The sequence below is a fragment of the Miniopterus schreibersii genome (assembly GCF_964146895.1).
Source record: "Miniopterus schreibersii genome assembly, chromosome: 3".
Classification (NCBI taxonomy): domain Eukaryota; kingdom Metazoa; phylum Chordata; class Mammalia; order Chiroptera; family Miniopteridae; genus Miniopterus; species Miniopterus schreibersii.
Window position 1 is genome coordinate 58,403,180 of NC_138103.1, and position 144,179 is coordinate 58,547,358.

A 144,179-nucleotide genomic window follows, 5' to 3' on the forward strand; every position below is an offset into this window, starting at 1 on the left:
TTTCTAATAAAACTCTTGAAGCATGTGGGACTCCAACTTTCCCTCTTCTTTACACATCTGTAAATAAAGCGCATAAAAGAAGAGCACAACAGGATAAATCAACATAAATTTGAAATCCACTGCAGCATATTAAATGGCGCAGTCTCAGTCAAAGAGAGGCTGACCCCACGGCTTCGTGCAGTTTGAAGCTAATTGTTTTCGTCAGGATGGGAACGTCTGGAAGTCCATGGCTGTATCCCACCAGTAAGGCTCCAGTAACTGAGCTGGCCCACAGAGAATGGGCCCACTTTGTAGCGACACAGCGGGCTCAGACACCACCTATTCTGCTCTCCAAACTGTCATGCATAACAACTTTATTGTGCTAAATTGAACTTGAAAGCAACCAAAGGCTATGAGAAGGAGAGGCTATGAGAAAAGCGTGCTGTCAGCCTTGGCAAAGGCTGACCTGGAAAGTAGGCTCAGAGACAGGGGAATAAAAGACCAGGCCCCATGAACACAGCATATTGTTTCATTTTAAAGTATGATTCCCATACCAGAGAAAGTAGCAAATGTGATGTAAATTTATTTAAATAGATTCGACCGCTTAAAAGTTTGCCAGCCGCTCTTATCCAACTTTCCCAGCTCTCTGATTCGTTACTTACAGTGGGAATATAATGACATATAGTCATCATTGTAACAGCTTCTTTGCAGGGGCACAATGATGATTAATAGCCAGCAGCAAATTTTCACATGGGCTCTGAAGCACTATGGCATTAAGCAGCCAAACAGTCCCAAATCCCCCTTTTCTGTTCCACTGAAAAGTCCCCTCCTTGTACCTTACAGATAGGAACAAAGCCTATCTTAATTCCAATCAGCTTTTCCTCATTCAAAGGGAACTTCTCTTTTTCATAATTGATTCATGTGCATTTTTTAGTGTTTCACTGAGCTGAAGCCACTTTTCTCCTTTTCTCTGTTCTGCCCCCACGCTCGCACCCCTCTTTTTTTTGAGGGGGTGAGGATTGGGAAACATTGCAACAACAGCAACAACAACAAAAAAATGGTGTTTTTTTCTTCCCCAAATATTTGCCAAATAGATTTCCCAATTAGTATTCATTTGTGCTTTACAGTTAAAGGAATTAAGACAAAAATTAACTCCTGGATTTCATCTTTGTTTTTTGTTTTTTGTTTTTAGTTAGTAAAAAAGTATGAGCTCACTGAAGTAACTGTGGTGGGAGCACCCAAGGATGCCCTGATTCACTGGGGGAGTGTGCAGAGCTCTTGTTCCCATGAGAGACTCACGGCTGGAACAAGGACAGAGTCGGTTGCTCTGGACAGATTCTTTTATCGGCTCTGTGCTGGTAGCCATCAAAAAAGGAAAAAGTGACCAAAGCAGAAGGCAGCAAATGAGAGCCTCCTAACCTGCTCGAGCTTTCCTAAGTATCATTTTTCCCTGTAGTCATCTCACATTATAATTAGTAGCAGAAGCTCCTGTGCTATTTGTAGAAGTGCCTTCTCCCATCTGCACCTTCCACCTCCTATGATGACACAAGCGACATAAAACAGGACTGTCGTGGAAAGGGATTTTTACATGTCAACTCGTTTGAGTTGCTATGACAATAGAATGGCCACAAAGTGCAGAGTTTTAGTAACTATGCTTTGCATATTTGTTTACAGTCTTTACAATCCTGCCCTCATTTGTACATCTAAGTAGGGTGACCAGACACCCCTGTTTGCTCAAGACACACTCATTTCTACCTATTGTCCTTACATAATTATTAATAGTGCTCTCTGTCACTCTTAATTTGATGTGAGCAACTTGCAAACTCATAACTTTTGCTATTAAAACTGTCTCAACTTCCTTTTACAAAGCAAAAGGGTGGGTTATCTTTTACCCAGGCGGCTGATTTGCCCTGCTGCATTTTAGGAGGAAGAATCTGATGTGCAAACCCTGCTGTTGAGGTAGCATCACTAAATTTTGTCTCTCCCACTTTTAAGAGGTCAGCTGACCCTATACATCTTCTTTGATATGTGGCAGAAAGGAGGTCACTTGCTGAAATGAAAGACACATTGCAAACAAGATTTTAAGTGTGACGCTCTCCTTTAGCTGGGTCATGATTCTCACTGTGAATCAGAGCAACACACTTTACTGGTCAGATAAAAATGTTATGCCATGTCTTTGATAATGACCTTTCTCTTGCTTTAGTGTCTTCAAATGGTTAAATGAAGAGTGTGTCAAGTTGATAGGAAGGATTCTGTTTTTCCTTTTCACTGTAGTTCTGACATCTCCTCATAAAAGGCAGTGTATGAAAGTGACATCATATATCTATATTGTATTTTTCTTCCAAAAATCTCATACAGGCGAGTATATTAACATCTTTGGGTTATAGAACCAAAGTGTCTCAGCAAGTGTTACAAATCCATAGGACAATGTCCCCAAAGTCTGCATTTTGTATTTGAATTTCAGAGTTAACTGTGTATTATCATCTTTAGGCAAAGATTACAGTTTACATTCAATATTATTTATTATTAGTTTTAGGTGTACAGCATAGTGGTTAGACAATCATATACCTTAGAAAGTGTTCCCCCTGATATTTCCAGTACCCACCTGGCACGATGCATAGTTATTAAAATTTTATTGACTATATGATGTACTTTACATCCCCATAACTATTTTGTAACTACCAATCTGTACTTCTCAATTCCTTCACCTTTTTACCCAGTCCCCCAAACTCCTTTCCTTCTGGCAACCATTGGTCTGTTCCCTCCCTGTATCTATGAGTCTGAGACAGAATTTTTAAATGCAATGAACTTGGGTACTCTCAGGTTGCCCTGAGGTTCTTTCATGAATTGCTAGGGACACACTTTCTCTCATCTTTAAAATGCTGTAAATCACTTTTCTTAAGGTAGAAAAATCTTTATACAAACTATGTAAGCTGAGGCCCACTGTCATTACACAGGAAGACCTAACTCCTTTCCTACCATAGTCTAATTCTGCCTAGATGCCCAAGATATTTTCTTTAGTGCATATACTATCCTGGCTCTAATCCAAATCCAGCTAAACAAATATGTCATACCAATGGTGATTATTTTTTATTACATGATAAAATAATAAGATCTCTTAATTGATTTCTATTCTGTTCCTTGATATATTCAAGCTTTTTAGGTCTTTACTCTGCTTTTCCAAAATTTTATCTCCTCTTTTTACTTTCAAACAAAATTCTAGTTTCTTTTCTAGGTATCATGAAAAAATAGGCTCAGAGAATATAAGCATATTTCCATGAGATGAGTCATAGTTGGTCTAAATCCTTCCTCATAATTCTATTCTGCCTTACCAGGGACTGGGTTAGAGATGGGCATGTGACTCACCACACTAAGACATCATAATCAAATTGCTCAAAAGTAGTGACAAAGAAAAAAATCTTAAGAGTTGCCAGAAAAAAGAGCATATTGTATAAAGGAAAAAAAGTAAGGATGACAATAGATTTCTTGTTAAAAATAATGCAAGTTAGCAATGAAGCAACATCTTTACAGTTTAAAAGACACAAAAAAAATCTGTCAGCCTAAAATTCTATACCCAGCAAAAATAACTTTCAAAGATAAAAGTGTTTATACAAAATAACCCACAGACTCACACTATAAAAAATGTTAAATTTCTTAAGGAAGAAAGAAAGTGAGACCACATGAAAATAAAAAGCACTGAAAATGGCTATTTCATGAAAAAAAATTTTCTTATTTAGATCTCTTTTAAATATAATTGACCTGACAATTTATTTGTATATGCTATATAAAGAACTCTCAAACTCAACAGTAAAAATAAAAATCCAATTAGAAAAGGTGCAAAAGATGTAAACGGACGTTTCACTGAAGAAGGTATACAGATGACAAATAAGCAGAAGAAAAGATGTTCAACATCATTAGAAAAATGCAAATTAAAACCACAATGAGCATATCTATCAGAATGACTAAAATAAAAAAAATAGTGAAGATACAGAGAAACTAGGTTGTTCATTCACTGCTGGTGGGAATATAAAATGGTACAGTCACTCTGAAATGTTTTCCAGAGTGCCGTACTATTTTATCACAGTTTTTAAAAAAATTAAACATACACTTACCATACAACCCAGCAATCATACTCCTGGGAATTTATTGCAGGGCAATGAGAATGTACATGCATGCCCAAACCTGTACACAAATATTCATAGCAGCCTTATTTGTAATAACCCCAAACTGGGAACAACTCTAATACCTATAACATCTGAATAAAACAAACTATGGGATATCCATTCAAGGGAATAACTACTGATATACATGACAACACTGTTGTGAACTATTGAGATATACAACATGGGTGAATCTCAAAACAATTGTGCTGAGGGGAAGAAGCCAGACAAAGAGTACATTTTATAGGATTCAATTTATATAAAATTCAGAAAATGGAAATTAATTAGTAGTGACAGAAATCCAATTAGTCGTTGCCTGGGATTGGGAAGAAGATCAGGAAAGGAGTGGTTACCAAAGGGTATGAGAACGCTTTTAGGAGTATTGGGTAAGTTCATTATGTTGGCTGTACTGATCGTTTTATTGGTTTATACATTCGTCAAAATAAATCAAATAGTTTACTTCAGTTTACTTCATGTAAATTATTCTTAAATTATCCTTTAAATTAAAAAAAAAGTAAAACAATAGAGATGGAGTTATTTCCCTCCCCTTTGAGACTGCCTTAACTAAGAGGGTATGGCAGACTTCATGTTGTGTGGTCTCTGAGATTAGATAAGGAAAGTCCACGCAGCTTCTCCCAGTTTACTTTAGGACACTTTCCTAGGATACTTACTGAGCCACCCTGTAAGAAGTATGATTACCGTGGGTCCCCTTTGCAGGAGAGACTTTGTGGTGAGGCCATATGGAAAAGTTCTGAGACTCTGAGCAGATAAAAACTCCCAGACAGCCTCCCTCAGACAGTTGTCTGAGCTTTGGCTGTCATCTGATCGCAACTTCATAAGAGAGATCTCTAACCAGAACCATCCAGCTGAATGATGAGGAATAATAAAAGAATGTTGTTGCTTTATGCCACTAAGTTTTGGGATGATTTGTTGTACAACAATGAATGACTGGAATGCCACCTACTCTGTATTTTTTCGTGTTAATGGTATAACTTTCATTCTTTTCGGGAAAGACTATTTTGAGTTAAGAAATGAGTACATGTGATTTGTGTTTTATATGTTTTTATGACTTTCCATATAAAGAGATTTACAAATCAGAAAAAATTATTTGTCATTGTATATGTCCTAGTTTTAGTTTAGAAAAAATAGAGAAACCTTATCTATGGATTCAGAACACTACTAGTGTCAGTCTAAAACCTTCAAATTTAGTTAAAATCAATCAATCAGCAAACTACAGAATGTTGGATATTGTGGAGGATACAAAAGATATCGGGCTTGCCATATCCCCCAAGGATTCATCACCCAGGTGGTGAAACAAGGCCCATTTGCAGCAAGATATGGTAGAATGTTTTCATGAAAGAGGAAGAATTTGAGCTATTAATGATGAATTGTGAATATCAAAGTCATTTGAAAGATTTTGAATAACTTTATTATGTCTCAAAGGAAAATTTATTGTGCATGATTAGCCTATTAATGTTAAACATCAGGAAATACAACCTGAGTACTCTTATTTGCTAATCAGGCCATTTCCCTCCCACAATTTATCCACCTTTCTTCAACTCAGGATTATTCCTGAGTGTATATTTTTCAAGCATTTTGTCTGCTTTAATTTGAAATAATCTTAGCAATGGGACAGTTGTAATCCAGTTAATGTGAGGATGAACAGAGGTGCTGCTTAATGCAATTATCTTGAAAGGTGATAGACTTGCTCTAAATAGTAGCTAATAACATTAACCTGTGTTAGATCTTGAAAACAATTTTGAATGTTTTTGCGTTCAGCATTTATAGAGTGGAAAATATCTGACTTTCTACTCAGGTAATGCATAACCATTGCAAGAAGCAAGGACCAGAAATAAAAGTGAGGGCCCCAAAACCTATGGCTTGGTGGCCACATGAAGTATATCTCTGTTTTGAAACCCGTTATGCGCTGTGCAACATATTTTAAGAGTTTGGGTCTAGTAATCTGAGTGTTCCAGTGGTGTGTTGGAGCCTACCTGTATTGGCTTACATGAGCCCGTTGTTATCATCTCTTACCAATTCCATATAAGTGACATCATATTGGAAGCTTGAAACCAGCCAAAGTGGGAGTCTTTACACCACAGAAATGGCAAATGCTACATGTCAGGTTTCTCAGTTTACCCCTGTTTGTCCCACTCCAGAACAGATTGTTAACATTTATTAGCACAACCCTAGATATACTTCCAAGTCCTTTGATGCAAATTGATTTCAGTAGTTTTCTCTGATTTGGAACTGGATTGAAAGGTGGTGAACTGTATTTGTAGGTGGGGCCAAAGCCAAATTGGGGTGGTGTGGTGGTGGTAAGAATGAGTTCTTGGGAAGGAAAAGAAGCAGGTAATCAGTTTTCCAGATAGTATTTGTCACAGATATACATACAGGGTGTCCCAAAAAATGTATACACGCTTTGAATAATTATTAATTCCAATGGGTTAAATCTGAAAAGACAGTAACATCAATTGAGCTATCAGTTGTTTAACTGTGTGTACATTTTTGGGGGACACCCTGTATATTTCCAGCTTGGGCCAATCCTTGTGGGACAAAAAGCTGACTTCCTGACTTCTCCAAGAGAAGAAAGAGGGAAATAATGGCTTGTGAGGAACTGCGAGTTTTCAGTACCACCTGCCCCCAGAGTACAACAAAAGCAAATCTAAAGCTTGTCTAAGGGAAGAGCTGCTCAGATGAGCGGTCTGGCCATCAAGATCCCAAAGGCCTGCACGTCAAAATTACAACTAAACTACAGAATAACCATCATTCAGAACCCCCTGAAATCTCGCTGAATGGAAGTCCTACAACTAAGACTATAAAAAAGAAGACACATCAGGACTGGTAGGAGGGGCAGACACAAGGAAAAGCTGGTCTCACAACCATGTGTGATGGATAAAAATCAGGAGGGATATCTCTACTGTAGAGGTCCCCTCTGAGGAGCAAGGGGTTCCAGCTCCACACTTGGCCCCCTAGCCCAGGGTTCCAGTGCCAGAAAGAGAAGTCTCCCAAATTCTGGCTGTATAAACCAGCAGGGATTGAGGCTGAGAGAGACAGAGGGCTGCTGGAGTCCCAGGCAGTTCTTCTTAAAGGGCCTGTACATGGACATACTGAGATTCACTTGCTCTGAGCTCCAGCACTGGGGAAGCAGCTCAAAAGGCACCAGGGACATACCGGGAAAAACTGAAGTGTCTGGCATCAGGGCGAGAGCTGGAGGGGCAACTTTCTGCCAGATAGAAGTGCTGGCAGAGGCCATTGTTCCTTTACTGAGCCCTCCCCACATAGAGCCAGCAAGCAAATGTCATGTCTGAGTCTCCATCAACCTGGCTATCACTGTTTGCCCCATCCTGGTGATTCCCTGAAACTCTGTCCTACCCAACTTGTGGGCCCACCTAAGGTTTCCAGTGACTATTCCATAAGAATGGCTTATCTTGGCTCATGTTTCACATTGTTCTAAAATCTCTCAAACAAGCAGTGTTGGGCCTCTGCGTGCCCTGTACTTCTCACTTAGTGGCCCCAATCTTGACACTAGCAGAAGCCAACCTTGGTTTGCATCTTGTCCTCTCCTGGGTACCTCCAAGCCCAATACCAGCAGCAGACATCTGCAGATCACTTTTTAGCTCATGCCACGTGGCCCCAAGCAGAGTATAAGCAGTGGCTGATGTTTACCTCAACCTCCCAGAAGGACACACAGCCAGCACAACCAGAGGACAGCATACCATGTAGAAGCACCACCAAATCACCCCCACAAGTGACATACTCAAGGGGTGGACCCAGTAGCCACCAGAGCACCAGTGAAGTAAGTTCTCCTCTGTGGGATGAGCTCCTGCACAGCTGACCCTCCACATTGGTCACAGCCAGTCCTTTCAGCCAATTGATCTGGGGATTAATTGCTCCCATTGATGTGCCAATAGCAATCAAGGCTCAACTACAACAGGAGGGCATACATAGCCCACACAGGGGGGCACACCTGGAGTTCCCAACTTGGATGATTGGGGATGCTGTGCCACTGGACCCTACAGAACACCTACTACATAAGGTCACACTTTCAAGCCCAGGAGATATAGCAGCTCTACCTAATACATAGAAACAAACACAAGGAGGCTGCAAAATTGAGGAGACAAAGAAACATGTTCCAAATGAAAGAGTAGAAAAAAACTCCAAAAAAAGAAATAAACAAAATTGAAACAAGCAATGCATTAGAATCTTGAATTCAAAACACTTATTATAAGGATGCTCAATGAACTTAGGGGAAGAGTAGATAAACTTAGAGAGAACTTCAACATCATAAAAAAAAAGACATGGAGACCATAGAAAGAACCAGTCAGAAATTAAGAATATGCTAACTGAAATGAAGAATAAGGAAGCAAAAAAAAAAAAGACCCCAATCAGAACAGCAAAAAAAAAAAGGATCCAGCCTGGCCAGCGGTTGAGCGTCGACCGAGGATCCAGGCGATGGGGGTTCGATTCCTGGTCAGGGCACATGCCTGGGTTGTGGGCTCAATCAATGACTCTCTCATCATTGATGTTCCTGTCTCTCTCTCTCCCTCTCCTTTCCTCTCCCTGAAATCAATAAAGATATATTTAAAAAAGAAAAGAAAAAAAAAAAAAAAGAATCCAAAAATGTGAGGATAGTGTAAGGAGCCACTGCGATAACTTCAAGCATACCAACATTTGCATCATGGGAGTGCCGGAAGGAGAAGAGATAGATCAAGAAGTTGTGGAAAAACATGTACTCAAATCATGCCTGTGGTAAGCCAGGGTAGGAGAAGCACTATCCGCCAGCTTGTGAGGTGTTATAATACTGCCTGCTAGGAAAGAAGTAGCCTCTATAGTACATCCAGACCCATGAAGAGTGACATATGATTGAGAGAAAGAATTTAAGCTGGCATGCTTACAAAATTTGATGTCATGGTTTAAGAAAAAATACTTTGTAGGAGAATTAGACTGAAAGAAAATGCACAATTTGGGGGGGGGGGGGGACTTGCTGTCTGAGTATTTCTCTAGGAGGGGGATTGGGATTTGGGGTTTTGAAAGTAGATTTGAGCCATGATCAGAGATAAGCACCTGTAAATGCAAAATCCATTGATGCCTGTTGTATTAAAAGAGAGTTCTCCAACTCTCTTTTAATTAAGCCCTCATTAATCTTCCCCATCTCTGTTCCAAGGTCCTACTTGGATAAACATGTCTGTTGAAATCTACTTACCTGTATAGTCTTTAAATTGAAACCATATCAATGGGTTACAAATCTTGATCATGAAAGTATATACAGTGCAGTAACATGTGTACAAGAGGAGGTATGCAGTTTACAAACCTTTAGGTATAGTTTTCCAGTTGATGGGCCCAGCGGACAGCATTAGTCCTCCATATCTGCATATTTCCAAGTGGAGCTTCTCTGGGCGATTGCCTGCTGATACGTGCTGCTTCCCTACCCCTCAGCACTATTTCCTGTTCTCATTGGCATTTGTAACTCCCAGGGTTGTATTACTTTATGGATTTCATTCATGTGCCATTTACCTTTTTTCCATATAATTAAGCCCAAAATTACATTAGAGCTTACTCAAGATGCTTTCCACTTGGATAAATCATCCATCATGGCTTCTCCAGTCAGTCACCATCTAGCATTCGCAACATTCTGCATGTTGCTTAGCTTTATTAGTTGTCTTCTCTGCCAGTCCTTGGGAGGATGAGGCTTACCCGGGGAATTACAATAAGAAAAATGTGCAGTAGTTGATTTTTGTTTTCTTTTAATATTTCAACTTGAATGTTTTTCCAGTGTCTCCTGCCACCTCCCCCCCAAAAATAATGTTATCTTCTTATCCTATACTGGTCAACACGACCATTTTGGAAATCAGTAAGATGGAAATATTGCCACTAATATTTGGCTAAGTTTTAATAAATAAAGAAATATGGAAATCATTTTCTTATATATTGCACCTCTATGAAAAGTTCAAGTTTTAAAATTCAGGTAGATAACAGTTCTATTAGTTATGTCCAAGTTATTTTTTTTCTTTTTGAAACTTGTCTAAATTGTGGTAAATGTGGGAGCATTTGTTTACTGATATATCCTCATTAACTAGAATGTTATCTGACATATTTATGGGGAGGCACTCCATAAATATTTGTTAAATGAATGTTAATAAAATTACTAACAAACAATAAATTTATCCTCAGATAACAAAAATTTCATGAATATAGAAGCCTTGTCTATATTGTCTACTGATGTCTATTACTTAGCAAAGTGCTTTGACAATATAGTATGTGCTCAATAAGTGAGTCTTATCCAATATTCCAGTAGAAATCACCCAATTACAGCATGTCTGTCAATCTTAAATGAGCTCCCTAGCAATTTATATGGTCAGTTATCTGAATCACTGTCATTGTTTCTCCAAATATTCCAGTGTATTCAATATTTAAGGAAAGGTGCGCAATGTGTGTTTTGTGGCTTCAAGGGGATTTTAGAAGTAGGTTTGAACCATGATCAGAGATAAGTACTTATAAATGCAAAAAGCAACTGACCTTCAACTTTGGAGTACTTAAGTTTGAAGTCATAATTTTGTCAATGCAAAGACTCTTAATCAATCTTTTAAAATTAGTTATTTTCTTATTACAGAGTAGTACTTATTTATAGAAAATGTTATTTTTTTATTACAAAAAACTTACAAATCAGTAATAAATAAAAAGAAAATAAAAGCCACTCACATTCTTACCACTCAAAATAGCCAATGATAAAATGTTACCTATCTTTCCAATTTTATATGTGATGCACATATTTATAGATATTACTGTATGCATGTAATTTTGACACGTTTATTCCCCAATTAATTTGAATTGAACATTTTGCATTGTTTTAGATATTCTTTATGGAAGTATTTTAATGTTCTGGAATTCTCTTTCCCCTGGTCATTGCATGACATATTCTTATTTTTCAGATCTCATCTTTTTCATTTCCCCCTGAGTGGCTGCCTTGACTACTGTAGCAAGTGGCTACCATTCCCCACCCCCAACTTTTCCCTACATATGATCCTCCTTGAAGCATGGAATGTGTCTTTATCTGTTAATGTATTACCAGTGCCTAACTAAAGTCTTACACTTAGTTAAATATTTTTTAAAAAATGAATACATAATTGAATGAATGAAAAGATAAAGAAAAGTTCATTGATAAATTTACCATAGTGATTTAATGTTCCTATTTTCACATAAGTGTATATCTCTTTTATTATAATAAACATCACTTTAATATATTTCTCTGGATAAATCCTTGTGCACACCCATGATTATTTTCTTAGTTTATATTCATAGAAGTAAAATTGCTGGGTCTAAGGATAACTAAAATGTTAAGATTTTTAATACTTATTTTTAATACTGTATTAGCAGAAAGTTTGTGACAATGTACATACTTATCATCAATATTTCAAAATGCCCCTTTATTTAAGTCAGAAATCAATTCTTGTCATTTTAAAACACTATCATTAGCTGAGAAACATCTCATTGTAAATAAGCTTTCTTTGATTGTTAGGTATATTTAATATATTATTATTTAAGTATACAATTATTTCTATATGCTTCTTGGTCATTGTTGTTTCTTCTTTTCTTTTTTTGAATTGTCAGTTAATGTATTTTGCCAATTTAATATTTTAGTTGAGTTCATTACACACTAAAAAATTATTTAATTTCTTATTCATTTTGCAAATGTTTTCCATAGTTCATAAGGTCTCCATCACTTTTGTTTATTGTATTAACATTTTTATATGATGTAACTCTAAACTATACACAAAAAAGTAGCAACACCAGACACATAGAATTCACTTCGTCATCAGCCAGCTTCAACAAGTACTAACTCGTGACTAACCTGGTTTTAATTCCTTTCGCTCAATTCCCCTGCTTAATCTCTACCCAACCCTTGATTATGTTGAAGGCAATCCCATACTTTGTATCATTTAATCTGTAAATATTTTAGTATGTATCTCTAAAAGACAAAGTCTCTCCTTTTGCAGCAGTCTCAAAACTAAAGCTATAGCTTATGATATAAAATAGAGAAAATTTTGATTTTTATGTAACTGTAATCTTTTCCTTAATGATTTTTGCTTTTATCGTTATTCTTAGAAAAGCTTTCCTAACTTTATAATATTACAAGAATTCACTTATTTTGTTATAGGATTTTAATACACAGACTTTGTAGAAAGTTTTGAAAATACAGATGAATAAAAATAGAGTTGAATCTCATAAACTCATACATATCACTCTCAATATTATAGTATAGAATAATTTTCTCGCAATACTTGAAAATTTATTTTTACAAAATTAAACTATATTATTTTGTAACTTGATACTTAATTTATTATAAATGCCATTCCATGTCAAGAAATATTAACTGATGTTATACAGGTGTAAAACTAGATTATAATTTATTTTACTTAATGCCTTAATGCTGGATATTTAAATGGAGTAAAACCTTTTCACAATGTAATTAATTAAACAAATATATTTGGTTCTGAAGATACAGAGGTGAGAAACACACACACACACACACACACACACACACAATGCAGGTTCCTGTCCAGTGTATGCCTTAATGTAGTCATGAATATTTTCATTCAAATAATTTTGTACCATTTTTTAATTGTTTCCTTTGGGTAAATTTCTAAAAGTGAAAAATCCTTTTTAAAAAGTGATTTTTATAGATACTGTTAAATTTTCCTACAGAAGTATTGTGACATCGTACATTTCTATTTGCTCTATACTAGTGTTAATACTGGGTATCATTGCTCTTTTCAATCTCTGGTAATCTGATAGGTGGAAAATGATTTTTATTGTTTTATTTAGTATTTCATTTATTACTATTACTGGTGACATTAACTACTTATTTATATGCTTATTGGGTCTTTGTACTTCTTTTGTGAATTACCTGTTTGTGTTCTTTGTACATTTTTTTGTCGTTGAGGTGTCTGCCTTCTCATCTTTTACAATTTTGTTTTAAAATTTAAACACTATGCATCACAACAATTGTTACATGTAGAAGTCATGTGTGCAAAACTACTAAAAACTTTTGGTTAAGTAAAATGATTGTAAGCCCTTAAATTTGAAGTCCTCTACGGTAATAGTATCAATCCAATTTGGCGACTTTCCTAAATTGCTCAACAGGGCCTACATAAATGTTCTTATATGGGAAGACTCAACCTAAGGCACCAGTCCATGAGTAGGTCAAATGCTTCTTTAGAAGTAAATGTAAAACAGTTATAATTTTCTGGTGAAAGAAAGAAAAAATAAGCCTTTAGTGGTTGTGGAATTGCTAATGGGTTATAGAGTCTTCTGGTTCAAAAATGGTAGTACTGGCAATGATAAAAAGTCTTTGCTATCTGCCAGCTGTTTGGTTATACAAAATTATATTGAAAACTCAAAATAATTCTTAATTTGAGTGTAACAAAAGTCACCAATGCAATTAGCACCCTTGTGGGCAATCTCAAGAGAAAAGCTAGGGGTTGAATTACTGTGGAGTATAAAATACATTCTCACCTATGAGACAAATTGGCATGGAAACATAGACCTCCTTAGATTAGACTCTCTTTAGTTGGTGAATAGGGAACTGATTTCAATTTCTAGGACCATTAATCTCCTACCTTTTATGGGTAGTAAATTATCTTTAAATTAAAACAAACAAACGGTCTACCTGTCAGACTGTGTGTGAGAATAAGCACAGGCTGCCAACAACTTGTAATTAGGGCCTCTAACCTGATCTACTTAAATGGCTTTGACAAGGAGAGCAACATAAAACCAATTTTCATTTTCAAAGAGGAAAATAACTTTTAATCAAAAATTTGAAAAAATGACATACTTTCAAATTGAGCTTCTTTAACCACAACATTTTTATACATAAGTTGAATGATATCTCTATGCTCACACCACATTTTTTGTTGCTTTCATTTGTATTTTTGTTTTAATGTCTCATACCCCAGTTAGGAGTAGTGGTTTGAAGGTAAAAGCACTATCAATCTTGATTTTCAGCACAAGTGGGGTCAGTAGCACCACATGCAAAATCATATTATCAACTTTAATGAGCAATGTCCTGAGAATGTTCTGCTTGCCCCCTACCCAGCATGCTCTGGTGGAAAGGATCTTTAACCTATGGGAAGCCACCAACCAAAAGTTGCTAATGTGAAAGAGTGGCAGAAATTATTTTTATTATTTTGGAAAACGAGATTTATTATTGTTGCTTTGACTTTGCAGAGGATGGTCATTTAAATTTTTCTCGTGCTGTCATTTTAAAAATTAAGGAACTAAACGAAGACTAGGGTAGGGAGTCAGATAAGATCATTTATGTAACACGTACTGGGATGAAAAACTTACCTTAATAAGTTCGGGTCACATAGCACAAAATTCCAGAATTACTCTGGCTGCAGGTACAACTGGATTTAGGGATCAAAGTGATTTCATTAAGATTCTATTTCTCTTTTCCAGGCTTTTCTCTTCTTTTAGGTGTATTCACAAGCAGCCTCGACCTTATTGCCTTTCAAAACTCTTGGCCTTTGCTCTGAAAAGACTGGCTTAATTTAGATGCCCATTATTGAGTCAACATTGTGGTTAGGGAAATGTTTTACTGAACCTGGGCCATGGGTTCCAGTCACAGAATCGGAGGCTGGAGCCCCTCCCACTCTACATGGAACAGGAGCAGGGGAAAGGAGAATACACGAATCAGTGGGTGTAGGGGAATCAATGCTGCAGGGTCAAACCCACACTGCAGTCTGGGGGTGTAGAATTTTCCACGGCTGAGTTCTTGTTCTTTTGCATGTTGGGTGCTCCTCAAACAACCAGACATAGCCATAAGAATAAATTTACTCAAGCTTTCTTGTCACGAACCCACAAAGGAGGAGTCAGAGATACAGTGGCTATGCTAAAAGATGAGTCTAAGAGACATGACATCAGGAAAGAATTTCACATTTATCGATGATGTTGTCTAGATCACCTTAATGTGCATCCTCTATCCAAGAAGGTCATCCTCTTGCCCTAGTGCACAGTTTGGGGAGGGATGCACGTGGAGGGATGCATGAGGGAGGAAGGGGACACCTCCTAGCCAGCAAGATCAGTGGAGTCAAGATTGGATCAACAGAGTGACAGATGTTGTAGTCAGGATGCCCTTGCATCCAGAAAATCTTGTTTTATACCGTCTTCGGAGAAAGACAAATACATAAAACAGGTGAAGGCAGACATGCTGTGGTTGATGGGGAGGTGTGGGGCCCAGAACTCCACCAGCTCAATCACCCCTCCTCATCTTCACCTCCTAACAGCCTGGAAAAGAGCACCAAAGAAATCCCAGTGAGTGTCTAGAAGAGTTTGAAAATGTGTTGCCATTCTCTGCTTTTCAATAGAAGAAACTAAATCCAAAAGCCTGAGTTTTCCAGTCATTGAAGTGGCTGGTGGGAGCCCTAGGAACTCCAAGTGTCTTTGTTCTATGCCAAACTGCCCGACTAATCCCCTACTTAAAATACCTGAGGAGGAAAAGAAGAATCTGAAATGTTGAGATATCCATCCTAAAAATGACCCCTAAAGCTGTGTACATGGACAGGAGAAAATTCACAGCCTGCACCTCAACATCACCAAGCAGTTCTGGAAACTTCATTGTCCACAGGACTGCTTTAGCCATTTGCATCAAGCCCCAGACATAAGCATGGAGATAAGACATGGTCTAAAAAAAGAAGATTTTGGAGGGGAGTTAAGGTACTCGGAGTTGGGTTTTGGGGGGTGGGGGAACCAATGCAGTAACTCTCATTGAATTGTAGGTGGAGAGAAGGAACAAAGTTCAACCTAGACTTCTTGGTATTTCCAACACTAGGTAGAACCTGCTAAGAAAATGTATTCGACATAAAAATTTAAAAACAAATTTCCTATTCAGGTTATTTTTATAACGAAAAGAACAAAGAAATGAGGAGAGCCTATAATAGTATGTGTCTTCAGACTGGAGAGGCTAAGGCTAAGAGCTGAAGCTCATGAAATCACGAAGGATTTAGACAGAGTGCACATAGATTTTACACTAAATCCAAACATGTGAAAAACAGGTGCGAACTCTTAAAGCTTGAATCAGGTAAACTTAAGACTGATAAAAGTGATACCAGTACACCTTTTCTGGTTGTAGTTTGACTAAAATATTTTGAGAAAGTGCCCAAGTTTTATGGCACTTGTGATATGTTCTCATTTTCCACTTTTATACGAATGTCCCTGTTTTATGCTCACAGAACAAACAGAATTGTGATTTGGATCCCTCAACTAGCATAGGTGATTTAAGGTACTTGGGCAATTAGGATGATTTCTTTGGAAATTTGGGAGCACGCTAGTCCTGTTGCTGTCCTCTACACCATGCTCAGTTATCTGGAGAGGCATTGACCCCTATATAAAATGTTTCCAGGAGCTGATGACTTTCAGAGCTAATCCTTGTAAATTCTTATTCAATCCTTCTGATTATGCCAGGAAGAAAACCTGTTTGGTGTTAATATATCTTTAACACCTCACACTTGCTAGTATCCTTTTTAACAGAGAAAGAAGTTCAGTTATCAATTGAATCTATGACAAACCTGGGGTAGGTTTGACAAGCCTCAGTGGAAGAACAGTTAGTCCTGTTAGAGGACAGGATCTTTGCAGCAGTAGGTCTGCAACCCCTAAATCCAACCAAGGTGTTTCCTGTGTTAGTTTACTCAAAAGGTAATGTGTACATGGAAATGTGTATCATGAAAACCTAAAATATAGGCTTCAAGAAAGATTAATCTAAATTCACAGAAGTCAGAAAAATATCAAGAGGTCTCAGGGTGTATCCCTAACCTTTGAGTTTCACATGATAGAAGACCACTATCACATGACATGCCCCTTTATGCTCCAGGAAGAGACGGGATATTGGATGGACCATGGCTCAGACCCACTACACTAATTCTTGTGCTTTTAAGTAAAATCCTCTGTTTCTTTGAAAAGACCTTATTTAAATTGCAGATGAAGCTGGTCTGGGGAAAGGTGTCCCTAAAGGGAAAGGAGCCTAAGTGCCCATGTTAGTACTATCTTACTGTGTGCACAGGCTAAATCTAATGCAGATTGAACTAATCTAAAGTTCAACATCTGTTTCATTCAAAGTGGAACATTTGAAATTCAATGCAAAGAAGGACTTTCAAGCCTGGCTTTTATTCTGAACAACTAATTGCAGTAGTCAGTTTCCAGTTTTTGAGTCCATAAAGCTTCTTAACTAGCCCCAATACAAGTCCCATAAAATAGCATTACAATTTGATTAATGTTTTATAGGTTTCACTCTTCTTTAAAAAAAACAAAACACACACACAAAACAATTTTATAATTTTATAAAATGTTGAATTTAGTAATGTTGAATATCAGTAATATTGAAAACCATGGTTAAGGGCCCGTACTTTGGAGCTGGATAGATATGGGATAGAATTTCACATCTGCTACTGAGTGACTTTGGGCAAATTGTTTAGCTTAAGTTTCAGATTCTTTTTTCTTTTAAGTAGGGATATAAATAATATTTATCACACAGGTAGCATTAATGAACTAATGTTTGTTGGGGGTTAAAATACTTTAAGTAAGCTCTTAGCACAATACCTGGCAGAGTAAGGAGTCAAGGATATTAACTACAATTCATCATCATCATAGTAGTAGCTCTATTCAGCACTGGCCTTTTGATTTAATAGCTTTGTTTCTAGAACACAAGCAGGTTAAACACATGTTTAAAAAAAATCTTGATATTTTCAAACATACAAATATTTGAAACAATAAATATAAGAAAAGTAAAGAAGTAAAAGCAAATAATTTTTATTTTTCTGGAAAATTTTATTTTTCAACATCCTCAACAATGGCAGCATGTTCTTGTTAGTCTCTATTTACTCACATTTCCTGTGACACCGTCTTTAGCTACTTCTGCTCTGGGCTGTGTCCCATTCCCCATGTCCCTAAGAAGTAGGATGTTTAGAACCGGAGGGCCAAAGCTCTGTAGTTTGCACAAGTTCAACTGAGTCTGAATTCAAACTGCTTCTCACACTCACTTGATTACATCATACTGGTCCTCAAAACTGAGAGGACTCACCATTTTTGGAAATTATTGTGGCCTATTTAAGAAAGGAAAATGAACTTGAAGAAAAATGCTGAAAATAATGAAAGAATAGGAGCATATTTTGGTTTTCTAGAATCAGTAAATTTTTTTGTAAGCAGTGTTCCTAAAGTCATGTCCAGAAGAGATATATACAATCATAATATGCCAATATTTATTTAATATATATTAGTTAATATTATAATTAATAGGAAAAAATAGCATAGTGATAATTAATTATTGACATTTATTTAATATTTATATTACTATATATTTTAATATATACAAATTTTCTTTCTAGCTAAAGAATTATCATAATGCTACCAAAGACACACCATTTTTATTAAATTTCCAATCAATATTTACTTGGGAAAATATCTTTTTATAATGGCATACTAAACCTTTAAAAAAAAAAAAAAACTAGCTCAAACCCCAAACTGTGTGGGAAAAAAGTCCTGTTCTGGAATTCTGTGTATGATGCTGGGATTAGGCAAGCAGCTGATGGCTTGATCAGTCAGGGGCTAACCTGAAAACTGCTGAGTTCCTGGATGTGAGCCAAAGGTTGCCCTTGGGGTTGAGATAAGCCATTTAATCTCCTGACTGAAACAACTAGTCTAGAGATTGAATTTCTCTGGCACAGTACTTGTCAGGGAGGTTGTGGAGTGACTACATTCTAATTTTGCCCACTGTGTCCTGGGATTGCAAAGGTGTTTTGGGCAAGAGTATATCATAGTTGCTATAAACTTAACTAATCCAGCTGCCAAGAGGTTATATAAGGTGGGGTGTTGGGTTTACATAACTTTTTTTTTAGGCCAGTTCCCAGTCACCAAAGGAGAGAAAACAGCTGCATAATAGCTTTAGCTTGTTTTATTCATGTGTAAGGATGTAATAAGGAATCTGTAAGCTGGTATTAGCTCTGCTTCTGATCCTCTGAGAGGTTCTTCTGGCTATGAGGATCCTTAAAAGTTGTTGAGAGAGTCATTTGGGACTGCTCTATGCTGATGACTCTGAATTGGAAGACACGTACGAAATGAAAAGACTTTCTAAAGAGCCAGCACAAAACAAAGGCAGTCATTGGACACCGAACAGAAATTTGACACAAAATTCTACCATTATCTGATATTTTGATATAAGAAATGCTAAAATAGGTTAAACATCAAAATGGTTGTTGCAGAGGCCTTGAAGTCTTCAGAGCAACCATCTCCTAGAGAGAACTGAAGACTCTAACCTACAATTGAGACCTGCTCCATTTGATACTTGTACCATATCCCTTTCAGTATTGAGCCTCTGCTTCATTTAAGGTATTTTGGGCTAAAAAGATGAACAAAATCAGCCCCCTTTACATTCTAGTACAGATGATGATATCACATAAGAAAAGAATATTACCCAGAAAAAGATAAACAGCCACCCTTACATAGTTTCTTGGAAATCGAGATTGCAGCTGAAATAACTGAAGGACTCGGGACCTGTTTAGGAATCTGTCTTCCTTCACCTTCCTACTTACGCTGCATATTCCCCACTCATCTGCACCTACAGCTACTACTTATGTTCTATGAACACCAACGTTTTTCTCTCTATTCCTATTTTCCCTCATGCTCTACTAGCCAAATGCATACCGATTTTTTTAAACAAAAATGTCTCATAGGAACTTTGATCAGAACCACTCTCTTATCTTCCAAACATGCTCTTTGGATACGACCCACTTGAGTCAGCTCGATGGGATTCCGCCCAGCACCAGCCTAACTCTGGACATCCTCTGGGCTTAGGGGGACGTAGAACCGTGATACAGACCCCATAGACTCAGCCAGAGGATCTCGGGAACTAAACGGCTTCTGGGTTGCCCCATATTGTACAGAAATGTCAGAGCTTTTATCCTTGGGGTGGTCCTGGACTGTGCATCTCCATGTCTGTTATACCTGTCTTTCTGTTTCCTTTGCAACCGCCTTATTTTTAGGTTTTTAAAATTTTTTTATTTGAACTTTTTCAGAAATTTTCTGTTTCCCTTCCCCTCTTCTACCTACCCTTTAATATAAAATAAATTCATGTCACTCCACTGCTTAAAATTTTCCAGGAACTCCTCATCACCTGCAGGATAACGTCCTGACTTCATAGTGTGACTTACAAGGAACTTCATGAGTTCAGACCTATCTACTTTTTCATGCTTGTTGCCGACAACTCCTCCCAGATCAATCCTGCATGCCACAAATATGGAACTCCCTGCAGTTCCCTAAATGTCCCACATTCTTCTATTCCCTTTATCTGGAAAGTCCTTTTCTGACCTAATCTGTCCACTGAATTCATTCTAATCATTCCTTAAGAACCAACTCAAGTTCCTTTCCTTAAAAATGCCTCCCCCAATGTTTCTAGACAAAATTAAGCACTTTCATTTCTGTGGGATCTCATCATGAGCATTAATTATTTGGGTTTTTTTATTTGTCTAAATCTCTAGGATGTGAAAACTCAAAGGGCCAGTAACATGCTTGTGCATGTATATTATAGATACAAAAACTCATCTTGTATTTCCTATGCTTAGCACAATTCCTGGCTCAAAAACATATGTTTGAGAATGTGAAAGAAAGAAAGGGAGAAATCCCTTTCTATACTAACTATAAACTGTATTCTAATCAACACCTATAATTACTTCATTAAGGTTTTCATGAACACTATAGCTAATTATTTTGTCAACATAACATTAGGATTTTGTGAAATTTACTCCTGATATTCTTTGGCGTCTGTGTGATTTTTGCACTTCTATTAAGATAATCACATGTTCATAATTATCAATCACAACTGTTTGATCAGTGGTAAAATAGACCTGCCAGGTAGGGCCCAGAACAGAGAACCCAAACAGACTGTTAGGGTAAGCTCCCAGGAGAAGCGCTAGGAGTAGATATTCAGAAGCGTTTGGGACAGTGGGGCAGTCATTGTGAGACTGACCCACAAGTAGCCAAGAAATGTAGATGTCAGCAGGCGATTGGGATAGGGCATTGGGGGAGGAAGAGGAAAGGGCTGGTTTATGGCTGCTGGTGGGAAAGGAGGAGTGATTCAGGAGGACAGGATGAAGGCTTCTTTCTGGAGACCCAGCCATATGTAGTGGACACTCAGTCACAGCAACTGGCATTCGGGGGCAGCTGACAAACCTTGGAAGGCCTGGCATGAGGGGCACGTCAGAGTAGCAGCTTGGTAGGTGCCAGGGCTGAAGCAGAGAACCAAACAGAAGATTGGTCATCAGGATGGAGACCCAGGGTGCCAGGACAGGGCTGTGCGGCAGACGCCTGGCCACTGTGAAAAGAGGAGTTCACTGAGAAAAGGAGAAGGACCGTCACAGCCGGCTGGCAGCAGTGTTGGCTCATTGCAGAGGCGCTGATGTAGCCTTGGTTGTCTCCTCGGGTACAGCCCTGGGAGCTGTTTGGGAAGGCTTGAAGCTATAGCTTGTGAGAATTACCCTCAATACTGGAGAGATAATGGACAATAAATCCAACGTCCTTTTAGTCAGGGTTCTGGGGGATATATAGTGTCAAAAGTTTCCTCCACTGGTAACCGTTAGTTATCAAGAAATGCCTGAACGCCTAGTTAAAGAATTTATTTTGTGACTGCAATGAAAAATAATTCCTCAAATTGCCCCATCCTTACCGTGCTTTGACCTGTACACTCCCTACAATTCAGGAGAGTGAAGAAAGAAACAGTGGAAGAGAGAATGTGTTTAAAAATACACATTTAACCTGTTGGGCAAACCAAGCCCAAGGGGAAAGGGCCGCAGCCAGAAGGCAGGAGGAGGACCGGCGGACCCCTAAGGGAGAGGAAAAGCACCTTCTGTCCAACACAAAAGCAAAACGTGGAGCTGTGGTGACGTCGTTTTATGTTCACAGCTAGGCCATAACTGGACGGCTGCGTTTCTAGTGCCGGGAGCTCAGGACAGGCTGAGAGGGGGGCGACAGAAGTCTCCCTGGACGTGCGCTCATCCCTCTGGGGACCGTGGAGCCCAGGATGTGCTCAGGAGGAGCGGGCGCAGCTCGGGCAGGAAGGGAGGGGTCCCTGGCCATCTCGGGCACTGGTGTAGTAACTGCTTGTGCTTGTCTCCTAGGGTAGGAATTATTCTTACTTTCGTGGGATGGCTCTGTGACGTGCCCTCTTTCCCAGGATCCCCTCTTTTGAATGTGGCCGGTTTGTGTGGATTTGGGGGAGACCGTCTCATGACAGCTGGAGAGGGAGGAAGCAGCAGCCACTCTGCAGGCCGCACACGCCTCCTTCCAGGCACTCGGTCAAGTACTCGTTCAGGTGCTGCAGCCAAGGTGTTTTCCAGGTGTCATTCAAGTCCCAAATCAGTTGATTTTAAGTTAATCAAAAGGGAGAATACCCTGGGTGGTCCTGACTCAATCAGATGGAAACCCCTTAAAGAGGGACTGGCCATCCTTCGGGTGTTGAGACTTCAGGTGCCAGAGAGGAGGGAAAACTAAAATAGTTCTACATTGGCCTTGTTGAAATGAAGCAACAGGTGGGCTTACAGTTGCTCGCCTTCTTCCCCAACCCTTGTTCAGTTTCTCAAACTCCCAAGCCAGGCGTGTGTCCAGCTCCACAGTAAGGGGCCCCCGATTCTGCACAATACCCTTGTCACCAAGGTCAGAGGCAACGAGAGGCAACAAGTTTTAGTCGATGCCTGCTGGCTTCCAGCCTGTTTGTGATCTCTCGTGCCTGTCTGTGTACTTTGGGCTCCAGCATTTGACAGGGATACAGCCTTGCAGAGATTCTTAGCCAGGAATTCCCCATAATAAATACACACACATATGTACACACACACAAATATGCATATATATTTATGTGTATGTATATATATTAAAAATATAAAATACATATAAATATGCCTACTGGTCTGTTTCTCTGGTTGAATCTTGACTGATACAATACCTTATTTTTGTCTTATTTTGTATATCACTTTACAGTTTCCTAAGCAGCTCTATATTATATTACAGCATAGATTTAAAAACTGGGGCCCAGAAAAACTAAGTGACCTAACCAGAGCCACACAGCCAGTAGGTGACCTAATCAGGACTTGAACTAATGCTCATGCTCCCTCACCTGACAGCACTGCTTGTAACGGCAATGTGTCTGCAGTGCTTACAAAAAAAGAATCTTATAAAAGTACAATAAAATTTTGTGGGAGGTAGAAAAAAACATACTGCACTTTGGGTTGAAGTAGTAACTTCTCCTTTTATAAGCCAAAAAATTATGTAGAACTCCATATTTTGGGATTGAAGTTTGTATTTAATTCTGATACTTATAAAGAAATGAGAGAAAAAACACTACAGAGAACTCAGTGAAGGATTTGCTATTTAAAATTATTAAAGTTCTTGAGGTGGGAGTGGAGTGGTTAGGAAAGTCTGGGTGAGGAGGGATCTTAAAGAAGTAACCGATATTTGACGTCAAAGATTAAAACAATGTAATAGGAATTGGGCATTCTGTATCTCATGTATTGTTTAGCTATAACAGTTTTAATTTAAATTAATCAGCAGTGGGTATATATCCCAAATTGGTCACCCTCTAGAAATATTTAATTTCCTTACTAATGAAAGTCAGTATTGAAAAGGTTATATATATATATATATACACACAAATATTTTCCCCTGTGAACAACAGTAGGTATAGAATCCTGGAATAAAGGGACAATTTTCACAATAACAGTAATTTTTAAATTAAAGGACAAAAGGTTTAAAAAGATGTGATTGGTGTCAAGTATCAATGCTAACACTTCATTGCTTTCTTCTCTCCCGGCCTTCTGCAAACTGGGTAAGCACATTCCGTGTGCAGTGGGAATACGATGCAATCCTGCTCTAGTCAGTCTTAGTTTGGACCACTAATTGCAGGACAGTTTCCCTGGCTGTGGTGGGTGGTGTGGGAGGAGGGCCGGCGAGGAGGGAGCATCTCACTCAAGCAGGACCAAAGCAGGTCCTCCCCCAGGAAATCTTATGCCTGCATCTAAGGTAGAGAGCTATTTTTTCCCTGATAGCGAAGCTCAGGGCGGGGGGGGGGGGGGGGGGGGGGGTTGATAGTGTCTGCACCATGCCTTCAGAGTGTGGAGAAAAGTCTGCAGTAGGAGAGAATAAAGCTATAATGCAGAGATGAAGGACAAGAGCCAGTGAAGAGGGGGACCTGGTAGTTCCAGTGGGTGGTTCCACCTGTCTCTGAGGCCCTGCTCCTTTTGGAGTACTATAAATTGCATTTCAAAAAGCCACCAAAGAGCCCTGGGCAGCAGGCCCCTCTCTCCCCCCCCCTTCCTTATTGCATTCTAATATGCAAAGTTGGGTCAGAGTTATGTCTGCTCAGGGGTTGGGCCAGAACTTGCATCTCTGTGGCCTGCAAAGACTTAGATGGAATGGGACAGTCCTGGTGATTAATCCTTATGCAAAATGGGTGGGACCACAAGAACTGGAAGTGAGAACTAATGTGTACTTGCTGTAAAGTTCAACATGTCCTTTCTTGAAGAGGAAGGGCAAAAACTGGGGGGGGGGGATAATAAAAGGAGAAAGTATTTTGAGAAAAATTTTAATGGCTCCTATTAGTTTGTAGTTGTGGGACTTGGATTTAATTTGAATCAGTATACTCTCAGAGGGCATCTGTAAGCATTTAGAAAAGGCTGGTTAATTCGCAGCTTTTGTGTGAAGGCAGAAAGATGTACTGTAACATATGATGCGGATCACTTTAGAGTAATTGAACCATGGCTTTTGCATGCTTTCGATCCTAAGCTTATCTCTATCTGAAGCCTGTAGAAAGTCTTTTCCCATTTACATAACAGGGCCAGAGATTATTACAACTAAAATTAGATCCACGAATTGCTATGCACAGTGCTTTGTAGCATAATCAAATTATGATAAAATAGCTTTTATTTCTTTATAGCTACATAATATAGTTAGGTTCTTTAGTAATTTGTTTAGAAGGAGTAGCAGTGCTATCTTATTATATTAAAGCATCACTGATTTTTGGCCAAATCGACAACCTTGCTTGCTTTTTTATTTTAGTGATGCTTATTTGAAGAAGGGGAAGGACACCGATAAGATCTAATTTTTTTTTTTTCCTTCTTTGCTCCACCCCTTCCCTGCCTTTCAAGAATATGGGCCACTCTCATGAGTTCTCCCTGCTCACCTTTATCACTGAGCCTGATAATCATCCTGAGAAAGTGCTCCTGCTCATTTGATAGGGCCAGATAAAGTCAAAGCCTTATACTTCCCTAACACCGGAGAATCCTTAGCTGCTCTTTCCTCTCAGGTTCTGAACAGTACAAACCACAAAAACCTTGACATTAGTTCAACTATTTTTATAAAGATGTAAAGATAGGAGGGGAGGAAAAAACAACCGAATTGTTGAGGAAAGAAGGATGCATGGGGAAAGGGAAAAATGGAAATTAAGGCCGTGTAACGGGGAAAGCTAACAGAGGGAAGAGAAGAGGAAAGATACTACAAGGATCTGGCTATGAGGGAAAGGGAGGGCAGAGACAGGGCAAGATATAACCCAATGGGTGCTTCTAACTTGGTGTAAGGGAAGTTTTCCCACCGTTTCAAGGCTCTGAAAGTTTCTCCATGGCTCTACTGACCAGAACCCCCCAGCCCACCCCATTCTCTATGACCATTAATGCCGAAGGGAGCAGTAGCTGCAGAGGTGGCATTTTGTGCTAGTTTAATTTTCAGTTACTTAACTTAGTCACCAACTCTTCAGAGCCTGAGGGAGGCTGTGTGGTCCTTAACTTCACTTTTTTTTTTTTAACCTCATTAGATTTCCAGAAGTTTCCTTCTAGACCTAAAGCACTATACAGTGGTTAAACTATGTAAAATAACATTTTTGGTGAAAAGCAACATTTGGAAAAATGTCACGCATATTCCAACTTCAGTTGTATCCAGTGACATCACCAAATGAAATCCTAGTGCAGTCACCGCAAGCCATAGGTATCAAATTTGTCATGGGCTTTGTGAAATCCACAGCCTGCGACTATCTTCATGGATCCAGCGGTGCACTGATGAACCAGAAGGCGTTTTGTCTGGTGGCACCTTTACATGCGTGTTCAGTGGGTAGCACAGCCATGCAGACATCAGCCTTGTTGAGGCAGAATTTGAAAATGGGCTCTTTACCTGGGTTAGTCCACACTGGCCATCAGAATTCTGATTTAGTTGGAGTGGATAATCCATTTCCAGTGTATAGGAAGATTTATTTAAAAATGACACTTTTTTATTTTTTGAGAATGACTGACCCTGGAATGAAAACTTTGTGTGACTGACTGAACAATAATATAGGTGACCTATAAAGGTTATATGATGATACTGTGGTCTGTCTTTGCCTCCGTGGTTTTCAGGGCAATGTTTCTCTACCAGCCAGATCCATGGCCCTGGGGTTAGTGACTTCATCCTAAGTGGGCAGACACAACAAGGAAGGTTCTACTGCCTCAGGACTCACTTTGCCACACATAGAATCTCTGTGGTCTTTGTGACAAGCTGTTTTCCCTCCTCTGTGCTGTATTCTGTCCTTGATTTGACATTGAAAGACTTGTGAAAGCCACCTAATTGGGACAAGTGCCACCTTCAAGGAGTGTAAATCTAATTGGTTCCAGGCCAGGGCGCTGCTTGTGTAGCACCAACGAACTTCCTCTAAGCAGCAGTCACTGGGAGTGTTTTGCAGATCACCTACATCCTACTTCAGGTACACTTGCTTTACTTGAGACACCAGCTCCATAAGAACCATTCTAAAGGATATATAATTATGAGTTAATAATGAAAAATTTGGCTTGATATATGGCTAAGACATTTTATATTTTATTACTTTTAATTAAAGAGGTGATAAAATAAAATCAGATTTATTTGTTTTTGGAAAATGTACCAGATTTCATTTGGGCTTGTTCTAGAGGAGTATTTTCACAAACTTAAAAAGAAAAAAAAAAAGCAATAAATACATTTTACATCATGACCCATTTATGGCAATGTACACAATTCTCACTAAGAAACCATGTGATGTGTCCTGATTGTTTCTAGTCCATTCCATTCTATTTATTTCCTTTAAAACTGCTAGTTACAACCCACTACATTTATTTCATTACCCACCAAAGGGTAGTCATGCAGTTTGTAAATGCCTTTTCTAGAATTTTGAGGAAAGTAAGCACAAAAGACAAGATAAAAATTCAACTTAATGGATATTAAGTAGTAGACGCATGGAGCTAAATTCTAAATACACAGTAGATATTTTTTTCTTGTTATTTTAAGTATTAAATTTAATTGCTGATTATTATTTTTAAAGATCTTGATGGTAATTTATTACACTGACTTCAGTATGAGGTTTCAAACAAGTTGTGAGTAAACACAGCATTAAGGTTCTTTATGGTTATTATTTCATTTAACCTTAAAAATAACAGCAGGAGATAAATGGTTTATCAGATGAAGAAGCTGAGGCTAAGAGTTAGGCAATTTGCTCTGGGTCATGGTAGAGTTAGCAAGTAGTTGAGCAGAGTTCTCCCCAAGTGTGAGACTCCCCTCTAACACACAGGCCCTTAGCTGGGGGAGGGACAGAGTAAGGGGATGAGCTCTTTTCAACCATACCTTCTCTCTCTCCATCCCCCCAAAGTCCTTACTGCACTTGACTGCTGCTTAGACTAAAGGGAAAGGAAAGTGTGATTTCTTTTCTTTGTACTCTAAATAGACCTCGTCTCTCCATCTCCTCAACCTGACATTTTTATATTTACCTAACTTTTCACTAATGACTCAATACATATCATAGGCAGATTGAAAAGTATACCAATTAGTCATGGAAAATTTAAAAATTAAATAAAAGCACAATTTATAAAAGCACATAGGTTGATGCTTCCCCACCTCCTTGCATGTTGGTGCAGTCGTGTGGCCTTCTTTGGCTAACGTGCGGCTGTGAAGTGCGCTGATGCCAGGTGGCATTAAGGAGCCTGTGTAGGAGTCTTAGTGCTTTCTCTTCCCGTCCGTGTTTTCCTAGGAGAGCACATGCTCCACACGGTAAGTCCTCCAGCCGGTCATCCATGGAGGATAGGTTCCCAGGACCTGCAGATGTAGGGTGAGTGAGAAATAACATTTGTTATGTTATTGACTGAGAATTTGGGGTTCTTTGTTACTGCAACACAACTAAGACCATTCTATTACAGTTGGTTAAAGTACAGAATCTTAAAATATAGTGCATATATAACTCTAATAATTCTTTTAATTTATCATAAGTAGATATATATATATATAAAATAGCCAATATTTTTGTTGTTATTAGCCAAGGGATTTTTTAAAATTATGAATTTGCTGACTAAAGTTCCATATTGGCTTTCGTGCATTACCACATAGATGATGCTTAAAATATGATTTTCCTTGGAGAGTATAAAGACATGGATGAAGCACTGTGAGTGCAGATTCTTCTGGCTTTTTGCATTGCTCCTTGCAAATCTTTTACGGCTGTCTCTTACTAAACCTATTTTTATAGAGACTTGACTTTAAGTTGTTTCAAAACACTCCTCCTTAGTTTTCACACGAGCACCCCTCATTCTTTTCACACTCATTTTATCAGATTATATTGCATTTTATTCAATTGTGTAATTCCAATAACAAGTGCAAACAGAAAAATTTGGCAATAAACATAACTGATTCTTAGCAAGCATATAATTCATCAGGTTAGAGCAGAAGACAAGACAATGCTAGAGAAGAGTCTGGATATAAGTTTTGTGCATCTTCTCAGGTTCCCTACATGACCTTCCTCCTTCTCTCTCTTGAGAAGCACCTAACTCACAACAAGCCACCTTTCCATTTTGGATTCTAATGATATACCATATTGTAAGCATGGGATCTGGCTCCTGAGTGGTTACTAAGAGGCCTAATGATGCAACTTGGAAGTGTTGGGAAGATGTCTCCTTGTGCAGTGAATCACGACAATAGGAAATGAGAAATTGAAGGGATCAGCAGCTGAATCTCCCTCCTTTCTTCCTATGGGTGCAACAAAATAAGTGTCTTCTTGTACCCTCTTAGGAGAAAGTGCTTTGTGCTGAGTAAAGGTATCCGCACAATGAACTGTTGTTCGTTTTTGAAGTCAGTGTAAAGCGGCAGCCGTCATGATGATGGTTTACATTACTCCACATCTCTCCTTTCCTCACTTCTCCCTTTCTCCCCATCTTCATCACCCTGGGCCGGTGTGTCCCTAGAGTCAGCACTTTAATCTCTGCCTCCAGCTCTGCCTTCTAGAGGAACCGTGCAAAGACAGTCTGGTGGGTTGGTTAAACAGAGGTGCATTTTAAAAGCTTCTATGGTACAGTAGTAGTGCCAGGGAAGGAGGCACTAGGAGCCTAGAGGACACTTGGAATATCTACAGCGATGTACAGTCTGTAGGGCTTATTCAAGGAATATGACATATATTGAAACATCTAAAATTAATGAGTCTTGAAGGACAAAGATGAAGAAATAGCCCAATGGAGAAAACAAGGTTTCTGCTCCAGCAGGCAAGCATAGGCATTCAGAAGGAATAATAATAATCTCCTTAAAATAATAACTAACATTTATTATGCTTATTATGCTACTGTGCTTCTTACTATGTTCCAGCAACTATGTTAAGCACTTTATAAAGTGTATTTAATTGTTATAACAACCCTCTGAGCTAGGCACTAATTTTCAGATGAAGAAATTGAGATTTAGAAAATTTAACAAGTTTTACATAGTCATCTTGCAGGAAGTGGTGGAATAAAGATTCCAGCCCAGGCAGTTTGACTCCTAACCACAGGCTAAGAGAGGACGGGAAGACACTTAAGTGCCGGCATGAGGCACGTGGGTGCAACAAAGTGAGCTTCTTCTTGCAGCCTCTTAGAAGGAAGTCCTTTGTGCTAAGTAAACATATCTGTCTAGTGCAGTCCAGAGAACCAGCAATAATATCTAAGGCTCCAAATAGGACGACCACTTCATAAACTAGGACAGCCTGATGTGACTGCTGATGCCAGGTCAGAGGCTCTCTGACAAATGCTCAGGAATTAAACAGCCTCCAGGTAAAGTAAACCAGAGCCAGCTGGTATAAACCTGCTCCTTTTGAAAGAGACAGTTTCGACTTTTATCATAATTTCTGCAGGTGGCTAAATCTTTCCAATTTCATTTATTCAATTATTCAACAAATATTTAATAAATATCTACCCTGGGCCATACAAAATTGTTGCTGCTGTGGATATACAGATAATTAAGGTACAGTCCAAACATTAAGGATCCACAGGCTGGTAAAGAAGACTTGCAAGTACTCAAGAAATTAGAATTGAATAACAGTAAGCATGGTGTATGAGGAACCCAGAGGTGTGGATCAAACCCTTTACCTGTTGCTAGAGGAATGGAGACACACCCCAGAGACCATGAAGAAGAACTGAGTCTTGAGAACTGGACATTTTTTCCCCCAGGAGACAAGGGAAAGAAAGGCCATTCCAGCCAGAAGGAAGAGCACAAAGAAAGAAATCGAATCGTGAATGAGTACAGTGCATTCCATGAACAGCTGATAGCATGGTAGGTTAGAGTGTAGGCAAAGTGGCCATGTGATTCACAAACAAAACCAGGATGATACTTTTGATAATGGAAAGGAATGCTTTTTGTAATTACTCTGGGACAACAGGCACTGTCCTGGGTAAACCAGGATTTTTGGTCACCTGAGTGAGAAGGCTATAGAATGGAGAGGATTTAGAAATCAATTAGACTTGGGTTTGAATCAAGGTTTGGATTGTCAGAGGCAGAATGACTATGTTTAGTCAGTTAGCTGACTATGCCTCAGTTTCCTCATATGTAAAATGGAAATTAATAATTTCTCCCTTGTAGGTTTGTGCAATGACTGAATGAGTAACACATATAATGTAATTAGTACAATGCCAGCCTATAGTAGGTGCCCAATAAATATTATTTCCGGTGTCTACTCTGCTCCCACCACAGGACAAAAGAGGGAGATGAGGCTGGAGGACTATGTTAGTGTGAGATTACCATAGATCTTTTATATCATGCTAAGGAGTTTGAATTTCAACCTGGAAAAAATAATTAAGCAGAGGTTGTCCAATCATGTTTGTGCCTTAGAGACATGAATCTGGCAGCAATGTTTAAGGTTTATATCAGGGCAATGAGTCATATCCAAGAGCTCCTAGTGACCTCTGGCACCACAAAATCTTCAGTTCTTCATCTTTTTTGATGGGACTCACCCTCTGCTGATGTTGGAAAATGGAGGTGGGGGAAACTATCACTGTCTGGAGGAGAGGGGTTGAGCCACAGATGGTGTTTAGAATTAGAAATGCTAACAATTTTCTAAAATCAGGTTCTCAAAATGTGGTTCCAGACCAGCAGCATCTGAGAATGTGAGTTTGCTGGAAATATAAATTCTCAGCCCTAAGTAGACCTACTGAATCAGAAATTCTGGGGGTGAGGGTTCAACAATCTGTTTTAACCAGACTGCCAGGAGATTCCCTTACACAGGCAAGTTTGATAACCACAGCACTGACTCTGAGGCTCTAGGTAGAACCCTTCCTCACCTCTTTCTAGCTTCGGGTGGTAGACACCCCTCCTTTGTGTTCCTCGACCGAAGCTGCAATACACAAGTCTTTGCCTCTGTCATCACATGGTCTTCTTCTCCCTGTGTGTCTCTCCCTCTATGTCTCTCTTCCTTTTATAAGGATACCAGTTGTATCATAAACCACCTGCTCTAATGGCCTCATCTAAACTAATTATACCTGCAACATCCCTATTTCCAAATAAGGCTACATCCTGTGGTACTGGGGGTTAGGACTTCAACATATTTTGTGGACAGAACAGGGGACATAAATCAACCCATAACATAGTGAGCCATTGGTTCTCATTTAGCTGACACTGCACAGTTTGGGTTCCCCCAGAAATAGACTCTAAAACAGAGATTCTTGTTTTAATAGTTTCTTTGGTAGGTGATCCCAGAAAATACCCTGGGGAAGTGGGAAAGTGGGGCAGGACAGGGAAGGCTTGCAATAAAGGATGCAGGAAACTGGGGCTTAATTCCACTAGAAAGCTCTGGAAATGTGTAGAACCCACACCTCAGAGGGGGCTCAGGTGTTTGTACAGCCTTGGATGAGTACTACTCAGGGGGCCCATTAATTCTTAGGCATTTCCAATCTGCTCCAAGCCGAGAAGGAACAGGCTCCACTGGCTGGGAAAGCCCTCAGGTGAAGAGACGCTGGCAGTTGAAGTCAGGGCACAGAAATGGTCATGATGAAGGGCACAGGGCACCAGAAGCATCTGTTGTTAGCAGAGCACTGGCTTTAGGAACGTAGGGGAGAAGAAAGAAAGAAATACATGCAAACTCCATGTACAAATCAGTAAGTTAATTGTGTCAGATCTATGCAATATGAAATAGCCAATTTGACTTTTAAAATTTCTCACACAATTGAGTTGATTTTCATTTATTTATTTATTTATTTAAATTTTAATTTTTATTTATCTTTATTGTTGAAAGTATTACAGGTGTCCCATTTTCCCCACCCAATTGACCCCCTCCACCTCGCTCCCACCCCCTCCCCAGGCCTTCACCCCATCATTGTCTGTGTTCATGGGTTAGGCATATATGCATATAACTTCTTTGGTTAATCTCTTCCCACCCTCCATCCCCCTTTCCTCTTCCCTCTGAAATATGATCGTCTTTTACATGTGTCAATGTCTCTGGATCTATTTAGTTCATCAGATTCTTTAGTTCATTAGCTTCTTGTTAAAGAAGATCCTTCAACATTTCCTGTAGTGCTGGTTTGGTGGTGATGAACTCCTTTAGCTTTTCCTTGTCTGTGAAGCTCTTTATTTGACCTTCAATTCTAAATGATAGCTTTGCTGGTAGAGCAATCTTGGTTGTAGTTCCATGTTTTTCATCACTTTGAATATTTCTTGCCACTCCCTTCTGGCCTGCAAAGTTTCTGTTGAGAAATCAGCTCACAGTCATATGGGTGCTCCCTTGTAGGTAACTAATTGCTTTTCTCTTGCTACTTTTAAGATTCTCTCTTTGTCTTTAACCTTTGGCATTTTAATTATGATGTGTCTTGCTGTGAGCTTCTTTGGGTTCCTCTTCTTTGGGACCCTCTGTGCTTCCTGGACTTGAAAGTCTATTTCTTCCCCACAGTACGAGAAGTTTTCTGTAATTATTTTTTCAAATAGGTTTTCAATTTCTTGGTCTCTTTCCTCTCCTTCTGGCACCCCAATAATACAAATGTTGGGCCTCTTGAAGTTGTCCCAGAGGCTCCTTATGCTATTTTTATATTTCTGTATTCTTTTTTCTTTTTGCTCTTCTGGTTGGGTGTTTTTTGTTTCCTCATGTTCCAAATTGCTGATTTGATTCTCAGCATCCTCTACTCTACTGTTGATTCCCTGTAAATTATTCTTCATTTCAGTTCGTGTAACCTTCATTTCAAATTGGTACTTTATTATGTCATCAATTTTTTCAATTATTTTTGTCATACTCTTACTAATATCCTTGAGCATCCTTATAACCATTATTCTGAACTCTGTATCTGTTAGCTTGCTTGGATCTATTTCATTTAGTTCCTTTTCTCGAGATTTCTTCTGTTCTTTCCTTTGTGACATGTTTCTTTGCCTCCGCATTTTGGCTCCTTCCAGGTGTTTGTTTCTATGTATTAGGTAGAGCTGCTATGTCTCCTGGAGTTTGTAGAGTGGCTTTGTGTAGTAGGTGCCCTGTAGGGTCCAGTGACTCAGCCTCCCCAGTCACCTTAGCTGGGCCTTCTAGGTGCTCCCCTGTGTGGGTTGTGTGCACTGTACTGTTGTAGTTGAGCCTTGGTTGCTGTTGGTGTCACTGGGAGGAATTGAACCCCAGGCCAGTCAGCTGTGAGGACCAGCTGCAACTACAGCCAAAGAGCTGCTGTGCTGGAGACACCCCTATGGAGCAGGATTTACTTCAGTGGAGCTTTGGTGTTCACCAAGTGTGCCCCTTGAGTGTCACTCGTGGATGTGGTAGGGTTGTAATCCAGTGTGGTAGAGTCTGACCACCAGGTGCACTGTCCCTGAGGCCTCCCGGGAGGTGCAAAGTCAGCTGTGCCAGTTCCTTGCCCAGGGCCCCCCAGCATGAGCTACACAGCAAACCGTAGTTGGCTGCTACTTGTGCTGGGCTTGGAGGTGCCCAGGAGAGGCCAAGCTATGAGCCAGTGCAGGCTGCCGCTAGTGCCACGCCTGGGGCCGCTTATCAAGCCGTATGGGGCCCGCTGCTGCCTGTTTGAGAGATTTTAGGAAAGTCCTAAGCATGAGGCTCCAGAGGCCACTTGCACAGAAAAGCCCCTGGCAATGGCCTGGATGAGCTGCAGGTGGGGAGGGGCGGGGCCTCCGGGAATCACGGGGCGGGGCCAAAGGTGGGAGTCAGGTGCTGGCGACTCAAATATGGCGCCTGCCTGCAGTCTCTGTGCTGGAAGGACTCGCCAAAGGAGCCACGGCCTCCGCCAGCTCTTCTGCCTGGGAGGAAGCCGCCCCTCCAGCTCTCGCCCGGATCTCAGGCAGGTTAGTTCCTCCCCGAGTGTCCCGGGTCCTTTCAGGCTGCTGCCCGGCGCTGGGCCCAGAGGGAGCGTCCGAGTGAGTCCGTGCCGGGCCCTTTAGAGGAGCTGCTGGGGCTCCCGCAGCCTCCGCGACCCTCAGGGACAGTCCCCGCTGGTTTCACAGCCTGGAGTTGTGGGGACGTCTCTTCCCGGCCCTGGCGCTCTGGGCTGGGGGCCTGCTGTGGGGCTGGGACCCCTCCCGGGTTTAAACCTTGGCACCAGGTGCGGGCCAGAGGCCGCGTCTCTGGAATTCAGCCCCGATCCGCCCGCGTCTCTGCCCCTCCTAGTGCTCTCGGTGCTTCTTCAGTCCCCTGGTTGTGGGGCTTCTGTGCAGCCGGATCTCAGGAGGCTCTGGGTGACGGTGGTTCTGTGTTTTAGTTGTGGTTTTGATGTGGCTGCGGAGGCAGCGGGTGCAGCTGCTACCTACGCGCCGTCTTGTTTTGAGTTGATTTTGTTTACTCTAGGCAGAAGCTTTATGGTTACTGAAATGTCAAATAAAAGTATTGTATTACCTGATTTAATTGTTTTAAAATTACCAACAAGACTATTTGGAGCACTTCATGGGACTTTATTTTTCCAGGTTTGTGAGAATTTTAAAATAAAATAAACTCTAACAGCTCCCTGATACCACAGAATAACAAACCTGGACAGAGACAACCTAAACACCTTGCCATGGTCACTTAGTGTGGTACAGTAAGAGCGGAAAGAGCATTTCCTGTCTTTCCTCTTCTCTGCTCCTTTAGCTACTCAGCTGTGTCTAACTTGTCTAACATACACCAAACTGTTATGTGGTGCTCTTCCTAAAAAGGCATAGGAAATTTCTTAGTATTAAGGTTTATTTTTAAGGTGGACACCCTGCATTTTCACATAGGTAGAGGGTAATGCTACCTTTATCTTAAAAAAAAAAAAAGGAAACTGAGGCCTGGAGAGTTTTCTTGCTTAAGTCATGTGCAAGTTTTTGATAGAATCAGAATTACAATCCAAGATTTTTTTTCTCTCTTATCTGTATAATTTCTTTTCACACAAATACAACTATTTTCTGGTTATTTAGGAGATATGTACATAATGTGATCTAGCCATAGATATAGCTACCATAAAATACATTTTACTGGAGATAGAGGCACTATAACATAATTTAACCTCATACTTAAACTGTGTGTCAAGAAAGTTGGCATAACTCAAAAAGTGGTGTTTTCCCCCCTTATATGTTGTGCTTTGTGAAAAGAGTTTGCAACAGAATGATGGTTTTTTAATATCTAATATAGTAATATAAAATCCATCACTATAATTTTGGATGATAACCTAATTGAAGTTATATGTAAAAAAAAGCTTAGCCAACAAAGATAATTTTCAACATTAGAATAACTAAGTGATCCTGGAAGAGTCAAGGGAGGAAAGAGAATCCAATTATTACTTTCCCAACATAGTTTTTAATGGGGAATCAAAGATTTATAGGCTCATAATTTATAATTGTCTCATGCCAAAAAAAATCATGAAAATTATACTTGTGAGAAAATGTTAGCAAAGTTATAAAATAAATGTGAATTTCATATTTTCTTTTGGTAACAAAGTTGCAAGGAAGATTTTGTATGGATTATTTTTTTGGAGTCTCATAGATGTGGTTTCAAATCCTGTCTTCTGCTTATTAGTGGTCTGACTAGAAAATTTATTGACTTGTCCTCTGTTTTGTCATCTGTAAAGTATTCTCTAACTTTCATCCCCATCTGCTAATGTAATGCCTGCCACACATTACCTACACATATATTAAGTGTAATTAAAGTCTTATTCTAAATAAATCTACTTTAAAGGATTATCATTAAGATAAATGACAAAGTCTGATACATTAAGTAGACATTCAACAAAAATTATTTTTATTCCCAGTCATGGTATGTGCTTTTTGTGCTACATCATGATACATGTTAAAAGAAGTCTGGAAAGACAGAGACTTTGGAGTTGGACAGACTGAGATTTGTAAACCCCAAATGTGCTGCTCACCAACTTAGTGACAATGGACATGTTATTTAACAGCTCACGTTATATTTTGTTTTCTTCCTAAAATATAAAACAGGAACAACTACCCTTCAGTGTTGACAAGTGAGTTTATGAATACATGTGGTTCTTCTATTTTAGTTTTTTTGTCTCTAAAATGGAAATTCTATTTATTACTTAACTTAAAATGTTGTTATGAAGGCCAACTTAGATAATGCATTTAGAAGTAAATTTTTAAAAAATTTGCTAAGTATTATACAAATGTTAATTTTTGTTATTAAAATTTCACTAAAATAATTAAATATATCATTAATATTATTAAAATATTAAAATTTAAATATAGTTTAAAACAAATTATTTATGATGAATAATAATTTATCTTTATAGTATTAGCTTACCTCCCAAATTTAATCAAATCATGAAATGGTTGAATATTATAAACATGAACCAATATTTTTAAAAATGTATTTGTAATTATTTCAATTTATAGCTAACCAAATAAATCTGCTAATCATTATTAATATTACAATTTTATTTTCATTTTTAAAATGATCAGTCAGCTCTACTGTATGTTAAATATGTAATTTAATTAGTAAATCAAAATATCATAAAATGTTTTCCTGTAATTAAAATGAACAAATTAGAAATATTGATTAATTTCTATGGATAAAGCCCTACAGGTAATCTCTGAATTGCAAGGTACCTGCCCTGATGAAGCTTAAATATGAAGTAAAAATGTGGACAGATGTAACTGACATTTTCAGTAAAATATCCGTGGAGGAATTGGTGTTGGGGTGAGATACTAAAGGCAGAAAGGCTGAGAAAGAAGAAGGTAGGGTGGCCTGTGGAAAGGAGAGCTGGGACTGGCTAGACATTTTCAGAGATAGGCCTTGTGAGTTGTGGTCAGGCACTGGTGATGAGAAGATACCAGAAATAAGTTGCTTGGGGGAGTCATTTTTCCCAGGCTTAGGAGGGAGTGAACAGACATGGAAGGTTTTTAGCAGAAGAGTTGCCAACTAAAAGTGAAGTTCTGGGGGATTAACTTGTCGGTAGAGCCTAAAGCAGAATAGAGTGGAGAGACAAAGAAACTTCTTAGAATATCAATAGTTTGGGTATGACTTGAGTATAATGACAGTCAAGTGTAAAAGGTTTGGAAGAGAGTTATATGAAAAAATTTAAAAAATGATTGATTGTCCTTGTCAGGTAATCCAACTGGAATACAGGGAAATCAGAAAGGGAAGGAGGTTTGGGTTTTCTTTTAGGGGGACAGGGGTGAAGGTAGTAGGGGCACTGTAGATGGTATGCCCCACTCAAGTATAAAAATCTTGTGTTTAATCTGATGGGGCATCCAATTAGACTAGTGTTGTAGCAGACTAAGGCTGGAATCTTGAAAGTGAACTAGTTCTGTGAAGGAGAAATTAAGGGCCTGTATAGCTAACCCTGGTCTTGGATACAGAGCACAGGGAAGTAGAGTTGGTTTGCCATACGTCTTCCATTGCTATTGCAGACCCATTGTATTGAAGCTTTTCTCAAAGAGGCCCTTTTGTTCACATTATCAGGTAAATTTTCTAGTTATGAAAGTCGTTTCAACCTTCACACTGTCAGCCAACACACATATTCTGTTAAGTTGAACACCAAGAAAGTTGTAGGTTTTCACATTTATTGTAATGGAATGTTCTTCGCAAAGCTTTAGCTATGGCCACTTAAATGTCAACATTGTTAACAATACTGTCTCTAAATTAGATACCTACAGGGAAGCTCTTTTAGTTGGAAGAGCTTGCATGTTATAATGCCTCCTATATTTGAATGTATTATTAATAAGAGGTAGCTTCCAAAGTATATGAGCTTCCAGCCTCTGAAAGAAATTTCCACTATTCTAATCAGTGGATTTAAATTCAGTTTTGTACTTAAAAACTTTATGTTTGGTTAGGAAAATCACCCCAAAGGTGAATGCATCTAAATTTTTTTTAGGACTTTAGGCATTTAAAATATATTTCACCAATCTTAGAATTGACCAAAAGAATTATTTTTAACAATAAATTTGTGAGGTTTCTATCTAAAAATGACATGAGGTATGTGTCTGAATCCTGTATCTTCCTCAAGCATTCTCACTTGCTATTAGCTTCAACCATGAAGAAAAGGGAATTGAACAGGATATCACTATATATATTGGGGCAGCTAGCCCCCAAAAGCAGTTGCTAAAATCAGTCTCAAATGTAAAGTAAAGGACGATTTTCCTAAAGTGCATGCTTTATCACTTGAGATTTCACCCATGTGAGATCCACTTCATGATTTAAGTCCTTTATTTTACTTTCACTTGAGAACCTTTGCAGGATTTTCTGCTTGCCCCCCAAAATTTGAAACTTTTCCATGCAATTCTACAGAATATCTCCTCCCCTGCACCTCTAATACTTACTGTTATGTTCCAGCTATTGTAAACTGAGCACAGCATCATTTATTTATTCAGAAAAGCTCTCCCAGCTTGTGTCTCTTTAGCCACATTGTTCTCTCTGGCAGGTAAGACTAATCCTATAGCTTTTTAACTTTAAACCTAAAAGAGAAAAGCGCACAGTCAAGACACACATAGGTGAAGTTCATCTAACTCACAGGGCCACATTGCCTTTCGTATGATCCAGTCAGCAGTGCTACCTCCTTTCCTGTCCATCTATGTAAAGAACTATTTTCACACACTCACACTCCGTGCCAAAATCCAGCCTGTGACTGGCCCCTCTGGCAGAGTTGTGGGCAAAGTTGTAATTTTGCTTAGTTAAGTGTCTGCTCCATTAGAAGAACATGAGTCACTTTTGTTCTTTCCTTTTTTGTCACAAGGCTCCCATCCCTTTACATTCCTTTTCTCCCTTTAAAGTGGGAAATCTGTCTGAACTGTTCCCACAGTGTCCTCAGCCCAATAGGTTACAAAGGTACTAACGCACTAAATAGAAGTGGTACCCTTGGGAAAATGCATTTCTTCTGAGGTTGTCTCTGTTCCAATGAATGAAGACTTCTTTGAGGTTACAAATGTGTTTAGCAACATCTCCACACAAATGATGCAGGTTGTTTCATTCAGACTCCAAAGGGAAAGCCTTCCTATCCTGGACATGCATGAGGTGATGAATACACTCTTTTGGAACAAGGCAGCTTTATTTAAAAGACTCTTTGTATTGTGCTGAGTACCCTAATGAGCTATCTAGGGTGGTGCATCAGTGTGGGAGCGATCCGAGAAGGCCGTACCTCTTTTCACTAGATCTGCTCTCCTTTGTAGAGGGAGCTGTGCTTGCTGTTGACTCACGGTCCTCATCATTCCCCCCACTGAATAAAACAACATGACTTTCATTTTATGGCCCAAGCCACCAAAATCATCAGCTTTTAGAAACAGCAAACACTACACATAGCAACCTGATCTTTTGCCTCCATGCCTACCAGAGAGTTTCTCCTGGCAAGGATTCTGTTACTTCAAAGATAGCTGCAGAAAATACCAATCTGAAAGCTTGAGGGCTATGCTTTTTTGTTAAGTTCGCGATGTTTAATGATCCTCAAACAACTGGTGAATCAATTTGGATATAGTCAGGTTGGATCTATATAAATAAAGTGAATAATTAAGACACTTGGGCCTTAATGCATATTTCAAGATTAATTCAGATAATGCTGCAATTCTTCATTTCATGCAACATATGTAGATTTGACCTCAATAGGAATGTTTTCTTATCCTAGTAGTCATGGACTTAAATTCACATTGTAGTTCATTTATTTGAGACATAACTTATAATTACACATATACAAATTCATGATATTTTAGTAATGTAGAGCCTGTAGAGAAACAAAATAAAAAATTAAATAAAATTTTAGATAAATGTGAAATAAATTTCTTGCTTAAAATATGCAGATATTGAAGGCCAGATGTAAGATCTTTTCCCATATAATTTATATTGATCATAGCCTTGACTTTCTTTCTATTTTCCTTAGATCACATGAGTACATTTTGTTTATTTATTTACTTATTTTATTTATTAATTTCAGAGAGGAAGGGAGAGAGAGAAACATCAATGAAGAGAGATTCATTGATCGGCTGCCTCCTGCACACGCCCTACTGGGGATTGAGCCCGCAACCCTGACTGGCATGTGCCCTGACTGGGAATTAGACCACTATCACCTGGATCATAGGTCGATGCTCAACCCCTGAGCCATGCTAGCTGTGCCAGATAATTTATTTTTGTAGAGTGCCATTTGTGCCAAAATATGAAACAGCTCGTGGTTGATTTGATTACAAGAAAAAGAAGTGTCACACTATTTCCTTCAGTTGGTAGCTGTGAACAGATGTAGGCAACTCAAGGCAGAAAGCATCCTCAGTCCATAATTTTACTCATGGAACTGAGAAGCTCAGTGACTTTGTATGGCCCTTAACCATCCCTTTACTTTTGGCTAGCCTCACCTATGTAATACGTTTCCTTTTAAATGACATATTGAAAACTTTTGGCAGAGAATATAAATGAATTAGAAAAGTTGGACACAGGTAAACTAAAAAACTCAAAACCTAATTCTCATACTTCTCTAAAAAGAGAACTATATTAGGGTTCACTCTTTGAATATTGGTTCATCAATTGTGACAAATGTACTACAGTAATGCAAAATGTTAATAATAGAGGAAAGTGGGGTGTGGATACGGGGGGAAGATGGGAACTCTGTACTTTCTGCACAATTTTTCTATATACATAAAACTAAGAAAAGGGAAAAAAGAAAACGGCAATTCTTACCTCAGTATTAACCAGTCAGCATAAATTGCAGGATGTTTTCTAATATACACCTAAAACCTGCATCTTTTGAGGCAAGAAGACAAAAGCTTTGTTTCCTCCAGCCCATTAGCCAGCCCCTCAGCATTTTGGCCCTCCATTCCATTTGTTTTTAATTGAAGCCTCAGTTATAATTAAACCGTTGTGAGTGAGGGTAGAATGTCACTACCTGAACCCAGATCAATTTGCCTGGAGTTCATGCGCAGGAGTATATTATGAAAGATCAAATATCACATTCTGTACTAGTCCTAGCCCTTGGTAACTATGTGTCCACTGTTTAAAATTGGAGTTAGTGATTTAAACCTTTGCACTTAAAAAGGCAGCTTCCAAAGCAAATAAAATTGTATTTGAGGGTGAAGTGAAAGAGGCAATACCAAAATAGGTTACAAAAGTAAATTCCCTGTTGTGTATGTCTGTGTTTGTGGCCAAGGTGCTAATTGCAGGAAAGACCAAGAATTAACAAGGAGAAAACAGGTGATCCAGAGCTTTGAGTGAGGCCTAATTGTATTTATACAGATAAAGAGAGGCTAGATTGGAGAAGAAAAGAAAGAATGGGTAAAAAGTTCTCCATTTAGTCTTTGTAATTAGTTAAGAAACATTTAAATTAATAACACAATCTGAGTAGTGCAGTATGTGTGACATATATCACATTTTAAATTAATTCTTGAAATAGTTACTGGTGTCCTACTTTATTTCAATTTTGATAAATTAGCTTACAGTCCCTTTCTGATGAGCGTCCCGTAAAGTAAAAATTAGCATCTCACCTGCCATTAACCACTCTTCTTGTAGTCAAGTAATGTTAACATATATAATGTTAACATGTAAGATTTAAAACAGATATTAAAAGTTGACCCTATTAATTTATAGGTTTATCTATGGCATTAGATGGGAAGAAAGGGAGAACAGGTCTTACGAGCTCCCTGAAATAGCCCTGAAATAGCAAAACCCCTTCATTGTCCAGGTTTGATATGAAATTGGTCACTTGTGTTCATTCTTCTTCGTTGATATAATAGTCATCTCTGGGATTTGGGAGCTTGAAGAAAAGGCCTGAGATTATAGGACTGCTCTTAAATGTCTAGCTTTTGTACTAGAATTATGTAGAAATTTACAATCTGCTGATTACACTATTAGGGAGCTGCAGCCTCAGGGACCTGATGCCACAGTTACCTCTGGAATGCTTCGTGTCTCGGGGCAGACCTTCCCGTGATCACGGCTACACTTCTAAACAGTCTCTCAGGGGCTTTTGCCTGGATCCGTGTGTGTGTGTGTGTGTGCGCGCGCGCACAGGCACATGTGTACATTTAATGTTGAGCAATTAGGCAAAAACACTTTTGTATAACCTACTCTGAAAAGCCATGATCTTTCAGCCTGGCAGCGAATCCAGCGACTCTTCTTTCTGTTTATATATTTTTTATTTTTACACTTTCCCATCAGAAGAGGCAACTGAACCAAGTCTATGTAACAACCGCGGAAGACCCGACGTGCACTGACCGGCGACCACCTCTAAGGCTCAGACAGGGCCGAGGCACAGCAGTGAATTTGAGCAGTAGCTGGAAGAGTTATCACTTCATTTCTCAGTTTCCTAAGTTTCGTCCCTAAGAGAAAATACCACAGCTCAAGAGTGTATAAGCACGTTTTTGTTAAACTGGTGAAAAATAAATGAGAAACGCTCCTTTTGATTTACAGCGCGGTCACCGAGGCGCGCTCATCCCCGGGACACCAGTCTTCCAGCGGTTCTGTAAGGACTCCCCCCCCACCCCCCAGTCTCTGCGCCCCTGCGGTTCTGTAAGGACTCCCCTTCCCCCCCCACCCCCCAGTCTCTGCGCCCCTGCGGTTCTGTAAGGACTCCCCTTCCCCCCCCCGCCCCCCCAGTCTCTGCGCCCCTGCGGTTCTGTAAGGACTCCCCCCCCCGCCCCCCAGTCTCTGCGCCCCTGCGGTTCTGTAAGGACTCCCCCCCCGCCCCCCAGTCTCTGCGCCCCTGCGGTTCTGTAAGGACTCCCCCCCCGCCCCCCCCAGTCTCTGCGCCCCTGCGGTTCTGTAAGGACTCCCCTTCCCCCCCCACCCCCCAGTCTCTGCGCCCCTGCGGTTCTGTAAGGACTCCCCTTCCCCCCCCACCCCCCAGTCTCTGCGCCCCTGCGGTTCTGTAAGGACTCCCCTTCCCCCCCCACCCCCCAGTCTCTGCGCCCCTGCGGTTCTGTAAGGACTCCCCTTCCCCCCCCCCGCCCCCCCAGTCTCTGCGCCCCTGCGGTTCTGTAAGGACTCCCCCCCCCGCCCCCCAGTCTCTGCGCCCCTGCGGTTCTGTAAGGACTCCCCTTCCCCCCCCGCCCCCCCAGTCTCTGCGCCCCTGCGGTTCTGTAAGGACTCCCCTTCCCCCCCCCTCGCCCCCCCTTGCGCCCCTGCGTCCAACCCGACGGTAAGTGGGGTTTAACCGCATGTGTCCACCTTCCCAGCCTTTATAAAGGACGCACTTTTGCCTCGGAAAGCCACAGCGAGTCCGCTTTGTTTGGACAGCACGACTACCTCGTATTCGAGCGTCTCTTAGGTGCTGCCGCAGCGAGGCCTGTGCGCGCCGAGGGGCGCTCGCCGAGCCGGGCGCCTCCCCGCGCCCCCAGGGACCCGGCTGCCCGGGGCGGCCCCCGCCTTCCTGCCGCCGGGCGGGAGGCGGGCGCGGGGCGCGGGGCGCGGGGCCGGCGGCCCAAAGCCAAGCCGCGCCGTCGGTCTTTAGGAACAGCTCTGCCCATATCTGTTAAATATTTTCCAACTATCCTGGAAAAACACACCCAGAAGGCACACTGGCGGTGAATAGAAACAAAATGGGCAGCAGCGTGTGTCGCACGTTGTGTGAATGGAAAGTAATTTATCGCGTCTGAAAGAAAAGCTGTTTATTCCTGTGTTTCCCCGTCTCTCACAATCTTTACCATTTATCTGGGGAAGAAAGTGAGAAACTGTACGGGGATTAGCATATGAATGCCCGACGCGGCTGACGGCGGCTGCGCGCGCACGGGGCCGCCATTTTGAAAGACGCGCCGCCCGGCGTTAACCCCTCGCGCCGCCCTCGCCTCCCGCTCCCGCCTCGGCCCGCAGCCCCGCGGCCACAATCAGGGTATTATTACAACCAAAAGAAGTAACCAGGGGCCGGTGTGCTTATGATCATTATGCTGATGCATTCACTCCACCAGGAAAACAAGCGGCGTGGCAATAAAGGAGTTTGTGCGAGTGTGTGTGTGTGTGCGTGACTGTGTGTGCAAGAGTGTGTGTGGGGGTGAGTGTGTGCAAGTATGTGAGTGTGTGTGGGTGTGAGTGTGGGTGAGTGTGGGTAAGTGTGCGAGTGTGGGTGAGTGTGTGGGGGTGAGTGTGGGTGAGTATGTGTGAGTGGGTGTGTGGGTGAGCGTGTGAGTGTGTGCGTGAGTGTGTGGGTGTGGGTGTGTGCGGGTGTGGGTGTGTGTGTGAGTGGGTGAGTGTGGGTGAGTGTGTGTGGGTGAGTGTGAGTGTGTGTGGGTGTGTGTGGGTGTGGGTGGGTGAGTGTGTGAGTGTGTGGGTGTGGGTGTGTGTGCGTGAGTGGGTGTGGGTGAGTGTGGGTGTGGGTGAGTGTGTGGGTGTGTGAGTGGGTGAGTGTGGGTGTGTGTGGGTGTGTGGGAGTGTGTGAGTGTGGGTGAGTGCGGGTGTGTGTGGGTGTGGGTGTGTGTGTGAGTGTGGGTGTGTGTGGGTGTGTGTGAGTGTGTGAGTGTGTGTGAGTGTGTGTGTGTGTGAGTGGGGGTGTGTGTGGGTGTGTGTGAGTGGGTGAGTGTGGGTGAGTGTGGGTGTGTGTGGGTGTGTGTGAGTGTGTGTGGGTGTGTGTGTGAGTGGGGGTGTGTGTGGGTGTGTGTGAGTGGGTGAGTGTGGGTGAGTGTGGGTGTGTGTGGGTGTGTGTGAGTGTGTGTGGGTGTGTGTGTGAGTGGGGGGGTGTGTGGGTGTGTGTGGGTGCGCGCGCGCAGCAGGTGGGGGAGGGAGTGGGGGGCCGTGGGGAGCCCCGGATGAGACAATGCCCACATACAGTTTTATTTCATGCCAACAGCGTGGCGGTCCTCGGGTCAGACGTGCGAAACTATTTCTCAAAGAAGCCGCATACATAATGGAGGCCCTGCGAAGGGCTCCCAGCTGAAGTTGCCAGGCTACGTTCATTTCAAAAGCAGAACCATTTGTTATCAAATTTAAATTAACTCTCTGCGCACTGAACTTGAATGCTAGAGCCCTGCTTGCTTAGGATGCTGAGAGAGAGTTGAGAACGGGGAAAACGGGTATCTGGAAAGCGGAATGAGATAGTCCCCCGCCAGGAGCGCAGCGGTTCTCATGCAGGCCTCCAGGGTCACAGTTTTTACAGATTAAGTTTAGAAAGATCTATTTGCAATGACTGGAAGCAAATCTGTACTTTCCCATGTAATTTTTGTGGAGGCGGGTTTATAGCAAACTCTCTTCGTCTGTGCACCTGTACTTCAGAGAGATGCGCCCCTTCATCTGGGTGTAAGTCCATTCCCTCCCCCGTACCCCACAGATTACTCTTTGCTGTGAGATGTAAGTTGTAGAATATTTGTACCGTTTCAATCTAATAGGCCAGTTTCAATTTTTTCTATAATAGAACTCAGTTTCCCCCCTAATCTGCATGGCTTTATGCATTATTTTAAACAAGCTCATGCAACTCACTAAGTAAGCTTGTTGGCAATGTTGCCAGTTGTCGATATATTAACTCAAACAAACAAGCAAGTAAACAAATAAATCAACCTGGAGGAATGTGTAAAATGATTTGGGTCGGGATCTTCCCACAACTAGGTAGAAGGAAAACTTTCCAAAAACAGAATAGTGTGCACACTTTTCCTCAAGATGCACAGACATAATTATATATTCTCTGTACCTGGCAAAAGTGTTTAAAGTTTAATCAATCTTGATTATTAAAACTTTTCCATCACATATGAGTTGGAAAAGTTAATTATGAAGCAGAATTTTATTCCTGCTAAATTCACTACACAGAACTAAATACCCCAATCTGAATAATCCATGTATTTTTTTTCTCTCTTGAAAGACAGCTCTAAAGGTTTTAATCGCCATTCCTTCATCCTTACATGACACTGATTTGCTGTAATCAACTGAACCTGTTTTCATTGTTGTAATGCAATTTTAACTCTTTAGTTTGGAATGCATGGTAAATTTTGTTTTGAAATAAATAAAAAATAAATAAAAATAAAACAGAAAAAAACAAAAACACAAAAGTGAAATATAATTAAAGGCTGTGATATTAAATGTAATCTTCCAAATACCTGCCAAAGACCCCCACATAACATAAAAAACATTTTATTGTTCTCTTTATAAATAATTAATACTTGTGAAGTACTACTAGAGCCATAGAAAACAGGAACTGATCATTCTAATGATCATTTCTGTTAATGATATAAGAGCAAATGATATGCAATATAAAAACAGAAGAAAGGAAGTAATGCAATTTTAAATTTCTCTAAAGTTGTTGAACAAACACATACAAAAAGTGGCTATTAGTCTAGCTTTCTTTTCTTCTACTCATATGTGTTATTTTATTTATTTTTAATTTATTGATTTTAGAGAGAGAAACATCGAGTATTGGGACAATGCTCTAATCAACTGAGCTACCCAGCCAGGGCCTAATATGTGTTATTTTAAAACCACAACCCATTTGCTTATTTAAAGCTTTTTGCAGCTAACAATACTACAAGGTTAGTATGTCCTACAAAGTGTTTTTTGAGAATTTTGTTTACTTACTGGTGGAAGTGATGTCCCATACTTGTGTATCCATGACAACACCACAACATAGCAGAGAAGTACTAGGTCTTTTTTCTTTTTTCTGAAACTGCAATATGAGATCAAAAGTAAGAAGCCAAATCTTATTAAATAGCATAAGCTTTTCAAAAGATAAAACAAACTTTATGGGAACACATAGGAGTTGCTTATGGTGACACATTTCTGCTATTTCAAAGCTTTACCCAGACCTATTCATTGGCTATACATAGCTCTGAAAGGTAGAAAATCAGAATAGATAAAACTTTACAAATTCTCTTAAATTTTTTTCATAATCGAGTAATGTGATTTGACTGTGTCAAGACTAAATAATTAACAATATCAGTTTTATATACAACACTCCTATTAGACTTTGGTCCTTTCTGGATGCTTCAAATTATATTTCTTATGTAAAATTCTTTTAGATAAAACAGTTATATACTCCAGGGTGTTATCAACATACTTGATTATCAGAAGCTATTTACTACTACAGTTTGCCCCTATTGATATATTATTATTATAATATTTTAATACACAGAACAGAAAATTTTGAAAAAGAAAATGCAAATTTTCCTTTTTCAGCCTTGTTTTTGTTTGCCAAAAGGATATGTTTTATTATCCTTCAGAATTATTTTAAAACTAATAACTTTTTCAGTCAGTATAAGTGTTATGTGAAATAGCCATTTCTTTTCTCTTTTGATGACCAGACTTACTTTTGGGTCTTAGCATGATTATATTGCATTTGCGGTCCTAGGACTATTTCACAATATGTTTTTTCTAAGTCCAAAATTTAAATTTAAACATGTGATATTAATATTTGTTTCATTGATTATTTTATCACACATCACAGAAATAAACTTGGAGATGACTATCAAAATATCTCTTCTTATAGCTCACCTATTTAGTACCCTTATCATTTTGACTCTCAATATCTTTGGAAATTACCTAGTAGTAGAAAAACTATTGCAATATGACTGGGAAACTTCTTATCAACATTCACTGCAAAAAAGGAGAAATTAAGTTTTCAAAGGACAATGAAAAATAATTCTCTTTCCCTTCCCCCTTCTGTTCTTTCCTTCTCTCGCTCTCTCCCCATCTTTTACTTCTTTCTCAATCTGTTTCTGCTTGTTTCTCTTTTCTGAGGCTCTTAAGCCAATCAACTCACATGCATCATGCTCAAGAGAAACTGTGGCACACATATGGCAGTGGACCGGTTTGGTAAACATATGTCTTTGCGGGCATTGGATGTCTTGCCAGGAATGAGATATTCCATTTTGGGGAATGAGGGTGGGAAATGCTTAACCACCTACAGATGTTTTGCAGCAAAAGCTAAAGAATTGCAGTCAAAGAGCTGCAAAATGTGTAATTTGGAATTTTTCCAAGGTTCTTTTTTTAATAAGAAAAAAGTTAACAGCTTTCCTATTCATCTCTTTTGAGAAAATTTACAGTCGTTTCCCAGTTCTGCCCCGTTCTGATGTAAGGACAAAAGACTGAAACCGAAGCTGTCCATCTGCTCCATAACAGTAATGTTATAATGGGTGCTGTCCATTTTTATGCTATTGCTCATGTGTGCCCAGGGGACTGGAACTATTTAATTCACTGATTTCACAGCTCTGTTGTGTGTCACAAAAGGTTAAAAAAAATCCAACACACTTTTTAGCACCCTGTTTACAAGGACTCCCTGTATATCTAACTGAAGTAACAGATTCCCACCCTGCCCTCCAGGCTAGCCTCCCTATTTTTCCTTCTAATTTGGTGCTTTCAGATAACAGGTAGTAGATGGAACTCACATCATTAACTTGTCCTTTACAAAAAATGGATATTTCAAATCTGCTGTGAATGTTACTTTCAAAAGCTTGCAAATTCCAGAAGTAGATTTGAAAGAAAGATGTTTGCCTTTAAGATTTTAGGATTAAACAACTCTGTTTTCCCAGAAGTCCAAGAATTAATGCTCCAGATTAGCAGAGAGTTAGTTAATGAAAACCTGCAGAGGAAGACTGACGACTTCTATTTCTCTCCATTGAGCAGGAGGCTGAGCAGTCCCAAGCGCAGCTGGTGTGTGCTGGTGTTTTGCCAAGGCCATAATGAATCCTGTGCACTCTGGGGCATTTTCCTGGAGAGACAGAGGTGGCCAGGCAATACTTGGGTCCATTCTGCAGTCTTTTCAGAGCAGGGGCATGGGGTGTTGAAGCTGGCACTCATGTTTGCCGCCAAAGAGAGAATGTGGACATGAAGTCAAGAGTGTTTCTATCTATTCCCATCAAAAAGAGCCCAACGAGAATGCTTCGGAATATCATATCCTTCCTGCAGCCCACTTGTGATAATATATTTCTCTAATATTTTGGATAGTTAAAGTATGAGCTACAGATAATGCCCTATCTAGGTGAAATCATCACTTTCATTTTTATATTTTTAACCCAACTCACTTTCAACTGTGGTAACTGAAGGTACCTATATATTCTGTTGAAAATTAGTTTGTGAGTGTAAAGGGCAATAGGATTCTCCTCATATGCCATTTAAAAATATTACTGTTAAAAAGCCAAATTTCTTCATTTCTTTTTTCAATAACAATAGTAAATATTTACTTTGTGTTCATAGGTTGCATGAAACTATTGGATGCTGCATGCATCTAAAAAATATAAATGCTCTCTGACAGAGAAATTTCATAAAATAGTATGTTTGTTAATACTTCTTAAACTCAAGTTGTTCATTTGTTTGTTCATTCATTCATTTATTCATTCATACATTCATTCGAACATTTCTTGAGAATGTACTGTATGCTAAGCACTGACTCTGAGAGAGATTATTTTTAGGAGTATCTCAAAAGATGGGTTCTGTTGTAAAATAAGTTTGGGAAACACTGCCCACTCTGTCGTCCTTCTTTGAGCTATAGTAAGGATCTTCATGTACCAGTGAGGCCTGTTCCACTCTATTAGATCTAAGAAATCCTTTATTTCGTTTATATTTTCCCGTAATTATTGGAACTTACATTTCTTAAACCCCTTAACAAAACAAAACAAAACAAAAAACAAAACAAAACAAAAAACAAAACAAAAGCAATAACACCTGGGATCCTAGGTAACTAAAAGATGAAGCCTGGTGACCATCAGTGCAATATGGTGAAGAGTGGCAGTTAGGATTATTTTACTGCATTCACTTCTAATGGTAATTCTAGTAGACTAGTTAACCAGGGTAACAAGTCTCCCAGTTCTGCCCCACAGGAGAGCTAGTACATTATAATTCTTGAACATGGATTCCTTAAAAAATCAAAGTCTGAATTCCCAAGTTAGAAGCCTCGAATCCTAGAACTACGGGGCACCTTGAGAGAGAGAATAGTATAGATGACTCAACCAATGTTTACATATAAAGCAACTAATTTTACTAGGTAGATGAAGGTAGAATTTATTTCTTGGAACAATTGCTATGATGTTTTTCTGCTAAGATATATTCTTTCAAAAACATATTAACTGCTCTTTAAAATGCAGAAATGTGGCCCTGGATGGGTAGCTCAGTTGGTTAGAGCACTGTCCCCATATACCAAGGTTGTGGATTCAATTTCTGGTCAGGGCACATGTACGCAAATCAACCAATGAATGTATGGATGGGTAGAGCTTCAAAATCATGTTTCTCTATCTCTTCGTTCCCCTCTCTCCCTTATATCAGTCACTCAATAAATAATGTTTTAGATCAGGAATGTGTTAAGTTTTAGAACCTGAGGTTTGGGCAACAAATAAAGAAATTCCCAACTGATCTAACCAATATATCTACATACAGGCTAAGATAATAGTATATTTCCAATCTTTTATTTTTAAATTTGAAAGCTTTGTTTTTACTCTATAATAGCTAATGTTGTAATGAAATATGTCTTCTTTGTGGAGAGCTACTTAGCTACTTTTTCTGAATCACACAAATTGTTGCTCAGTATAAGCAACAGTTTGGACTATCAATTCAACTTATGATGCTATGCTAAAAAGAAATTAAAATATCTGCTTAATAGAACATAACAGTAATGATGATATTCTACAGACCTACATCTTTTATGAAGAAAGAAGTATTCACTGGAGAAGTTTATGAATCTCCAAAAAGAAAAAAGAATTCTCATTATAGAACTATTACTATTATCTTTTGGATATTCTACTGAGAGTGAAACATTCACCAATTCTCCAAAGGCAATTTTTCTTCATCTCAAATAGATCTTCCTTATAGGCCATATAAATAGAATTAAACTAGTTTATAATGTTTCCTTTTTTTTTTCTTGCAGAATAAACTCATCACAGTTAGTCCATTAGGAAATATTAAAGGATTTAATTGCCTATGCATATTAAATATGCTTAAAATATATGAAAATAAACATTTGAAATTGAATAAACATTCTGAAACTATACAAATGTGAATGCAGACTTAATACAAATCTGTTAGGTGGTGTGGCTCTGCATCCCTACAATATACAATACATACCTCTATCAAGCATGTGGAAATTCTAGGTCAAAGAAGGGCAAAAGTCTTTAGACATGGAGAATTGCCAACAGATTATAAATGGCAATTTAGTTTATTTAGACAATATCTTCGGCTCAAATATCACATTTATGATGATGAGGGGCAATTTACCACAATTGGCATAGTGTTCTGTTGGCCTGAGCACCCATCCCCAAGAGAGAATGAGCATTTAAACATGTGTCCTCACACTTCCAGAATAACATATTTCAAAGTTGCCTGACTGACAGCTGCCAATTATCAAAAGTTTCTGTGAAATGAAGAATTGAATAAACAATTTAACACTAATTAGGAGCATAAACAAAACTAATAATCTAGTAAACTTAATCAAACCCCAAAGTCCTGGAGCTGCTAAAGAACCCATCCTTGCCTTAGTTCCAGTTTCTCAAAAGCTTCTGGAAAGATCCTTTTATATTTTAGATATGAGGGCTAGGAAATAGTAAGAAGGAAAACTTGAAACCATTTTTAAAGTTGGGTAAGCACTTTTATACCAACCTATGTTTATTCTCACACAGCATCTATGCAAGACTGGCTAATACATTTGAAAGGATGGAACAAAATTGCCAGGATGAAATGGGTCCCATTCAGAAAAATAAATCCAGGCTTAACTTTGTAAGGTCATTTTTTTTTTTCTCCCCAAAACAAGTTTCTTTAGTTTGAGTGGGAAAATGAGTGATTAGTTGAATTCTAATTTTCTGCGTGTTCTTTACTGGGAGAAAAATTGAAGGAAGAAACCTTGAAAAACATACTTGGGAAAATATTGGATTACAAACAAAAATAGGTAATTTTTTTCTAGAAAAACATAAACCACAGAGACATAAAACTTTGAAGATGTGGCTTAAAAAAAGCCATTATGTTTTCTCTTTTCAATTATTCTAAAAAGCAAAACAAAACAAACTTTATGAAGATGAGCCAATTTCTGTCATTCTTGTTTCCTTCTGACATTGAGTCTACTTTAGAGGCCAAAAGTTCCTGTTACGTAAGAAGTTCTGGATCTAGGGTTCCTTTGATTTGTATATTACTGGATTGGACTTTGTACTTTTTTAACCCCATTTTTCCTCTCTCTCATGTCCCTGAATTGAACACTTATATTCTGCTTGAGGCTACTTAAACCCAGCGCTAGCCAGGATGCTGTCCTTTGATCTGACACACTCATTTTACTTCATGTCAGTAGTGGCTCAGCCACAGGACTTCTCGAGGTGGCGTGCTCTTTGAAAACAGAAATTGTGCCTTGTTTATTTCTGATTTCCCAATAACTCCTACAGCACATGCAATATAGTGGATGCTCAATCAGTGTTTTCTGAATTAAATAAATGTAACAACCCTTATAGAGTGATTCACTTAAACCTGGGGAAGAGGGAAAAGGTCTCACGCACCAGAGCAGTGCTAGCTGTCCATCAGGACTTTCCTCGATGGCGGAAAATGTTCTATATCTGCATCATGACTGGTATGGTAACCACCAGCCACGTGTGGCTACTGAATATTTGAAATATAACCTAGTGCAACTGAAGAATTAAATGTCTAATTTCACTAAATTTTTATTATCAAGTTTTAAATAGCCACAAGTGATTAGTGGCTACATACCTTTAGAGGGTCCCACTCTTACTGGCCTTCAGCCATGCCCATTCCCATGCCAGAGGACATGTCTACTATTGGCCATGATTCCCCCTTAGAGACCATGCTTCAGACACCAGAGCTCCAGAATCCCCTTTCTGAACTGTCTGTGCTCACTTCCAGGCCTGTGTGACTTTCTTCCTTGGTGCTCTTCCCCAGGGCAGACCCTCCTGCCCGTGTACACACCCTCTATCAAAGGAGTACTCGGGGGTAGCAGTTTGCTGCAAGGGGTGGCCGGGTGGAGGCGGTGTGTCCAGGGGCAACTGCTGGAGGACGGGAGTGGAAGATGGGAATGGGGCAGGGGAGCGTGCAGCTTTCCCTGAGCTGCCATGCTCCAGCATGCATAGTGATTTCATTGCAAACCATAAGCAAGAAATAAATCAGTTCTTACTCCTGATCCAGTGACCATCCATTCATTCAGTCAGTCACCAAATATTTACTGAGCACCTACTGTGCCCTAGTCACTCTTGTTCTAGGCACAAGAGAGGCAGCAATGAACAAAACAAAGTTCTTGGCCTTCATGGGGCTTCTATTCTTGTGAGAAAGACAAAAAATAAATAAGCAAAATAGATGTGTGTGTGTAAAAAAATGAAAGCATCCTGAAAGGATAGAGAGGCAATGGAGGTGTTTTTAAAAATAGTTTGTACAGGGAACACCTTTTTGAAGAAATTACTTTTTAAGAAAAATCTAAAAGAAAGAAACAATGACATATCTGGAGAAAGAGTTTTCCAAATAAGACAACAGCCAGTGCAGTGGCCCTGAGATGGGGACATCTCTGCCATGTTCCAGAAATAGCAAGGAGGTCAGTCTGCTTGGAGTGCAGGGAAGTTGATTGACACGAAGTAGGGGAGGTAGCTAAAGTTCAGGTCACATAAGATTGTGCAGGCTGCACTAAGGACTTAGCATTTATTCTAAGCTTGATGGGAAGTCATTGGAAAGTTGCAATCAGGGTAATGATATTTGCATTTAATAAAAACCAGCCTGGCTGCTATTTGGAAAACAGGTGGTAGGGGTGCAAGAGTGGAAGCAGGGAGACAATTTTAGTAGCTCCTGCAGTAATGCAGGTGGGAAATGCAGGGAATTTGATCTGGGCTGTCACAGTGATGTCTTCATGGCAATGCACGAGTTTAAAATGACACAATGAACTTCTTTCAGTCCTGTCAGTATAGCTCTGCAGCTGCCTGTGTGACCTCATTTGGAAATAATGTCAAAAGTCTAAATTTGAGATCTTTGTGACTGTGAGTTCAGGGTCAAAAGTATCTTCTACTTATCCCCCTGAAGACCCTGGAACTGGCCATTTTAGCCTCACGAAAGCAGTTGTATCTCGATCTGCATACCGTGAGTTTCATTGATATCACTGGAACCTAGGCTTGCTGCATTAAAACACTCAGTGTCTCCTTGAAGCACTGCTGTTTCCAGTGCAAAGGCCCTGTGGATCTTTCTTGGTGGTGACCTGAGTCTCTTTTCATTTAACCACGGGTACAACTGTTCTCAAGAACTCTTTGAGTCTTCCTCTGCCCATGCTTTCCAGTCAAGGAGGAGCTGGAGTCATATTTTGCAAAGAAAGGGAGAATTAAGCTACTCCTGGCCCATATTTTTTCACTATAAAATCAGTGTCCTTCAAAAAGCCAGTTTGTAGTAGCTTAGAAAAAGAAAGACTTTTTCCTCACTCTTTTCAAACTCTCTTATGAAAGACAAGTAAAACAATACCAAAAAGGGAGATGGGGGGGAAGACGTTTTGCACATACATTTCTATACCTTTTCTAAAGATTTTGTTATATTAATTTTTTGTATTTTTTTAGAATCATTCACTGTGATGTGAATTTTTTTCCCTTCCCACTTTCCTCCAAGGACATAATATTATTGCAGGCTTTCTACTAAAAGATGAAATTACCGCTATAAGTAGTGCGAAGTCACAGAGAGATCATATTTCAGATTGAATAGTTTCTGAACAAAGAGGATGCTTTTTAAAGATTCTAGCAAATGTGACTTTTCAAGGGCCAGTGTAGGCAGTCTAGACACTAAAATTACCCAGCCCATCAACGGATGGGAGGGGCCTGGCTCTCCTGGAAGACTTGAACCACGCATAGGGCGGTTCAAAGCTGACAGCTGGAAAGAGCTTACTGGGGTCAAACTTCAGAAACATTAGTTTTCTTTCCTGTCTTATTACCTTGATTCTCAGTGACTTTCATATATGAAATATTGTATGAAAAACAAAAAAATGTTCTCTTTAATCTCAGAGTTTTAGTGTTTCAAAGTACTCTCACATTTACTGCAACAGAATATATGTAAAAGCATCTTGTAAATTGCTGAGTAGTATGCAAAAGGAAGTTGTTATGATGATTACTGCCTCATTTTTTTTCTCATGAAATCTTAGGAAAGGCAGTTGTTAATGCAAACCTCATCACATAAAGTAAAAATCAGGACACGATCAGAAGATGTTAGCTCCAAGTCCGTTTAATGAATGATTGGGGGATTACAGAGAACCAGTTAAACATTCTTTTACCAACTCTCATATAACTATACAACAGTTTTAGTGATAGATCTGTTTGTGAATAGAAAGATGCTGTGAAGCCGAGAGGGAAGTGACATAATCCAATTTGCATGGGCACAGAGAAAACATCATAGGAGGGAAAAAACTGGAGGTAGGAGAACCAGTTAGTGAGTAGTTGCAATAGGTCAAGAGAGAGAAATGGTGGGTCTGGATGAAGTTGGTAGACATAGGGGTGCAGAGAAATGGAGGTACAGAAAAAATATTTTGAAGATAGAATTCAAAGTTCTTGTGATAGACAGGGTGAGGGGAAAAGGGAGAGCTTTCTGAACATAATTGCATTAATGGTGGCACCACATCCTAAGAGACAAACCAAAGGAAGAGGTACTGAGGAGAGGGAAAGAAGATAAGACGTTACATTTAGCATTTATTGGGATGTAGGTGTCTGAGGGACATGAGAGGAGTCTAGTAAGCAGTGGACATATGAGTCTGGCATAGAGGATAAACAGATCTTGTATGAGAATATAAATTTTAGAATTAGCATATTGGTGGTAAGTGGAGAAGATTACATTACTAAATTGTATGGAGCAGGAGAGGGTGTCTTATCTTGTGAGTCAGCTTAAATAATGCACAAACTTTTTGTATGTATCTATGTTCATCATTCTCTAGTGAGTGCATTGCTTTTCTCAGATTTTCAACAACAAAAAAGTGGAGAACTATTGGTATAAAATGAGAAGAGGGCCTGAGACCAAACACTGAAGCACCCACATGTTTAAAAAAAAAGAGAGAAAAGAAAAGTCTTAAAAGGGTATTTTGAAGGAAAATGGGTGAAAGGAAATCTAGAATCAAGGGGTAACAATATTTCAAGGATACGGGTGTTACCAATGATGTCAAATATTGTCAAAAGGTCAAATTAAAGGAGGCTGGAAATGGCCCATTGGGGTCACCTTCAAGGCATTTATTGTGACCTTGTCAAGTGCAATTTAATACAAACTGGTGGGGGCAGGAATCTTTATGTTGAGGGGTAAATGAGAGGTGAGAAAGGGGACTGGACCCTCAACCTTTAAAATAAGAAGAGCCTAGAGCTTCGCTAATTCTAAGATTAATAACCAGGATTCATTTTGTATTTTTGAAAATGGGTAAAACAATTTTCAACCTTTCTTGTACTCATTTTCCTTTCATATTCTTGGAAATTCTGCTTATTTTCTCATTATTTGGTGACATTCTGTTTTTCTCTAAAAGAAAAATCAGAAGAAAAAAAATCAGCAAGCAAAACCTGGTTCTTAGGCCTACATAGAAACAAAACGCAGCAGAATTTACACTGGGTTAGGAAACACAAATTTACAGATGTATATCTTCTTTCTTCTCTTTTTAATCCTTACCTGAGGACTAGTTTAGGGAGAGGAAGAGAGAGAGAAAGGAAGATGGATGAATTGCCTCCCCTGCAAGCCCCAACCTAGGATCCATCTGCCACCCAGGTACTACCCTGACTAGGAATCCAGTTGGCAGCCTTTCAGTGCACAGGAGGACATGAAGTCAACTGAGCCCCTCCCGGGCCATAGCTACAAGTTAGCCTTTAAATAACAGTTGAATTTAATTTAATTCTATTGATGGAATCACCTGGCAAGAAAATCTGTAACTTCAAGAGAGTATGGGGCTTCCAGTCAAGAGTCTAGACTATGTCTAAATCACACACAAACTAGTAATTTTAATTATCAACCAAATGGTTTGAGAAGAGCATGCTGGTAAACCAAAGAATGAGTTGTTTAAATTTTTATTGTTTAAAAGATAGCTTTGGCATTATAGAGGCAAAAGCATCTTTAAAGATAGCTTTTTTAAAAATAGAACTTTTCAATAAGGAGGATGAGCATTATGCTGAAAATGTGGTTTGTTTTTCTTTTTTAAAAATTTATCTTTATTGTTGAAAGTATTACAGATGTCCCCTGTTTTCCTCCATTGATCCCCTCCACCCCGAATCCACCCCCACCCCCGGCTGTCCCCACACTCTCCTCTGTGTCCATGGTTATGCATTTATTTGTGTAAGTTCTTTGATTAATCTCTCCCCACCACTCCCCCTCCCCTTCCCTCTGAGATTCTACAGTCTTTAAAAAAACACTTTTTCTATGAAGCCTATTATGGCAGAATTTAAAATTCTTTCCTCCCTCCATATATTATCAGAGTTCATGAAACACTTTGGTGTGCTTGTGGTTTTTATATGCCTATTTCCTGCTACTACATCTTACGACTCTTGGGAACAAGGACTGTATTATATGCATCTTTATATTCCCAATCACTAGCACAATAATTGGGACTTAATAATTCATTGAATGAATAAATGATTTTTCATTATTTACCCAAATATACCTATCAGTCTCATTTTGAATTTCCATTTGTGCAACAGGAATTAGAATTTTCCTATTGTCTTATAGCTAGAGATGGCTATTTTTCCCACAATGCATTTGAAACATTATTAATAAGACAATGGGAAAGAAAATGTCATGATCCACTTGAAACGCAAAAAGCAAATAAACAGCAGCTAAATAATAGACATTAAACGTTGCACTTTTGTCAAGGAAACACAAGAATATTTTTCCTAAAATTTGAAACATTGATGAGTGAAATTGTTATGACATTAGAATTTTTTAAGCTAAAAAGAAACCTGATGCAGATTAATAGGTATGTTCATTAACAGACAGAAAAGAACTCTGAACTGGTAAAATCAGTTCTACTGACAGAAGACTCCATAACTTCACAGCTTGTTACCTGACATTTTACAAGAGTGACTGGGATACATATAGTTGAGGAAAAGTATAAGGACAGTTTTCTTTGGTTGCAGTGGTTACACGTTTTATAGTTTCCTCCCTCTTTGGGGATCACAAGTGGACCCCCTCAGGAAAAACTTTCAACTATGTTAAAACAAAATATAATTCAACAAAGAAAAACACACATATATACCATTGGATAAATTCATTGAATTGGATATTTATTTATTTGTCCATCTCTGACATCAGTTATAATGAGAGGGGCAATGAGAATTTTCAAAGTGATTCAGATCTAACTATAATTAGCAAATCATAGCATCATCATGGAAGGATGAAACCTCATTTCCACAATCTAAAGACCTTTACTATGTCAAGATGTACTTGGTTAACATTGAAAAACAAAACTTGGGTAACATGAACTCAAAAAATCTTGTGGGATTTCAAAATACAAAACGATGGTTTTAACATGATTATGTAGGATCATCAAGTTATACATCTCTGCAATTCTTAAGAGATTTTACTTATAAGTTTCAAGGAATAACAGTGGTCATTCATTTATTTATTAAGTAATCATATATTTGTTGGATGCCAGGGCCTGATATCACTCCTTTAGTAATAATAAGCAAAGAGGCAATTTTAGAGATATAAAATGGGTGTTCTTTTCTACAGAAAACCATATGAATATATACCTGCCTATTGAAATTCTGAGTGAACTTTTCTATCTATAACATCTGCCAGGAAATCTTACAAGAATAAGTTTGCTTGTGGAATTCCTTAGCCTTGTTCTTGGATGATATACTGTGATGTCAATAATATTTGTAGCTACCATATGAACAATTTTCCTATAGAATTCGTAAGTCAGAATCTGAGAGAATGACAAGGTCCTTTTCCCCCTGATCATCTAAGTACATCAAAATTAAGTTGCTGTAATGAATTTTCCATCCTTAAAATAAGCATGCTTAGAAAAAAATCTTCCTAAGGGGGTGGCTATCAGCATGCACCTCTATTTTCACAGCAAAATGAATTTTTTTGAATTTTCTGAATTCTCTCCACCCCCGACAAACAAAATCATATTGAAAATTATTTTAAATATTGAAGATTTGAATGTACTATTATACTTGATCTCATTTATCCTTCCATATTTATATACCTATCCCTGCCCTCCAGACTCAAAGTCCAACTTCCTGCTCCATATCTCCACTGGAAGGAAGTTTAATAGGCATTTCGGACTTAAAGTGTCCCAAACTTGTGCGTAGTCCCTGCCTCTTCCAGCAACTTTCTTTCTCATAGTCACCTCCCTTATAACAACCTGCACCACCATTCACCTACCAACCCAGGCCAAATATCTAGGAATCATCCTTCGCTGCACAATTTCTTTACATGCAATCAGTCTTTCAGAAGTCTTACTGGAGTTATTTTCAAAACATATTCTGAATATGTCCACTTGTCAGCACCTCCACAGCTACCACTCAGTCTAACCCACCGTTATCTCTCACCCCAGTGATGGCCAAGCCCTCCTAACTGATCTCCATGCTTTCACCTTTACCACTCTATTCTACACTTAGCAAATAATCTTTTAAAAGTATAAATCTTTTAAAAGTATACATTCACTCAATAAAGCCCTCTAATGGTTTCCCACTGCTGTCTCCTTCTACAGCCTTCAATGCTTTAACTGATCTGGACCTTGCCTGTTTCCCAGACCTCAATCCATCTTACTCTTCCCCTCACTCGCTGCGTTCCAGTCCAACCAGAGGACCTGCTGCTGAACATGCCAAGCTCACACCTCCTTAAGGTGGTTGGATCTGCTCTAATGCCCCAGATCTTCATGTCTGGCTGTGTGTGTGTGTGTGTGTGTGTATCGCTTGGTAGATAAATCAAATGTTACTTCCTCAGATGTCTTCCATGACCACCTAATCTAAATCTTAACCTGGAAAGTTTCTACCCATTACCCTATTGTTTTTCTTACTTCTTAGCTCTTCTCACAATCTGATATTTTATTTTATTTGTCTAATTCTCCCAACTAGAAAATATCTTCCATAAAAACAGGCATTTGGTCTGTCACATTAACCACAGTATCCTAGCAGCTGAAATAGTGTTGGCCCATTGTAAACACCAGCTGATATTTGTTGAATGAATGAACAAATGAATTTAGTCCCAGAAGTTTTAAATAAGTATATTTAAAATTTAGCAATTAGTAAGACTATACTAAAAGGCTTTACCTTGGTGGAATAATTATTAATGTTTCAACCACGAAGGGCCTAAGAAATCCAAGTGATGGTATTTCAGTAATCAAAATATGTTGTACTAGGTCTGGGAAATGAGTTTTTGAAATATCGTAATACCCCAAATCAAACTTTTTGAGGTTGTTAGTTGAGATAAATTCTTTAAAATAAAAAAAATCTGGAGATGGGGTAAAAGAGACTGGCAAGGGAATAAATGTATAGAGTGAATGGAGTGAGGGCTGTTCAAAGTTCTGATGGTGAGTGATAACTAGGGAGGTGGAAGCTCACCAGGCGAGAAGAGCAGCCTCTAAGGGCATAAACTGATGAACAGAATAGATCCAGAGACATAGAAGCATGGAACACACTGACGAGTCTCTGAGGAAAGGCAGGAGGTGGGTGGGTGGGGAGAGATTAACTAAAGAACTTATATGCACTTATGGGTAACCCATGGACACAGACAATAGTGTGGGGAAGGGGAGTTGGGGTTGAGGGTAGGGGGGTCAATGGGGGAGGAAGGGGACATGTGTTATGCTTTCAACAATAAAGATAAATTTAAAAATAGAAATAAAAATAAATAGGGTAGTCAGCTTAAGAAAAATCATCTTTGCCCGGCAGGGCGTGGCTCAGCGGTTGAGCGTCGACCTAGGATACAGGCGATTGGGGTTCGATTCCCGGTCAGGGCACATGCCCGGGTTGCGGGCTCAATCAGTGACTCTCATCATTGATATTTCTATCTCTCTCTCCCTCTCCTTTCCTCTCTCTGAAATCAATAAAGATATATTTAAAAAAAAAAAAAGCATTTTAACTAGACTGACTTGAACTGAGTTGAGATTACAATGAAGGTTCAGGGGGAAGTTAAGAATTATTCTTATATAATAATGTCCTATAAACACAGTATTTTTAAAAATACATTTTAAAGGCTCTCTCACTTTTTATCATGATGATTGTCACAAAAGCAGAGTAGATAATACTCATAGGGAGTATGAGAAACAAAGCCTCCAAAAGCAGTATATACAGTGTATAAAATTGCAAAAGGAAAAGCAAGATCCTGACGTGGTCCAGAAGAAGATAGAAAACAGTAGATGGTAACCTTGACTCATAAGAGTTGACACCAAATTTAGAGTTAAAGACACACACAATTGATCCTAATTATCATGGCAACATGGCAAATGTTAACCCAGGGATGCTTCTCCTCATCACTTGGCAGACAGAATGTAATGTGTGAATTTGGAATAGAAACTCATTTCGCGTTCACACAACATAATTATGAGGTAAATTTTCTGGAAAAACAATGAATGTAATAGATTCCAAAGTCAAGTGGAAGTGATTTTTAAATTATTTGCTATTTAGGTTATTCAAAATAACCAAACATGATTTCATAGCTATATCATCACGTATTTGAAATGAATGAAAGAATAAATGAGTTTATATACAGTGAGACATTAGATTGAAGTAGTAATTGGCTGCAAATAGAAAGGTGGGGTAGTTCAATATATAAGCTCTCATCACTAGTGTAACTTTATTCTTGAAAATTTATAAATGTTATATAGATAACATATACATATATAAAATCAAATGAATTTCAGGCTAGAATGCACTTGATAGGCCATCTAGTCCATTCTTTCATCATTATTGGCTTAAATGTTCAGTTTTACCGTTAAACATGTGATTAGAATTATTGTGTGAAGTGTAACTAAGGAACCTTAATCCAGAGAGTTTCTGGGTTTTGCTCAAGGTCACAGTATTGATTTAGGGAGGGACTGGCACGGCTCTTCATTCCTAGGGTTATAATAGTCTCCTAAGAAAAGCACGTCACCATATCCATGATTAGATAATTCAAACCAATTTAGTTAGAACTATTGAATAGATTATTTCTCTATCAGGAAATTTTCATTATTTTAATTCCTTTTTCATTGTCTTTTAAAGCATCTGTTTTGGAAAAAAAGCAGGAAGTTTGGACCATTTTCCCCAACACTATATTTACAATAATTTAATAAAAACTTTAGTATTTGAAGGGAGTATTTTTAAGTTCCAGACCCGTCTTTATTTTCTGACCCACATAATTATGGAAAAACTTGTATGCTTAACAAAATTATTCTGTAAATTCAGCACCCTCAAATTAAAGGACATGTTTTAATTATGCTACAAGAATTTTCCATTTTTTTCATAGATTTTTTTTGAACCAAAAGTTCGTCTTTATTTCTTTTAAGAACTCTGGAACTCAGAAGCAAAAGTTGACACCTGATTTTCCTTTGGCAGATGACCAGATAAAATTGGCATTAATAACGTACAGAAAATGCCAAGTGCAGGGGAAATGACAAATGTGTCAGATGATTGAATATCGAGTAAAGCTGAAGGTTAACAGAAATGATCTTTCCCTCTTAGTTTGCAAAATAAGTTAAAAGTGCTTTTCACCTTTGCAAAAATACTTTACAAAGCATGGTTTTAAAATGAAGTTAGTGCTTTTTATATATGTTCTATAAAAGCACTATATATGCACCTGATAGTCACGTAGCAGTTTGGATCAGTATATGTTCAATAGTAAGTGAGGGATATGTAAGCCCGACATTTGGGGGAAAACGAAATAATGATAATCAGATGATGAGTTTCTTCTACTACGTCGAGCAGTCCTAATCAAACCTGAGCAAGTTTCAGGTATGGGCTCATCACCAGTCCTCCTTGCCCTTACTTGTCACCAAGGGAGCTTGGGGACAGGCGAGGGCGGAGGAGCGTGAACCCGGCGTCCTGCCCCTGGAAAAGCATGCCGGCTGTTGCCTCTGCACTCGCTTTGCCTCCTTTTCTTTAATGAGGATATCTTAATAGCTATCTCTTAATTTCAGAAATAATAAACAGACAATGCAAATAATTAAAGAAATACAGAAAAGCACAAAGGAAAAATAAAAATTAAAAAACCAAAAATCATCACTGTGCTGACTACTCAAATATAATCCCTGTTAAGATCTTGGTATATCATTACCATTATGTCATAACATATATTCTGCTTGTACCCTTCTTATCGGCTAGTTAAAACCAATTTCTCATTTCAATAAATATTCTTCTACAGTATTGCTTAAATGGCTGCACATGCTATGCCATTACACGGATATAGTCTAACTTACTTAACCAGTCTACAATAATTAGAGATCTAGACTTCCATTTTTTTTGTTATTAATAATGTCAGCACATTAATTTTTATTCTTTGGTTTTTCTTAATTTTTAAAAAATAAAATACCAACTAAAGAAAGAATATCTAAAGAAGAAGCATCTATTCTATTTTTATGAATAAATACCCTCATTTGAATAAAGAGTATAGAATTTGTGAAAAGTGTCTTTTGTCAATTCAGTGCAGCTTGATATAACATTGAATTAGTCATTAAATTAGCTCTAGTCTGCTAAAGGAAAGTGTTATAGTTTTTTAAGATTCTGAGTTATGGCTCTACTATGTAATCATAATATTAGAAAAAAAATGGCACATTTTATTTTTGCAAAAGTTTTACTGTCAGTGATAGCTGTAAAGTTTATATAAGAATCTTCTTTAGCAATCTATTAGACACAGAGGCATTGAGGTTGGTTGGGCTTCAGATGAAAAATAAAGTGAAATTGGCAAAAGTTATATATGCTTATGATTTCCTAATAACAAAGATAATTAAATAAGAACCATATTTTGGTGCTATTTTGTATCAAAGTATAAACTTTTAAATATGATATTGAAATATTTAGTAAAAAGGAAGCATTTAGAAAAATTTTGACAGGAAAAGGAATGGAGATTGCTCAACTATGACAGCTGTTAACAGTGTCTAAACACAATAATGCCGTAGAGCTCTATTCAGATGTGGATTTAGGGAAAAAGTTTAAAACCCACGTAAATACATATTCTGAACTATAGTGACAACACTGGTGAACTGATTTAAACCATGAAATAACTAAGTTTGTTAACAAACAAGATTCTTTCTAATGAGTTTATTATATGTAAAACTAGGCCCTGTGCTCTTTTTATCCTAAAAAATAAAAAGACACTTCACTTTACTACCCAATCTTTATGGACACTAAACTACATGAACTGAACACACACACACAGACACACACACACACACACAGAATATTTGCAAGTGTATAAAATCTTTCCTTAGCACCTTGAGGAGTTCAACTGTAGTCAATTATCTTTATAAACTAGAACATTATGAGTAGAGATGTTCTCATATTAGAGTTATAAAACAGGTTAATAATTTCATATTAGATGCTATTGCTCTTCTGGGCAGGTATATTTCAGAGCCAATAACACAAAATCAAGAAACACATCCAAACCAAGAACACATTTTGCTACTATCTTTTAAGAAAGGAAATATTATTTCTTTTCCCTGGAATTAATTTCTTGACTCACAGCTGTAGTAACTTCCATTTTTCTTCCCCCAAACCTAATACAAATTCCACACATGTTATGGATCAGAACATAAGCCTTTTGAAAAATCTATATAAACCAGCTGTTTACAAGTTTCCTTTTTTGTTTTATTGGTTAGATGCAAATAGGTTTTTACATAGACTCCGGAATACAGAGAGAATTCTCTATAGCCACATTCAGCACACTGTGTGGTACAATACTGTAAGAAATGTACATATTGTTTTCAAGATCAGAATCTTTAAAACAGATGTACATTAAGATAATCAGATAATAAATACCCAAACGAAGCTGTACATTATCACATCTTTGAACACTTTTTCCATTATACAGATCATAAAAATGCATTGTGGATTTTGGGATTAATATGACCAGTGGATAATCATGTCAGTGCCACTATAATATCGAAAATGTGAAAAAAACATTCTTGTTGCATTTACTCTCAATTTGAAGACACAATGCTAGCATCAATTTTAAAAGGGCTATATTCTTTGTTACCAGACTGCATCTTCACAAGCAGACACCATTTAAGACAATAAAACACCAGATCAGCATATATATGCATATAGAGCATGTTATAAGTTAAACTCATACCTACTGTTTTCGCAAAGGAGTTTTAACTTATGATGGCCATTTCTTGGATTATAAGCATGGTGACTTCCCCCCCAGCCTGTTCCCAATCTTTATGTTCTCTAATCATATACGTAGAATTACCTCTGATACACAGTAAAATATTAGTTACAAAAATCTGTAAAAACTGAGGTTCAATGCAGGGTAAAGACACCAGTCTAAGTGTCTTAAGCAGAAGGAACATAATTCAAAGTCTCTGCTCCTGATGTTTCTACCAACTAAAATCTTTCCCCCATGCTCCAACCCCTGGCACCATGTTATCTTTTTTCAGTTAATTTCTACTAACGCTAAAGTTTCTCATTTCAATGTAACCTAACCCTGGAAAACTTCCCCAAACCCCAAAGTTTGAGTAAAGTATGCATTTTGTCAGAAATTGGTCACAGATATTTTTCTATCATAGACGCTTGTCACCTTTTGTCGTAATTATAAGCATGTCTGTCTCCCTCACTAGGTTTTAAGTTCCATGAAGCCTGGTACCTTACCTTCTGCGCTTGTCTTTGCCGGCACAGCTCCTGACACAACGGCTGGCCATCCCATGGCTCTAGCCTGGTTCATGCCGCGTCATCTCCATTCCTCACTTTCTCAGTGGCACACATTTTCTCAACCCTCCTGACTCAGTTCAGAAGTTATGTGCCCTACAAATTTTTCTTTAACTCCCAGGTAGAATATATTCCTTTCTTCTTTAAGATCCCTCCCTTTCTTGGGGATTATTTGTTTGTAAGTAATAGAAACTCATTTCAACTATTTTCAGTGAAAGGTGAAACTTTATCATAAGGATATAAGCAGCTATGCTCAAATATAGCCATAGCATTAACTAAAATCTTGAAATGTCGCCACTTGAAATATTTCCATAATAGTTGCCTGAGTCCCAGCCAACACAGCCGCTCTTCCAGGACCCCTCCATATAAACTAGAAGTAAAGAATTCTTGCCTGAAGTGCCAGGGAGCCTCTGGTGTCCGGCTCCAACACCACGGGCAGTCTTACCAAGAACTAGAGCATGGAAGGGGCTCCACCCGGGGTTGTAGCTCTTCTTCTCTCTGTGCATCTGCTTATAATTTTTGTTCTTTTCACACTGACTTTTCAATATCTCTGCGCACATGAGAGCAAACGTGGTGTCTAAGTCAGTTCAGTCTGCTATAACAAAATACCATAGACTGGATAGCTTATAAACAGAAATGTATTCCTCACAGTTCTGGAGGCTGGGAAGGACAACATCAAGATGCCACCAGGGTCATGTTCTAGTGAGGTCTCTCCTCCTGGCTCATAGCCGGTTCTTCTCACTGTTTCCTCACATAATGGAAAAGGCAAGGGGGCTGTGTGGAGTCTCTTTTATAAGGACACTAATTCCACTCAATAGGGCTCCACACTCATGACCTAATCACACTTCCAGGGCCCCACTTCCTAATACTATCATTTTGGGGGGTTAGGATTTCAACATATGAATTGGAGTGGGGGGCACACAAACATTCAGATCTTAACATGCTTCTATTTTAACTTCTTATTGCTTCCAGAAGGCACTGACTAACATCCGTAATTGCTAATTTAATTCCTGGGGAGGGGGAGGGGGATCTGGTTTAGAATTAGTGTCAATTCTGGCCCAGTAACCAGTGGGCACAAGGCAGGGTTCCATATCACCAAAATTAATGCGTTTGTCCAACTCTGTGCCGGAAGTGGGAAATCCTCAGGAAAGGGGACTGGTCTAAGCACTCACACCAAAACATGTCTTCTACATGCCACTGAACCCCACCTAGGCAGCTTTTTAATGAACTGATTCATATTTTTATATCGCCCATGCTTAGGACAGCACCTAACACAAATGGGTGTTCAGTAAATGTTCATTTAATGCACGAATAAAATGATAGAGGGGAGAAGAAATGAAACTAATCATCTGGCCTAATTATTTCCTTATATGTGTTCCAAGAAGCACTAATCCTGTAAGACATTTTATGTTAGGGTTTGGCAAACTTTTTCTATAATAGCCAGATAGTAAATATTTTAGGCATTGCAGGCTCCATTATAACATATTTTCCTCTGTGTTGTTTTTTACACAATGCTTTTAAAACATCAAAAACATTCTTAGTTCAGGAACTGTATAAAATAGGCAATAGGTCGAATCTGGCTCATGGGCCATAGTTTTCTGACTCCTATTTTACATGATCAAATAAGTTTGCTGTGGTAGACGGAACAGTGACCTCCAAAGATGTCCACGCCCTAATCCCTGGAAGCTGTGTATATGTTACCTCATGGCAAAAGAGACTTTGCAGATGTGATTATGTGTGTGAGGCTTGGATGGGGAGATTATCTAGATACACTTAATGTAAGCACAAGGGTGATTCTATGGGTGAGGCAGGAGATTAGAGCCACAGAGAGAGAGATCTGAAGATGGAGGAAGGTTCTATTCGCTGAAGAATGCAGGCATCTGAACTTCTATCTAGAAGCTCAAAAAGGCAAGATTTTCATAGACAGGGGAAAAAAATCTTCCCCCCGAGCCTCCAGAAGGATTGCAGCCATGCCAACCTACTTTGGACCTCTGACCTCCAGAACTATAAAATAATAAATTTATATTGTTTTAAGCCACTAAATACGTGGTGATTTTTTTACAGCAACAATACAAAACTATCACATTTGGAAAACATGGAAAAGGATATTCCCCTTCTTGGATATTCATTTTGTAAATGACAGGCTCTAAGAAATCCTAGTGTGTGAAACTGTTTACATTTGCTTAACAGAGAGCTTTCCAAAATAGTGAACACTTTTTTGGGACTGTCCAGCATTAATTCTGTTATCTGTACCCTAGTTACTTTAATGGAAATCACTCTTCACCTATCTCACTGCATATGGTTTGAAAGGGGCTGATCTAACCCTAACCCTAACCTATTCCAGAAATAGGGTTGTGATTTATGTCAGTTAATAAATTCACCCCCAGGCACAGATGGGCACATGACCCACTTCCAGTGAATGGAAATCAAGCCAAGAAGCTTCCTAGTATTTATTGGGGAAGAGGCCCTTTCTTTTTCTTTTTCTTTATGTTGTGAAGGCAAGGGGAAGGAGGCTGGAACTGCTGGGACAACCTGGCTCATGAAGGAAGCCAAAAAGGAAACAGAAACAAGAGGTGTATTAATTTTCCGTTGCTGTTATAAAAAATTTCCAGAAATTTAGTGGCTTAATACAACACGAATTTATCTTACAGCTCTCAGTTCTGGAAGTCAGAAGTATGGTGCAGATCACTGGACTAAAACCAAGCAGTCACCAGGACCGTGTCTCTTTCTGGAAGCTCTAGGAATCCACTTTATGTTCGTGTTGTTGTTGGAATTCAATTCCTTTGGTGGAAGGAACAAGGTCCTCATTTTCTTTTTGGCTGTTCAGTACAGGGTTGTTCTCAACTTCCAGAGGCCACCACAATCCTTGGCTTGTGGCCCCCTTTTTCCATATTCCAAGCTAACAACAGCAGGTCAAGCCCTTTTTATATCACCTTTCTCCCCTTCCACTTTTAAGGACTGTGTGATTAGATTAGGCCCAGGATGACCCTCTCCATCTCAAACCTTTATCACATCTGCAAAGTCTCTTTTGTCATGTAACTCCTTCATGGTTTACAGTGATTAGGGCATGGATATCTTTGGGGGACCATTATTCTGCCTAATGACAGTAGTCAAACCTGGGGGAATCAGCCATGGCAAAGGCCAGCTCTCCCCCTGGGCTTTTAAGCTTTTGAGAAGATAAACCCTGTTTTTCTATGAAACCCACTTGAGTAGAGTATTTTGCCACTGGCAATTTCAAAGGCTCTAATTTGATTTGAAACTTCTGCTTTTTTTTGTTGTGTGTATTTGTATCTCAAACAACTGCTATTCTAAAGCCTACTCTTTGGGAAATGTTGATTTTTTTTCCCAACTCCCTAATTTTGTAGTGGAAACCAAGACCCAAAGAAGAAAAATAATTTTTGAAAAGTCACTAAATTGTTCATTTCAGAATCAGCAATGGAGTCTCCAAACTCCAGACTCTCACTACAATGGTCTATATGAAAACTCACCTGCATTGTAGATGTCTAACTTTGCCCGCAATGGTCAGCTTCCACACTTCCTTTTATGAAGACACTCCTATCCCTACCTGTGCCCCAAGAGGCTGCCATCTGATTTTTTTTCTAATTGCAATGACTGCTTTTCTGTCTAGCTAGAGAACATCAATTGACTACTTGCCTGTTGAACTGATTATCTATTTACTGATTGAGTCATTCTTTCTTTAACAAAATTACTTAGTGGCACTAATAAACCAAATTACCACCTCATATTTGTTAAATATTCATTAAACCTCTACATGTTACTATGTTTTTTCTTTTTAAACAGATGTTGAAAATCTTTGATTACAATATTGTCATCTTCCTGTAGACAAGTGTCTGTTACTATTTTAGTTCCTGACAACCTGGGCCAAGGTGACCTTGTTCAGTTCCCACTGGGGAAGGTATTCGTTTCCTGTCAAGGCTGTAAGAATGTACAATAGAAAAGGATTTCTAATTTCTGGCGCTGTGAACAGCTTAGTCTCATAGCCACTCACAACTTGCTCAAGAGGTGTCTGTGATGTTTGGTTCTGTTCCCAGCTATCAGCAGTGGATTAAAGAAATTAAGTTATATGTTAGCATTAAATAACTTTAGGAATTCTCACAGATCTTCTCATGGTTAACAAGAGATGTGATACAGAGTCAAACTGCTTAAGTTTAAATTCTTATCCTATCACGTACTAACTGCACGATTCTAAGCAGGTTTTTCACCTTCTAAATAACTCAGTTATCTCATCTGTATGTAAGGGTAATAATAATAATGCCTTACATTGAGGGTTGTCGTGAGGATTAAATAAGATAATACAGAATGCTTGGACTAGCATTTAACTTGTAGCAGCATTCAATAAGTGTTAGCTATTTATTATTATTGTTATTATTATTATTTTAAAAATACATTCTGTGTCTATTGTGAATGAAGGAAGGAGATAAACTGTGCCAGAAGCAAAGGGAACAGTAGTAGGAAGAAAAGTAGCTGTATCTGTGACACCAGGAAGAGAGCAAAATGAAAAAGCTTAGGACCACAATTTCATTTTTTCTTTTTGCCTGGTTACCACCTTCGTTTCCTTCCTTCCTTCCTTCCTTCCTTCCTTCCTTCCTTCCTTCCTTCCTTCCTTCCTTCCTTCCTTCCTTCCTTCCTTCTTTTCTTTTCTTTTCTTTTCTTTTTCTTTCTTTTCTTTTCTTTCTTTATTATTTTTTTAAATTTTCCCTCCAATCAAGCCACAAGAAGCTGTAGAATGTCGTTCCACTAAGCTTCCTGGATTTTCCCACACAAAGGTGTTAGATTCTGTGGTTGGAGAAAACTAAATTGAGGAATTCTCTGATTATTTCTATAGACAAGTACATTCCAGATTACAGACAATTTAAACTAGAAAAGAACTTTTGAAATGAGACTCATCAGAGCACATTCTGGTTGAGGAGAAACAAGGGATGCAGGTGCCATTTAGATGGTTATGGTCTTGTCACCATCATGTTAGATGTTTTCTGCAGCTTTTTGTGAAAAAAAGAAATCAACATGAATTTTTTAAATGTTACTTTAACTTCAAACAAGGGTATAAGTAATGTCTCCACTAAAATTTTGTCAACTGTAATATTTCATTATATCTTCCTTTTATGGAATAATAAAAACTTCAAACTTTTCTTCAAATGAGAATTCTTAAAGTATATAATGAATTTGTCATTAAAATGAAAATAAGTATTTCCAATTTTAAAGATGCTAGAAAAGGAGGAAAATTAAGATGATGATTATCAATCATTGCAGAACAATCTGAGAAAAAATTATTCCAAAAGTGTACATTTGCAGCAGATAGTAAGTACTGTACAATGTAAGTTGTTCTTCTTTATTTTTTTTATATTTTACTTTTAGAAAAATTAGAATTTAACTCCTTTGGTTAACATAGCTTGATATTTACATGATAGGAAAATGCTATACTTAACAAAGAAAGACTTAGTTAAGATGCCAAAGGTTCAATCTTTTCAGTTTTATGCAAATAATAATAAAACACTATGGAATATTGAGGAAGAATATCTTTTTTTAAAGTATGTTTTTATTGATTTCAGAGAGAGGAAGGGAGAGAGAGAGATAGAAACATCAATGATGAGAGGGAGTCATTGATCAGCTGCCTCCTGCAGGCCCCAGTTGGGGATCAAGCCCACAACCCAGGTATGGGAATCAAACCGTGACCTCCTCTTGGTTCACAGGTCTATGCTCAACCACTGAGCCACATTGGCCAAGTGGTGGAAGAATTTCTTTTTAAGCCAGTGAAAAGTGTCAATCAATCTTTTTTTTGTATTATCGACATAGTCTATTCGTTATATCTCATTGAGTAGATGCAGATGGGATGGGAGAAATTGTCTTTCCAGAGTGGAAACACTAAATCAACAAACAGCACCATTATAGAAGATTCCCTTTGAAAATGCAATTCCTGTGTTACACCTTGACAAAGGCTCTTCCACTTTGTAACCAGCACCCAAGATACCCTCCAGTGATCTTTGTCTCCTGGTATTTATGCCCTTATGTTGATTCCTCCCATACTGAATATGGTTGACTTGTGTAGCAGATAGGATATTGTGTAAACAACAGAGTGTCATTTCCAAGTCTAGGTCATATACAACATTGGAGGTTCTATCTTGTTCTCTTGTGTCACTTGCTCTAGAAGAAGTTAGTGGTTATGTTGTGAGGACACTCAAGCAGTCCTACGATGAGATCCCTGTTCCTAGGAACACTTCAGACTTAAAAGACCCTTAGCAAGAACCACCATCTAAACCACTTCTGAATTCTGGCTAAGTGTGCAGGCATTTCTTACACAGCAAGAAATAACTAACATCCTTATCTTTTAAAAGATCTGACTTAGGGCTTTTTTGTGGCCATCATTTCTTCCAGCTACTATTCATACAATTAGTAACATCTTCCAGGTTGCAATGATGCTTGCCCTTCATAATGTGAAATGTCTTCCACCAACTTCTAATTACCTGTTGGTCTTCAGCCTCTAGTTCCTCCATTTCTTTAAAGGTTTATTTTTTAACATCTAGCCTTATAGGAAACTTAGTGAAACCTCCAGAACAACCATTTGCAACATTTGGTCTGTCATTATTGGTCAAAATTATTCACCAGAACTAAATTAAAGACAGAACAAAACAAACACCACAAGGAAGTACTATTAAAGAAAACAGAATGGCATATGAATGCTCACTGGTTGAAGGCTGAGAATGGCATTCATCAAGTATATTGGCTGACTGGCTATGAGAAAAAAACTGTATATTTTTATATTTATATTGTAGTTGTATCAGTCAGAATAGGTTAGATTTTGCTGTAATATAAACAATCCTCAAACCTCAGAAATATAAAACATGGGTTATCTCTTCCTCACTCTCCTTATGCACGAGTTGACTTGGAATTTTGCTCCATATCATTCTCACTTCAGTCTAACAGAAAAGCAGTTGGAACATTTCCAGGCACCCTGGCAGAGAGAAAAAGCTATAGCAATTTATACTCACTTTTGCTCAAATTCCATTGACAAGTAGTCACATGGCCATGCCTAACTGCAAAGAGGAAAGGAAATACAATCTTCTTGTATGCACAAGGGAAATATTTGGTCAACAGCACATACGTTACAATATATATACAAATTAATATCGAACACTTCTGAGATGAATAGAATATTTAGAAATATTCCTAATGTGTGTATAAATTTAGACTATTTCTTATCACAATTGCCAGACTGAAACCCTTTCAAAATCAATTCTTTATCTATAATTTCAAATTTCCCAATAAAAGCAGTCTCATAGTTTACAACAATTTATAGTTATTAATATCATGGTAAAATATTTTTAGAACATATTCTAGAACATACACACGTTTTCACCTTAGGAAAATTATCATTTAAAGTATAACAAGACAAACATAAAATAATATAAGAAATTGCTAAGAAGAGGAGGGAATGTTTTCAGGAGGAGAAAACAATTGTTAGCACCACGTGAGGATGTGAAAAGAGGTTCACCAAATTGACTGGTACTCCTCTGACAGAGGAGACTGTCGCTTGAGAAAGCACCAAGGATGAGAAGCTGAATGTCCCCATTTCAATCATTGATCATTTCCCCCCATTCTTTGTCTGAGCCAGAAAAACAAATTAAAGTAGACGGAAAATTAAAAGGTGTGGATTCTGATGGTGGGCCCACTTTATTGGGGCAAGGCACCTACATAAACTCTCACTGTTTTTTTATTTCTATAGTAAGACTAGTCAATTACATACTCTAATACTTTTAGCACATGCTTTACCATTGCTATTTGTGTTTAGTGAATCAAGTAAAAGAAAAAGTTAGATAAAATGAAATGAGGCCATTTTGAAATTAAAAAAAAAAGCTTTCTGTTTTCCATAGACCTAAGAGATTATAATAGGACCCGATAACATCACCAGCATACAATTAGATCACCTGTTGTTTTAGAGTCTCTGTTGAGCAAATCTAGAAAGTCTCCAGGCCATTAGTTCAGATTGATTTAGATTTAACAACAAATAAAAGTTTCAAATTTCAAGATGCCAAAGAAAGCTTAGGTGATATAATAGACTGCTGATTACAAGATAGGAAAAAGGAAAGGTGTGTTCTGATTAATAAGTATTTCCAACCTGTGGATTTAATTTTTATCATAAAATGCTAGTATTTTATAATATTTTACCCAAAGTTTTGCTTCCAAAGTTGTGATCAAGACCAAAAAGATAAAATCAGATGAGTATGTAAAAGGTTGCAAACCAAAGAGTAACAAAAAATAAAAATGCAGGATGGGGGTAGGGGTGAAGGGATTAAGCAAAAAATGGGGAGGGGACTCGTGGAAACCACGGACCACAGTGTGGTGCAGTGATTGCCAGGGGGTGGGGCGGAGGGAGGTAAGGGAGGGTATAGAGGGGATAAATAGTATTGTATGAAGACTTGATTTGGGGTGGTAAACACACAATACAGTGTACAAATGTGTTGTAGAATTGTGTACCTGAAAACTGTACAATTTTGTTAACCAGTGTCACCCAAAAAAATTCAATAAAAAGGGGGGGAAATTTTAATTAAAAAAAATATATAGTCAGTCAATGTGAAAGGCACTTTAGGAGCAAGATAATTAAATTTTGAGATTTCACTCCAGAATATATAGACACAGTTACAATGAAGTACAGAATTGGGATTCACATGCAAAGTGTTCTCATTTTTTTCCTTCATTGCAATATTAGGTAACTACCTGGCCAAGGATCATCTCCCCTTTCCCACTCGCATAGACACACACAAAGGAACGCCTGGAAACAGGGCACTGCTGCCAGCATCCCATAAACGTGATGGCAGATTTCCCAAGAATTGCACTTAGGGTTAGAGGAAACCAAGGATGGAGTGTCTTAAAAAGAAAATCCACAAAGAGATATCTGACCCTAACCTCATCTATGGGAGCTGGAGAGAAGAGAAACAAAGACCTAGTTATGCAGACGACATTAAAACAAACACATGTACAACATAGATAAGCATTCTGCTTAACGGGAGAAAATAACAGGAAGGGCTGGAAGTCTCCACACAGACCAATCTGTTTGATGAAAACATATTTCCTTTATTCTTCTGGCCTCCTCTATAAGACAGTGTACAAAGTGTTCATTTATATTTTCTTTGTTTTTATCCCAAAGCTAGAAGATCAAAGAGTTAATAAAACCTCTTTGCTATAGAAGGTCATTACAAAACTAAATGCAGCAATTCAAAGTGGAAAACAGAATGAACGCCAAGGAGATGCTTAACGAAGTAATATTCTAGATGTGGTCTTTGAAGAACATTTGCAGGCTCCTTTGATTGCTTTAGAGCGCACAGGGCAAAATGTGTCCCGCACGGAGCTAACGTTCACTGATGGCTGAGCTCTCCGAACCTCGGCCAGGCCACCTGGAATCACAAGTATATTTGATGGAGAATTACCTAATATGGTGGAAATATTCACGAGTATTTTACATAGCAAAATGGTATTAAAACCTTCCACTCCCCCCACCCTTAGGACTAATTAAATGTCCAAACATAGGACATGAGTCTATTCACTTGAACAATAATTTGAAGCACATTTTCCAACAACTGACAAAGTTGGATGGCAAGGTAAGGGATTATCTTGATGTCTCCCATTGGCTACTGAGATACTTCTTTTTTCACCCCCTTCTTTTTTGTCCCTCTTTAGTGCTGACATCCTGAGAATGGGGGCAAATACAGAATATAGAGAGGTAGCCTGGGAAATTGCCGATACTGCCGTATTTATTTATTCAAAAGAGACAGGCTGGTACAGTGGTCTTGCATTTCAACGTGACATGTCAGAATTTGCCATTCACTGTAACACTGCGTCTCAGCTTTATGACTTATTAGGTTTCTTCCTGGAAAATATCAGCAGAACAGTCTAGAACTTCAGACATGACCATCCTGCTGGTAGAGTCATGGATAGGTGGCAACACAGAGGCAAGGATAGAGGTCACTTACAGTCCCTGACTGAGGTTTAATTAAACAATTCTTTTCACTGTTTGAAAACTTGGGAGATACAGGTTGTTTTCATTTTGAGGTAAAGGAAGTTCTTTCCTAGGGTAATTTAGGGAATGGATTAGAAAACTAGCAAAGCTAGTGTTCAGATAATGATTCCACTAAAAGGAAGAGTATAATTAAATAACATAGGAATGCAAAGAGACCTGAGATTAAGTTTAAGCAATTAAACTTTTTAATTATTTGGGGCAAATAATTGACCTATTTCACCATAAAATGAGAATGTTTTTAAGTACCATTGAATGTTATGCTATTGATGCCAATAGTCTTTTTGATGCCAATAGTCTTTTTTTTTTTTTTAATCTTTTTGCATCAGTGGTGCATGTCACCTTCCTGCAAGGCAACCAGTTTGCAGATCTGGCCAGAGGGAAAATTACTAGGCAACAAAATGAGGCCCAAGTCAGCTGAGCTCTCTGAACCCTAGGAAAGGCAGCTTCCCTCTCACTCATGAAAGAGGACGATTGTGCTCAGTACCACTTATCCGGTGCCAACAATCTGGTAAGCCCTCTATTCAGCGCCACACCAGGGCTACAACAAGGTGACCCAGAGTTAGGGGCCGAGGTCAGGGAAAGGTCACTGCCTGAAAAATGGAGCTAGTCAAAGGGAAAGAATCCTAGGAATGGGTGAGGCTAGTCACCCACAAAAGTAGCCCAACCCAAGAAATGGCACAGAAAAGCATTTTTTATGGAATCTAAAGTTCTAACTCTTTTTTAAAATCCTGCTGGTCCTTGCAAATGGGTGCTGGGATGCTCGGAAGTGTGGTCCTGGGAATCAGCATTTTGACACCTAAATGCCTATAAACTTCTGCCACTCCTTTATCTCTACTCTTCAGATTCTTTAATTCCCTCCTCACTTTTCTGTCCCTTCTTTCAACCATCACCCCAACTTTGAAACCAAAGACCAGACGCTAGGTATGAAGACATCGTCACCCTGTTGTTTGAAACCCTCTCTGAACACCAGTCAGCTTTCCTTCCCCAACATCTTCCCGGTGCCTCTCTGTAAAGGCAGAGTGTCAGATACATGCCGCCGTGATGACATTAGTGGTCATGCCATGCCATGAGTACTCACTTAAAATAAGCCCTTTCAAGGTTAAAGGAACCTTAATGTTTACAATATTTATTTGCCCTTTCATAGCTTTTCTTATCTCATTTGATACATTTGAGTGCTTACAGGGTGCCTGTTATGAGGAGAGGAACATGGGCTCAGGGTTACTTATTTCAAGCTTTCAAATGAACAAACAGAAAAAACATGACATTTCTACCCCTGGATGGCAAAATAAAAACATTTCACAAAAAAATACTCAAACGGTATCACTTTAAAGATGTGAAAAGATTAAGTGTATTTGGGAAAGAAATTTTATTTTAAATAGGTAGCTAGATGCTGATATGCACAACTAAAATGGTTACTATTCATCTGGTTTCTTTTTTGAAGAAACCCCAAAATCATAAAGTTAGAAAATATTCGATTACTTCTCTTCAACATGAAGAAGAATGGAGAGAGAGAGATTTCAAGTTCTTTTTTGTTTTATATTTGTTGTCAAGAATTCATATAAAAAAGTCAATTTTATACAAAATAATTTCACAAAATTACCTTTAAGAGAGTCAATTTCCATATATCAATTTTAGTAGGTCATATAATATGTTTTAATAAGAGCTCCTTAGTTTTATTAGTGCATTATAAATTATTTATCTTGGAAAAATACATTAAAAACAGAATTAGAATGTCTTTGGTTTATGTAGCTCACAGAATTAAGTTAGAATAGTATAATATATGTTATACAGAGAGAAATGTAAATGTTGCCTAAAAGAACATTTTTGAGTCAGTTTCACATTAAACATTGAATAGAAAAGTTGACTTATCTTAAAATAAAGCAAGTCACTACATCACTCTGCTACAAGCAAACGTTTTGTTTGTAAGTAAGGATGAACTGACAGTGCTTGAAAGTGTAGTTCATCAAAATCACAACAAGAAACCAAATATCATGAATGTGTAAAATTCCATGTTTATTTAATATCCATTACATAGACAGTTTATTGAAACCAGACTTTGTAAAGACAAATAACATTTCTGATGAGCATAAACAATACCATATAGTTGAAATTTATTTTGCATTTTCACATGACTAAAGATGTCATTATGCAAGAGTTTCAACAATAAAGACCTGGAGTAAATTGGCATGGCATCTCTCACGCTTCAGGGCGGCACCAGCCTCCGTCAGTTTGAGGGGAGAGATTATTAGCAGCTTTGCACCAAGGAGCCCAGTGATCAGCACGTCTGAACTCAGCTGTCATGGAACCTCCCCCAATATCTGAGTTGGTGTCCAGTGTAGTCTGTGTCATGGGTGCCTTCTCAGAGCACACATCCAGAGCTCAGAATGGGTATTCCTAGGACAAACAAACAAACAAAAAACTAAAGGCAGTATGTAAAAAAGGCTCACTCTAGACACGGAGAAGTATGAGTGTTATACTTAATAATAGCAGTGATTATTTTTAGAGTTGCTCATATTTATTAAAGTTACTATGTGCCAGGCACTATGTTAAGTGCTTAACACTAACGTATAAAATGGTCTCAAGAATACTTTGAAATAAGCACTGAAATTATATCTGTATTATAAACAGGGAAGCTAAGTTTGACAGAGGTCAAGAAACTTGAATGCAGTTTCACAGTAAGTAGGAGAGCCAGATTGCCCTTTGTGGCATCAGACATAGCCCAGGGAAGACCAGTAGCTTTCTGCCCCACGGATAATGTTTTTCTTTTCCTTTCATTTTTCACATTCCAAACCACAACACAGTTCTCCTTGCTCTTAGCAGTGGCCATGTGACAGATTCTGACCAACAAGACGTAAAGTGAAGTTGCTAGCTGGGGCTTTGCAGAACATTCTTGGAAAGAGACAGACTCAGTTGTACAGCAGGTCTCTGGTTAAGAGGATCCATCTCAGGTTGTGTTCAGAAGACACACACACAGAAAGAAAGAAAGAAAAAGAAAAGGAAAAAGACAGATTCCTTATCTCTTCACACCTCCACCCTTCTTCTTTATCCCGGATTATTCATCCTCAGATTTGTTGATGCATGAGGGAAAAAAATATCCTATCCTTTCTGCTAAACCCTGTAATTCGGCGCTCATGGCTGACTACACCGATTACCTATGACTGCTTTACAGGCATACCTCGTCTTATTGCTCTTCGCTTTATTGTGCTTCATAGATACAGTGATTTTTACACATTGAAGGTTTGTGGCAACCCTGTGTTGAGCATGTCTATAGGCACCGTTTTTCCAACAAGCTCAGATGATGGTTAGCATTTTTTAGCAATAAAGTGTTTTTATTAAGATACGTATATTGATTTTTAGACAAGTTATTGGACAGTATAGCGTAAATATAACTTTAACTTTTACATGCACTGAGAAACCAAAAAATTCCTATGCCTCGCTTTATTGTAAATATTTGCCTTATGGTTGCCTGGCCCTGAACCCACAATGTCCCTGAGGAATGCTTGTATAAAGCTTTACTGGGAGGGGGGGCAATAATTACTAATATTTTTTAAATAAAAGGATAAATGACTGAGATGTATATCTTAATTATGGTATATTCTGTACCATATTTCTATGATTAAATTAATGTTGGGTGAGTTCCTTTCATTGAATACTAAACACTAGCACATCTGAAATAGCTATTCATTCTTCTTGCTATAAGTGTGCAGGTTAAAGCATAAGATAAGCCCTCTGGGCTATGTACACAGAAAGAATGGCTTATGTGATCTTAGACAAGGTTGTTTCCCTCTTTGAGATTACCAATTGTTTCAACCCATCTCATAGGATAGTTTTTAGGATTAACTAAAAGAATGAATGTGAATTGCCTGGTACTGTGCCTGAATACAGTTAACAGATTTTAATTCTCCCCCCACTCACTCAGTTCCCCATCACCTATCCCTTTTGACAGAATGATGACTTCAAAGACTTCTGTCTAACCTCTGAAAGCCTTTTTGCTTTTCTTACTTCATAGCCCAGTCACCATACAAAGACAACATTTGGTTGGACATAGATATTAGAGAAAGAAATACTTCCTGCTAGGATGTAAGCTTCCTAAAGGCAGTAGCCATGTCTCGGAAACTCAAGTTTCTAAAGAATTTCTAGTTAGAATATCTGAACAAAAAAGAATCTTTGAGCCCACCAGATTACCATTTAATGATTAATCAATCCAAAGGACTTATCTTTTTCAAGGTGCAACCTTGTCAGCATTTACTATCCCTCAAGTACAATACTTGAGGACCTATAAAGCAATTGTGAACAAAGGCAAACCCATATTGTGGATGATAATATGAGGCCATAAAAAAACAAAAACTATCCTATAATGTAATGGTTGTTTACTATGAACTATTCACTAGGCTAGAGACCTTCATACATTATCACTAATCCTTTCCAAAACTCTGCAAAATAGATTTCAGCCCCATATTACAGAAAGGAAAGCCAAGGTTGGAGCCTTGACTGTCACTAACTAATTCAGAGTGTCTAACCAGAGTTTGACTTCAGATCTCTCATACTCCAATGTTTGAGCTCTTTGCACTCCATATACTGCATCCCAGAAGATGTGAAGATTATGAATTTCTGGAAAAAAAGAAAAAAAGCCAAAGAAATCATACATCTAGTTTGGTATAAAACAAGGTTTTGGGACTTTAATTATTTAGATCTATCACATCAAAATTATTTATTGCTAATAAAAAACAATAATAATGTCCAATATTACCATCGCAGCATACAAAGGTATATTTACAACACTTCTGTGTGGCAGATATTATTATTTCCATGTATGAATAGATGTTGAAATTCACAGAGAAAAAGAGCTTCCCCTAGTACCAGACCTTGGGCCCATACTCTGACCTCATTGCTTAATCTTGAGGGTTTCCCAGCATGCCGCCACATTCTGCTCCCCGTGATACTTTGCTTGAATTTTAGTGAGAGGAACAAAGAAAGGCATGAGGACATGGAACAGTCACCAGCTTTGGCTCTTCCTCCTTCCATTATCTAAAATGTTTTCTGTGAGCAAGAGTTTTTTTTAACGGCGTGTCTTCTGAGACGTCATTCTGATCAAGTATGGATTCAATAAAGTGAGTCTTCTCATGAGTGTGGCTGGGCAAGTATTAGAGTGATTTCCTAAAGGTCTTTAGCTCTTGCTTGGTTTTCAGTGTGTCCCTTTTCTCCTTAACATCTGTTTTCAAAGGGGCAGTGAGAAATCACTTTAAGGGCTAGAATAGCTCTGGGGTGTTTAACAGGTGCTGGAACTCATGTCTAGGTCACCAGTTCAGACCCAAAGATATATGGTTCTCTCTTTTTCTAACCTATGGCTTCAAGCAGTAAGACCAGACCTATATCTTTAAACTGGTATATTGTACCATAAAACCATTCCTTCCCTACTTTGATTTAGAGGTGCTGGTGAGGAATCAACTAGGATTGTTACCGCTGAAGCCAGCAGGGCAGTAATCATCATTCATTCCAATGGCACACGGTGTGTCCCTTGTGCTGTTAGAAGCAGGGCAGTTGGATATAAGCGACCAGGTGAGGTGAGACAGCACATACTCCTTTAAAGAATTCTTTCTTCTGAGTATGGGAAAGGGGGAATTAAGGTGAATAACCAAAAGGGCAGCAAGGAGTAGCTGAAGAGAAAGAAAGGAAATGATGATCCATGTTTGGACTAAATTAGAAACATCAGAAAGTACAGTCAAATGAGTCAACAGCTAAACATGGGAATAAAAAAGTCAATGTATCAACTTTGAAAACTAGAGAACCTGGACAATAGAGATGAAGGTCAAAGCAGAAGGCAGTTGGTTCATCACTTTCTTAGTCTTAATTATCTCTTTTATGATCTTTAAATGTTAAAAACATTGTGGTCAGGTGTTGTCAAGGAAATGCACCTCCATAAGGAAGACTCAATAATATTTATAGATAATATCCTGGTTCCTGGGGTGGACCAAAGACTTAAAGCTGTCCTTCACAGCCTAGTACTTGCAAAGGCTTCTTTCTGTTTAGCTGGGCCATTCTTTACATATTTTTCATTTTATTCCTTCTTGAACCTCTAAAATTTCCAAAAAAATAAAAATAAAAGTAGTGTTTACATTAATTAATTAATTTATTAAAAACTATTACTTAATTCCTAATCTACTTAGGTACTCAAATTATATTTTTCAGAAATAAAAAGATTGTTTTATCTACATAATAATAATTATTATTATAAGAACATGAAAATTTCATGAGAAATCTAAAATTGGTAATGTTTTCAATGGCTTGATTCTAAAAGCTAAGCTAGAGTTAATGGGACCCCTCTTTGAGGTATGTCTAGTTTATAAATAACAAAAGATTTCTATATTTCCACCATCATTTCTGGGCACTGTAAACATATTTGTGTTAATGAAGGTGCTAGTTCTGTTGGTGGCATTTTAAACAAGGAAGCAGAGGCTGTACTTTGGAGCTGAACATAAACATAATTGGAAAAGGTGGTGATGAACTAAACTATATTTCCGCAGGCATTTGAAATAATGGCTGTAGAATATTCCCCCCTTTAAAGCAATCATAACATGGCGCCCCATTGGTTCATTTCCTGGCAGCTTATTCTGCTATACACCTTCCTGCTGGATAGGAAATCTAGTCCAGATCATCACAGTGTTTTACATTAAGCATATCTTTCTTGCTGGATGCTTATGTAAAGTAAAATCTAAGGATTCCTCAATTTGTTTCATTATTTTTTTTGAAACAAGGATTTCAACCAGTGGCAATTAGAATGACAAACTCCTCAACTTTACATCACGGTAGGAGAGGATATGCATAGGAGTGTGTGTGTGTGTGTGGGGGGGGGGGGTGTTATCCATGTGCCCAGAGAGGGATTATACTGATGACAAAAACTGGAAATAGAAACTAGTAAATATACTATCTCTGCAAAAAAACACACAACAAAATAAATAAATGGAAATTTAAAATGAGGTGGTCTTTCCCTTAATTACATATTTATTTACCAAAGCCATAGAAAAACCAAACTTTCTTCAGGCTTCTTGAAAAGTAAACCAAAAAATGATTAAGCATCTCTGATAAAAATGTGCTTATATGGCTGAAATGTTGAATATCACAATGAAAAAAAGGTAACTTTTTACACTTTCCAAAAAGAATTTATTCTCATCAAAAATCATTTCCAAGCAACCTAGTGAGTAGAGTGTGCATACGTTAACTTGAAGCTTTTCTAAAATTTTCCTGAAAGTTGCATACCTCAAGTTTCCATCTCTGGCCTTACTAGAAGCATAAATTTTCCATCTATATATCCCAGACATACACTATCCAAGAAGACACCAGCATAAAGTACAATGAAGTAGTGGTTCTCAAAACGTGATCCAAGAACTCCTGGAATCACATGAAAATTTTACATGTAGCCTTACGTGGTCTTTTTATTGTGTAGGGTAATCGAATATCAGTGGCAATGACCATCTTTCTTTTGATGTGAGCTAATAACTTACTTAAAACATATAGTAAGATTAGATGTCGGCTCACTATTGCCTCCTTGAAAAGATCACTGATTCTGATGAATTACCCTTATGCTGTGGCTAGAGCAGGAGGGATAGGAAGTAGGTGCTTTGGCTCCATCCATGTGGCCTGACCATTGAAGTATTCCTCTAGCCATGTTCCTGGACAGCCACTTCTACGGCATCCTGATATTTCTATGAGAAAAAGTTTATACATTCTAAAGGAAATAGTCTACAATGACTCTATGGAGTGCAATTTCCACTGGAATGATTTCTCTTAATCTTGAACTTTAACCATTCCCACTGCTATAGTGCCTCCCCAAAATGAGCGTGGGTCATGGTATCTTCCAACTCCCTCCCTCCCTCCCTCCCTCCCTCCCTCCCTCCCTCCCTCCCTTCCTTCCTTCCTTCCTTCCTTCCTTCCTTCCTTCCCTCCCTCCCTCCCTCCCCCCCTTCCTTCCTTCCCTCCCTCCCTCCCTCCCTCCTTCCTTCCTTCCTTCCTTCCTTCCTTCCCTCCCTCCCTCCCTCCCTCCCTCCCTCCCTCCCTCCCTCCCTCCCTTCCTTCCTTCCTTCCTTCCTTCCTTCCTTCCTTCCTTCCTTCCTTCCCTCCCTCCCTCCCTCCCCCCCTTCCTTCCTTCCCTCCCTCCTTCCTTCCTTCCTTCCTTCCTTCCTTCCTTCCTTCCTTCCTTCCTTCCTTCCCTCCCCCTTCCTGCCTTCCTGCCTTCCTGTCTTCCTGCCTTTTTTCCTTTCTTCTTTCCTTTTTTCCTTTTATCCCTAGCATCTAAGAGTCTGCTCCATAGAGCCAGTTTGAGTGAACATATAAAGGTACCTAAAGTAGATGATTTTCTATACAGTGGTACTTGATCGCCTAAATGTAAAATGACTATCATAAGGAAAGTAAAAAAATATGACCCTAATGCTTTAAAAAATGTACAAACACCTCATGTCATGCCAGCATGTCTCCTGATATAAAGGGCCCTTCTATAACAACCTCACTACCCTTCACAATCACTTGTAAAAAAACACTGGCCTCCACTTTCATACTATTGTCTTCCTGCCTCACATACATGATTCTATATGCATTTTACAACCTCTCAACCCCAAGGATTTGACCTACTAACCTCAGGTTTCACTAACCAATTCCATCCAGTTTCCTAATAACATCTATACCATTGTCCTCAAGCATCTTTTTTTTAAATTTATCTTTATTGTTGAAAGTAATACAGATGCCTACTTTCCCCACTCCTATTGACCCCCTCATCCACCCCACTCCCAGGCCTTCCCTATACCATGTCTGTGTCCATGGATTATGCTTATAAACATATAAGTTCTTTGGTTAATCTCTCCCCACCCACTCCCTCACCCCCACCTTCCCTTTGAGATCCTTCAGTCTCTCAAGCATCTTATAACATGCTTTTTCATGAGAATCCATGTTTTGAAAAAAGTTACCAGTCTGCCACTATTGAGAGCTCCTAGTGTAAGCTCCCTTCTCTCCTGGAACCTTTCTGGCCCAGCAGAGGTTGTGAAGGAGGAATAGTGTGAAAAGACTATTTAAGTTTTAAGTCTGGTCATTGAAGCAATTAAACAGTGCATCAGACCAAAATGATATCGCTTTCTTGACAAATTAAATTTCTTAAAAAACTGGAGAGGGAAAAAAATTTATGAACTTTGACTTCACATTTGAGTTCTTGAAATATTTACCTCTTGAGCTTAAAATCTTCAACTTTCATACTCTGCACTTCTGCGTAACTGTTCCCTCTATGTGGAAGGTTCTTGCCCCCTCTGGGATAGCAGCTCAGTGAGAAATTGGTCTCTGGCTCCCTGGCTGCAGTGATTCCCACAGCAGCTTCGTGACTTTTATCATATCAGTGATGGCAGCTTTTTCGTCATATTTGCATTGTTGTACTCACTGCACAAATTTTTACTTAATTTCTGACTTTAAATTAACTTATTTTTAACTTAAGTAAATGTGTTTTAAAAGGAAGTTTTGTGTCCATGCCATAAATAGATGGTAACCTGGAAAAAATTAATTTAATGGAAACCATACAGTGTTATTAAATTCTTGTTCCACATAGTTATCTGCTGAAGACTCTGAGCCTGAGGCTTGCCTTCTGTTTCTCAAAAAGGAAAAGTGTTAGCAAGTTCTTTGTCAGCACCAGCCTGAGACTTTCTTCATGATATCATTAGAAGTCTCAAAAAACCTGAAAGGAAGTGGATTTTCTCATTGTGTCATTCAATATCCATATGCCTCCTAACATTATCCTGTACACACAAATGGTACACATTCCTCAACCTAGGAAACACTGGGTTGAATGTTGTCCAAGGCTTCTGCCAGCTATAAGAGTTTATTATACTACAAATCAGTAATTTTAGTTTACAGACACAAAAAAGACACAGGTACATTCCTTTTTGAAAAGCTGAGACACAAATATCTTGTAGGAAGAGCTGACTCCTCTCCCTGTTCCATGACTCTGGGTAAGTAGTTCAGGCACAGAGAGGTAATGAGGGTAAGAGCAGAATGAGGATTCAGCTGGGCAACTTGGTTTGGTTGTTGCAAAAGACCTTTTAGCAATCCAATTGAAATATGTTGTTGGATCTGTCCAAACTATTTTTGGCAGAGCTGAAAGGTAAATGCTGGGATCAGTTTAACAAAGTAGCTGTATTTTGATAGAGAATTGATGCTATTTTGGTAAAAATGCAAAACTTACTCAAGCATCTTTAACTTGCTCTAAGTGCCCAGGGACCATTTACATGATAGAAGTGAATGATTTAAAAATGGAAATGAATAGCTATTTCTGTTTATAATTTTGTTTGTTTGTTTGCTATAAGCTTGAACAATTAGACACGGAGTAACACCTGAATTCAAAGCCTTTGCTTCCTCCTCTGCAGAGTGCTTCTAGTTACACAACCCAAAGCTTATCATCCTTCTGTTGTCTGGCTTGAAGTAAATGATTAATTAAAGCTGACTCACATAGAGTGGAGCAATGGAAAATCAGTGCAAAAATGCATAGTTATTGTTTTACTTCTACTGCAAACATAAACACCATCATGACAATTGAGATATCAATATATATATATTTTAAATATCTTTATTGATTTCAGAGAGAGGAAAGGAGAGGGAGAGAGAGAGAGAGAAACATCAATGATGAGCGAGTCGTTGATCAAACCCACAACCCGGGCATGTGCCCTGACTGGGAATCGAACCCCGATCGCCTGGATCCTAGGTCGACGCTCAACCGCTGAGCCACGCCCAGCCAGGTTCAATATTTTTTAATAATACATTTTGCTTGGCAGAAATACCAAGGAGTTCCATCTATCTGCCTGGAATTTAGAAGTAGTACTTTTCATAGGATTAAAGTTTATGCTAGTTACTTTAGACAATCACTTTTGAATGGGAGATAGATGGTTAACCCTTACCAAAAGTAGCCTCAAAAAGATTGCCACAGCACCTGTGAAACAGTTCTTATTTATTTATTTTTAATTTAATTTTTCATCCCATTTATCTATGCCCTCTCCCCCCTCCCCCTCCCCCCTCCCCCACCACAGTGATCATACTGTCGTCCATGCTCATGAGTTCTCTCATTTATTTTTTTGTTCAGTCCCTCTACCCACACCCCATAACCTCCTCCCCCCACACCAGAGCTGTCTGCCTGCTCTCTATGAGTCTGTCTCTTATGAAATAGAATTTTTAGTTAAGCTTCTGCTGCTCCCTTTTGCCTTCACCTACTTAATTCCTACTTCACTTTGTTTAGAAAACAAGGAATGTCAGCCAGGCCCACAAGTTGCAAGGCAAATTGCCCACAGTATCTGCAAAACCAGACCCTGGGTTGGGATCTTGAAATTCAGCAACTTAGTGTTTTGGAGAGCAAGGGCCTGGGAACCAGGAGATCTGAGTTTCAGGTTTAATTCCACCACTCACTGTGTGACACTGAGCAACTCTATTGTCTTCACTGATTTCCAGTGTCTCTTTCTCTAAAAGAAAGGGCGAGGAGGGATCTATCTTTCTTGCTTTAACATCCTATGATTCTAATTCCTAGAGTGTTACAGGGACATCTAGCAATGTTCAATAAGCTTAGACTTTCAAGTAGTAACCCAGTCTTAGAGGTTTTAAAAAGAATAGGCAGATACTGTCTCATTAACAAGTCATGCAAGTTAGTAAGGAATTAATAATAGACCTACAATTAGATATTGTGTCTTCGATTTGCTGGTTAACTCATTGACTCTGATATATATTGACCTTCAGAAAGTTAAAGAATGATAGATGTGGGCCTAACCACTAAGTAGCTGATCTTCAAACATGCCTGCATTAATATTTTATTGATTGTGTTTCATTTTCATTGTAGTTCAATTAAGATTCCAATGAGATAAATATCTTCCTTTATTCAAGAACCCTAGAGAACAGTAGCTTTGAAACATTTATTACAAAAATAAACATTGACTATTACCCAACAATTATACATAAAAGTGTCTGTGAATGGCTAGACTAATATAGGCCTTCAGGTAAAACCAGTGATTTATATCAAGCTTCACAGAAGAGCATGTTTCCACAGATACGCAGAATATTCCTAACATAGAGCCTAGCTGAGAAAATGCACTCAAATTATTATTTACTCAGAGTCTTAAGTAAAGACTTTCCACAACAGCTCTATCCTACAACCTAAAACTAAATGCCAAAAACTACATTTTCCAAACATCTTGTCAAAACCAATTTATTGGTTTATTGGTTTAAAGCAAATTTATTTTAAATTTGATCGAAAATGTAATAATTTGTAATCACACAATTTTAACTCTAATATTCTTCTCTTTTCCAAGAGCAGTACTGTGACTTTAAGAAAGGTAGCAGCTAATAGTAATTTTAGTCAGTCAACATCTGTTGAGATTCGGCTATTCTAAATAGATAAGTGGTAAACTTTGAAAGGAGTCTGACTCAGCTTATTATTAAGGTTATTCCAGAGAAATGATCTTCAGTTTAGTGGAGTTCCCATCTATTGATCATTCATTCAGCAAACTATTGGGACCTACTATGTATCAGGCACACCATAACCTTGTCATGCAATTTCTTATCAAACTATTTTTTTCAATAAATCAAGTATAAAATATCTAGTGACTCAAGCTTGGAATCATATTTTAGAGGCCGAATATCAACCCTACAAAGAGAAAAGAAAAGGAAGTATGAAGCTAGAAACCATGAGAAACTGTTCTCTGCCTGAGATCCCCAGATCTCAACTCCGCTGACTCCCTTTTCCTGAATTACACACTTTTCCAAGCCTGATTTTCTTTAGCGAGAGGAAGCAGCATAGTAAAGAGTAAGAACACTGGCTCCGTGGCCAGACACATATGCTTTTTTTTTTTTTAACTTTATTGTTGACACTATTACAGATGTTCCCATTCCCTTCCCCCCTCTGCCCACCTCCACCCAGCCCCTGCCCCTCCTCCCCTCAGGCCATCACCACACTGTTGTCTGTCTCTATGGGTTAAGCATGTATGTTCCTTGGCTCCTCAGTTTCCCGCTTACTAGATGTGGAACTTGGCAAGTTCTTAAAACCCCTTTAAGCCTAAGTTTCTTCTCTAAGTTGGAAATAATAATATCCTACTCAAGATTGCTGCAGGGATAAAATAAGATAATGTGAGTAAAGCTCTTAGTACTGCATCTGCAAATGATAAGCACTCAGGAAAGTGTAGCTCCAATTTAATCTTGTCATTAGCAGAGCATGGAGATGACAGATGAACTAAGATTTATTAAGTTCCAAGTACTCCTTGGGCAAAAGGAGGTTCTAGAAATTACCCTCTCCCCACTCTCTCTCCCCACTCCCACCTCGCTCGTTTCTTTATGAACTTGAGAACTAATTCTCCAGCTTGTGTACCATCTTTCCCTTCATCTCCTTTTTCTAATTCCTCATGATTTATTTTAGAAATATCGCTGTATATCAGCACAATCATTAGCAGAGAAAAAGAATAAAAGAAAAATAGTAAAAATTCACATCTTTACATTAAAGTTATTTATTTGTAGATATTTCTAAGTGGTGAAATTAATGATGATTTTGGTCCTCTTGACTTATGCTTTTGGTCCAAATTTCTACACTGACATGTATTACTTTTATAAGGAAAAAAAGTGTATTTTTTAAAGTGTGTGTGTGTGTGTGTGTAAGTGAACTTGTTAAATTCAGTAAAGATGTGGTTGGAGAGGATTGTCTAAAATAACTGTGCATGCATGAGTATTTAGAGAAAATTATTTTAGCAAAAAAAACAGGATTCAGACTTTGAAGACATTGATTTAAATCCTAGTACAATGATTTAGTAGCTCTATGACCTTAGTCGTTTACCCTTCCTAAGCCTCATTTTTCTCACCCATAAAATGGGGTAGTAATACCATTCTTCAGTAATGCCTTCAAGATGTAAAATATGTATGATATATGGCACAGAATTAGAGCAGATGACTTATAACCTGATGAATATCTACATGCTTTTAAAAAAAGAATTAACCAGAAAGTTTAGATTAAAAATTCCTGCACTAATTAATATTATCTTATGCATTTGGATGTGCCATCCATATTTGAAGTGTACCATGATAAAAACTAAATATTTGTCCTCACAGTCCCCTCCCAAACTAGCCCCTTTTCTGGAAGACAAAATTGTTCCCATTTGAGAACTACTGCTCTACTGCTCATGTCCCATAACAATAGCACTTGGGGTTACATAATAGATCTACATAATACTACTAATAGTAATAAGACTTTTAAAAATGTTTACCCTCAATTTGGTGTTTGAATTCTAAAATTCTTATAATGCATCTCCATGTAATTTCCAGAGAGTTGCACAAGAGGATTCAGAATGTGCACCATTTATGTATCAGATATTCTCTGAATAGGACGGTGGTTGATGTTTGCCTTGTTTAAAGGTATTACTCATTATTAAATGAAAAGCTCTCCCTCACCACTAAGCCTCACTCTGGAAAGTAACTATTTTTTTTAATAGCCTCTTTTTAAATTTTTGTTATGTTAATTGCATTCATTATGCAGTTTTCACGTATTTTCTTGTTTGTGTGCATTAGAACACACATTCATTGCAGTGTAAAGGAAGATGCACTTTGTATCTGATACGGTCTGTAATCCACACCAACACATTCACTAATGTGTTCATTAAATGTTAAATAATCAAGTATTATGTTTTTTATAATGCATAAATCCTTAGTAGATTGTTATAGAGATGTATACAAGTGTTTTAATGATGATTAGGAGAACTGGTTGGGGTTTTGCATGCTGTAAGAATACATTATTATTTTCCCATTTAAAATAATAAAAGATTTGGTCTTGCTAGATAAAAATTTGCCTTCCCACGTTTCAGGAGTGGGTTAGATTCAGATAATTAGGAATGACTAGTTATAATCCTTGATCATTTATTGTGTTAGGCTTTGTGCTAAACATTTTATAGATATTATCTCTTTAAAATAAACTACCTCAGCAGAGACACCTGGAAGAAAGAAGAGAGAATACATGTGGAAGAGAGATAGAAGACTTCACTTAAAGATTTTTTTAAATAAAATATGTTCTTAATTCTGGTTCTTAATCCTGAGATGAGATAAGAATCTAACCGGTCCTCATTACAAGGACAGAGCATTCCATTCCCTCACTTTCTATTTCCTCCTCCATCCTCTGAATTCTAGCTTATGTTTCAAATATTCACCATTTCATTGAAGCTCTACCAGCTATATTCATTAATAGCCTCATGGTGAACCCAGTGGGTTTCAGTCCATATCTTTTGTGACCTCTTTACTTTTTTTTATTAACAACTTTGACCATTTAATCTCTTAAAAATAGTCTACTTCAAATATATGTCCCAAGCCTAGATTTCTTCTTGCTTGATCTGTAGATCCTATATTCAACTATACAAAGGACATCACAACTTAGACGAGTTACAGTCACACCTATGATTCAATCATGTGGAACTGAATCCACCATGTCTCCCTCACCCCAAATATGTTTTTCCTCCTGTGTTTCCCATTTCAATAAATAGTGTCATGATTACCTCCATTTCTTGAGCCAGAATTAAGGCATGATCCATGGCTTTTCCCTCTTACTTACCTCTAGTCTCCAATTAATCATCAAATCATGTTGATTCTATCTCCTCTGTAGCTAGCTCTTAAACCTGTCATGTTTCTACCCTACTGCTACCACCTTAGTTCTGACTCTCATAGTCTTTTGACTATTTTATGCAGCAACTTATTTAGTTGGCCTCCCAGGTGGTCAACTAAGTATTAAAATAAACTGCTTATTTTTATGAATTGACCAAATATATGCTAACAAAGACAAAAGAAGACACTTAACATAGCCATTGGACCTCACGTTTAGGACTTTCCTAAAATCTCTCAAACAAGCAGCAGCTGGCCTCACCATGTCCCAAACAGCTTGATAAGTGGCCCCAGGCCTGGCATTCGTGGCAGCCTGCATTGGTTCATAGCTTGGCCTCTCCTGGACAACACCAAGCCCAGCATAAGTAGCAGCCATCTATGGATTGCTGTGTAGCTCATGCTGGGTGCCCTGGGCAAGGCACAGGAAGAAGCTGGCTTTGCACCTCCTGGGAGGCCCCAGAGATAGTGCACCTGGTAGTCAGACTCAGCCACGCTGGATTACAACCCTACCATATCCATGAGTGACACACTCAAGGGGCGCACTTGGTGAACACCAAAGCTCCACTGAAGTAAATCCTGCTCCATAGGGGTGTCTCCAGCACAGCAGCTCTCTGGCTGTAGTTGCAGCTGGTCCTCACAGCCAACTGGTCTGGGGGTCAATTCCTCCAGGTGACACCAACAGAAACCTAGGCTCAACTACAATAGGACAGTGCACACAGCCCACACAGGGGAGCATCTAGAAGGCCCGGCTCAAGTGACTGGGGAGGCTGAGCCACTGGACCCTACAGGACACCTACTACACAAAGCCACTCTACACGTTTCAGGAGACATAGCAGCTCTACCTAATACATAGAAACAAACACCTGGAGGCAGCCAAAATGCAGAGGCAAAGAAACATGTCACAAAGGAAACAGAAGAAATCTCCAGAAAAGGAATTAAATGAAATAGAACCAAGCAAGCTAACAGATGCAGAGTTCAGAATTGTGGTTATAAGGATGCTCAAGGATCTTAGTAAGACTATTAAGGAAACTGGTGAGATCATCAATGACATAATAAAGTACCAATCAGAAATGAAGCCTACACGAACTGAAATGAAGAATAATTTACAGGGAATCAACAGTAGAGTAGAGGTCGCTAAGAATCAAATCAGCAATTTGGAACATGAAGAGACAAAAAACACCCAACCAGAAGAGCAAAAAGAAAAAAGAATACAGAAGTATGAAGATAGTGTAAGGAGTCTCTGGGACACTTCAGGCAACCCAACATTTGTATTATTGGTGTACCAGAAGGAGAAGAAAGAGAGCAAGAAATTAAAAACTTATTTGAAAATATAATGACAGAAAACTTCCCCTATCTGGGGAAAGAAATAGACTTACAAGTCCAGGAAGCACAGAGAGTCCTAAATAAGAGGAACTCAAAGAGGCCCACAGCAAGACACATCATAATTAAAATGCAAAGGTTAAAGACAAAGAGAGAATCTTAAAAGCAGCAAGAGAAAAACAGTGAGTTACCTACAAGGGAGCACCCATATGACTGTGAGCTGATTTCTCAGCAGAAACTCTGCAGGCCAGAAGGGAGTGGCAAGAATATTCAAAGTGATGAAAAACAAGAACCTACAGCCAAGATTGCTCTACCCAGCAAAGCTATCATTTAGAATTGAAGGTCAGATAAAGAGCTTCACAGATAAGAAAAAGTTAAAGGAGTTCATCACCACCAGACCAGCACTACAGGAAATGTTGAAGGGTCTTCTTTAAGAAGAAGTTAATGAACAAAAGAATCTGACAAACTAAATAGATCCAGAGACATTGACACATGCAACAGATGATCATATTTCAGAGGAAGGAGGGAAGGAGGTGGAGGGTGGGAAGAGATTAACCAAGGAAGTTATATGCATATATGCATAATCCATGGACGCAGACAATAATGGGGTGAACGCCTGGGAAGGGGGTGAGAGTGAGGTGGAGGCAGTCAATGGGGGGGGGGAATAGGACACCTGTAATACTTTCAGCAATAAAGATAAATTTTAAAAATAAATAATAAAAATAAAATAAAATAAACATAGAGTATATATTCAAATAGCAAATCTCTTTTAATGCTTACTCATGTTGTATGTATGTGTTGTTCCTGAATAATATCCCATTATATCTATGTAATATAATCTATTTATTCATTTCCTTATTCGAACTATTCCCAGGTTTTTACTATTATAAGTAGAGCTGCTATGAACACCCCTGAACAAGACTTAGTAAAAACATATGCTTTCTTTCCCCCATGTGAGGATTCAGTAGAATATTTGAGTAATATTATAGATGTATAGTTAGTTTTCTTAAAAACTGCTGAACTGTTTTTCACAATGATTGTTTTAGTCTTCTATATCCTTACCAACACTTGGCATTGCTGGTCTTTTTTTTTTTTCTTTTTTTTTTTTTAATATATTTTTATTAATTTCAGAGAGAGGAAGGGAGAAGGAGAGAGAAATAGAAACATCAATGATGAGAGAGTCATTGATTGGCTGCCTCCTGTGCACCCCACTCTGGGGATCAAGCCTACACCCCAGCATGCGCCCTGACCTGGAATCGAACTGTGATCTCCTGAATCATAGGTCGATGCTCAACCACTGAGCCATGCTAGCCAGGCTGGTCTTTTTAATTTTATACATTTTAATGAGTATGCAGTGGTATCCCAATATAATTTTAATTTAGATATCTCTAATAGCTTATAATATTTAGCATATTTTCACATATTTATTTGCTATTTTGTATCTTCTTTCATAAATTATCTGTTCAGATAATTTCTCATTTTTTAAAATTGTTTTGTTTGTTTTTTTATAAGCTTTGAGAGTTCATTATAAGTTTAGGACCATTTCATTATTAGACATATGTTTTGCAAATATCTTGTTTTTTTCCCAGTGGTGGCTTATTTTTTCATTCTCTTAACAGTATCTTTTGATGAAAAGAAGGTTTTAATGTTAATAAAGTCCTTTTTTTTCATTTTTAATGGGTTATGCTCTTAACTATATAAGAATTCTTTGCTCAACCCAAAGTTACAAAGATTTTTCTCCTGTTTTCTCAAGTTTCTTAAAGATAGGTCTATGATCCATTTTTGAGTTCATTTTAATATGTGGATTAAAGTTTTGTAGTTTTTTGTTTTGTCTATTTTGTTTTTGCTTTCTTTGTATGTATCTATCTATGTGTGTGGAAATAAAATTGTTCCAGCATCATTTGCTGAAAAACTAAAAAAAAAAAAAAGAACAAGAGTGACTGTTGAAACCAACCAAGGTAACTGACACAGAAACCAGGGAGCGGCAGCGGAGGGATTTGTAGGATTCTGCAGAATATTCTATTTCTCATTCAGGCCATTTTTAATACTCCAGGTGCATGCTTTCTGGTTCTTGTACAATGGCATCTTAAAAGATGTTGTGCAGCAACTTTCTTGAGATACAGGATCTCAAGAAGTGGAGTAAAATATTTCAACTGTGTATCAAAGTAGGAGATTATTGGATAGAGCCAAAAATGGTCAGTAGGAGGGAATAACTGAGTTAATTATTTGGGGAAATGTACAATTTATGTCTAATTATGTCTTTCATATCTCCTCTAACTCAACTTCATTCTAGATTCTCTTAGGAAAAGAACTTTGCCTTTATCTCATGTCTGTCTCTGCTTGTAATATCTGCTTAGGCTTCCCCAGAGTATAATTTTGCTTACTTTGAAACAGGATTCTGTAAAATTTGTTCTTGCCACTTTTCATTGTTTTAGAAAAAGTGTTGATATATGTTGGTCTTTGGATAGAACAATAAACAACACATAGAAATAATTAGTTACAGATTAATAATATATAGAGCAAAGGATGTCATACAGAGATTGGAATATTCTAAAATACTCAAATAACTTCCTCAGACATAGATTAAAATAACATTTTCTTTTTCAATCAACATCAATTTTTGCAAATAATTCTCAGACTCTGGGTTAAAAAACTATCTTCTCTTTTTTATTTTGCAAAAATCTTAGTGAAAATAGATAGAATTGTTTATTGTCTATTCAAATATTATAGATCTATATAAGTAAAAATTTGAGATCATCATATCCCTTTAATAGTTGATGAATAAAAGCAATGCACAGAGTAGAATTTGGAGATTGTATTGATTTTTCCAGTTTTTAGCAATTTAACTTGATACGGGCAAAATAAACAGAGGTTTGCAAGGTCTGTTTAGCTCTTCATTTTAAAGTGTTAAATAGCTTTATTTCTTTGTTCTAACTGTAGCCCTAACTGATTTCGTGGGTTCCATTGTCCTCAGGGGTAACTCTGAATTCTGTCTTTCTAAAGATGAAGAATTATGGAACAGATTAAATGGAATGCTGTATAGTTAAGAGTAATTAATAATGATTATAATAGCCATTAATTAATAAATCCATTCTAATTGTAATTACTTATAATAGTGAATTAGAAAATGACTTTATGTTAATGGATCAATGAGAGAAAAAGGAGGGTCTTTAAGTTTGTAGGAGAGTGGGCAGGAAAGTTATTAGACAATAGGGGATAGGGCTCATTAAGGATATCATCTAAATGGCTTGTCCACAGACATTTTTCACATAGCTTCTTAGTAGACAAGATTTTTTTCTGATAAGACTCCCCATGTCCAAATGGCTTATTGCTGAAAACTCTATAAATATTTCCTCCAGATTCCATGGTAAAACACGACAAAGAGCAGCTCATTGACCCTACCTGATGATCTGATTTCCTGTGAGCTAAAAAGATGTCTCTGCACAAACAAGGCGGTTGTGTCAGGACCTAAAAAACAGAGGGTGTGACATGACCAGTATGAACTTGGCTGATACAACTTATACTCTATCAGTTTCTAGTGTCCTACTGTCTCCAGTAAAACCATCTCACATTTTTATCATACTTTATTGTTTACAAAGTGATTTCACATATATTATCACATTGGGCCCTAAAGAAAATGCAGTGAAATGGGCATGGAAGATTTTTGCCAATATACATGGATCTAGAATGTGGCTGGGAAGTATCATAAATATGATGGCAATTTCAGTCTCCTTTCAGGTAAGGAATGAAGGAAGGATGAGAAGTTGACTGACCACCTTAGCAACGGGCAGTCACAGCTGAACTAAGAGGTGATTCCACAGAAAGAAGAAATCAGCTTTTTCAGGGATCTTTATCTCAATACCAAAAAGCCCTTTGGGCTTTTCTAACAATAGTCCCCAGTTCCAGGAACATAAGTATAGGGCTTCCCCTCCATGTACTGGCTTCCAAACAGCTTGATTTGGATCCCTTCCCAGATAGTTTGAAGGGGAAGGAGGTGTACTCATCTCATTAGATTATATGGAACATCAGAAATCGAGTAGAGGGGAGGGTCAGTGGTGGGACCTCTCAAAAACCTTTTGAACTCCTTTATCACTGAACTGGTCCTGGTTAAAGCAAAAATCCTGCACTGAAATAAGAAAAGAAAACAATCTCACAGACACTGTAGAAAGAGAGATATGTAGTTAACATTTTATCTGGAGAGCTCTTTTAATCGTAAGCACAGTCAAGAAATTGTGGGGGATCTTGCCTGAAGCAATTGAATCCTCAGGGTTAAGACAATGTCTTGGTCACTGACATTAACAATAGCAGAAAAAAAATCATTGGCTAAATTATAAGTAAGGGAAGAAGAAAGGAGGGAGGAAAGAAAACATGAAAAAACCTGGAGACATGGACAAAGTATAAAGGTCAAATTATCTTATGTGTTTTTCCATTTTGAAAAAATATCCAGAAAAAAATTATAATCATAGCTATTGTATATAGTTTGAAAATTCAGGAGTTTGCTACATACCAACATAAGATATGCTATAAGTTTATATCCAAGATCAGTGGCACATTTTTCTTTCTGCCAATCTTAATTAAGAAATCTAACTATGAGACATGAAAATTGACCTAAAAAATACCTAAGTCTCTAAACAAAAATGCTTTCATTAACACGTTTTAAATATTATACCTCTAAAATCAAAATAAAAAATCATGGAAAAACATTTGTATTTCGGGTAATGTCAAAAACATGTATTTCTTCATCCAGAAATATACTCTACTTAATAGATTTCGGTTTTAATTTCATTACACATTTTTTATAAACCCAAAGTTTGAAGCATGTTCTTTTAGTAAAATGTGAATTTACACATATATTTAATTTGCTTCCAGTCTTTTTTCCCATATGTTTGTTGACTTTCAGCTTAGTCCCTGAGGTTCTTACCAATGAGGTAGGGCTCTTTTTTTCTGCATCCCTGATATGAGCACTGATCTAACTTGTTATGCATCTAAAATTTTAGTTGTAAGTAAATAAATACACATTTGCTATAATAAAAATAGAACAATAAAAATAACACCCTAGACTTATTTCAATCCTTTACTCTGTACCACACAGGCACTTTGATAGGTGACTCAATTAGTCATCTTCCATTGCAGAATAGAGTTGCAATATGGTGACTTTGTACCTTACTGTGGATTTTAATAAATTTTTACTAAAGTGGATTGAAACTGATCAGCTCACATAGTGATATCTACCTGACAAATATATTCAGGTAATTTCTGTTCTTTTGCTCACAATATCCCCCAATTCACCTCCCTCCTCCATTTTTATCACACACAGTAGTAAAGAAGGGGAAGAGAAATCTTCAGAGATGTTATGACAAAGCACACAATTGTAAAATTGGAATGCACGTTGGATGGATCCTATTATCTCTAGAAGAAAGTACTTTCAGTTTACCGCTGCCTCAAACAGTTCTCTAGTAGTATTCTGACACCGGTTGAGTCACCTGCCCTAAGTCATACTGTTGGAAACAGAATCTAAAACTTGTGATGCTCACCTCATTCAGGATTGTATCAATTTTGACCAAGAAAAAAATTAGAAAATCGTTTTGAGTTAAACCAGGGATCATAAACATCAGCAAGGGGATAAAGAAGGCAATCTTAATTCCCAAAATCTTTATGGTCAACTATACATGATTCCAAGATAATTGCATGATTACCTAGATAATTTTGAAAACTACTATCTGAATCATTTTGTTAATAGCTAGCATCCTTTCTGATTGGTTGCTATATCCATTCTAATTGGTCCATTTATTTTTAATAGCTCTATTGAGGTAAAATTGATGTATAACAAACTGTTCATATTTAACTGTAATTTTTAGAATTTTTCTACATGTATACATTTGTGAACTCATCCCCACACATCCATGGCCTCCAAAAGCCTTCTCAGGCCTCTGTAATTCCTGCCCCTCCCCCAGACCACCACCAGCCTGCTTTCGGTCATTACACATCAGTTTGCATTTCCTGCAGTTATATAAATGCTTTGCACTCTTATTTGGTCTAGCTTCTTTCACTCAGTGGAATTATGTTAAGATTCTTCCATGTTGTAAAATGTGTCAATGTTTCATTTTTGTGTATTGCTGAACAGTGTTCTATTGTTTGACTATAGTACAGTTTATTTATCTCTTCACCTGTTGATGAACTATTGTCTAAATTGTTAGAGTTATTAAGCTGCGAAGGGTTGGGCTTTAGGGAGGTAGGCAATTATGATTGTATTTTGCCTACTTTTTTAAGCCTAGTTAGCAGTTCATCATAATGTAACTCTGATAAGAAATTATTTCTGTTATAACAAATCATCATCATTTCAGGATTAGTAAACTATTACATGTTTGTCTTTCATTTAGGTGGGGTCATGTCAGTTAGCCAACAAGGTGTGTGAGGGACCAGAGTAATCAAATTAGAAAAAAATAGCTTTTGTTTTTATTTTATAATTTTGAGAGGTATCTTAAAAAACTAAGATTATTTTTTTTATATTTGAAAAATCTATTGATGTTGTTCTTTTAATTGGTTGAAAGGTATAGGACCAAGATGGGGCAGATTTCTGATTTCATTGATTAGCACTATAGAAAAATGTTCCTATTTCACAGGTATACCATTATTAACGCCCAATCCTCTAGTCCCTTTTCATGCAAAACTCCCACTGGGAGTACCACATGAGAAAGAAATGTAGGATGAGGCCCGATTATTATAATTCACAAGACTAATTATGACTTTGAGTTTTCCTGGATAAGCTAATTCTTTCTGCACCCTGGGATCAGTAAGCACGAAAGTAGTCTCACAAGGATTTCACTGCATTTAACATTACACACATGTATAAATAAATCCAGAAGCATTAAACAGCACTTCATTTCTCCAGCATTTTCTTTGTGTTTTGTTTTTAAAATCATAAAAAAAAATTTTAAATAAGACAACACCACAGGTGTAGTGTCACTAAAAAATAAGGCACACACCAATCCAAATTTTTTGGCCCTGATTCATTTGTTTTAAATAGACTATTTACTTTTATTGGCATCACTGGTTAAATAAGACTAAAGAGGGACATGGGAAAGCAGGATTAAAGGGAACTTGAAAGAAAAGAAAATGACAGACAAATAAGAGTTGGAAGGAAAAGAGAACAAGAACGGCTGTAAGATGAAAGCCTGGCAGGAGGAGCGCTGCTTAATTTTCATTTTTATTTGTGGAGAGCTTTGTGAGTGACATAAAATAATTAGATATTCTTGAATGATCTGAAATCTGTGTTTGATTTTTTTGGTGTGACAAATCTCACAAACACTGATTCCAGAGTTCTCTATGATGCCACTATCAACAAATCCCTCCAACAGCCTTTTTTATTCAGTCACCCATTGTACATCTATCTGAGAGGGAGTTGCTTTGTGTACTGAGTAATTTCCATGTTGTGAGGTTTCTTGTCTTCAGTTACCTCCAGTTTTATGCTTTAGTCAGAACACTCACATAGCATTCAAAAAGGAAAACTCAAAGCAATATAGACTTTTGTGCCTTTTACAAAGAATTAGAGCTGTGTGCCCCTACCAATATAGCAATATATTACATAAGGTCAATACTCCTTTTCACATGCCTCTAACACAGATGCATTTTATGAGGTAGAACAGCAAACACTGAATCACTCTAGTAGAGATACACAAAGCAACAATTATTGCTAGTTGCATAAAAATAATTATGCAGTTGTGTGATGAAAACCAGTTTTTAACTGGGAGGAGAAATTCTACCAAAAAAGCATGTGGAAAAGCTAAATGTTGTGCTCTGGAAAACAAGCCATTCCATAAAACTTCCCAGTGCAGCTGTATCATCCAGAAGAGGTATCATGCTTTTTTAAAAATAATAGCACATTGCACACTGGAGGTAATATCATATGCTCGTGTACAAGGCATATAATTACTGCTATTTTCTGTTGACTTTTCTGCCAAAGTAACCATTTTCTCTATTATCAATTCATCTAATATTTTAGCAAGAATACCCTTAATGCTTGCCAGGTAGTTCTTGATTATGATTCAATGGACATCTAGGCTCACTAGTAGTTCTTATTTCGAGTCAGCTATTACTAGCATAAATGCTACTGTATATTCTCTGTGTTCAAGATATATAAAATAGCATTTGGAATAGGGGGAAAAGCTAACAGGGCTTTACTTGTAATGTAGCATGTTTTCCTTTACATTACATAGGACACCAGTGATGTGTTCGTTTCTACAGAAGGTGCTTATCTCCGTATCTACAGGGAGTTCCCTCTGCTCTGCCATATACCTGCCCCCATTGAAGCCAAGAGGATTTTGTTTCCTTACTGCTAAGCATGGCTGTTCTGGGCCCTTTAACTAAATCCACTACTGTGAATGAACTGAGAGCAGAAACAGCAAGTACAGCTACATTTAGGCTTATATCAGCATTTCCACTGAACACATTTTAAAACTACACTTAAGTCATGTGGAGGTTATGACATGAAGTGACAAAGCCCAAGCCCGTGAGCTGGATGAAACTATCTTTAGCCAGGCTTCCTGGACGGCCGCATTGAAGTGTGCGGGCTAAAGAAAGAGGCTTGGCTTTGCCGCTGAGTTTTCAGGAGTGCGAAGGCTCTTTTTAAAGTCTTCATATTAAATATATCTTATCTACACAGCATAATGGCCTCTGTGGCCAGCACACAGCCGGGGAAGCCGGAGGAAGCCGGAGGAAGCCGGAGGAAGCCGGAGGAAGCCGGAGGAAGCCGGAGGAAGTGTCCATCCTAAGCCTCTCAGTTGCTTCTTGCTGCCTCCTCCCCAGCCCACAGCTGCCCGTTGGACTCCCTACCACTGAAAAATAAAAAGAACAAACAGGACTTCTTTTGAGGCAATTCCATGTAACCTCTCTGAATAAGTTCTGAAGTTGCTTCAGTAATTTGGGGCAAGAAAAGAAACGGTCAAGACAGAACCCTAAAAATTCATTTTATGATCTGATGACCGAGGCAAACGAATGAGAACTGTGTCTACATTTAGCCTATCTGTATACTCGAGTGTACTCTAGTAAAGCACAGAAACCTTGGGGTGCATATCAAGGGCTCTATATTCATTTCTGCTTAGTTATTATTGCTAATATCTTTAGGACACTTATCAATTGTAAATCTACCTTTATCTCCTCATTTCCTAATCAGATATAGAGCTTGACAGTAAATACATATATTGGTATGATATATTGCATTGTTATTAATAAAAAAATATTGCATAACATATTCTAAATGTTTTAGTAGACTGTTTTTCCTCAACAATTTAATGATGTAGTAAAATCAAATAGAAATTCTCAAATTTTTTATATTGGGGTTTTTAATAGACATTGAATATTACTAAATATTTGCCTATTTTTCAGGTTATTTTAAGAAGCAAAGTTTTCTTTTAAAATGTGGAAAAAATGAATATTTGTTGTTAATCTGATACAGTTATTTTGTCTTAGAGCATATTAGTGATTATTCTGGTTATTAATAATGGCTCTTTTAAAAAAGTAGATCTACTCATTTAGGGGATTGGGTTTTAAATATGTTAAGATTAGTGTGACTAAGTACTTTGAATTTTTAAATATTCATTGTAACCACTGCTAACAAGTCTAAGTTCAATGTTTTTAAAAGTTCTAAAACCATTGTTGGTTTTATTTTGTAACATATGCTTCAAAAATTAGTCTACCACTGTGAATGAATTGCCTTTAATAGAGAGATGAAGAAAAGAAGGGAGGAGAAATTCAGGAGGAAAATGGCAAGTGAATCAATCTGATTAAATTAAACATGGATTTATAAAACTCATCCTCATAGACTTAGACAATATATTCACAGCGACATTTAAAATATCCATTTTCCATCTTTAAGAAATTAAAAACAACTTAACTACATAATAGAATTATATAACTTTACTGCCAACTACTATATATTTCAATAGTTCTTTGACAGGAAAACAGTAACAATTTTATATATAAAAGCTTTAAAGGAACTATATCTATTTTTGCTGCTTTCTGAGATGCTTATGCTTAAGCCAATAGATAACTTTGACCGCCAATGTAACATAAATAGTTTTTCTTATTTTAAATTTGTATCAAGGTCATTTCGGTGTTAACCCATTAAGTTTACAACTCTCTAGGCTATTCTTCTACTGGTAATTAAATTATTAAACTTAACAGGTCAAATATTTATAGTAAAAGTTAATTTTTACAAGTTGTGAAATATGATGTAGAAGAAAGGAATTCATTCTAAGTTTTCTGAAATGCATTTTTTCTTTTTAAAAAAATTCAGGTAATACAAAGATAAAAGTGGTACCTTAAGCCTACTTGTAGGATTAACATCTATGAATGATAAAAGTGACAACAGGGTCCTTAACATGGCACAACATCTAAAATGAGAGATTTGGGGAGAGTGTTCAGGTTCATACACTACTTAATGGTGTGATGTATGTAAGTGAATTTAACTTAAGAAAAGTAATAGTCTGTAGGTATTAATTCTGAGTTGTTTATGATTGCTTTCTCCTAAAAGTCTATTAACGTTAGTGGGTTTCTCCCCAATCCTGTGTATTTCATATTAGTATAAAGCCTTTTATTTCAGTTTTCATGAGAAGTATATTATATTGCTTTCACAAAAATTCAGTCATAGCTCAAGCTATTTTAACAAATGACAATTTTTTCCCTGTAAAAAGTTCCAAGATAAAGATTTTACATCACAGAGAAAATGGAGAAAAATCGAGAGTATTCTTTATTTCCTTTAGTAGCCTGCCCTTGACGGTCAAAAACAAGGAAACAAATGTAATTGGTAAAACAACCCCAAAGGAAGTTCCAAATTTCTCAAATAGGGGGATATTCTTAGTTGTAAATAGCTCAATTTTATTTCTCAAATCTAAAATATGTATCCCTGCCCCCAGCCCCAATCTTGCTTCCCATTTTAATACTTTCGCCTTATCAAAGTAAACACGCTATTGTTAAGACAGAAGCTCCAGCGAGGTCTGAGGGCTGCTGCCACTTCCCCTCCCCAGTACAATTCGGTGCCAATAGCTTTTGGAACAGGGAAGAAAGAAAGGTCTGCTACTGTGCTGTGTGGAAAGTAAAGGGGCAGAGGGGCATCACTTCAATCTCCTGGCTCTGGTCCTTTCTCCCTCTCAAATATCCAGAGAAAAGAGATGCTCTTCATTCACAAAACAAAACAAGAAAATCTCTATAATTATTTTTGGCTCAGATCCATTGAAATTCATTCTCCTGGAAGCATCTCTGTTTTAGATTAAAACAATGCTTAGAATATTCATTCTCTGCTCTCTCTTTCATTCTGTCTCAGTCACTAACCCTGCCTGCCACCCGCTCCCAATCACTGCTTCCCAACCTTCCCCGCTCCCCCCATCCTATTTTTCTCTCGCTTTCTTATTTCTCAGTCTTGGTATCTTTTACTCTCTGTCCCAGCCTTTGGTTTTACATGTTTTTCTCAATCATACCAAAGTTAGGCCTCAGAGGTTGTTAACACCAATGCCTACAAGTGCCTCAAGGTCTCCATGTTCAACATCGGTTGTTCAAGTTCCATACCTTCTCCCAACCAGGAAATTCCCTAAATTGTCACTGATCATATCTTATGATTGTTGATTTGTGATCTGATGTTTCAAACCGAAAAATAGATCATAGTCTTATCCTGTTCAGTAAAATTGGGGATGAAATTTACTTTCTCTTTCCTCTAGCCCTCTCTTCAATACCCAGTCCTCAAAAGACAGATAAAATATTCATTGTCCATAGTTGGTGGTAGTTGTTGAATTCCAAAGATAAAGTATGGAAAATTATTATTTTAAAAATAAAAATTTCTTATTTAGTCACTGAAAAAAGTTAGTGCATGAAACCAAATTTATTTTTAATAAATTTAAAAATATTTAAACTATTAAATTTATTTTTCTCTCACTAACCTTAACTTTGATTTTTTTTCTCCTAAAAGGGCAAAAACTTTCACCATTTTTCTTTTTTTAAGACAGAAAAATTTCAGCAAATGGAGAGTAGAATTTGTGCCCCAAATAGTTTGTGCATCTCTATTGACAAAACTTATCTGTGCTTTGAAACACAGGATTTTCTTTCTTAAAACACTGTATTCATTTGGCCTCCTGCCACTAGGCGAGAATTTTATTTCTAATGACTTAACTGTTGTGGAATTCCAATTTCTTACACCTTTTAATTCTTGGTAACTGTAGACAAAGTTGCTCTTAGACCCTTTACAGGAAGAGGTAGATCTGATACCCACTTTCATTAGCATTAATGTCGTTCTATTTCTCACTTTCTAATTGGAATAATTAATTTGTGCTCATTTCAGATTCTTGGTTGTTAGGAAAGGCATCCAACCTTAGTACCTATTATCCGTGGAGTATGAGTCCTGTTTAGGGATGGATTCCTGCTCCTTTGAACAATGAATGTTTTGTGTGGATACCGTAATCACATATAAGTCAGTCCTAGCCTTCCTGCACTGTCTTAACAAACAAAACAGAATCCTGACAGCTGCCCAGATGAGAAAGGTCTCTGGGATTTCCCATCTGCCCAATAACACTACAACAATCTTGTAAGCACATATTTAAAAGAGTTTGAGAATCTATTTCTAAGATCTCGAAAGAACATTGATTATTGAACTCTGTTTGGTTCACCAAATAGAGGGAAAGAAAAAAAGGAAAAACACACCGCCATTAATTACACTGTAAACATTTAATAAATATTCTTTCTTTCCATCCTTTGCCCTTTTCAAAGGGAAAGGTGGTAATTTACATCTATTATGCCTCTTTCCTGCCATTGTTTTATTTCTTTTCTTTCTGGATTTTTTTTACTTGTGTAGAAAAGAGGTGGACATGAACGAGAAGATAGAAATGTTTACCTAGCACATTTTTTTATGTAGAAAAACATCCTAAGCACCTTCTGCTTTGTCTTATGACCTTTGTTAAACCACTAATTCTGGAGGCTGCATTTTAATTACAAAATATCATAACGAGAATATAGTAGGAATGCGCAACCCTTAGTTCTGAGCCAAACGAGAGGAAGTTGAATAGCAAGGTATGGTTGCAGGAATGGTCATGTTTGAGATCCATGTGCATGTTCAACTCACACATTCAGGCAGTGCAATAAAGCAGGGAAAAAACAGCTGATGCACAAAAGGGACCGTCTAGACAGTGCCCCATCCGTCTGGCTAAATTTGGTGCTGGCATTCCCCATGGGATTGTAATATAACTGTTCTGGTGTCTGCGTTCATTCCCCCTGTCAAACACCACTCCAAATACACATCATTCTCCCCCAGCCCTTTCGCTTCCATAAACATAAAGCCCAAACTGTGCCATGCTAGAGAGGGTGTGTTCGATGGCCCAACCCCAAGAAAACGTTCTCATTTAGCAAAATCATGTTGTTTAACTCCTTAGGGAAAAAAAGGGCCCCTGTTACTTTCTCACTCCAAACAGAATTAATTTCCAGTTTTAATAATTTAAATCAAAACATGGAAAAATTTAAATGCAAATACAAATAACCTTGAAATATTGAGCACTTTACATGAAAGTAAGTAGGCCTTTTTACCCCTTTATATTTATTAACCTCGGTTAGAAAATTTAACAGAAATCAGAGATGTGAAAGTGTAATGATGGACATGGATCATAAATTATAATGAAGAAAGACTAATGAACAAAATCTTAAGCAAAAGCACTGAAAAAATGCAAATTGTGTATTTTTTTTCTTTCTTGGGTTTAAAAATGATATTTTTCTCTTTAAACATCTTTTGAAAGTGAAATTTCTGTTAGTTTATATAGGAATGATTTCATATAACTGGCTTTTTAAAAGAGAAACCAAAAATATTCATCCACTGATTTGTAGTAACTGTTAATTAATATTTTTAAAATATCTTGGCTTAAGACATCAAGAAAATGAAAATCACTACTTATAGCATAAAGTACGCTTAAAAGCCCATCACTAAAATAAATAATGCACAGATTAGTGACAAAAATGCTTATAATCTAAAAACTTCTACAACACTGAAATTAAAACTGTCAGAGTCCTGCTTTTTAAGAAAAAAAATAAAGAAAAAGAAAAATTCAGATTTTAGGATTGCCATATAATATAATAACCAGATAAAAATAAAATAAATATTTTATTTTCTATTCCAAGGTGTCACTTCTGGACATTGTTTAGATATTAAAATTCATCAGGAAACCTATTTTTTAAATGCTTTTTTCTTTTAATCTCTTGGGAAAGACATAGAGTTCTTTTGTTTCATTCATTGTGGGTCTATATTTGTAGTTTTCTATTTTAGAGGTAAATAATCCTTTCCCTGATCCTGTAAACAGAAATTTGTCTCCCATCTCTCAGCAATTTTGAGAGACTAGATTAGGATCCCAGCTGAGTGAAGAAAGTCTCCCCACCCCCATCATGGACCACTCTAACTAGAGCAAATTCAAAGAAAATACTTCAGGCACTAGATCCTGGCTTTATCCAACTTCAGGAGACTGAGAGACAAGCCTGCCAACCCAAACGGGGCACATGAGAAATGGCTGTTCCAGAAAGAAGCAAGACACAGGGCCTCAACTCGCACAAAGACAGAGCACGGTTACACAGAAAATCACCACCAAAGCAATCAGGAAATATTCATATACGTTTTCCAGATGTCTTAAAATTCTCATGTGGAAATGAAAGATAAAAGATTAGAGATGTCTAAAATTCTCGTGTGGCAAAATAAGATTAAGAGATTGTAGCCCTCCATTTTTTAATTTAAAAAATAATAATTTCTTATTTGTTCCTTCTTTGTATGAAATTGTTCTTCAGGCTTTGCGCATGGATATGAGAAACACAGTCATTAAAAAAAAGACAACATCATAATATCTGAGCAGTGTCTGCCAGCAGCTGGGTGGTTTGCTTGTGATTGTTTTTTAGACACTTTATTTTATTTTTTTTACAATACGTACTGGTAGAAGGTGAAAGAAAGGCATGCTGTAGGCCTATTTGAGATGAAACGGTGTAGCAAAATCTGAGTTTTATACTTGGTTTTCAAACTATTGAATAATATCCTATGAGACCTCTTAGGTCTTAACTGGATTAAAATGAATATATTTGTGCTCTGGCTCTTTTCAGCTAACTCATGTGCATGTGAATTGATGGTGTGCGAGGGAGCGGGGGAGAGCCAGTGTATGTGACATTGCGAGAGGATGCGGGCATCAGGCTGAGGGTGGCTATGTGAAGGAGCTTGCACGACAGTGTGGGCTGCCTCCAAAGAGTGAGCGAAATGAAAATCAGCAGGCCTTGGGGTCTGGTGCGGTTTGTTGGGAGCCAGAAGAGAAGCTTAGTTGGGAGATGAGGAGGGAGGAGAAGGGTGGTGGTGAAGGGAGGGTGGAGAAGGGGGTGTGGCTGTGTGTGTGTGTGTGTGTGTGTGTGTGTGTGTGTGTGTGTGTGTGTGTTGGCTCTGAGGTTTCAGCTATGGCTAAGCCTCGGGTTTTGTTTTGTCGGTTCCTCGTGTAAATAGGCTGGCATCTCAGGTTCAGGTTGGAGTGCGTGCAAAGGGATCGTGCTTGGAGTTTCTTTTTCTGGCCCTTCACTATGGTTGCTGCTCTGAACATTGCTGCTGCTACAGAGGGGTGTGGGGGGAGCAGCAAGGGATGGGGGTCTGTCTGCAGCTGCCCCTCTCACACTTGAATAAAAGAACTTTTTTTTCAGGGGTAGGAAAGCTGTGAATACCTTTCCCAATAAAAGATGAGGCATATTGAAAACTATATTAAATTACCCTGATTAACAATTTAGCCACGAACAGGGGAGCTTTGGGAGATCTCTATAGGCAGGACTGGGGGCTATTCATGCCAGCAGCTAAGAGGTCGAAAGGTTTCTGAAGTTCACAGGCTCAGAGCCTTTGTTATGCTAACAGACAATCTCAAATCAGCTGCCTAGTGGAGTGTGAAATATAAATGATTCCTTGAGAACTTCCAATAAGTTGTCACTCTTGCTCTCCAAATACCAGGACAGGCTGCTAATTTCTAGCAGGCCCTTTTGCAACATTGCTAGCCCTAAATGAATGCCTTTGTAGTTCAAATAATCTTTTCAAGGGAGCTGTCCTATCATCATAGCCCAAATGCATCTTGGTTTTGACTATTAAGAAAATCTGGGCTCAGCAGTGCTTGACTTTTCCAAGCGGCCCGATGTTTGGGAAGGGTGGTGGCAGCTCTCATGCACAACAAGTTAGCACCCACTGCAGGAGGGCTAGGGCATTAATAACAGGTCTCGGCCCCAGGAGCTACCCTAACTCTCACCCCACTCCCTACCCTGGAACAATGCTCTGGGAGAGATTTACTGGCTTCCCTCAGGCTGGACTACCTTCTTCTTTCAACCACATCAACATTTCTCTGATTTATGGAGCCTCTGTCCAAGAGGAGAGCCAGCTGACCTGCTAGCATCTGACTGGTCACTTCGAAGCATCAGCTTTGGAGATGGATGTGTTCATTCTTCAGGGCAAGCGAGGCCAAGGGGAAGAGAACAAGGTGTGCCCAGGCCATGCCCCTAGCATCAGATGCCTGTGGATATTATTTTATCGGTTTCCCATAAGAAGGATACGAGCATGGCTTATGATCTTGGGTGTGACCTTTGAGCATGTTCAGATGAATGTCCACGAAAAAGAGTCCTGAAATCACGCCCACTTTCAGCATGTCCAGGAAAAAGGTCCTGGCTCTCTGAGTCTGAATTGCAAAGCGTTTTAAATAAGGAAAACCAGCCCCCATTCCAAAACCCAGGCAAGTTGGGGAGCGAGAATGAGAGTCCAGCTGGGAGAGTGTGCCCAAGTTAAACACTCTAGTAAGAAAGAACAAAGCTAATTCACACAAGTAAAGAAAACAGATGAAACAGAGGACAGAGACCATAGGAAATTAGAAATCCATCTGTATCAGTCATCACCAAGGAAGGGATAAAACCTTCACATTGGTAACCTGGGTCCTAAAAATTCTGACATTTCTGACTCTGTCCTCAGCTCCTTTGCTGAAATACAAAAAGGTCCATGAGGTCACAGAAGTCTCTGCCTTTTTGAGACAGAACAGGGTTGATTTTTGGCAAGGAGTAGGAGAAAATCCAGTGGCCTGTGCCTCTTAAGGTATTTTAGGGTAAGTTTATAAACATAAAATCTGTATATTTTAATACACCTTTAGGTAACTTTATAAAGCTTGAAGATACAGCTCTACAGGAAAACAAGGGCCTTGGTTTTCCTTCATCACCTTCCTCTAACTATAACAACTTAAAAGCATTACCAACTACAGCGATTTTAAAATAAAACATAAAAAAAGTTTGGGGAGTGAATTTTGATTTATGTAAAACTGGTTTAACTAAATACTTTCTCCGCTTAGATACTCTAAGACGGACAACTATAGATTCAAAGATGAATTAAATATAAATAAGAACGGTAGTGTCACTGGTCCCAGCTTTGAAATCAGCCAGCTCCCTTCCATGAGTAAATCCTGCTTTTAAAGCCGCGGTGCAGGGTTCCGCTGTGAGGGATTCTGGGATTCCACGCAGGAGAGTTCAGCCGTCAGCGCAGGAGCGCGCTCAGCAGTCAAGTCATTCTGGGTCTCTCACGCTTACTCGTTTCCCTCGGTAAACCCACCTGCCGATAATATTGGCTAGAAAGATGAGTTCCTATGACGGACATCAAAGGCATAAAAGTTTGTGGTTTCTTCTGCCAAATACCAGAATTAGGCAGTGATTTGTTACTGGCCGGCTCGCACCCTTCCAGGGGCCTGGGGTGCTGGTGGCCCTTGGCTCAGAGCGGAGCGGCTGGGCTCGGACGCGCCCCTCGCCACAGGCGCACAGAGGGGCCAGGCCGACGGCTGAAGTTCAACGACCGTGACGCAACTTGCGTGCGCGTAACTTTTCATCCCCTTTCCATTTTTTAAAATGTAATGAACGTTAAACCGTAAGCAGCTACATGCTGTGGCCACACGCTGGCCGTCGGGAGCAGCACCGTCCCAGGCGGTAGCCCTCGCGCGGGCCGCGGCCCAGGGAGAGCGAGCCCGGGCGCCGTGACCACGCGGCGCGGCCGGGAGCGTGTCCGCGCGCGTGCCCCGCCGGCGGCTCGCGTCCCTCTGCTCTCCCGGTCTCTGGCCCGGGCCCCTTCGCGGAAAGCCGCGGCCGGAAGGCGAGGGCAGGGCAGGCTGCCGGCCAGCAGGGCCCGCCAGGGCGGGAGCGGCGCTGGGAGCGGCTCTCCACGCGGGGCGCGAAAATAAAATACGGAATGGACGCTGGCCTCGTGTCCTCGTTCCTGAACGGCTGACATCTAGGAGAAAGGGGGTGCCCCGTTACTAAGGGCGCGTCCCCGGGGTGGCCGTTCCCCAGGGCGGGCGCTCGGACGGGGCGCGGCGGGTGGGGGAGGGGGAGGGGCAGGAGCGGGGGCAGGAGGGCAGGTAACTTCCGCGGCGCGTTAGCTCTGCAGGCAGCAGTGAGCGAGCGCTCCGAACGCACGCTGGTTCCCCGGGACGGCTTTCCCCGTGCAGGCCCCTACACGCTGTGGCATATGCTTCCTTCGTGTGTACATGTATTTAGAAGGACAGGGAGTCATCCGTGTGGTTTGTCTCCAGTCGCCGTTATTATTTAAAGTCTAAAGAGGCTACAACTCTTCTCTCCCCCAAACACGAATGCAAAGGTCTCTCGCCCGTGCCTCCCGCAGGACGAGGAAGGCCAATTAACAGGAGCGATAATATCCTCGCGGCGAGCCCCGGGCGGAGGGAGAAGGAGGCTGACGGGCGCCGCGCCGCCAAGATGGCCGCCGCCGCCTCCCCCCGCTCGCCGCCCGCTTCCCTCGCGGAACCTAAGGTAGCGTTTCGTCTAGAAATCGCAGCGCAGGTCGCTTGCAAATGAGGCAGCCTCGGAGGCACCCCGGCTGCCCCCGGGACGTGGTCCCGGTGCCGTCGAGGTGTGGGGAGAGATTAAAACGCAAGCGTTTAAACGGGCTTCGATGTGCACGCGGGGGCTGCCCCACACGGACGCTCGAGCGGGCGCCGCGCAGCCGCGAGGGGTCGGCGCGGCCGCGTCTCCCCTCGGAGCAGAAGGGCGAGGCGGCCGCCCGGCCGCCGCCTTCCTCAGAACTGCAGAAACGCCCTGTTCGTGGTCTGGAGTCAGTTTTTATTTTATTTTTAAAAGATATATCTTACTGATGACTCTCTCATTAAGCGGACTTCTGAAGTCAGGGGAGACAAGATTTCCATAAATTATCTCTCTAACTCATCCCAGGCCGGTACCAAATGAAAAGCTAAATTTTTAAATTATATTTTTTGCATTTTTTTTTTTTTTTAAAGAGAGAATAGCAAGCTAACCAGATTCCTGACTAACATGGTAAGGGATCAAGATCACCAGTAATTACTGCTATTAATTATAATACATATATATTCTCAATCATCAAATCCTACCCATAAAGATAAACTAAAATAGTGCCAAGAATAAATAAAAGTAGATTTGGGGCTTTATAGCAGATTTATAGCAGGTTACTGCGTCGAGTGGAGTGCACTAGGCATAGAACAAAGCAAATGGTTTAGTTCCTATAGGAAATATATTAAAAAGAAAAAACCCACAGCCCTTTATCTAAAAGCCATCAGGGACAAGCACTCAATACAAGTTAACAAGCAGGAACTGATAAGATAACATTTATATGAGGTCAGAAGTCAAATGCCAGTCAAAGGCTTTTAACCTCTTGGGTCATAAACAGGAATAGTTAAGAGTGAGAGGTAGTTATTTATCGGACTTTAAGGGTACCTGATCATTGCCAGAGAATCACCGATGATGAAACTAATTAGGATTTATAGAAAAAGAACTTTGTAGCTGTTCAAAGAAAATTAACCCACAAACCCATAATTCTTCAATTGTAGGGAGAAAAACAAACAAAAATCCTCTCTTTGGGGGGGAGGGAAATAAATCTAGCAATTTGAACAGATTTAGTAACAAAAATCTCTACCAGAAATAATAATTTATAGCTAATGTACATATCGATTAATATCTGGTAAATATTGTATCTTATAAATTCTGCATTAGCCATCTAACAACAAAAATAACCATTACATAATTTATTCCTAATTTTTGTTTTTTTCCTTTCACTCCCCTTCAAACTTCCTAAATTAGACAGAATATAACTCTGATATCACAGTACTCCTTGCCCTCAGAATGCCATCGTTTACAAATTAAAATATACATATACGTATTCTAATAACAATTATTTTAAAACATCGGACTAGCATGACTGCTTAATTAAATTTTTATCCTAATCTATCCACAGAAACAGATGTCTCTTCCTTTATTTGCTGTCAGAATATTTTCCTTTGTTTTGATTTTTCTCCTTTTTTGCCTTTTTTTAGGTATATATTCCAAACTCCCAAACAGTTTCTGGTCCCAGAGTCCATGCTGACTTATATTTTCAAAGCACACCCCCCCCCCCCTTTTTTCTCTTTTGCAATAAAAGAAAGCAGATCTAGATATTTCTTTCTAGAGAGAGATAGAGGGATTGTTGTTAGGCCTGCTAAGGCCCACTGTTTCTTTAAACAGAGTCCACAATACACTAGGCGAACATTGTGGATTTAAAATGCTTTTAAATATTTATCAGAAGTATTTTATCATCATATTCAAATGACACCTGGAGTGCACTCACCTTTATTGACAATCTCTGTTCTGAAAGTCCATTTGCTTCCTTAAAGCCCCCCAAGCAGAACAAGGACTACCCGTTTTCATTCAGTTAATGTTTAGTAAAAAACCAAGCAACCTTAATCAGCATGCTGATTGCATCGTCAACTAACAAATAATTTACTACTCTGAGCATTGCATTCCATTAAAAGCTCATTAAATTTTCTGTTCTCCAATGGGAGGTTTAGCTTTTGAACTGCATGCTTTTGCTTCAAATGATCATTTATTCAATTTTTGCAAAATGTTGCGTGTTTTTTTTTCCTAAAGTATAGGTGAGCATTTCGATACCTATAGACTGCAGACATATGGAAACACAGCCCAGGGTTTGACAATGTTCCATTTGATTTATAAACTCTGTTTAATAAAAATTCAACATAATCCCATGTACTTTTAGGAAATCCTAAAATCACTGAGTGTGTCTGTGGTTATGCCTGACCCCAAACATAGCCTCAGAAATATGAATACATAATAAATAATATCAAATCCCTTTTTTAAAGCTTATGTTTGCTTTTCCACGTATTTACAGCTATTGTTACTTTTATTATTTTTATCCTTGTAAATAGGTATTTTCTGCTGATTAAAAAGGAGCATGACACCACAAAGCCCTTACCATATTTGATGCCAAAATTTAATACCTTGGTGTGTGTGTGTTGGGGGGGAGGGGGGAGGTGGTGGCTCGTTACCCAAAGAAATCCACATCAGTTTCTGGGGTTTACACATCTTTTACAAACTCACAATACCCTGAATTATTTTCACACCCAGACTGGTCTAGGAAAGGGTATTATTTTTAATTTAGGGAAATGTAGGAAACTATTGCCCCCCCACAAATTAATATGCATCTTTGGATTGCTAATTATGCTCATTGCAAATTTGGGTCATTTTGCATGAGTGACTCTAATGTGGTGCTGAGATTGCCACGCGGCGCGGTGGATTCCTGATTCCCCGTGCTAATCCTGAGCTCGGTGATTGTGTCAGGTGCAGTTCTGTATGCTCTAGCAGCTGGCTCATCCTCATCAATGCAAATAAGGCAACTCCTACAATCAGGGCCCTGTGAGTGTGAGGCCTGATTGCTGAGGGCAGGCTAAAGCACTACACAGACTCACTTTCAAATCACGCTAAGTGACAAGACAACTGCAATGTCCCTCCAGTTCAAAATCAACCTTTCAAAAACAAAACAAGAAGAGGATGGCTACAAAGAAGAGGGAAGCCCCAGTGTTTGGGAAATGGACTTGTTTAGACGGGCTTTATTTAGACACAGAGATAATGTAAAATGCATTTCAACAAATAATTCTTTAGCTCCATTTCTGTGCAAGGGACTTTGTTTTAAGGGCTGCAGGGGATGCAAAGGTGAGGGAGAGACAGTCCTCCTTTCAAGGAACCCTACCATTTGATTGCGGAAAATTGTGAAGATTATGATAATAACAGAGTTGTTATTATTTGGCGCAGTAACCAAAATCTTAAGTGAAAACCATAAAACATATTTTTTTACAGGAACTATTTAGAGATGGCCCTGTGGTATAGTCATTCAGAGCGAGACTTTGGAAGCTTCGGGTTCAAATCCCAGCTTTGCCATTTACTTGCTCAAGTTATTTCACCCTCCCACGACCTTAATGCCATTCTCTGCAAAATGGTGCTGACACAAGAACCTACCTCACAGGGCTCTTAGAAGAATGGAAGTGAGATGACATATATAACACACCTGCCACAGTGCTTGGCACATAGTAATGCTGAATAATGTCAACTGTGATCATTATTATTTTCTCTTTAACATACAAACAAGGGGGAGGCGGCGAGGTTCACAGAAATAACAATGTACCATAGTGTGAAAGGCATTTATTTGCTTTGTTTCTAAATTCTCATTTTACATGTAGCACTTATCCTGTGGAAGGGAAATGCTGTGAATGTGAAAAAGCCCTGCATCCCTCGGTGGTGCCTGGACAACCCCAGCAACTCGCAACACGAAGGAGGGAATAAGAAATCCCTGTGCTTTGCCTTTTCTTCTTTTCCAAACACGTGTGCAGACTTCCCCTGCATTTCAGCCCCACCCTCTTTATTTTACTGCCTAATCTATAAAGGCGGATTAACAGCAGCACGCTGCTTTGGCATAGAGCAGATTCTGGGTGAGGACCTTTAGGTAGAGTTTAATGAATACAATTTTCTGGGACTGTGAGTGCATATTTTTAGCTACATGCTGGGCCCCAGCATTGGCTCTTGAGACAGAAGAACAGACCCTTTGATCAGACTTGGGTGTTGCTCCAAGAAGAACCGTTTTCAGAAAGGAGTTGGGGGAAAATGTCTCCTATTTCTCTTATTCTTAATTTGCACTCTATAGATTTAGATTCCAGATAGCTGGTCCCAATAAGTCGCATTACAACACTGAGATACACCACTGTGGGAAACAAAGATACTCCTGGGTAGGATCGGATCCGCTTTCTTGCTAAAGACGATGGCTGGTGCTCACTCAAGTGGGCGGTTGCCATCCCTGTCCCTCGGAGAATAGGCTGGAGGTAGTTAACCTTCCTGGGGGAGGCTTGGCCTAGACAACATCATAGACACCATATCCCCCCTGGAGTCACCAAACAATAAAACTGCTTCCTTTGCCAAACACAAAGAATGGTCTGGAGTTGGATATTAGCAAACAGCAAACCACATAAAGAAGACAGGAGGGAGGGAAAGAGGGAGGGAGAAGGAAGGAAGGAAAGGAGGAAGGAAAGAAGGGTGGAAGAAAGGAAGGAAAATGGGGCAAAGAGAGAGCGCAAAATAAGATCTCTTTTCTGTTTCAGTTTGCCAGGGAGAGAGCAGCCACCCAGGCTTGTCTTGATTTTAGCCAGTGCCATGGCAAGACAGGAGGTGGAGAAGAAGCGGCTTTGGTGTAATGCCAACCAGATCCTAGGCGAGGGGCCAGCTCTTGTGGAAATAGTTGAAACTTTAAGGCCTTGGCTTTGGGAGAGGGTGAGCAAGATGGTGAGTGATCTGATCTCTTACATTCCCGTTCAGGACCCTCTCCTTCTCTTTCTAATAGGATTAACAGATATTTACCTAAAGCAGAAATCAAAATGTGTCACATCATCCGAGACAGTCAATTTGTTCACAATGCCCACGTTCTTGCAGTAGGGATGCAGCACTATTCAGGAACAGTTTCATTTCAAGAGATACAATGCAGTGGAGAGGTAAACATTTATCTTCATAATCTTACACTCCTTTCAGACTGCTTAATTTTTCCCCGTGATTTTCCCCTCCTCTTTCACTCCGCCCCCAAGCTCAGCTTCAAAACATCTAGTACAAAAAAGACACGACTTCCCCGGAGGATTCGGGCCTCAGTGATCCTGATGATGCAACGTGTGTGCTCCTCTATGCCGGGGAGCTCCCTGGGTGTGCCCCGCATCCCGCCCGCGGCCCGCTCGCTGTTGCATCACCTACAAGTCCTCCTCCAGCACCTGCAGAGGCTACCTCCACCCCTCCTCCCACCTCCTTCCAAGTCCTCAGGACGCCCGCCCCGCCCCGCCCCGCCCCCACTCTTTGCTTTTGTTGTTATTATTGCCATTATCATTCTCTCCACCCGCACAGCCCTCTGCTGCGGCTCCTCGGGGAGGCATTAAGTTGCCTTCCTTTGTGCTACCTTAAAACTGCTTGTCCTTCCCCAGCTCCCTTTGAACACAGGGGCCAGTGTCATCTCTGGACCGATGAATGCGAGTAGTTACAGTGGGATTCCAACTTCACATTGCTGGCATTCCTGAAAAACTCATGCATTTGCATCCCCCCTCCTCCTTTCTTCTCATTGAGACCCCATAAGACAGCAGCAATTAGAAGCTCTGAACGGCACAGAAACAATAGCTACTGCTGTGGCTTATTTTTAAGACATGAATAGTAGACATTTAGCGGGCAGAACAAAGTCTCCATCTTTTTTCGTGGGTTTTTTGTTGGTTTTTGGGGGTTTTTTAGGTGTTTTTTTTTTTACCATTTGTATATTCAGTACACAGGTAGAGATAGTTTCTTTTTGTAAAGTGGATTGCTCACAGTATTTTCTGTAATAATGTATTTTCCATTGATTTATTTTAAGTGTCCATTTAACCACAATGTTCTCTGTGATCATGGTGTCAGAATAGAGTGAATTGGTCCGTTCTACCTAAAAAGCCCTCTCCAGCATTTCCCTTTCCCACCTGTTAAAATCCTACCCATTCTGCAGGATCCAGCTCACACCCTATCTCCACCAGGAAATTGTCCCAGATACTCCCTGGAGAATTCTCCCTCCCTGTGGCTCCTATTGCAGGTGTTTATGCCTCTGCTCTGGCTGGAATTGGTTTTTTAATCTAGTTATTGTTGATGTCTATCTGCGCAGCAAGTCGATGCGGCCTGGACAACAAAAAACGTGTGTCTTCCTTTCTCAACACTCTGCTACTCCCAGGAGAGTGCCTGGCACCACAGAGAGGCTCTGTCACCTGAGGATGAAGTATGGATGATCACCTGGCCTTCTTCCAGGCCAGAGAAAAGCCTACCAGGTCCTGTTTGGGGTCCCTCTGAATTAGGGGGACATCAAGTCACTCCTGGCCCACTTCTCCCACCCCATTTCCACTTATACTTGACAATGATTTTGAGACTTCCCTACATTAGAATTTTTAATATTTTTTCATCTAAATGCTCATCTTTAGTAAATACATAACTAGATGGATTGTGAAGTGAGGGAATTAAAAAGTGCTATCTTATATCTGAATGAATAAATCATTTATATTAGCACTTCTCTTTCTAGGCTGGTCCAGAATTGGCAACAAATCCCAAGGCATCAGTACTCTCTGACACCTGGTATTCATTTATTTGTTTATTGTTTTTATTTTAAGTGCTCTGACAAGTTGTTTACTGGGAGCCAAATGTCAATTAGCATTGGCCTGAAAAGGAGTTGCTGAGTTACACGTGTTTGTGTTTAGCTTTCCATTCATCCTGGCTTTTTTGGCTTTTATTTGCACAAGGTATTTATCTTCAAAGACTCACCATCAGCACCAGCACAAAAAAATAAAATCCTACTTAAAATTTTAACATTTTGTTAAAACCACACCTTGTTGGCAACCCTATCATTTCAGTATTGAATTTTTCTCCTGATAAGGCAAATGACACGTTAGCCTTAGTTAATGTAAAACAGGAAGGTGTTAATCTCATTTTCAACGTGTCAGCTCTTCCAGGTAGGGTATTAATACGCAAGGTCCCCTGCTGGCAGACTCAACAGAATCTTTCTGGCTGTGAAGTGAAGTCCAAACCTGGTAATTTTTGCTTTCCTTTATTGTATGTGCTCAGGTCTGCTTCATTCATTGAAAAAGATAGATCAGTAGCTAAATGCATATAAAGAAACAAAGAGACGTTTGCAAACTATTAACTTAACTCTGCACTCAGACACTGTGATAGGTTTGTTTTAAATATTCACACACTACACACATCTGGGTATGTTTGACAATAAGTAGCAACAAGGTAAGGCGTATTTAAAAGACACTCTGAGAGCTATAATTTTGCATCAGAGAACTCCATTCCAATGTTACCGTTTGCTTTGCTTAATTTTCTTTATTTAAAACAATAATTGTAAATAATTAAACAAGGGAAAGTATGGACTATGTTGCAGGCAGTGTTAGAGAATTCCACATCCCTCAAGAAAAATTTATATTTTTGAAGTAATATGAGAATCAAACTTTTTTTTTCTTCAGGGTATAAAGATGAAAGAAAACAAGGTTTCTGTGGTATTAAGTTACGTGCTCAGTGTCAAGAAAACTTGTTTCCTATAGGAATTTGTATAAGTTTTGGGGATTTACCCTACTTTATTCCTACAAACATTAAGGAGAGCTGTTTAAGTGCATTTTCAAAAGCAGTCAGAGCAAGCAAAAACAAAATTAGTAACTAGTGAATGTAAAGAATGTTAAAATTATGCTCCTTATTTGTAAATATGGTGAATAGGTTTTAAAGAAAATGTCATATGGTTCCATTTAAGGAAGAACAAATCGACATTTTAATCTCACATAGGAGTGGGGTTTTGTGTGTTTTTTTAAAATCATGAATAAATAGATCATAGATATTGATGAGATATTAGTTTATTTGAACTAAAAATATCAGAGAAGCAGAGTGAATAAAGTGGGATGCTAACAAAGGGGACTAAACTAACCTTGGGGCTGTGGTGGGAACAGATGATCAGGCAGGGAGGCTCCTGGAGGCGCCTACACCGAGGCCCCCCGCTGAGCTGGGAGACGTCTGAGAGGAGACACAGTGATGCTGACTCCTGAGAGGTTAAGTTTTGAACACTTACTCCCACTCGCTGGTCACATGTTGCTGTGTGGTGGCCGGGACCTGTGTGGTTATTCCCACTTTGCAGATGAAGGGACACAGGGTGGAGAGACTGAGATTCTCCCGAGTCAGGCAGAGCTGGGCGAGGGAGCCCCAGGCCTGGGATCCTTCTTGTTCCTTTTTTTCTCTTTTTTTTCAGTTTAGGATGGGGGCTTAAAAACTGTGAGAGGGAGGTAAGAAGATGAACCCAGAAGATGTGAAACAAAGAAGGGAGAGTCACTGAGGAATTTCGAGCTGTCAAATTTATCCAGAAAAATAAGGCAGGGAAAATGTGAGCCGGTGAAAGTCTCTTCCTCTCACCCCTGTTCAAGTTAGCAACGTGCACGGGCCTCTTTTTGTTCATCTCCTGTCTGCATAGTTCCCCACACACTAGTCTATAGTTACATAATTCATTTTCTTGCCCACCGGGTTAATGCTCTATCACGTTACCAGTTTCTTTTTGTAATAGCTTTTTATACTCTTTGCCAGGGAAAGTGTGCCCCCAGAAGAAGAGTATGACAAAAGGAGAAAGGTGGGCAGGAGGGGCTGGGAAGCAGGATCATTGTTAGAGCTGCATCTGGATTGTTCCATTTCCCCAGCGGGAAATATTATGCATCTCCCCTTAAGCTCGAGGCCACGTTATTTCTTGTGTTCAGCTTTTACCTGGAACCTGGATGGATTTGCTTAAAAATATAATAGGATTAAAGTCTAGCATTGTTCACTGCAGCCACATAACTGATATTTTATATATCGCATCTTAAATCTCCTTCTGGAAATTTAACAGAGTTATAACTGGTATAATTTGTATTGTTGACATTTTGACTTTCTTTGAAAACAATTTAGTACAACTTTAATTGAAGACCTTAAACCTCACAGGTTAGAAGGTTTAGGATAAGATATGGAAATAGCGGGAGAAAAGAACTTATCAAAGCTGTTAGATGACTTGCATGGAATCATACAACTGGCTGAGCCTGAATTAGAAATCTGGACTTTTATTCTAGACTCTGCATCCTACCCATTGCCTCCCAACTTCAATTCAGTCAGTGCTGTGTGCTATAGAGAATTGCATTGACATTCTCCACTTATGGGCTTATTATTATATTTTTATTAGGATAGTTCTAGAAAAAAAAATTCAGAACATCATTTAGAGGAAGAGAAATTTCTAAGTGAAAAAAAAAAAAAATCCCCCAAATTAAAACAAAGAACCCTACCATGCATTTGCTATTATGAAACAACATAGATGAGGCTTTAGCAATAGCAGTTGGGGAGGGCTGGTCTTATTTCTCTGCCTATCAAAATGAATAAGAATGTAGGTAGTCATAGGAAAATATGAACACTAAGATAGCTTACTCAAAGCTGCCATTTCCAGATACTCTCCCAGTCAATCAACCAATATTGAGTATTCATTTCTTGTCAGGTAGTGCGTTAGAGGCCTGAGAGTGAACAAAACAGACATAATCCCCACCTTATTGAATGAACTAATTTGGATAACTGTTCTACTTTCAAAATATAAGCAACATACTTATCAACTATTCATATTTTAGTATGAATAACTTTAGATAAATATCAAATTTCTTGGATCTTTGTTCTAGGAGGATATTAATTAGCAATAGCTCATTTTTATTGTTTATGGTGAGGATTCAGGGCAGTAAACAGAGGAAGAGCAATAAAAAGTCAGAGATAATTTTAGAGCATGGAGAATTTTGAGAGGGCATCCCAGGATGTGATGCAAGGGTGGAAAGTCTGTGGTTACTTCAGGGTCATGGATATCTAGAGAAAAGTAGGTTGAAGGGTGACGAGGGGAAGCTCTGCCTCCTTTTGCCTAAGGATTTTGGTGGCAATTTTTGACCCAGGAATCTGTGACCTTAGAGACTTTATGAAAGAAGTCAGCCTTGAGTGATATCTGCAAAATATCACCTTTTAGTCATCTCTCATGGGTGGTAGTTCTAGCCCCAGAAAAATAAAAAGGGAGACTACTGTATGTTCTTATACTGACTATATCATAGGCCAGATAATCGGTATTTGAGGTAGGAATAGGGCAGTTTTCTTGACATTTTCCACCAAAGTACCCCCTAACTGGTAGTAGAAGAGAATGTTTTAGGTGGTAAAACTCCATCATAGAACTACACCGTTGAAGGCAGGGAACAGGACTGTTGAGAGTAACCCAAAGCAGCAAGTCTGAAACGCCTTTAAAATATTGTGCTGTTTTCCTTGAAAATTTAAGATACTATTATATACTACCTCATAATAGGCCCATGTTTGTTTTACAAGAAAATATTGCTTTAAATTACTTGTTGTTGGTAGAATTGATTCTGGGAAGAAATGTCATGATTACTGTGTTGGTCTCATCTCTCTGCACGTGCCTGAATGTGGGTGGGTATGTCCGTCGGGTTTTGCTAAGGAGGGTGCTAAATGTGAGGTTTTAGTTGTCTGAGACGTCGCAATGCCAGGACTTAGTTGAACTGAGAGCACTATGAATTCATTTGTAAGGGTGATTAACTGTCTCAGGATTCCCATCAGTTTCTGGGACCCCAAGTTTCCAAGAAATTTTCCATGATCTACATCTGATTGCCAGTGATATGGGCTCGAATAGTCAAGATAGGTGAAAACTATGGGGCCCAGGTCAAAAAACAGCATGATGCACTGGGCAGTTGTGGAAGCGAGTCTGAGAGAAGCATCCAGGCTAGCCAGAGACCTTAGGGGCTGTTGATAGTTTTTCCACCCAAAACGTCCTTCCCTACTGCCAGACAAAGAAGGCTGGGTGTGAGGCAATAGGGAGAATAAAGAATTTGATCCAACTCTGCCATTATTTAGGTTCCTTCATCCCATCAATATTTATTGAGTCTGTGGCAGACATTGTCTGAGACTCTGGGAATACAAGAGTGAAGGCAGACAAGGTTGTGGTGGTAGGCAGAATATTAGCCACCAAAGATATCCATGCCCTACTTTCCCAGAACTTGTAACTTGATTAATTTACAGAGGGACTTTGAAGATTAAGGATAAGGACCTGGAACTGGGAGATTAATCAGGATTATCTAGATGGACCTAATCTAATCACAGGGTCCCTAAGAAATCAGAGCACATTTCTAGGCTGGGAAGATGAGACAAAGAGAAGGACAGATTTGGGACATAAGAGGGATGTAACTACTGTTGCTGGCTTTGAAGACGGAGGGGAAAGGCTATGAGCCAACAAATGCAGATTGCTTCTAGAAGCTGGACAAGGCAAGAAATTGATTATCCCCCAGATCCTCCAGAGAAGAACATAGTCCAGCCAAAACATTGACTTTAGCTCAATGAGAACTGTGTCAGATTGCTTATCTCCAGAGCAGTAAGATAACAAGTTTTTTGTTGTTGTTTTAAATCACGAAATCTACGGTAATTTGTCTCTCAGCAGTAGGAAACCGATAGGATCCCCATCCTTTTTGTGCTTATATTTTAGTAATGCAATAAAATAAAATAAATTCAATACAATAAAAATAAATATATACAACAGGCCATTTACATATTTTAATAAGGCTATGATGGAAATGAGTGAAATAATGTGATGGAGACTGTAGTGGACAGAGCTGAAAATTTTTCACTGCTCTGAGAATGCTCTACTGTATGAGTTTGGTGTTAAGTAAAGACTAGCTGGACCATAGGAGATTTTTCAATGTCTCCTTTGCATCTAGACTAGAGCACAGGCATATGACTTGAGTTCCACTAAGCAGATATACCCATGCCAGAATTTGAATCAGATGCCGGTGATGAAGAAAAAAAAAGATAGTTTGGGTAATTTCTCTTTCTTCCTCTCCCTCCCTCCTATAATAGTAGCTGGGGGTCCAAAGTCATACATGACACAAAAGAGCCAACTTGACCTCAGCAGCTAGAGTTAATCCTTTATCAAATCAGTTCTGCAACATAGTTTTGGAAGCTAATCTGGAAGTCAACTCAAGCCTAGCTCTCCAGCCCTTTCAACAATTCAGTAAGCCACAAAATATCCTTTTATTAAACTCTTTCTGCTTAACCAGCTGGGGTCACTTTTGATTGCTTGCAACTAAAGGTCCTGATGGAAACAGACAGCAATTAGAAGAAACCAACTTTAGAAAATAATGGTTGGTCAGGGAGGTCTCTCTGACAGGGCGATATTTGAACCGGGACAGGAAGAATGTGTGGGAGCGAGTAATAGGAGCAGCTAGAGGAAAGCTGGAGCTGAAGAAGAAAGTTCAGAAGCTCCTGTGTGGAGCTGGGGGGCTGGCAAACAGCAAGACAAATTAGGCTCCTGCCTTGGTGGATTTTACCTCTGGTGGGAGTATTTAGATACATAAAAGTAGGCAAATAATACCATAATTTCATACAGTTATAAGGTTGTGGGTAGGTTTTTTGGGGGGCTTTTAAAATAAATTTTATTGTGAAGTATAATTCATAGATTAAAAGACATAAAACAAATATATAGTTGGATGAATTGTCACAAAGCCGACAAATTTTTAACAAGTTCATACAGTCATATAATCACCACTACAGCCAAGATATTTCATCCCATCATGCTTACTGTTTTAACATTTAGGACTAGGATCCATCTCAAGTTAATTAGTGTATATTGTGTGAAATAGAAGTCAAGATTAATCTTTCCATAGGAATGTTCAACTGACCTATATCATTTACTGATAAAAACATTCGTCCCTTACTGACTTGCCATGGAGCTTTTGTCATAAATTCAGGTCCCATATATGTGAGGACAGTTTTTTGACTCTCTTTTCTGTTATATCTGTCCATTAGTCTATTACTACAATACTACCTCGGTTTCCGAATGTCTCCATTGATGAACATTTCAGTTTCCGAATGCAGTAAACCTGGAAGGAAATGCTTCGGTTTCTAACTCACCTCAGAAGTCGAACGTGCCACAGGGCTTCTGCTGAGGGCAAGATCCTGAGGCCTAGCTGTCGGCTGCTGATCCCTCAGTTTTTGAATGTTTCTGAACTTGAACAGTCTTCCGGAACGGATCACATTCGAAAACCCAGGTACCACTGTAAATCTCGAAATCAGGTAGAATAAGTCCACCAACATTGTCTTTATTCAGAATTGCCTTGGCTGTTCTAAATCATTTGAATTTCCATATTAATTTCAGAATCATCTTCTCAATTATCACAAAATAACCAACTAGGATTTTTACTGGCATTGTCCTGAATCCATAGGGTAATTTAGGAAGAAATGACATATTTAGTTCATAACAATATTTAGTCTTCCAATCCATAAACTATGTATAGATCTTCATTTTTTTGGCTATCTTTAGATTTTCTCAGTAGTGTTCAGTGTTTTCACTGTAGAAATCTTAACATCTTTTATTAGACTTATTCCTTGCCATTTGATTTTGTTCCGTTTGTTAAATCATTTCTTATTTTTTAATTATAGTTGGCATACAATATTATATTAGTTTCAGGTGTGCATCCCAGTGAATAGACATTATATAACTTATTAAGTGATCATCCTGATAAATCTCATATCCACCTGATGCCATACATAGTTATTAGAATATTATTGACTGTATTCCCTATGCTGTTCTTTACATCCCTGTGACTATTCTGTAACTACCAATTTGTACTTAATCTCTTCACCTTTTTCACCCACCCCCCCAAGCCTCCCTCCATCTGGCAACTGTCAAAATGTTCTCTGGATCTGAGTCTGTTTTTGCTCTTCTCGTACATTTTTTGTTTTTTAAATTCCATTTTTGATAGATATGTATTTATTGACATTTTATTGTTCCTATTTTTATCTTCTTTTTCTTCTTCCTCCTTCTCCTCCTCCTCCACTGCTGCGGCTGCTGCTTCTTCTTCTTCTCCTTTTCCAAGAAGACCCTTTAATGTTTCATGTGATACTGGTTTAGTGGTGATGAACTCCTTTAGCTTTTTCTTGTCAGGGTAGTTCTTTACATGTTCCTTGATTCTAAATGATAGCTTTGCTGGATAGTTATCTTGGTTGTAGGTCCTTGCTTTTCATCACTTTGAATATTTCTTGTCATTCCCTCCTGTCCTGCAAAGTTTCAAAGTTTCTGTTGAGAAATCATCTGACAGTCTTATGGGAGCTCCCTTGTAGGTAACTAACTGCTTTTCTCTTGGTGCTTTTAAGGTTCTTTCCTTGTCTTTAACCTTTTGCATTTTAATTATTATGTGTCTTGGTGTGGGCTTCTTTCCCCTCCCCTGGCCTTCACCACACTGTCGTCTGTGTCCATGGGCTATGCATATATGTCCTTTGGCTAATTTCTTCACCTTCTTTTAGCCATTCCCCCAAACCCTCCTCCCCCCTGATGTTTGTCAGTCTGTTCCACGTATCTATGCTTCTGGTTCTATTTTGTTTGTCAATTTATTTTGTTCATTAGGTTCCACATATAAGTGAGATCATGTGGTATTTGTCTTTCACTGACTGGCTTATTTCACTTAGCATAATAATCTCCAGATCCAACCACAATGTCCCAAAGGGTAAGAGTTTTTCTTTTTTATAGCTGCATAATATTCCATTGCATAAATGTGCTACAACTTTTATCCACTCATCTACAGATGGGCACTCAAGCTGTTTCTAGATCTTGGCTATTGTAAACAATACGGCTATGAACACAGGGGTACATATATTCTTTCTTATTGGTGTTTTGAGATTCTTAGGATATATTCCCAGAATTGGGGTCAAATGGCAGTTCCATTTTTAATTTTTGAGGAACCTCCATACTGTTTTCCTCAGTGGCTGCACCAGTCTGCATTCCCACCAGCAGTGCACTAGGGTTCCCTTTTCTCCACATCCTTGCCAACACTTGTTATTTGTTGATTTAGTGATTGTGGTCATCCTGGCAGGTGTGAGGTGATACCTCATTGTAGTTTTAATTTGCATCTCTCTGACGATTAGTGACTTTGAACCTTTTTCCATATGTCTATTGGCCATCCATACTCCTCTTTGGAGAAGTGTCTATTCAAGTCCTTTGTCGATTTTTTAATTGGATTGTTTGTCTTCCTGGTGTTGAGTGTATGAGTTCTTTATATATTTTGGAAATTAACTCCTTATCATATCATTGACAAATATGTTCTCCCATGCAGTGGGTTCCCTTTCACCTGTAAATTATTCTTTATTTCAGTTAGTGTATCCTTCATTTCTGACTGGTTCTTTTTATGGTTTCCATTTCCTTTTTTTTTATGCTTTTGAAGTTCTCACTAAGTTCACTGAGCATCCTTATAATTAGTGTTTTAACTCTGATTCTAGTAGATTGCTTCTCTCTATTTTACTTAGTTATTTTTCTGGAGTTTTGTTCTATTCTTTCATTCAGGACATGTTTCTTTGTTTTCTTATTTTGGCAGCCTCCCTGTGTTTGTTTCTGTGTATTAGGTAGAGCTGTTATGCCTTCTAGGCTTGGTGGAGTGCCCTTATGTAGTAGGTGTTTTGAAGGGTCCAGTGGCACAACCTCCTCTATCATCCAAGCTGGGCACTCCAAGTGTGCTCTCCATGTGGGCTGTGTACACCCCCCATTGTAGTTGAGCCTTGATTGCTGTTGGCACATCAACAGGAGGGATTTACCCCAGGCTGATCAGCTGTAAGAACTGGCTGTGACAACTGATCACCATAGAGGATCAACTGTACAGGGGCCTTCCCCACAGAGAAAGATTTACTTCAGTGGTGCTCTGGTGCTCACTGAGTCCATCCCTTGAGTGTGTTGCTTGTAGAAATGGTTGGGTGCTATTTCAACATGGTCTGAGGCTATCCACCAGGTGTGCTGGCTCTGGGGACCCCCAGGAGGTGCAGGCCAAGATCAACAGCCACCTCTGTCCTGCACAGGGCCACCAGCATGAGTTGCAAAGTGACTTACAGATGGCTGCTACTTGTGTTTGGCTTAGAGGTGCTTGAGTAATGTCAAACTGCAAACCAAGGCCAGCTGCTGCTAGTGCTGGCCTGGGTCCACTTAGCGAGATGTACGAGGCATGCTGAGGCCAGATGCCGCTTGTCTGAGAGATATTAGGAAAGTCTGAAGCATGTGCCCAGACAGGCCATTTGTATGAAAAAGCCACTGGAAACAGCTTGGGTGGGCCTGCAAGTTGGGTAGGGCAGGGTCTCAGGAAATGACCAGGCATGGTGAACAGTGTGAGCCTGATTGATGGAGACTCAGATATGGTGCCCACCTGTAGGCTCTGTCTGGGTGGGGAGGTCTCAGAAAAGGAACAGTGGCCTCTGCCAGCACTGCTCTCTGGCAGAAAGCTGCCCCCCTCAGCTTTCACTCTGATGCCAGACAGTTCAGTTTCTTCCTGTATGTTCTTGGTGCCTTTTGAACTGGAGCTCAAAGTGAGCTGGAGTAAGTTAGAGTGTGACCCCTTTAAGAGGAACTGCCTGGGACTCCAGCAGCCCTCCTTCTCACTCACCCAAATCCCCACCGGTTTTTACAGCCAGAAATTATGGGGACTTTTCTTCCTGGCACTGGAACTTTGGGCTGGGGGGCCGGGTGTAGGGCTGATACCCCTCGCTCCTCAAGGGGATCTCTGCAGCTGAGCTATTTCTTCCAGTTTTTATCCACCAGCCAGTTCTTTGTCTCCACCCCTCCTACCAATCTTGATGTGGCTTCTTTAACTTTCTAGTTGTAGGATTTCCATTCAGCTAGATTTCAGGTGGTTCTTTAGTTGTAATTTTGATGTCAAATAGTTATGTGTTATAAAGAAAATGAAAGATCGAGCTATAGGCTGCAAGTAAGGGACAGTTTTGAGTAGGGTGAGCAGGAAAGGCTTCTCTGAGGAGATGACATTACTTAGAAACATAAGCAATTTATAACAGAAAAAAATCACTCGAGTGCACTATTGGGACACTTGGCTCAGGGAAGTGAATTTCATAAGAGTTCTTAAAAATGAAAAGTATTTCAGGGGCATCTTTGCCAAGGTTAGGAATGTTGGGAGAATCTAACATGTTAAAATGCCCCAAGAGACAAAGATTTTTAAATGCCAATTGTAACCATCTTTTTGATGATGTTCTCAACCTTAAACTTGCCAAATACATATGACTACATCTGTAGAGAGATCATTCCTTACATTATGAACATTTTTTTACAACTACGAACTGGTGTAAATATCATTTTGGGGAGTTGCCGTGTGAACAAGTGCACACAAAAAAATAAAGAAGAAAAAGGCAATGGTGGTCCTTCATCACTTTGTCAGAGCTCTTCTGGTTTGATGGACTAGACTGTCAACAATGGAATAGAGTCAGTGCTAACAGAAACCTCCGCTTCAAGCAACAGTATTCCAAAATAATCTCTCTGCAGGTGGAAGTCGCTGGTTTATGTGAGCATGAAAAATTAATTATCAATGAAAAGGCATTTACTTCTTTTACAGTCCATATGTTTATTGACAAATAAATGTTCTTTATCTCCCCAGAGGGAAAAAACCATTCTCTAAAATTGTTTAATCAATTTACTGACCTGAGTCAAAGCTTTAGGGGGAAAAAAATGAATGTACTTTCTCAGATAGATCCCAGAAAAGATAAGGCAGGTGGGTCTTTGGTATGTTTGTTTTTCAGTACAGCAATTATCTGGAACCATAATTTTTCCCCCAGTAAAACATAAACAGACTTACTGGTAAATACGGCAAATTAAATATAGGTGTCTACTGTTACTTTCTTCCCAAACCCCAGAAATAGCACTAAGAGACAATTTTAGGAAGCACAAACCAACAAAGACAGACAGAACAGAAGAGCAGAGAGGTTAGAAAATAAGAAGTGGTAAAGAAAACTTAAGAGGCATGAGAATACATATCCAGAAGCCAGCAAAGGGAAAAGCTAGCAACAAACTCAATTTTACAGCAGAGATTGGCAGGCAGCACTAGATGTCTCTGGAAATGGGCCTGAGGGAGGTGGGTAAAATAGGAGGATCTGCTGAAAGTTCAAAACACAATCAGATCCATAAGAGACATCCCCAACTCCAAGCACCCAGGCAGCTATCACCATCCTCTCCTTCTGCATCCAATCCCCCCAATCCTGGCAGAGGACTGGAGACCCAGTCTGTGGGGAAGGTGGGGTTGAAGGTGAGGAAAGGATACTGAAAGCAGGAAAAATAAATAGAAATATGCATGCTAGATACTGAAAACCCTAGCCTTCTTTACCTACCCACCTTCCAGAACAGTTGACCGACTTTTACCCATGGCCAGGAGATTGGAATAACCTTCCCCATACAGTCTGACCAGCTCAAAAGAAAAGCTTTAAAGATGCTGACATTGTAGGTTCCCCAAATGAGGAGGCCAGATCACCCTGAAGTAAACTGTTGTATAAGGCACTTCTCCACTTGCAACCCAACACACACACACACACACACACACACACACACACACACACACACACACACACGTTTATTATTTTTGTTGTCTGCAAGAAACTTAATTTCTGACTCTTGAGAGTATAGATATGAATATATACGCACCTTTTACAATCAGACCCTGGGTCCAAAGAACTACATTTTTTGCACTTCCCTCCCATTTCTACCCTAGAACTACCTCTGCTTTTTAAAGGACAATTACAGACTTCTGGTTCTAGGAAATGACTGCCAGCCTCATTCTCATTCTTCCTGTTTCGGGTCGCAGGTTTCCTTCAGACTTTCAGGCTGGAACACTAAATGGATATTGTGACTATTTCACAGGCTTCAAAACCCAGTGTCAAGTTTAGTTTTTAAATTGTAAGTTTACCTTTTTCATTTTGGGAGGTAAGATTTCTTTTTCTATGCCTTAGTGTAACCTCAAATTGTGCATTCTTGACCAAAATTATTCAACTCCAAATATGTGGTAGGCAGTAGTGGTGCTAGTGCCAGCTTATACTGGGTGATTATGAGAATTGGTTTGTAAAATTTCAAGAACTTTGCAAACTTCTTGTTAAACATAGTCATTACTAAAAGTTAAATCTTACAAACTTATAATTAAATAAATCACATTAAACACAAGGGTGATAAACAATAAAAATTACTTCCTAATTTTTTCCCCCTACATTTTATTATTATCTCTAGTGTTGGAATTATTCACATCTATTGTACCTTTATAGTGGCAATAGTATATAATGATGTGATACCACAGATTTTTTTACCAACCAGCAATGTTATGTTATTAGCTTGAAATTGGCCTTAGTGGGAGACTTTTACACCATGTAGATTGGCAAATACTACAAATGAGATTATATATATTTTTTGAGAGCCAGTCGTTAATCATTTATCAGCACACAACTAGTGGCAGGAAATAATCAACAAGTAAAAGTTCTATGCTCCAGAAATGAAAGAACTCCTTTAAGCTGGAACTTTCAACTTAAAATATGCAAAATGGAATACCTGCTTGCTTTAGTTTTAGCTCTTCTATTTGGCAAATTATTTCAAAATATACTTGGAATTAATTTTTTTGAAAAAATGAACCAACACACCTAGCCAGTGTGGCTCAGTAGTTGAGCATTGACCCATGCACCAGGAGATTGCCAGTTCAGTTCCCAGTCAGAGCACGTGTCCGGGTTGGGGCCTTGATCCCCAGCAGGGGGTGTGCAGGACGCAGCTGATTGATACTGATGTTTCTCTCTCATCAATGTTTCTCTCTCTCTCCCTCTCCCTTCCTCTCTCTCTAAAAACCAATAAAAACATATTTTAAAAAAATGAACCATCACCATCAACAAAAATGATTCAGTGCATTTCTATCCAAGAAATAAAAGGAGGCTATAATCTCAGGAAGACGTGACAGAAATATCATGAATATAAATATGTACATTAGTGGCTTGAATATTTTCAGAAGAAAGAATACGTTAACATAGGAAGTTGGTTCAAGTGGGCCTTATAAGCATCAAGGAAGAAAAGGTAAAGAAGGTTATGATGTGGCAAAAGATTTGCCTTGGTCCCTGTAGTGTCTTTTTAAAATGGATATGAGATTGTGAGGTAAGAGATTAACAGTCAATAAGAAAACAAATAATTAAATGGCTCCAACTCAGAAAGCAACAGCAATCTGCAGATGGAAAGAGCACAGAGAAGAAAGTAGGGGAGAAACAGAAGATGGCCAGTCAGTAAGGCAGAGTGAGAAGTGAAAATTGAGCCTGAGGTTATCAGAACTGTTCATCCTCAGGGTCCTCATACCTTCAGTAAAAGACCATGTAAAGGGAGTCTTATTATTGTTCTATTTTTTTTCTTCCAGAATCCATGTTTTCTATATATACATAAATGCCTTATTTCTGAATAGTTTCAGATTTACAGAACAGTTATAAAAACATTACAGTTTCCATGTGTGACATTCCCAGTGTTCTCTATTACTAACATCTTATATTAGTATGTTGCATCCCATACAATTAAAGGACAAATAATGATATAGTATTATAACCAAAGTCTGGATTATTATTATTTCCTTAGTTTTTAATCTCGTGTCTTTTTGTTTCAGGATCCCATCCAGGATCCCACATTACATTTAGTTGTCATGTCTCCTTAGGTTCCTGTTGGCTGTGACAATTTTTCAGACTTTCCATCTCTTTGATGACATTGACAGTTTTGTGGAGTACTGTTCAAGTATTGTGTAGAATGTCCTTCAGTTGGAATTTGTCTGAAGTTTTTCTTATAAATTGAGATTATGGATTTTGGGGAGGACGACCACAGAACTAAAGTGTCATTCTCATCATATTATATCAAGGGTACATACTGTCCATATGACTGGTCCCTGTTGATGCTATCCTTGATGATCTGGCTGAGGTGATGCTTTTCCCCTCTTAAAAGTTACTCTTTCCCCCCCTCTCCATACTGTACTCTTTGTAAGGACGTCACTATACATGGCCCACACTTAAGGAGGGTGTGCTATGTTCTGCCTCCTTGAGGATGAATATCTACATAAATTATTTGGATTCTTTTTCTGCACAGGACAGTTATCTATTTTTTCATGGCTATTTATTTTATACTTTGGGTTACAATAATGCTATTATATTTATTGCTCAATTATTTTTTTCAGTTTGGCTATTGGGAATTCTTTCAGTTAACTCCTATGTTCCTTCAACATATGCCCACTTTTTTGGTTTGATGAGATGCTTTCATACATTTCTAGTATAATCAAGCTCCTTTGTCATGGCCTGTATTCCATCCTGACCTCCTAAAAGATGTTTTAAAACTTGTACATTAAGGTTCACTTTTTGTACTATAATGTTGCATGGTTTTGACAAACTCATGGTGACATGTAGCCACCATTACAGTAGCATACAAAAGAGTTTCACCATCTTAAAATTCTCTGTGCTTCTCCTGATCAATTCTACCTCCCCCCAAAACCACTGGCAACCACAGATCTTTCTGCTGTGTCTATAGCTTCGCCTTGTCCAGAATGTTATACAAGTGGAATTATACATTATGTAGTCTTTTCAGAATGACTTCTTTTACTTAGCAATATGCATTTAAGATTCATTTTTGTCTTTGCATGGATCGACAGTTCATTCCTCTTTATTGCTGAATATTATTCCATTGTATGGATGTACGGCAGTTAGTTTATCCATTTACTTATTAAAGGATATCTTAGTTGCTTCCAATTTTTTGTGTGATTATGAATAAACATTTGTATACAGGTTTTTTGTGGACATAATTTTCAAGCAAATTGACTAAATACCTAGGAACATGGTTTGCTGGTTTTATGACAAGGCTATGTTTAACTTTGTAAGAAACTACCAAACTGTTTTTCAAGTGGATGTGCAGTTTTGTATTTGGAGTTCCTATTGCTCTACAGCCTTGCCAGCAATTGATATTGTCAGTGTTTTGGATTTTAGCCATTCTAATAGGTGCGTAGTGGTAGTTTGTTGTTTTAATTTGCATTTCCATAGTAATAAATAATGTTGAGAATCTTACTGTGTTTATTTGCCATCTGAATATCTTCTCTAGTCCATGCTTCTTTTTAACATAGTCTTTCATTAGAAAGAGTGAAATAAGGTTGACTGGATTTGGCATTTTTTAGTCATTTTCTCACCCTAATTTATCCTAATTGGTGTTTTCAGAAAGCTCCAAATCTCTATATGGCCTTTAAAGATAGTATATTGGACGACTTCTAATGGCCCAATCTCTTTCTTTTACTGTGAATTTGTCTTAGTTTAAATCTCAGAGGGCAATTTTATTTCTAAATTCTTAAAGTGAGAAGAAGTCAACTTCACTGTTGTCTCATAAAGTCCTACACTCAATATTTTTCTATGCTCTTTCTTTAAAAATATTATTCTATTTAACTGTATTCATACTTCAAATATTTTAGAACTGCTTAGACATCATAGATTTTGTTTTATTATCCTAATATTTTCTTTTAAGCTTTTGTTTACTTCAGTATTTCCCAAATTTTGATGTGTATCAGAATCTTAGAGAGCCAGAAAAAGTACACAGTTGGTGGAGGCTCATTCAATTAGAATAGGGCCTGGGCCTTTGTATTTTTGTCAAGATCCCAGGGAATTTCTGATACCAACCAAATCTGAGCAGCATTGCTTTGGTGTTTGGAGGTGAGGGCCCATCTAACACTGAATAGAAAATACACAATCAGCCTGTCTATACACCGATAATAGCTTCAGAGGCCAATGTTATCTTGCTACATTCCCACCCTAATATTTCACTGGGTTTGTGTGCAAGATTTTTGTCTAAGGTTAAAATTAAACATCAGTAGAATATTTTCACAGTACAAAATACTATGAAAAACTTAGCTTATTCTGCAGAGTTCACCAAAGAAACATTTTAAACCATCTGGACACTTCATACCTGGTTAAATTAAAATTCTTAAAAGATGTGCCCCAGAATTTGCATTTTAAGAAGTACACTGTAGCATACAGGGTAGACAATCCATATATCTTTTTATATTACTGGTTCACTACTCTTCTTTTCAATAAAAATTAAATGGCAGTTATTATTATTTTTTTTTTTTTACAGAAAAGCATTAACCTAAATTGAGAAGACCAGATTCAGTACTTTATAATCAGAAAGCAACTATTTCTCAGATATTTTTTCTTTAAGGACTCAAGTCTTCATGTGCTTTGTGTCCTTCTAAGCTATGGCTAATATTCAATATAACTTAAGAGGGCACGGTTCCATTCCAAAGAAAAACTTCATCACATCAAAACATTATTTGCATATTCATAAGATTCCACCTTCAGGCAGAGACATGAGCTCTCTTTCTTGCAAACTATTACATCAATAGAAATACACAAATAACCATCAAGAAAAATGCGAATGAGGATATTAAATGAAAAAACGCTCACTCACCAGCACACAGTGTAATGTCAGGTGGAGAATATGCTCACTAGCTTGATTAGAAAGTGAATTTTAAAGGGAAATAATTGTGCTCATTGTTCATATAAATATTTAATCATCATTATTACTAATAATTGCTAATACTGAATAGAGTACTTCTGAGCAATTGTTTGAATTTGCTAGAAAATATGCTAACATGACTTTTTTTGAAAAATATATTTAAATTTTACCTGAGGGGCTAGTTTTTTAATCAAAATATCACACTAAGGCATGGTTGAAAGCACTTTGCTTTTCAAAGGTCTCTCCAAACTCGATTGTAATCCAGAAATGAGTATTTTCTCATGAAAATATCAACTGCTTGAGCTTCCTTTGCAAGAAAAGAGATTATGCTATTCATTTTACCAGTAATGGTTACCCTTATATTATATTTCCTTAAATTTTTGCTGTGAGGAGAATTTTATGATCACTACAAGACAAATATAATTTTTTATCCCTTTAAGAAATTTAAATTGCTTCTCTTTATCTTATCTTATTTTTAACATATTTAGATGTATCTAAACTTTGTTCTTAGCCAATCAATTCATATCAGATGATTTCTGTCTTTCCTCCAAGTTAAAGGGAATCTTATACCTTCCACTTAATAGTAACCCTAAAAAGCAAGACAGGTGAAAACAATCAAAATCTTAAGTGGCTTTGATTTGTTAGTCACTGAAAATTTTCAAATATTTCTTCTTGACTCCAGTGAAGCACTAACTATTCCAGGCTGGCATAAGCAAAGCATTTGAACATCTGGAAAACACAAATCCTATTTCTAAATCACCTTTCAAAGTCACTTTTTGTGTATAACACTTATAACTATTAATTTACCGATTAGGAACAAAAGAGGTTCATGCCACAGTTAAACAAAAAGTTGACTTTAAACATAATCATGCTATTCCATTTCAACAATTCTCTAACATCAGTGTGAGGTGAGGTTATCACAGTGTCCATAGCCCAAGGCTGCCTGAAGTTACAGCTGACTTAAGAAACCAAAGAGCACCCGCTGCAGCGTGCAAAAAGGATGACTTGTGAGGTTCAGGCCATTATTTACTGGTGTCTGGTCTTAGAGCTTCTTTAACCTTACAGTTTGATCTCAGGGACCTCCCCCTCCCAAGAAATCAGTTTTGGAGTCATCAAAGTCCTTTGGTTGTATTTTTACCAGAATTGAGGATCAATAAGGGGGTGCAATGCCTCAGCCTTGGAATACATTAGAAAATGGCCCAGAGCACTTCTGCACAGCTCTTTAAAATTTATTTTTATTTTTTTATTGTTGACACTATTACAGATGTCCCCCATTTCCACCTGCTTTACCTACCTCCATACAGCACCCCCAGCCCCCACCTCTGGCCATCACCACACTATTGTCCGTGTCTGTAGGTTATGCATGTATGTTCTGTGGCTAACCTCTTCACCTTCTTCCATCCAGCCCCCCTCCCCTCTAAGCTCTGCCAGTCTGTTCCATGGATCCATGCCTCTGGCTCTACTCTGTTCGTCAGTTTGAAGGCAGTTGTCATTGGGTTGTTAACTCGCTCCCTAGCCTCTGAGCATACATACTGACTTTATTCTTTTTTGTTTTTAATCTTTAGTGATTTCAGAGAGAGGAAGGGAGAGGGAGAGGGAGAGAGAGAGAAACATCAGTGACGAGAGAGTTGTCATTGATCGGCTGCCTCCTGAACACCCCGGACTGGGGATCGAGCCCTTGACTGGGGCATGTGCCTGACAGGGAAACCAGGAATCGAACTGCGATCTCCTGGATCATAGGTCGATGCTCAACCGCTGAGCCACGCCTGGCCAGGCCTGACTTTATTCTTTACACGGGCTCCTTATTAAGCAATGGAGTAGTGTTAAAATTCCATTTCTGACCCATCGAACCTTCGGTGATCCTGTTCCTGCATCCCGCACAAGCTACTTGCCCCACTTGAGCCCAGTGGGTCCAAGTATTATTCACATCTATTAACTAGATGTACTTTAAATTTTCTTCAGTACAAATCTAGAACAGTTCTCTCAATTTTAAGTTCTCATATTCATGCTAAGACTTTGCTACATGCAGGTCAAAAGTGAGAAAATTGACTATATTTAATTAAATTCTTATTGTCATTCTCAAATACCAGTTTTAAAGGATTTAAATGTACCTGAGCTGCAAATATTTTTTAAAATAAAATAACCAACTCAACAGATATATGAAGAAGAAAATACTCAAAGGTCTCATATGTATTTCAAAAGAAATAAAGTCTTCTAATGAGAGTTATCGAAAGTGTGTTAGTGGTTAGTCATTAAACCAAGTCATAACACACCGCAGGTCTTTCCCGGACATCCCACATTTCTCAGAAAGAATCTACTTTTTGCTCAACAACTTTATTCTTAATTCACAAAAACAAAATGGCTTCAGCATTGATAAATAAATTAAAAGTTAGCTTTTGAGGAATAGTAGTCATTTTATAAATGATATAGAGAGAGTAATTTTCATACTTGGGTGTCAAAAGATAGGGCCCAAGTCTGCCATTTGCTTGCTTAAAATAAACATTCATTTATGAGACTTTATTACAACTCTAAAAATGGAGTCCTTTACCCTCCAACTCTGGAAAACACCAACTTTTGGGGTCTAAGCACCACATAAAAGGCTTTTTGGTGTTTTTTTGGTGTGTGTGTGTTTTGGTGCCAGGAAAACAATGATTAGTTGAAAACAAGATTTCCCTTCAAAACGCTTGTTATTAATTAATCATTTGTCCCCCAAAGTTTCTCTTTTGACTTATATAACTTGAACTTGTCTCTGAAACAATACTCAGTCATGTATCAATATTAGTTTAACAATTGTAACAAATGTACCACACCAATGCAGGATGTTAATAATAGGGGAAACAGTGGCGGGGAGGGGAGGAGTATATTTTCTGCACAATTTTTTTGTACACATAAAACTGTCCTAAAAAATGAAGTCCATCTTTTAAAAGGATACTCAGAATTCTCTGGCTTAATGCTTTGTATTCTGCACACAATGGTGTCCAGAATTGTTTTCCACTGCCTCTTTTGGCATGAACTTCCAAATTTATTTTTAGCTAAAACTCTCCCCCACCTTGGACAGCAACACAGATATCATACTTCCTGTGTAACTGTTAAATATCCTCAAAGCTATGTCAATACAGGGTTAAAATGTGGCACGCCTTCATTCCTAACATTAAGTTTATTTCTCAATGAAACGGCCAAAAACACAATTTAATAAGGGATGTCATCGAGTTCTATCTCTTCTGACATTTTCTGAATATAATGATTGGTCAAAAATAAAGACTTGTGGAAAGAATGAAGTAATAATGCATCTAAAATGTTTGTAAATAATCCTTTATTATTTTTCTTTTGTTCTGGATTCGCATATTCAAAAGAATGTAGCAGTTATATTTAGTTAGAATACTTTTTGATTAAGTAGAAGAATATCAATATCCTAGGGTATAAATAGCTCTAGCTGAGAGCAAACAAAGGCTTCTGGGTGCTATGTAGTGCAGAGCCAATACAGTTATCATAAATTTCACTTCTAACAAAAGACATCAGGGTTAACAAAATTGTTTAATTTGCTTAGGCAGGATGAACCTTGTGCCTCTGCAAATTATTCCATGAGCTTTATGTTGAATAATGCTCTAGAGACATACTTTTTTCTCCATTTATACCCAAGAAGGAGTTAGCTTCTAGTTTATTTCAAGTACATAATATATGTGAAAAAGTGCTTGCAAATTAGAGGAATTATTGTAACACAAGTCTGCCTTAAGACATACAGGCTCTCAAGTTAAACAGGAATTACATTCTTCAGCTAACAGATTTATGGAATGTAATGAAATTTTGCTAGTGGGTAGTAAGAATAGGCTGCATAGTCTGTTTCAAGGGAGAATCAGGAAAAGTAAGTAAGAGACTGTGGTGAGGAAGAACAATGAAATAGAAGTCAGGAACCCTGTGTGACCTTGAGTACTTGACTCTTCTAAACCTTAGTTTCTTTATCTATAAAGTAGTAATTCTAGGCCATATTATTACAGGATCAAATCATATAATAGGTGTAAATGTGTTTCCTGCCTTTCAAAGTGCTATATTAGCTTAAAATGTTAATATACAAGAGGCAGGGGGCTATTCTACCAAAGCATGTGAAATAAGATGAAAGGAATATTCTATGATTTATAGCATAAGCTCTGTTAATAAAGAAAGTCCTCGCTAAGCATCTCTATAAACTCAGGTAGGTTCTGGGAACTATCTTAGGGAAGGTGTGTAGAACAAAGCTTCTCAACCAAGGTACCCATGAGAACCACCCTATTCTGATTAAAAGAGCAATGCCAGGATCCCACCCAACATGTATATTCAAAATAAAGTTCACAAGTGATTCTCAGGAACACTCTTGTTTAAGAATCACTAGTCTAGAGCACAGGTCAGCAAACTTTTTCTGTAAGAGCCAGATAGTAAATATTTTAGCCTTTGCAGGCACATAAGGCATCTGTCCTGTCTTCTTTGTTGCTGTTTTTACAACTCTTTAAAAATGTAAAGAATATTTTTAATTCCTCAGCCATACAAAACCATGCCAGGGGTGGAATGAGACTACAGAATGAAAGAGCTCACATGATAGTTTGTAAATTAGTACATGATATATTTATAATACATTGTAACTATATGGATGCTTATCTTTTTCGTTTCTGTGAAATCCTCGAGTATAAAGCTTTGTCATTTATTTGTGTATTCCTAAAACCCAGCACATCTCCTGGGACATCACAATCACTCAGTAATTGCTGGATGGATGAATGGGAGACCTGTTAAGAAAGACAAATATTAGAAACTATAGCATTTGCAAAATCTAGCCAATGATAAGAGATGTGACAGTTCCCCAGTTAATTTCATCAGTACAAACAGTAATAATAATAAATTTTAAAAAGACCCCAAACCTCAAAAAGCTCTATTGGTTTAATATTAGTATTTGTTGACATTATGTTAAGCAGATATTGGCAAATAAATCATTTCATTTGTTGTTTGGAAGAAACATAGTCTTGATTTTGTGGTACTTTTAAAAAGAAAGAGGCTCAGTTCTTGGGTGCAATACTTAGGGAAGTTTGTGTGGAGCCCATGTCGAGTGGGAATGGGAATAGTATACTTTTTAAACATTTGCTCTCTAGCATAAGTGATGGACTTAAGTCTCGGGATTAGTACTGGGTATACTTAGGTAAGTCTTTAAATATGACTAGTCACGTGAATACATTGCTTAATTCCGAGCTATTAAAACTGTGAATATGAACAGACTAGTAAAGTATGACATATTCTAGTGGTTCAGTCACCTAATTGGCTTAAAATAGGTCTTTAAAAAATTTTTCCAGCTTTATTGAGATATAATTGACAAAAAGTATATATATTTACAGAGTACAACATGATGTTTTATGTAAAAATTGTGAAATGATTACCACAATCAAGATAGTTAACACATTCATCACTTTACATAGTTATCTTTTTGTGTGTGTGATGAGAACATTTAATATTTCAGTAAATTTCAAGAGTTTTTAACTACAGTCACCATGCTGTACATTAGATTTCCAGAAGGAGACCTAAAGTACACCCTGCATAACCTACACTTTGTATTGTTTGACTCACATCTCCCTGTTTCCCCCACCCATCCGCCCCATCAACCATCTTTCTACTTTCTGCTTCTTTGAGCTCGACTTTTTTAGATTCCACATAGATCTATGACATCATGCAGTGTTTGTCTTTCTGTGTCTGGCTTATTTCACCTATTACAATGTCCTCTAGGTTCTTCCATACTGTCACAAATTCCAGGATTTCCTTCTTTTTCTAAGGCTGAATAATATTCCATTGCATGTATATACCACATTTTCTTCATTCATCTGTGGACAAACACTCAGGTTGTTTCCATATAATGGCTGTTGTGAATATTGCTACAATGAACATGGGAGTGCAGATACTTCTTCCAAATACTGATTTCATTTGCTTTGGCTCTCTATCCAGAAGTGGGATTTCTGAGTCATATGGTAGTTCTATTTTTAATTTTTGAGAAAACCTTATACTGTTTTCCCTAATGTCTGTACTAATTTACACTCCCATCAACAGTGCACAAGGGTTCCCTTTTCTTCACAGCGTTGCCAACATTTGTTCTTTCTTCTTTTTGATAGTAGCCATTTTAATGGGTGTGAGGTGATATCTCATCATGTTTTGACTTGTATTTTCCTGATTAGTAATGTTGAGCAATTTTTCAGATACCTGTTAGCCATTTGTGTGTCTTCTTTTAAGAAATGTCAATTCAGGTTCTTTGTCCGCTTTTTTAATTGGGTTATTGGTTTTCTTGCTATTGAGTTGTTTGAGTTCCTTATATATTTTGTTTTTTGTTTTGTTTTTAGGATTTTAAAAAAATTTATCTTTATAGTTCCTTATATATTTTGAATATTAATCCCTTACCAGATGTATGGTTTGTAAATATTTTCTCCCATTCTGTAGGTTGCCTTTTCACTCTGTTGATTGTTCCCTTTGCTGTGTAGAGGCTTTTAACCATTTGTCTATTTTTAAAATTTTTTAAAAAATTTCGTTGCCTGTGCTTTTGGGACCATATTAAAAAAAAAAAAAAATCATTGCCCAGAAATAGGCCTGTTTTATGTAGTTCTGTCTTTTGGCCTTCTGGATATAAAGGTCTGATATCTTATTTTAGATCAACTCAGTGTTTACCCTCTTGATCTGATTTCTCCTTTGACTGCTTTCTCAACTGAGGTATGCAGTCTTCCTTAGTTAATCTCTTTTGTAGTTTTATAGCTCACATTGCCTAGATTTCCCTTTACTCCACCTCACAGAACAACGTTTATCTGGGCATTTGACTACCACTCTTTAATTCAAGTGAACATTTCTTTCTGAATCGCTGCAGTGGCCATTTAACAATTCATTTCCAAGATCAACTACACCAATTTCTCACATTCCTTGAATATACCATGTTAATCCTGCCTTGTGTCTGTCTCTCTCCTCCCAAACCTCCATCTCAAATGCCCCTTTAATTTGCTTAATAGTATCAGTTTAGATATTGATAACGATGGACTTTCCCTGAGCTTGCTGCTCCAGGAAAAGGCTGAGTGCCAAGAACGAGTCGGTCTTCCTCTTCTTAGATAAGACTCATGGATGCCCTTCTTGTTTACCTATGGCGAGGCCAGGCACAGACCCGTCCCTTCCCATCTTTGTCTCATAAATGATTAGCTAAACTGCTTGTCTCCATTGACCAATCTGAACAAAACACCTGACTTGTCCAAACTTTTGTCAGGCTTCTCTCCCTTCCCCAGGCACCTGAACTTTGCTCCACCTTTGGGCTCTGGAGCAGAACAGTCCCTCCCAACAACCTCTCCAGATAATTAGCTGACCCCAAGAAAAGACCTTTCCTCATCAACTGCCTGATCATGCCACCTGCTCATCCCACTCCTCCACACCCTATTCCTTCCTTCTAGCCTCTTTCTCCCTCCTCATAAAAAGAAAACACCTTTTTGCATTGAGTTAGATACTTCCCAGGGGTATTCCATAAGTCATGTGCTTACCCTAATGAGAGCAGTAACCACACTAGGGGACAGCACCGTGTTCTTGCCTCCATTCCTCCCTGGAATGGGAGCTTCTCCAAGGCAGCCTCTGTGTCCTGTTTACCTTGCAGCCCTGGCCCCTTGTAGAGTTGTAAGGCTTTTAGAGGTGCAATTAAGACTTAAATACTTAATTATTTAATTAAATTAGCTACCAGCTCCCCCCCCCCCCCCCCCCGTGAAGATGGACAACTGGTTTGAGGACCTATTTCTGACCAGACACTTCCATGGATAAATAAACTGGGGGTGAGGGAGGGCAAGTCACAATGGGGATTATTCCTCTACTTCTGCATAAGAGTAACATTCACACCCAGAAGGCCGATTTATATTAGACAAAGGTTTGCCACACTCCACTGTCCGTTATAAAACTACGTGGGAAAGCAGTTTTGGTTATTGTTGTAGAGGCCATCAGTTCTAGAAAAATATCCCAGAAGAAAATGGTTTTTTTTATTCCTTCTGGCTCAAAATAGTGACTTATACACTTCTGGAGATGGAAGGGATACCAGCTTCAATTTATCAAACACATAAAATGTTAACTGTGCCATTTTATTGAAACTTTATGACATACATTACCAAGGTATGATTTATATTACACCAGAAATGCTGCTTCCTCATTCCGCACTCCAGTCAAGAGATCCAGCCCAGCCTCAAGGACTCCAGCTGAAAGCCTCAAGGTAGATAATAATGGAGGTCGGTTCCTACGCTCAGAAATAGTCCCTGAGCTGAGTCAAAATGTCTTCATAATGCCACATTCTGTTTTGTTTGTTTGTTTTTCTCAAAGGTGCTCTGTTCCCGTTATCCAGACTCCTTGCTTAAATTCCTGATCCATTATTTATCTTAATAGATCCCTGACTTTCTAATACTTAAACCAATTGCCTGGGAACCTGTCTGATCCACCTCAGTGCTTTGTGGCAACTTAGTCTATCTCAGTTCTCATTGTCTGGGCCCTGAGACACTACCCATCAACTTCTAAC

General features: G+C 38.6%; 1 long non-coding RNA gene across 1 annotated transcript; it reads right to left on the reverse strand.

Annotated features, from left to right (window-relative positions):
• Positions 1-78,027: 78,027 nt before the first annotated feature.
• LOC308554690 lies at positions 78,028-114,214 on the reverse strand. The gene is made up of 4 exons (XR_013998434.1): positions 114,077-114,214; positions 96,841-96,906; positions 81,003-81,093; positions 78,028-78,876 (listed from the first exon to the last, which is right to left on the reverse strand). It is a non-coding gene; the product is annotated as an uncharacterized lncRNA (long non-coding RNA).
• Positions 114,215-144,179: the final 29,965 nt, after the last annotated feature.